Genomic DNA, 144,179 nt, shown 5'->3' on the forward strand with positions numbered 1-144,179 from the left:
GAGGACAGGTGGGCTGAAGGAGTAATATGGGCTGGAAGGGCTTTTGGATTAGCATCACCATGATAGCTGTGAGCTGCTTCATTAAAATTTCCTAGGGATGGGCTCAGGGCCTTGGGGATATTTTCAATTCCTGTTATCCTGGACTCCCTTCTCAATGTGGTGTTCATTCTTGATTTTACTGGCTATTATACCAAATTTGCCTAACTACACTAACTACCTATCTATAAATCTGGCTTCAATACCAAGGATATGGCTAAGTAGTACAGTATCTCTGAGTTCACCTAACTTTAACAAAATAATAATAATGAACAAATTAAAAATAAAAAAATCTCAAAATGAAAATTAGCTAGCTCAAAAGAAAATTAGGTACCTCAAACTGACAGTTCTTCTCCTGCAGGAAAATGGACCTTGGAGATTTGATTTTGATAATTATTCCAGCTGTCAATCTCCAGCATCTGGTAAGACACTGGGATGAAGGAACACACCTGCTACATAGTATTTTATGCAGATTCTGAGAATTCCCTTTGAGTATAAGGAAGGCAGCAAAGAGTCTCTGCCACTGACATGTTCCCCATCTGGTTGGAGGAGTTAAGCCTGCAGACTCCAGAGACTTCCCAGAGTCCCAATCTGCTAGGTCCTGTTTTCAACACAGCCAGTCTTGTGGTTCCAATAGTCTTTCTCCACCAGCCTCCCTTGCTAGGCCAATTCACACTCACCATTTCCTGGTTCTCAGAAGTAGGGCTACTTGGGATTCTCAGTTTCTGCAAAGCAGAACAACATGTGACTCTGAAGAGTGAGACTACAGATGGCAATAATGGAGGACTCAGGAGATAAGAAGTGAAAAGCCCATCCTTCCTGATGACACACAATCGGAAAATTCCCACAAAATGCTCTTGATTGGAAAAGGCTTCAGATTATGAACATTAAATCTGAGAGAAGTGAACAATTTTTTGAGTGACAGGGAATATTATCCAATCTAGGCATGAATAAAGGCTAGAATCTCAGGTCTTTGAGTGCTGTTTTTTTTTTTCAATCTGAGAAATGTACCCCAGAGTCTCAGGCTGCTGTGATTTTAAGGCAAGGTTGTTTCCCATAAGTGGGAACTAACCCAACCAACAGAACATTTTCATTTAAACTTACATATAAAGTAATTTGAGTTTATGGGTTATATATGCTTGCATATTATTCAGGATTTAATATAAAATAATGACAATAATTATCAAATTTTATATATTTATTTTTTGATCTCTGTTCTTTTTAGGTGACAGGTTGAACTTTGAACTGAGAAGAAAACCCCTAAAGAAAAAGTGCCCAATAAAAACAACACAAAAGTGGTTGGGATTGTGGCTGAGCAGCAGAGTGCTCACCTCCCATGTGCAAGATCCTGGGTTTGATCCTCAGTACTACATAAAAATAGATAAGTGAAATAAAGGTATTGTGTCCAGCTACAGCTAAAAAGAACATAAAAAACATAAGGTAAAAGTGAAAAAACAGCCTCTACCTCAGAGCAAAGACTGTCCAAAGAAGGGGGCATGACTCTTATCCTTGGAAAGACACACCCTAGCACTCCTAGGCTCATACTCACCCTGCTGAGTTGTTTATCTACAAATAACAGGAGAGATCTGCTGTGCCTGGTGTCCCTGACTCAGTCAGGCTAGGTGGGGATCCATAGCAACCCCCTAGCATCAACCAATCAGCATGAGACAGGAAAAATTCCTGGGATTCCAAATGATACTTCCAGTAGTAGTTTATGGTGGTTGATAACATTTTGGGAAACCATATAGTGCAGAATATACTCCCCTCATGGCCAAAGCCAATCTGTTCAAATGAATCCCCATCTTGTACTAACCAATCATCCTTACCCAACTTGTTCCCACCAGTGAATGTGCTAATCATGTTTTAGAGTTGTTTATGATTTTCCCAAGGTATGTGATGATTTGCTAAAAGATGCTATAATGTATGTGGGGTACCTGCCTTCCCCAAAGAGTTATAAAACTGATGAAAACTCTGGGCTCAGGTCCTCTAAGCCGCCAGTTGCTGTGTGTGTGGAGGACTGACCTAGCTTGCAATAAAAACCTTTTTGGTTCTAACATTGATCTTGGTCTCTGGTGGTCTTTTGGGGGTCCTGCATTTGAGCATAACAATCTCTCCTGAAACCCATGGGAAAAGAATTCAGCACTCCAGTTCTCTAGGACTGTAGGTTTATAGCACAAAACGTTACAAAAGGGGGGTGACTTGAGAACTTACACGAACAACAGGATTTACACAAGCATAATACAAAGACATGTAGTAGGTTAATGGTCAAAATGGTTTAGCACTTAGGGAGCAAATTTAGATCACAACATCAGAATGTATGATGCACCACTAAAGTTTCAAAGTGAGTTGTTATTTGGTCAGGGAAAGCCAGAATTTATGAGTCATCACTAAAGTTTCAGGGAGCGTTGTTATCTCATCAGGGAAAACCAGACATGGGTGAGTTCAAGGCACTGGTAGGGATTTCAAGCAAGTTTACAAATCACAGTAATTTATAATGAAGCAGAAATCAACTTTTCATGCCTTTATGATGAGATGGCTCCAAATCCTAAAAGGAAATTAGGCTGGATTTTTTACTTGCTATGGCCATAGCTCTTAAAATATGTGTTGCATACTTTAACAAGTATGATAATTAAATTGTTAATATTAATTACTACTAATTTTTTAAAAGACTGAATAAAATAGGAAATTAGATATTTGTTATTAAATGCATAAAAATTTTGATTAATATATTGATAATTTAAACATGAAAAATTTTGACAATGATAAAAAGACATTTAATATAAGGGATTCAATATTATAAGTCCTTCATGTTCAGTGTGTCAGTCCTTCAATAATTTTTTTTATATTTTTAGGTCACTTGAATTACACTTCTGCAAATGTTTTTTAGGTATATAAATTTAAGATTTTGTATTTTGTAAAGTAGAAAAGTGGCAGATTTGAGCTCCTGTCAGGATTTTAAAACTTATAAGTCATGTAGGGCATCTTAGCACTTTTTTTTTCATATTTGCACACAGTCCAATTCTAGAGAAGAATGAGTTGGAGACATAGTCTACTCTTCTGAGCAAAATAGAAATTGCCTTAGAATATTTCTAAAGCTTTTAACTTTTCTAACATTTCAGAATTTTTGGTGATTTAAAAAATATTTATTTTAAGAAATGAATTGTTTGAAATTAATTATTTATCATTCTTGCATTATTTTTTCACTTTCATTGATTTTTTTAGAAGAACTAACAGAACAGAATTCCAAAAGTTTTTCATGTAAATTTAAAAGTATGTTTCTAATAATCAAGATAGAAAGCAAAAGCAAAACATTATCTAGTTTGGTGGTTCTGCCTCAAAATAGATAGTTACTTATTTATTTCTGCTATTATTCACTAGGTTCCTAAGTTTGCAGAAATCACCAACCAACACAGAGAAAAGTCTTTTTAGTTTGTTTCTCACAACCAATTCAAGCTAAAATATATTAGTATCACAGTAGTTTCATACCAAAATGTGTTTCTAAATAATAAAAATATGTATACATAAACATATAAATATAAAATAAAATATAATATTAGATAGATTTTTTTCCTAGATAATCATTTTCTACATATTTCCCTTTAGACACAGTTCTGGGAACAAAGTGTCACAAATAAGACATAAATCCTACATTGCTACACAGAGTAATTAAAGCACATACTAAGAACTTGGTATAAAACATGCCATAGAGACATAAATAACTAGAGAACATTTTAGATAATTATACCTAAGTGCTAAGCAGCAAATTCATAGTCTTTAAGTATAGGAAGAGACAAGTTATCATAGCAAATTTTATAACTCAGTTGCTGCTAATATAGATAAAGATATTTATTAAGAGATGGTTTTATGCAGATTTTTGGTTTAAAAAGGGAAAGATCAGATAATGTAGGTGATTTAAACATGAGCAATAATATTTTTCTGCATTCAGTACCTTTTTTGAAGATATATGAATTATAATTAAATCCAACCAGTAAAATGCAGAAATAGTGTAAAGATTATTCACTAGGAGTAAAATTACTTAAAAAGAGAACCAAAACTTCCATTCCTGTCCAAATGTTTATTCCTGACAAAAAGACTGCTTTTTTGAACCATTTTGTAGATAAGATTTTTTGTAATAAATATTTTGGTGATGTTTTTACATATCATTTAATATATTTATGCTTCACATTTTCTCTTTTGTCCAATTTTACTATCTATATACTGAAAGAAAGAATTTCTAAATCCTAAACTCCCTTGATATTTGAGATATCTTTTAATTTTTAAGCTTATATCATTTCTATGATGAATACTGTGCTTTCAGTAAAAGAATGACTATTTGTATGCACCTGGCTCATTTACAGGAGTTTTGTTGTGTTCTTTGGTTTCATTTACAGTGAAGTTTAAAAAAAAGGTTAATGTTAAACCAAAACACAAAGAAAAGACCACCAACTCAAATTTTAAATCAAATTAAATCAAGATTGTATTGTGTGCTCAAAAGCTGACCAGGACTGTCTCTTACAATATTCTATGCTAGAGATCATCCCCATGATCTTCAGAAAAAGTTTTTACAGCACAAAAAGTTACAAAGGAGGTGGGTATCTAAGGTACGTACAGGTAGCAAGATTTTGACAATCATAGTACAAAAGCAAATAGCAGGTTAAGGATCTATATGGCTAACATTTCAAGGTAGAAAATAAATTCAGCTCTAGACATTAGAATTTATGAGCTGCCACTGAGATTTAGAGAGAATTGTTATTTGGTCAGTGGGAGCCAGAATTTATAAGGCACCAGTAAGGTTTTAGAGAGGTTTGTTATCTGGTAAGGGATAGCCAGGTGAATTCAAAACACAGGTAGAAATTGTGAGCAAGTTTAAAACGTCAAAATATTGTCAGGCCAAAGAGAAATTTTAGTTTTCTTGCACAAAACAGAAATAAACTTTTTACCTCTAAAAGCTCTATGAGAAGATTTTATGTTTTTTTTTAATTTTCTCCTATCTAATGGCTTCTGGCATTCCTTGGTTTGTAACCATACATGCTTCTCTTCTGTTTTTATGGGGCTTCCAAAACAAAAAATATAGATAAGCCCTGCTGCGCCCCCTTCCCTGACTCAGGCAATGGCAAGGCCCTACTGAGGTAGATGGCGCAAGGCATCCATCCTCTGGAGGAGCGCAGCATGTTTTCTGGGAATGGGCTGATTTGTTTTTGTATTCCTTTAATAAGTATAGTTGCAACTTCTCATATGACCATTAAGTATGAAGGAAAAAACATCACTTTCCCAATTAATGCAACTACTTCTAAAGAATGGATCTGTTTGCTCTAAATACAATGATTCAGCTGTGGAGTGTAAATTGTTAATGTCTAATAGAAACTCCCTGTAGTTCTGTCAAGGAAGTTTTTGAGAAATTAAATTAAAATCTAGAGAAGAAAAATTAATGTTAAGAAGACAGATTAGTGCTTAGTATTGGGCAACTTGTTCTTGTTCCTGTGCACAATGGTTTGTGTTCTTACTCTTGTTTGATTAAAATTAATAACAAGTCAACCACTTGCCGTAACCATGGCACTGGTTCCAGTCAGTAAGTCAAGAAAGAATAGTCAAGGTATAGGCCAATATTTTGGGACATTTCTAATTATTATTAAAAGTTAATGAAGCAGAAACAGCTCAAAACAAAACTCGAGCTGAAAGTACAAATGCTTGCTTATGCATAAGCCAAGATACATTCTTCTATTCTAATTGTAGCTACGTAATATTTTGTTTTTTTTTTGAATGATGATTCCTTTTTTGTAACCAGAAAGTACTGTGAGCCTGCCAAAATGAAAAGTATATATGATCAACTTCACAAGTAAAGATTGCGATCAACACCTTCACTTAGGTGTCTGTGTTGTTTCTCCACCCCCCCTTTTGCCGACTCCTCACCATTTGTTCTTCTCCTCAGACTCCCTGTTGAAGCTGGTCTCCGACATCTGGTGCCCCCCAAACAGGGACAATCAGTAATTCATAAGTCTGATGCATTCATTTCATTGAGAAGTTTTCAGGTGAGGATAAGATTCTTACCTAGGGTACTGCAGACCCCTTAGCGAGGTGCTAAGTAAGAGAAGGGTAAGTAATCAGAGAATTTATTTTGAGAAGTCATGGGCCATAAAGAGTTTAAAGAAAGAGGACTCTTTATTGATATAGCTAAGCATATACTCCAAAAACGGGGCATTTCAGTTTCTTCTAAGCAGTTAAGACATTTTTTTCATTTTATTAAAGAATGCTCTCCTTGGTTCCCTGAGGAAGGAACCTTAAATTTAGAAACATGGAAAAAACTAGGTAAAGAGATGAAGGTTTATTATGATCATCATGGGCCAGAAAAGATTCCTGTTGATGCTTTTGCAATATGGAATGTTTTTTAAAGATGCTTTGGATCCGACCCATGAGGCAGTTTGTTTGGCTCGTCAAGTGACTGAGTCTGAACAAACCCCCTTAATTGGGGCTGCTACTACATCTAGATTTCATAAAACTACATCCCCTCAACAGTCTCAATCTGATGATGGACAAGGGGATAAAGAGGAGGACGAACAACTTTCTCCTCAAGATCAGGAGGACTTAGAGGAGGCTACAGCTCCATATCATATCTCTGATTGGCCACCCAATTTGTTAGTTTCTGTGTCTCCAGAGCCTCTTTAGTGCTTTAAATAAAACTATGGAAACTATGGAAGGCTTACAACTGAGTCTTTCATCTCCTACTGCTATACCTAAAGATCATAACATAGTGGTGATAGACTTATAAGATTGCTTCTTTACAGTTCCTTTATCCAAACAGGATTGTAAAGGTTTTGCTTTTAGTCTGCCTTCCCCAAATTTACAAAGACCTTATCAAAGATTTCAATGGAAAATTTTGCCTCAGGGAATGAAAAATAGCCCCACATTACGTCAAAAATTTGTTGATGCAGCCTTACTCTCCACAAGAAATAAGTTTCTATCTGGATATATAATTCATTATATGGATGGTATTTTATTAGCTCATGCTGATTATTTGATACTGCAACAAATACTTAATTTTATGATTACAAGTTTACAAGACTGGGGATTAAAAATTACTCCTGATAAAATTCAAACTCAGGCTCCTTTTTCTTACCTAGGAAGATTAATTAATTCCAACAATATAACTTCTCAAAAAAATACAGATTAGGGTTGATTCTTTACGTACTTTAAATGATTTTCAAAAACTTCTTGGGGATATTAATTGGATTAGGCCTTACTTAAAATTAACCACTGCTGACCTTAAACCTTTATTTGAAATTTTACAGGGAGATTCAAATCCAAATTCACCTAGAAAATTATCTCCTGAGGGAAAGAATGCTTTATTTAAGGTGGAGAAGGCTATTTCAGATCTTTATTTACAACAAATAGACTATAATAAGCCCTGGATGTTAATAATCTTACAGACTTCACACACTCCTACTGGATGTCTATGGCAGGATGATCCTTTAGAATGGATTCATTTGCCTTCTACTCCAAAAAAATTAATATTTCGTATCCCACCCAGGTGTCATCATTAATTTGTAAAGGTAGACTTCGAAGTAGAGAGCTCTTTGGACAAGATCCATCCTCCATTATTATTCCATATAAAAAGGAACAATTATATTTCTTATTAAATATTAATGATGAAAGGCCTATAGTATTACAGGGATTCTATGGAGAAATATTGTTTCCCATTTGCCTAACCACTCATTACTACATTTTATGACTAAGGTAAATACTATTTTGCCTAAAAACTTTTATCATCTGCCCCTTGATCAGGCTTCTCTAATTTTTACAGATGGGTCCTCTAATGGAATAGCTGTTACTGTTATAGATGACCAAGAGCCAATAGTCCAACAAACAACTGAAACCTCTGCTCAAAGGATGAAATTAATTGCTATTATAATACTTTTGAAAAGGTTACACAGCCTTTTAATCTTTTTTTTAGAGAGAGTGTGAGAGAGGAGAGAGGAGAGAGAGAGAGAGAGAGAGAGAGAGAGAGAGAGAGAGAGAGAGAGAATTTTTAATATACATTTTTTTAGTTCTTGGCGGACACAACATCTTTGTTGGTATGTGGTGCTGAGGATCAAACCCTGGCCACACGCATGCCAGGCGAGCACTCTACCGCTTGAGCCACATCCCCAGCCCCCCCTTTTAATCTTTATCCTTATTACCAATATATGGTTAATCTCTTTCCAGCCATAGAAACATCTTCTTTGTCCTTTCATTCATCAATTGTTAATAAATTACAAAAGTTACAAAAATTAATATTACAGAGATCTTATAAATTTTTTATTGAACATATTAGAGGACATTCTAACTTACCTGGACCTTTAGTGACAGGAAATGCTAAAGCTGATTTATTAACTAGGACTTTTTATAACGTTATTGAACAAGCTACTAAAGATCATCTATTACATCATCAAAATTCTGCTGCTCTTAGAGCACAGTTTCATTTAATAAAGGTAGGGATGTGGCTCAGTGATAGAGTGCCCCTGACTTCAATCCCTGGTCTCCCACCCCCCCAAAAATGGGGCTGAGTAAATAGCTCAGCTTGTAGAGTGCTTGCCTTCTAAGCATGAGGCCATGGGGTCAATCCCCAGTACAGAGAGAGAGAGAGAGAGAGAGGGAGAGAGATTGAAATTGCATGTAATTTAAATTCAAGTTAGTCCCACTTTTATTTTTTCCTGCCACACCAGAAGAAAAGAGTTTCCTGAAATGTTTGGAATGTTTCTGTGAGTTATTTATTTATTTATTTTTATTTACTTATTTTTATGTGGTGCTGAGATCGAACCCAGGACCTTGCACATGCTAGGTGGGTACTTTATCATTGAGCCACAACCCCAGATTGTCTGACCATAAATAAATAAACAAACAAACAAATTAATAAATACATAAACCCTCAATTGATGACCCATTACAGTTTTTAAAAATCCTTAATTGGGACACATAAACCTCATTTAGGAGAGATTCATTCTTTTTAATGCCACCTAATTTTATTCTGCTTTCTTCTCATGAGAAAATCTTAGAATGATAAATTAAAACCTTTTAAAAATGCTCTCCAGTTCTTGAAGAAAAACATTATAAATGATGCATACCTTTGAAATAAAACATGGGAAAATAATGATCAATAATGCTGAAAGTGGAGTTTTGAGATGAACCAAAATTTCTCAGTTTGCCAATTGAATCTGGGTGCTTGTCTCATAAATTTTGAACATAAAAAATCTATTTAAGCAAGAAGAAATAGAACATCCACCATGTGGTATGAGGAAAGATACCAGAAAAAAAAAAACAACTCATATCTGTGTACCATCGTAGAAGTTTACAGATAGTTTTGGGCAGAACATGGAGCATAACGCATTTAGAATAGGCTTTGGAAAAGGCATCCTGACTACCATCTGGGTTCACTTTCATTCTTTCTGTGAACCATCCTTTTTTCTTCAAATTCAATCAGGAATATCCCCTAGGACAAAGGACTTTGTTGAAGGTTTCAACGCCTTTTACATTTGAAATACCCCTTAATGGTGCTCATTAACATCTTTCAGTTAGCCACCAGGTGTGTTTGAGTGAGGCCCATTATCCACATTACATGGTCATTATACTATCTATTCTATTTTATACTTATTCCCTGTGAAAAGAGAACCCTCGATTTGCATATGTGGACAGAGAGCTAGAAAACTAGGGGTTTATTCTGAGATCTATGGAGAGCTAAACTGAAGTTCTGGATTTCAGATTTTTGTTTTGGATTTGAGATACTGCTTTTGCTACATTTAAAAATCTCAGGACTCATGAAGAGAATGAGTTAAAAGCCAGCATCATCAAATTTGTGAGGCCCTACGAAATTCAAAGGGACCCTGTCTCTAAATAAAAATATTAAAAAAGGGGTGGGAATGTGAATCAGTGGATGAACACCTCTGGGTTGAATTTCTGGTACCAAAAAAAAAAAAAAAACCAAAAACACACACACACACACAAATAATAAGAAGAAATAAATAAACAAACAAACAAACCCTCATGAGTAAGAAGCCCTAAAATTAACAGCTTCTCTCATGCATGAATACAATAAATGGATTTGGAGTTCTCTCTTGATAATTATCTCAGTCTTCACCATGCAATCTGGAGACATGCTGGACTCATGGCACATGAAATCCCAAAAAGGGCTTTAGAAAGAAGCTGAAAACACCATACAATTATGGAACAAAAGGCCCAGGTTTTCAACTGCTGATCTCAGCCTCACTAGACTAGTCAGAGGGAGGTGAAGGCTAAGCTACCACAGAGAGACCCTCTTGCCACAGACTCTGGAGAGAACCAGGAGGAGTCCCTAGCCATGACTGCCAGTTTCCACCATTGCCACTCCTGTCAGCTTTAAGCCACCTTCCTAAACAGTCTCAATATAACAAGGCACACTTACCATTTCCTGGCTCTCAAGGTTCTTAGCGTTCTCCCTGTGGTTTGTTTTCAGATTCTGCACAGCACAGACACCTGGGCTCCGGATCCAGAACAGAAGCCTACAAAAAGATTGAAAAAATGGCGGGTTCCAGACACCAAGGGAACAGAAGATTGTGGAAGTCCTCCCCCTCATCACTGGCTGCCTGAGGATTGGACAGTTCTCAACTAAGTGTCTGATTGGTCAAGGCTTCAGGCACTGCCTCCAACCTGAGCCAAGTGGGCACAGAATCAAAGTCTAAATGACAGGCTGCTCCATTGTCATTGTTATCTGACTACAGATCAGGGCTGAGAATATAGCTTAGTCAGTAGAGTGCTTGTTTTGCTGATATAAGGCCATGGATTTAATCCCCTGCACTACCCGCACACACTCCCCCCACCAAAAAAAAAAGATTAAGTAAAGGACTTTGGGGACTAGGGTTATGGATCAGTGGTAGAGAACTTTCCTAGTATGCATGAGGTACTGGGTTGAACAGGAAGCACCGCATTAAAAAGCCACCCAAGAGGGGGATATGGCTCAAGCAGTAGCACACTCGCTGGCATGTGGGCGGCCCAGGTTCGATCCTCAGCACCACATACAAACAAAGAAGTTGTGTCCGCCATAAACTAAAAATAAATATTAAAAAAAAGCCAACGAACAAACTACTAATGATACTGTGTCCATCTACAACAAAAAGTATTCAAGAAAAAAAAAGACTGTATTGGACTTGTACACCCTCACTGCAGAACTCATACACACTTTTTATAAATAATATATACATATATGTCTTCAGACAATGTATAAATTTCTCCTGGGATGTCTTTTCAAGTAACTTATATTACAGGTATGCTTCACAACCTGAAATCCTCTTCACTTCACTTCTTCTTCTTCTTCTTCTTCTTCTTCTTCTTCTTCTTCTTATTATTATTATTATTATTATTATTATTAGCCTGTTAATTGCATTAAATGCCTCTGTATGGGGTTCTTTTAAGGCAAAGTTTTCTTCCAATAATAGGACCTAGCCCAGAGAGAAATGTATTGACACTTATAACTGTTTAAAAAGTTAAAGCAATTTGTGAATAAATATGTATATATTTTTTATGAAAATGATATCACAATTACTTTAATATATATTTTTTAAAATTTTTCTATTCTTTGTCTCATAAAACAACAGTTTGAACTTTAAGCTCTTTAGCAATGTTCTTATATCCCTTCCCCCAAAAAAATGACTCACAAATATAATTCAAATTATTGAGACTCATAAATTTTTGATCTTTTATTTTAACTAGTGAAGTCTAAAGATTTTCTTTTTATTTTCACCTTTAAATGAAGCACACTTTTATAGCTTTCTTGTTGTTTAATTGACCTTTAATATTATGCAATTTTTACCCCCATTCTGATCACTTTGGACTATTGATATTTTCATGGAGGGGATCTCAAAGTGGTCATGCACAAGGTAGGAAATGGATATAGTATGATAAGATTGGTGATTGCTGAGTATGTAGATTTTGCTATACAAAATAAGTATTGGTGGATGATATGGGGGTAGGGAAAAAAGAGCAATGAAAAAAAGAAGAAAAACTTGAACAGTAGAGGGGTTCACATGCCACAAGTCTACAATGATAGCGTGAATATAGAGGGTAGTGTTCTTGGAAGCAGCAATACAATTTGAGGGAAAGAAAAAGGTAATTTTTTGCACAGTTCCCAAGTGAGAGAGACAGGTGAATGGGTTCTGTGTTCAACTCTTCCCACCTAGGAGTGGAATTTATAGTTCATAGGGTATGTCTAAGTAAGTAGCAAAACATCATTTCTATGTACCTTTACACTTTTTCATGGCTACAAGCTGACTTTGACAATTCCAGTCACATTACATCTTTGCACTTATTAGCTATTAATTAATTAATTCATTCATTACATTATTTATTTGTTTTTTATTAATTCACCTTTTCTTTAGTTGTCATTGTTTTTACATTACTGGTGATGTAAAAAGCTAAAATCTAAAAGCTGTGTCAAAACTCCTCTTTTTTTCTTATATACACTTTAATAAAGGATTTCTCTCTCACTTTTATATTTTGGAGAGTAGACTAACTTCCCAAGCAGTAGTTAATAACCTAGATGAGTTTTCCAACTAGCTTACTATTATTTTTAAATTATTTACATCCTTGACACTAACAGTGTCACTGATTACTTTTTTAAACTTTTGCAAGATATCTCCCTCTCTCTCTCTCTCTCTCTCTCTCTCTCTCTCTCTCTCATATGACAAATTGAAATCAGATATGCTTTTTTACTAAGAAACACTCTCAGCCTTTAATAAAATATTCTACAAAGAAAAAGGGTTTCGCTGATTTTCTTAGAGCCTCACTAAGTTCCTGAGGCTGGCTGACTTTAATCTAATGTTATAGAAATATGCATTATATATATATATATATAATGCATATTTCTCATATATATATATATATATATATATATATATATATATATATGAGAGAGAGAAAGAGAAAGAGAGAGAGAGGGAGAGGGTAGTGTTCATTTGACTCTTTCTCTTTGGGACTGTGCCACAGTTACCTTCTTTTTTCACTTCTACCTTATTTCTGCCTCCAAAGAAGATACCCTTTTCCCTCATACTATCATTGATCCACCATTAGACTTTTTAAATATGAACTCTTGAGCTGGTCATTCATTCCCTCTTTTCTTCACAGCACTTTTTTCTCTACCTGTACCTATTCCACCATTACTTATTCATGAATACTCACTACTACATACTCAGTATCCACCAATGTCACATCCTGATCCATCCCTGTTCTGCTTTTTCCATGGATCATTTTGAGATCCCCTCCACACAGATTTCAATAGTTCAGAGGAAGGTCAGGTAATGGTGTTATATATGAAGGTTTTTAAATGTCATTTACATAACAATAAGCCTATTAAAATTGGGATGTATTTTGTCTTAGGTTAAAAAAGAAAATTTACAGATTGCACTGTTATACTCAATTGTTTAAAATTTATTAATCTCAATAATTTGGAAGAAGTAATTATATAAAAAGGAGAATAAAGAAAAGAACATAATACATAAAATTGACAATTGATGGAGTAGAAATTGCTGTTATTTCATCATGAAAACTGTATATGTATATGAAATACTCCTCACCAAGCAGCTTAGACCTGTAGAAATTATTGTATGTGTGTACAATGACAGTGTACAAGTATGTGATAGCATAAGACTAGAGCTATACTTCTCAATACAGTAGAAATCTGTGGCCTAGGAGGAAAGACGAGGTGATTCAGAAAAATAAAAATAATAAAGTTTGAGAAAAAAATGGTTTCTGGAGCCCAGAAAGATTTTTGGTTTAATTAGAGTACAAAATACCACATAAGTATTATACTGAAGTTACATCTGTTAAATACATTACATGTATAATGGATTTCAAGGAAAATATGTGGAACTTATCACAAACTAAATCAAAATTTACAAAAGCACATAAAATAGCATGTGTGTAAATAAAACTAATCATTATAAAGACAACTATTTTAACTCAATTTAATATATAATATTTTCCTATCAAAATTTTAGCATGTTTTTCTTTGAATACAAGAAAAAAGCTGGACCTGTTGGTGCACAATTGTAATCCCAGTACCTTGAGAGGTGTATTGTGAGCTCAAAGCCAGCATCAGCAAAAGTGAGGCCCTAAGTAACTCAGTGAGATACCGTGTCTAAATGTCATACAAAATATGTTTGGGGATGTGGCTGAATTTTCCTGAGTTTAATTCCAAGTACCAAATAAAAGAAAAAAAAAAGAAAGGACCAAAAAACTTATCTTAGAAATAAAATATATGTAAAATACCCCAAAACTTTAATAAAAAAAACAAATAATATAGTTATTGTTATGAGACACATTTAATGTATATTATAAAACTATATTGTAATAATACAGACAAATATATTATAATATAAATCAAATCTGAAATTATATGTAGATCAATAGTATTGTTAAGAGCAATAGAAAGGCATATGTAAAACCGACCATATGAAAAATAACATTAGAAGTGAATGAATGAATCTATCCAACCTAAAGTTAGAATTGGGACATAGAGGCAAAGTTCACTGTTAGAGTGTGTGTGCAGAATGTACAAAATAGTCAGTTCCAAACTTAGAAACACTATAAAAAGCAAATATTAAGAGGGAATAATGTTGAAAATAAAGCAGAATATTAAATGAGACACTCTCCCTCCATCTATAGATAAATTTAAGGAAAAAACTACTGTATCTCTGGCAAAATCATGAATGAGTAGAGAGATTTAGATACACTGGATATTACTCCAGTCTTAAGAAATGTACCATATTTGGGACAAAATTCCCAATTACCATCATCACCTCTAGTGAACAGAAATGTGAGAGAGGGGTTGAGGATGTAGCTCAGTTTTTAGAGTGCTTTTCTTGTATGCACAAGGTCCTGGGTTCAATCTCTAGCACCACAAAAAAAAATTTTAAAAAAAGAAAATATGAAAGAAATGATACAAAAAATGGTGATATCTGAAAGCCATAAAATTTTTTACAAGTGCTTCATCAGATGTGACCAAGACACAAAAATACCCAAATATCAAAGCTGTCAATTTATCTCAAAAAAATCTGCCAGCATATTTTCCCAATTGCTGTTGCTGACAGATGAATTTCACTCTAGCTTTTATTATAGGAGAAATAGGGAGGAATCCAGTAAACTACTCTTAGCTTGAGAGAGATTTTAGCGTTCCTGAATCCTGCCCCAACCCTGATACACTAGTAATAAGGTCAGAAGTACCAATTCCTCTTAGAAAAATTTTTTGGTTTTTTTTGTGGGTGTGTGAATGTGTGTATTGAATGTTTCACATTTAACATATTTTGTTTATGTTACTATGTCCCTGATACATTAGTAATAATGCCAGAACTACCAATTGCTCCTAGAAAGATTTTTGTGTGTGTGTGTGTGGATGTGTGTGTCGATGCGTGTACTGAATATCTCAACTTTAACATATTTTATTTACTTTACTATGTCCTGAAGTTTCAAACTCTAGAACAAAAGGTGATTGAGTTTATGTCAATCTCTGTAGATTTTAAACAAATGAATTTACATTCTTTTCCCAGCATTTTTATGAACTATGATACAAAACAGTTGTTCAGAAAGGAGCTTAAAAAACAATGATCCCTGGGCTGGGGATGTGGCTTAAGCAGTAGCGTGCTCGCCTGGCAGGCGTGCGGCCAGGGTTCGATCCTCAGCACCACATACAAACAACAATGTTGTGTCCACCGAGAAATGGAAAATAAATATTAAAAAATTCTCTCTCTCTCTCTCTCTCTCTCTCTCTCTCTCTCTTTCTCTCTCTCTCTCTTTCTTAAAAAAAAAAAATGATCCCTGTTTATTCCAACAAATCTGTACAGAATAGTCCTACATTGGCTACTCCATATAAACTTTCCTCAGGGATAAAATGCATAAGTCAAAGAGATTTTCTGTAGCCTGGGCAGTGTTGTTGAAAAGGTCATTATAATAATCTAAAAGAGCTAGGTGTGGTGGCCAATATACTAGAGGCTGGAGAGGCAAGTCAGGAGGATTGTGATTTGAAAGACAGCCTTAACAACATAGAAAGGCTATAAGCAACTTATTGAGAGATTAGTGATATATCACCTGTCTCAAAAAAAAAAGGACTGGAGACATAACTCAGTGGTAAGCATCCATGGAGTTCAATTCGTAGCACCAAACCACACCAAACTAAACAAATATCTGAAAGATAGTAGGGACTTCAGAGTATAGGTGTATATGCATAGATAAAAATTTTGGTTACAATATAAAGTTAATATAGATACTTTTGAAAAAAATTTTATGGTTCTTTTTTTTAAAGAGAAAGCAAGAGAGAGGGGTGGAGAGAGAGAGAGAGAGAGAGAGAGAGAGAGAGAGAATTTTAATATTTATTTATTCATTTTAGTTTTTGGCAGACACAACATCTTTATTTGTACATGGTGCTGAGGATAAAACCCAGTGCCACACAAATACCAGGCACACTACCACTTGAGCCACATTCCCAGCCCCTATCATGGTTCTTAAGAGCTCAAAATAAAAATGCCATATAATCCACTAATAATAATTTTTTGAAGCAGGGTATCATTGTGAATGTCTGTACTCTCAGTGGCTTGGGAGGATGAAACAGGAGGAACTTAAAAACAGCCTCAAAAACTTGGCAATGGCTTAAATGACTCAATGATATCCTGTCTTATTAAAAATAGGGATGTAACACGGTGGTAAAGTTCCTAAATAAGTACAAATAAATAACAATAACAATTCTTGGTTTAAAAAATGCCCTATAACCCAGTAATTATAATTCTGGATAAATATCTAAAGAAATTGGAAAACTTTTGTTAAAGATATTACTTCACTTCCATTTTTGTTGTAGGTTTATTCACAGTATCTAATAAAAGGAATCAAATGAAGTGCCTTTTAGATGCAAGGTATTGATGAAAAGGTTTCTTCCAGCTGCAGATAATCCATCTGCTTGCCTTAAAGGCTGCATACTTATAATTCAAACTGCTCCCTAAAAGGCAAGACTCAGATATGGATTCTTCTGAGTACTCCAAGAAATTTTGGTACCTCTGGACAAATTCTGTAAGACTTTTTCAAAACTAAGGAATAGGTAAATTTTGGAGTTTGAAATGTGGACAACATACAGTAAATTCCTCAAGGGGGAATCTCAATTCAGACACTGTGATAAGGTGTCTGGTCTGGGGAAGAAAGAGGAAGTAAAATCAGAGTTTGAGATAAAACTAGACTTTACTTCAGTGATTTATAGGTTATTGATTTAATCTAAACAAATATTGGAAAAGGGTTAAAGCTACTAATTAAAATTTATGTAAAACAGGTATTTAAAAAGTACCAGGAAAGAGCTGAAGGTGTGGCTCAGTTGTACAGTGTTTGCCTAGCATATATGAGGCAATGAGCTTAATTCTCAGTGCCCCATGTAAATAAATTAAATATAAATAAATATTTTAAAAAATACCAGGTAAGGATTTAAGGTCGTTGCTCAGTAGTAGAATTCTTGGCTAGTATGCATGAGGCAGTCTGTTTGATACTGGACCCACATTAATAACAACAACAACAATAATAATAATAATAATAATAAAGATATTTTGTTCATCCACAACTAAGAAAAAATATTTTAAAAAAGTACAACAGTGCTATGGCCTGTAACCTTCTAATTATCTGTGTTCTAATTAAGCCCTTGCAATTGAACTTTCTTGTTATTTAAATTAAAGTCCAGTTCCACATTTATTTCCTGCCACACCAGGACAAAACAGTTTGCTTGAGTATTAGGAATGCTTCTAAATGTCACTTTAATAAAGTTGTTTTACATATTTAAAAACTCAGTTAAAAGCAAACTTGGTGGCAGAGGCCATAACCCCTGTGGCACAGAAGAATTATACATGGGTATCATGAGTTCAAAGCTACCATCCGAAAAAGCAAGGCACTAAGCAACTAAGTGAGACCCTCTCTCTAAATAAATACAAAAAAGGACTGGGGATGTATCTCAGTGCCCCTGAGTTAAATACCTGGTACAAAAAAAGACGAAAAAAGAAAAAATTCAATTGGGGACAAATATATTAAAGAAACAAACAAACAAACAAAAAAACCACCTAAATTTTGGACAAATTAACTACACTATAGGCTGGGGATGTGGCTCAAGCGGTAGCGTGCTTTCCTGGCATGCGTGCTGCCCGGGTTCGATCCTCAGCACCACATACAAACAAAGATGTTGTGTCTGTCGAGAACTGAAAAATAAATATTAAAAAAAAAACTACACTATTGTGAGGATGGCTTTAGGCCTTGCCTAAAAAAACTCCATACTAAAAACTTCAGTTTGAAGCATTCAGCCTCACCAGGCATGCCTAAAGAAGCCCTGCAGTATTGCCCTCAGACATAAACAAATCACTTCCCCTCACCTTGATAAACAGAGTGAGGCCTCTGGCAGGTTGTCCTCACCTAATAAGAGGAAAGGGTGAGAAGACCAAGGTGCAGACCACCAGACCAGATGTTTCTGGCCCTAGAGTAAATGATGTCATCGAAAAATCTGGTGGTAACTAACAAGGATTGAAAAAAGGGTAAAAAAGCTGCAAAATTCAGTATAAATAGTAGAGCAAATGAACAGATGTTCAGCCAGCTCAATAAAAAATGCACTTGAGCTGGGGAGGCTGATGAGGACTTGGAATGACATCTCATCACTTCTCATCATTTGTATTATCCTCACCACTCTTAAACTCTACAGCCACAACTTTGTGAGAGGGGGAAAGGTAAAAGATTATGTGATGTTCTTCTCATGTGATGAAAACTTAATTTCAGTGGGGAGAAACCCAATGGGGAAAATAAAACCAAGAGGCAAGATCTCCCACACACCCAAAATATATACTTTCATGACTAAAAATTTTATCAAAATGACTTTAAAATGTCATTTAACTTTTGTGCTCTCTGGTCTTATGAGAAAGAAAATTTTATTTTAAACTTCTAAGCAATGTCCTAAGGCATTAATATTTTCCCAGAGGGAAAAACAATATAATGTATTAGTATAATTTAAAAATTTCTAGTATTCATAATAAAAATTAAGAAGGACAGCTTAAATCAATTTAATAACTTAAACTACTATATCTAAAATATTATTATTTTTGAAAATATAAACTGACAAATAAATAAATGTATTTTTCAAGCTTCATTCTAAAATTCACTCTTGACCTCTCAGGGATATCTATGTTCACCACAGCTACATTCCATGTTTGAGATCTATAAATTCCCTGACCTCAGCAAGATAAAAAAAAATGGACAACTCAGTTCTGTGTCATAGGTTATGGAATAAACATACCAAACAACATTCTCTCAGGGCCAAAGAACAGGAGAGACTCTGAACTTTGAGAGATAAGCCATCTACAACTCAGAAGTGTACAAAAGTGGAAACTGTTTCTCACAGGATTCTGGGCACAGATCCATTTTCATTTTAGATATCATACCTTAACCAAAAGAGATTGGTATCACTGGAGAGAAGATTCTAGGTCATCAGATCATCAGTAACCCAGTAACTAGAGTCTAAACATTTTTAAAAAATTATTTTGCAGTTTTGTCTTTAGCCTAATGCAGGGTTGTGATTTCATTTTTCTTCTTTAGTATGGGCTACTCTGAGAATATCATCAAACATCAAAGGCATAGAAGTCTACACATATTTCCATATAATTCAATAAAGCCTGTCAAGAGATTAAAGTTCAAATTTAAGTTAATAAAAATTTAACCAGTACCTATAAGGCACAATATATTTTTCACATAACTTCTGTTCCACATGTGATTGAATCCTGGTATTCAGCCCATGTTTAGTGAATTAGATATCTATCACTGAATAAGAAGAAACCATACAAAATTATTGTCTCAAGTGTGGGCTTATCATCAATTAAGCCTGGTTTCATATGGGATCTATTTACTGCATTAGGTGATAGTTGGTAAGGTTACTAAACTTCAGAGGGAGATATGGTTGCCAAAAAAGCACCCTCTTTCTCAGTATCAAATAAATTAACATAGGCTCATTCTCATGGAGGTGACAGTGTTATGAAAGTAAAAACAAAGTATTCAAAGTGTTTCCTTACTAATACACTTTCATAGTCACAGATTTACATAAGTCACTCATAAAAAAATAACAGCTTAGATCTAAAATTTGGGAAATATACTCTGCACTTTGGCTACAAGAAGAGTAAAAACACATTGTCAATTTTATGTGTACAGATAGGGCTAAAGAATTGTTCATATGTTGACACTCGGTATCATTCTGCTTTTTGTAATGGATGAGGTTTACATAGCTGTTCAGTGTGAAAGAATATTTGAAAGGTCTCCTGAATATTAAGCAACTTTACTGGAATTCAGGATCAATTCTCTGTGACCCCAAAGCCACAACTCACATCCTCTAGACTACATGAATTATAAATCTTTCATTATTGTTTTAGAAGTTAGATAGTGGCACAAAAAAGCAGAATTTTTTTTGTACCAAGGACTGGACTCAGAACACTTTATCACAAATCACCTCTCCAGCCCACTTGTTTTTAAAGACAAGCCAAGTTCTCACTAAGATGCTTAAGGCCCCACTGAGTTGCTGAGTCTAGCCTTGAACTTAAAATCCTTCTTCTCATCCTCTTTAGTCACTGAAATTATAGACATGCATTACAATATTGTCTCTTGTTTCCTGGTTTATGAATAGGCAAAATTGAAATGATAAGCAGAGAAGCAGCTGTTAAAATCACCCCTTTATTGATTGTGGCTTCATTCCTAAGGTTTAAATATTGAAACCCATATTTGAATGTATACTGAAGGTAACATTATCTATTATAGTCAACAGTCTGTTGATCTCCATTTTATCCAGACAATTTTTAACTGCTTAAACTTTGATTTAATTTGAAAATGTTACCCAATATGTTTGAACTTCTGGTTTTTCTTCTGGTATTATTAGAATACTAGGTTCAAACCATAAAGTCTATGGAAAATTATGGTGTGGTTATAGCTAAAGAGAAGACTATATGATAAATAAAATTTTAAACTCACGAGGATGATTTATTTTTTTATTTTTATGTAACCTTGGTGAATAAGATACAGAGTACACAACCAAACCTTAAATCTTACAAAGCAGGCTCTAACTCTAGTTAATAAAGAAAAATATCAAATACAAAAAGTTGTGTTGCAAAATCACATAGCAGTTGGTTTGTTATCAGCAGCACAGGAATGGGTTTCTGCCATATGATAATATCAATATGACTTCAATACATATGATATCTTTAGATGCAGTCACACAGCAGTTGACCAATGATAAGTTGTAAGAATGATGAGCTTGTTTAGATACCATCTGGAGATGGCTTTTAGTGATCCTAGACAGAGGGATTGTGTTCTAGTCATATCACAATACAGCATATTTTTTGAGGCCTGAGGATGCAGAGTTCTTACCTCCTTGGTGACAGTTAATTGCAGAAGACTTCAGGTGTGTAGATTTTTTGATTATGAAACCTATAAGAGTGGATCATTGGAAAGGCCAAACATGGCTATAGCTACTCTGTTGTTGATGCTTCCAAAAGGTTACTGTTATTATTATGATGATGATTATTATTAGTATTATTATCATTTATTTAAGTAATGGATACCTTGATTAAGTGTATACATTCATTGTCATAAACATTTTCTTCTGAGTATGTGTTCACTATGTAAAATATTGATCATGCACCTTTGTTTTCTGGCCTATGTATGAAAGGGCCTATGGAATGATGCAGGATTCAGAGCGCTGAATGCTCTGGGCTATTTAAGCACCTTAAGAATGGAGAGGTTAGCATTTCTCCTTACAGTAAAAGTTGTAAAATGCTCAATGCCATGAGGCATTTAAGGACAAAAAAATACCAAGTATGTTAGTACCTGACCAGGCTTCCAGAGGGCTGTATTTTTAGCAAGTAACCAAGGTCTTAAAAATCATATTCAATCTATGTACTCAAGATCAAAAACATTTATTTGTGAACATGCTCTTATCTCAGTAAAATGTTGTTGATATGCCTTCTTTGTCTGACCTGCATTAAAAAAAGTTCTATTTAATAATTTGGGGGGCTGAGGGATAGAAGCTAGAGTTTGGTTATGGGCTATTGCTGCCTTCAAAAGTAGCATGCCTACCATCCCAAAAGTTCCTCACATCTTCATTCAACTGCTTGAGCCCCAAACCTTGCTTTTTTGATATAAGCCCCTGCACAACAGCCACAGATGTGAAGTCATTTTTAATTTGAGACTATCACAAATCCTCTGCTTTATTCAAGGGGTATTGTGTTGTTTTGTAGACATACTCCCAGATAAAATTTATATAGTGGATATTCAGTATATTATTTATTTTGATTACACATATGGCCTTAATGTTATCTCACCCTCACTTTTTTAATGTAGTGTTTCATATTCTAAATTTACAAAACTTTTTTGATACAGATACAGTCCTTTTGTTGCAGTTTCCATAGCATCCTGCATTTTCATCATGACTGAAATGAAATATGCCTGTTTTCAAATTTCTCCTGATAACAAATTTAAAAAATATTGCTTGTTCTTGATTTTTCAATTCAATTTTCAGCAATTTCCCAAGTTTATTTTAATTCCTTGCTATAAGCTTTAGACATTTTTCTTAAACCTATTGTCCTCATTGAATAAAAAGTTCATCAGATGTACAAATTTTGTTTTTCTGTTTTTTATTCTTTCTTTTCTTTTTTTAAGGGGAGAGGAATGAATACTTAACCCAGGGTAATTCTACTAAACCCCTATATCATCAGGCTTTTTAAATTGTATTTTATTTTATTTTTAGTTTTCACACAAAGTCTTGCTTAGTTTCTTAGGGCCCTCTCATATTATTTAGGCTGAATTTGAAATTGTGATTCTTCTGCTTAAGTCTCCCAAATTATTAAGATTGCTGACATGAGCCACATATGTGTGTAACCCCCCTTTCCTTTTTGAATAAATGTCACTACTTAAAAATAATGATGAATCATGGCTTCTAAAGGAGGTAAGTTCTGCCTTTGTGTCAGGCATATTTGATCTTGGTATGTACTTAAAAATTGTGGGCACACAACACAGCATCTTTGTAAGATCTTGTTTCAAAATAAAGAAAAAGAAAAGAAAAAAAATTGAGAATATAGCTCAGGATTATTAATTCTCTCAGTTTAACCACCAGCACTACACTCATATAAACACACTCACACACACACACACACACACACACACACACACACACACACACACACACTGTACTTGTGGGATTTTGAAAATATTTTTTGACACTGAACAGCTGTATAAACCTCATCTATTACAAAAGGCAGAATTAGTGACTAATATCAATAGTCCTTTAGCCTTATCTGTGTACAGAAATTTGGTAATGTGATTTTACTCCTACTCTAGCCAAATGCAGAATGCATTCTACAAACTTTGGGTCAGGGCTCTTCTTTTTTATGGCTTCTATAAAGTTGTGGCTATGAAAGAGTACTAGTCAGTTATCGAGTCAGGAAATATTTTTTAATGTTTTTGCTTTTTCTTTTAGAACACTGTCTCCTCAATGAGAACAAGCTCACCTTAATTTATTAAATTCTGAGATATCATGTGAAGAAGATTCAGGGTGCTTTTTTTTGGCAGCCAGATCACCCTCTGAAGTTCAGTAATCTTAACAGCTAAACATATGCAGCAAAAATATTGCAGATGAATGCAGTTCAATACAAATGTGAACTAGAAAGTTTTAGAGTGACTTCTTATACATTTATAGACAACAATATACCCGCTGGAGGAAAAAATTATATGTGGTACCGTGAATATCTGGAAAACAGCAGATATCTTATATAAAGTAGTTTAATTTCTTTTATTTAAGTTCATATCCCCAGCCCTGATCCTTAGTCTTTTAACAATGAAAATGGACCAGCTTGCATTTTGGACTTGATTCTGGGCCCACTTGGCTTAGGTTGGAGGCAGTGCCTGAATAATTGTCCAATAGTCTCTTAGGTGCCATTCTTTTAATCATTCTGTAGGCTTTCTGTCATGGATCAGGAGCCCAAATTTCTGTGATAAGAAGAAGCTGAAAACAAATCACAGGGAGAACTCTGAAAACCCTGAAAGCAAGAAAATGATAACTGTGCCTTGTTATCTTGAGACTGGATAAGTAGGTTGTTTGAAGCTGGCAAGAGTGGCAATGGCGGAAAATGAAAATTGTGGCTAGAGACTTGTTGTGGGGGGGCAACAACTGTGATATATGCAGTACAGGAGAGAAATAAAGAATTTCTATGCACTTCTGCCCCTTTCAATGCTTTATTCATTCAATTACTCAACATAATTTCACTCTATAGTTTCTTAATCAAGAAAAAACAACAAAACAACAATTCTTAATGCTAGGTACTGCAATAAACATAATCCATTTAGAGCTAACAATTATAAATTAATTCTAAGCACTGCAAAGCACACGTGATAATGACAGGCTAATTACGGACATTCTCTCTGCATGCTAAGTTCAAAAGTCTTCAGCATTAGGCTTTATGTCCAGCATATGCACACTCACTCAGACCAGGGTGATCAGGACAAAAACCAAGGCGGAGCTTTCTTGGTGTGGATCAGATGACTGGTTGAGGAGAGGATGATAGGGAGAAGTTGCAGCTCTCACCAGGGTTCAAACAAGGGCATAGAGTTGAAGAGTGGTGAGTATTATGCAGAGGATCAGGAAATGAAGACAACTAATGGGATGTCAGGTCCTCACCAGGCTCTCCATCTCAAGTGCATCCTTGTTTTGGCTGGCTGGATCCCTGTTCATTAGCTCTATTATTTACATAAAATTTTGGGCTTTTTGACTCCCCTTGCAATCTTCTTCAGTTACCACCAGATTTCTCATTATTATTTACCCTGGGGTCAGAAACATCCTGTCTGGTGGTCTTCACCCTAATATTTTTTCCTTTCTCTCTTATCAGGCTAGGAGAGCCTGCCAGGTTTTTCATTCTATTTATCAGGTTGAGGGGAAATAACTTATTTGAGGCTATACTGGAGTGCTCTGTGGGTGTGTGCCTGATGAGACTGCAGGTTTGAAACTAGAATTTTTAAAATAGAGTTGTGTAGGCTCAGGCCTAAGACCATCTTCACAGGACTCCTCAGAGGGTCTCTGTGGCAGATTGTAAGGGTCCAGCGAAAAGTCGGAGGAAGAGACCACCAAGAGACTGACTCATGCAATTGCAGAAGTGGATTTATTGAGGATCCAATTCAGCACGCTGAGGCTCCAGGCTTACTCAAGAAGAGAGAGCAGCCCAGAGCCCTGGGGAGGGGTTGAGCAGTGCTTAAGTACACATTTTGGGGAGGGCGAAGGCTTTGCACACATCAGGACAAATCATCATGAGGTGCCGGAAAATTGAACAACAACTCTCATACATGATTAGCACATTCATTGGTGGGAACAGGTCAGGCGGGGGTGATTGGTCACTCCTAAGCAGGGTACACATTCAAACTGATTGGTTTGGGCAGGCCCTGTATGCCTACCTGACAAGCTGAACAGGTCCCTAGGCTAAATGGCCAGAAGGGCATTGTCTTAACTGCCTCAGGAATTTCAGGTTCTGGGTGTAGCAGAGGAACTTAATACCTGGTCCTTCACTTTTTAACTCAGGCCTTGCAGCTTAGAAACTTTACCCTTTCAAGATCAACCTCCATCCCCTACCCTTACTAGTCTAGTGAAGCTTAGATCAGCAGTTAAACACCTGGGCATTTTGTTCCAGAATTGTATGGTGTTTTCAGATTGTCTCTAAAGGCCTTTGTGAGCATCCATGTGCCATGAGTCCAGCATGTTCCCACATTGTGTGGTGAAGACTGGAATAATTATCTGAAGAGAACCCCAACTTCATTTGTTGTTTTCATGCACAAGAGAGATTGTACTTTTAGAGCTTGTTATGGAGTTTTTTTTGTTTGTTTGTTTGTTTTTGTGTGTTTTGTTTTCTTTTTTGTACCAGGAATTCAACCCAGTGGTGTTCAGCCACTGAATCACATCCCCAGCCCTTTTAAAATATTTTTATATGGAGACAGGGTCCCTTTGAGTTTCTTAGGGCCTCATTAAATTGCTGATGCTGGATTTTAACTCAATGCTTCTCATGACTCCTGAGCTTTTTAAATGTAGGGGAAACAGTATCACAAATTCAGAACAACAATATAAATTCCAGAACTTAAGCTTAACTCTTCCTAGGTCTGAGAATAAACCTCTAGTTTTCTAGCTCTCTGTTCACATATTCAAATCCAGGGTTCTTTTTTTCATAGGGAATTAGTATAAAATGGAAGGGATAGTAAAATTACAGTGTAATCAGGATAATGAACCTCATTCTAACACAGCTGGAGGCTAACTGGAAGATATGTTAATGAGGACCATTAAGGCCTATTTCAAATGTAAAAAAAACTTAATGCCCACTTTTGGGAATACCTTCAACAAAGTCCTTTGTCCCATGGTGAAGTTGGAAAAGATGAAAATGAACCCATATGGTAGTCAGGATGCCTTTTCTAAAACCTATTTTAAATATTTTTTTCCATGTTTGCTGAAAAACATCTGTAAAATTTTAAGATGGCACACAAAAATGAGTTTATCTGGTATCATTCCCCATCCCACATGGTGGGAGTTCTATTTCGACTTGCTTAAATAAATAGATTTTATTCTTCAAAGTTTGTGAGACAAGCACCCAGATGCAATTGGCAAAGTGAGAAATTTTGTTTCATCTCAAAACTCCACTTTCAATATTATCACTGACTATTTTCCCATATTTCATTTCATTTTTCTTCAAGAACTAGAGAGCATTTTTTAAAGATTTGAAAAAATTTACAAGTATTGTTTCAAAATGTGAACAGAAGGAGATTAACAGATAAAAAAAAAAAAGAAAAACTAAAAGGTTCTAGATTCCTGGATAGGAGTCTATATAATTAAGTAAAAAGGTTTAAGTAAATGATATAAAAAAGGTCTGTGTAAGTTTTTGAGCAAGTAATCTTAAATAAATTAAATAGCTGGTTAAACAAGTGCTGTTGTTCTAGAGAATTGTGCTATGTTATTTCTTTAAAAGCTAAACTTGGTTAATATAAGAACATCAATGTAATTAGTGCCATTTTTGTGTTCACATATTCCAGGTATACAAGTCTATAAGGTAGGAGCTTTAAAAAGAACATTATATCAAGCTGGTATACTAACAGTGTATGGTAATTTAGGCTTAAAAGAAAAACATGTTAAAAATATATTTATATCATTTGTGTTCTATAACTGTACTTATTATCAATAAGTTATGTAAAGTTCCATGTTACTTTTCACACTGAGATACAATTTAGATGTACTTTTAAGTTAATGAGAGCCTAATCTATGTAAAGGTTTTATTGCAAAACACAAAAGTACTTTGCTACTTCTCTACAAAAAGTCAAAAGCTTTCAGCTTTTCTTTAATTCATGTTTTAGATGTGATGTTATGTTGTGTTAGCTATTATTCATGTAAATTCGAACAACAATTTATGTAAACTTTGTAAAATGATGTCTAAAAAGCAAAGATCAGCTTCAAAATTTAAGACTTATAATGAACCCCGCCTTACTTGAGATAAGGCTCTATGTGCTCTATGTCCCATCTCATGTGAAAGTGACTATGAAAGAAGTAGGCCAGATTTCAGTGCATTTAAAGTTGTGTCCAAAAGTTGGTTTTTGTCACGATTGCCAGGACCTCAAACAGGGAATTATAATGTATAACTCTGCCAGAATTCAAGGTAGCTATTACATAAACTAAATATGTTTTTATCCTAATTAGTTTTGTTTTGTAGTTTGCTTTTAGATGGTCTAAAGATTGCCTGTTAATGTTTTAAAGAGGTACTAACAACCTGGGTTAACTTAAGACAAGAAGTTATCACCTACAGGATAGAGAGATAGACATTAAAGCCCAGTGCTCTTAATATAAGGCTGTCGACTTATTTGCTGATGTTTAAGATTAAGTTTTAAAATTAAAAATTTGGCTCTTGCCCTCTGAGTCAGTCTGAATCAGGGATAGGGGACTTCTCCAAAGGGTTTTGCAACTCTAGGCCACATAACCTCCTGATCAGGGAGATTAATGAGACCAGGGGAGGACAGAAAGCCAATCAGTGCATTTGCTGTGAAGAGGAGGGTCATCAGATAAGGGAGACATCCCTGATGCTTCCGAAGGAAGCCATGTGGTCAAGCAAGGCCTGGACCCATCCTAGCGCAGATGGCACTAGCAGAACTGAGAAGCTGCTGTGAAGTTCCCGAGGACTCCCAGGAGACTCAGCTGACTGTTATAGAAATAGAAGTCAGTTTGACTTGCTTCATCTTAAACACTTAGCAAAGACAGTCAAAACCAAAGCACAGTGGTTCCTGGACATCTTAAATAATTATAATAGTTAAATGTAACCTCCAACCATAAGTAGACTGGAGGCTACAAAAGAGATTCTTAGACAGAAATGCCTGATAACTGTCAAAGGGACTGCTAGAGTAGTTTTAGTCTAAGGCCTTTATTTCTAACCAACGCAGGTAGGCTTAATGTTTGCTAGTATGGTTATCCAGCCTTAAGTAACAGAATTAGATTTCTCTATTAGACACAGGTCATACTAGTAAAAAGATTTTGCAAGATCAGATGATATTAAATTATTAAACTATATCTTAAGGGAAAGATAACTGTAACCCTAAAAGTTAAATGTTGTGTTTACATCCCTGACATTTCTGGCAATGTGACAAATATCCTTAAAGATTTACATGCTCAGATAAAAGTCATGTCCTCAGCAACTTTATCATGGAAACAATATCTTAGCTTCTGGTTCTTGGTACTTCCTGGTGGAAAACATTGTTAGTCTTTGTCTTTGCCATCATACTCATTGGCATATTCCTGTGCTATGACATTTATTACTGCATCAATATGGTTCTAGTACTAATAAATTCTTGTTTCTCTTATAGACCACCCATCACTCAAATGGCCCTCCAGCCTATCATGGACCACTCGATAGACCCGATTTTTAAAAGGGGGGACTCCAAACTGCTTGCCCCAACATCGCCCCTTTTGTCAGCCTGAAGAAGTCAGAAAGATCTTCGCCAACTTTCCTTACAGCAGTAAGGAGTTCCCAAATTAGAGGGGGGAATGAAGCCAGATTTAAAGTTAGGCAGTCAGTGTAGTTAGGTAAATCGGGTCTAATACCGAGTGAAATCTAAAATGGAGGCCAGGCTGGAAATGACTCAGGAAAAACACAGGACAATGGATATAAGATTCTATCCATGATCAAGAAAAAGGGGGGAATGAAAGACCCCAGCCCAACAACGTCAGGTCTAGTTGCAAAACCACCGAGGCATGTCACAAACCTATGCAGGCACCAGAGGTGTTTTTCAGATAATCAGTTAGGTGTAAACCAGGTCCCAAGGCATGCCTGAATAAGCAGGAACAAGAGGACCAGAGTGCAAACATGTAGCTTTTATGTGGTTTTTCCAGTAACATAAAGTGAAAAACAACTTTGCCCTTTAGGTAGCCTATATGCTGTGTTTAAAATTAACTAATAAGAAACCTATTGCTTACCGTGCACAAAAACTGCCCCTTTACCCTATAAATATCTCTGTATCCCCAAGCCCGGTGTGCCAGTTCACCAAAGCTCCGGCTGAGGTTCTGCTGGGCACCCGCAGGTGCCTGTGTCTCAATAAACTCCTCTTGCTTTTGCAGCCAGTGTTTCATGTGATTCTCCTTGGACAGAGAAACGGGGGTCTTTCAAAGTCATGGACGCTCTACCACTGAGCCACATCCCTACCCTTATTTTTTTATTTTTACTTAGAGAAAGGTTTTCACTGAGTTGCTTAGCTTCTCGTCATTGCTGAGACTGACTTCAAATTCAGGATCCTCCTATCTCAGCCTCTGAAGCAGCTGAGATTATAGGCATGCACCACCATGCATGGCCAACTTCCATCTCAAAAACTAAAGTACACAGCAAATTAGGTCACAGGATGTCAACAAATAGTTACACTATGAAAAAAACTATTTTTTAGTTGTTGATGGACCTTTATTTTATTTACTTATATGTAGTGCTGAGAATTAAGCCAAGTGCCAGACAAGTTAGCTACTGTTAGACCAGGATGCAAGAAAAGACCACCGACTCCAATTAAAATCAAATTAAAGTAAGCTTATTATTTCAACCATCTGGGCTGCCTTTCCCTTCCAAAATGGCGGGAACAAGACAGCACCCCAGCTTTCCTGAAGCCCAGCTTTATAGCCCAGAAAGTTACACAAAGTGGGATTACAGATAAAAGAACTCTGACAAGCATCACACTAATGGTAGTTTACATTTGTTTGCTGGCCCCAACATCAGAATTTATGAGGACCATTAGAGCCTCAGAGAGGGTCGTTGTCTGGCCAGAGAAGGCCAATATTTATGAGATGTCACTAAGTTTCAGAGAGGGCTGCTATCTGGTCAGAGAGCCAGGCATGGGTGAGTTTGAGGCACGGGCAGGCATTTCAAGCAGGTTCAGAATTTGCAGTAATTTATAGTAAAGCCGAAATTAACTTTTCATGGTTTTGTGGCGAGATGCCAAATTTTAAGAAAAGATCAATTTGGGCCTCTCACTACCACTGAGCTCCAGTCCCAGCCCTCTGGTACATATTTTTTTTAATGGTGGATACTAGAGATTGAATTTAGGAACACTGGACTACTGAGACTCAGTCTCAGGGTTATTTTTTACTTCATTTAGAGATGAGGTTTCACTGAGTCATTTAGCACCTCACTTTTGCTAAGGCTATTTTGAAATTTGTTCCTTTTGCCTCAGCCTCTCCAGCAACTGGGATTACAGGCCTGCACCAACACACCCAGCCTTTGGTATATTTTCAATACCTATTATAAATAGATTTTAACCTGTAGCCTTAAGTCTTTTCTAATATATGTTTGGATTGAATCCATAACCCAGAAATCAGTGAAACAGAAAATCTAGTTTTATCTCCAAAACTGTTTCATCTATTAGAGTGTCTGAGTTAAGATTAACCATTGAAGAATTTACTGTATATTGTGGTTTTATCATGACCTCCCATATGTACCTCGTTCTGAATTTTAGAACAGTCTGAAAAAAAGGTGCCCACAGATACCAAATAACTTGGAGTACTTAAAAACACCAGTATCTGAGTGTTGCCTTCTAGGGACCAGTTTTAATTTTAAGTGTGTAGTTTCTAAAGGCATTAGTTGAATAATCTGTAGAAGGAAGGCATATTGTGATAATACCTTTTATCCAAAAGGCACTTAATTTGTTTCCTTTTATTAGATACTGTGAATGAAGATACAATAAAAATAGAAGTGCAGCAATATCTTCAGCAAAAAGATTTCAATTGCTTTATATATATATATATATATATACCCATATTTTTTAATTTATTTTGAATTTAAATTACATGCAAATTCAATCTATCTCTTTCTCACTTTTATTTTATTTATTTACTTCTTTGTGGTACTGAGGATTGAACCCAGGGATTAACCCATGGACATTTAACCAATGTGTTACATACCCAGTCTCCACCACTTTTGTTTATTTATTTATTATTGAGACAGGGTTTACTGATATGCTTAGGACCTTGCCAAGTTTTTGAGTCTGGTCTCTAACTTGAGATCCTCCTGTCTCATTTTTCTAAGCTACAGAGAGTACAGGCATGTACAACTTTGTGGTAGTACCCCAAATTATTACTAGTGGATTATGTAGCATTTTTATTTTGGGCTTTTAAAGAACCTGAACACTTTTATCAAAAATATATTTATTAAATTTATGCTGTTGCCAACATTTTTTACATGTTTTTGTACCCTGAATCCTTATGTTTATTTTTTTTTTAATTTTGGTTTGGTGCTGAGAATTGAACTCAGGGCTGCTTCCCACTGAGCCACATCTACTGTCCTTTTTATGTAATATTTTGAGACAGGCTCTCACTAAGTTTCTTGGAGCCTTGTTAAGTGAATGAGGCTGTCTTCAAACTACCAATTCCCCTGCCTCATTTTCCTGAACTTCTAGGATTTCAGGCATGTGTCACCACACATGACAATTTTAGATTATTATAATAGCCATTCCAACAGCACTGTACAGGCTGCAGGAAATTCATTGATTTATGAATTAAATCCCTGAGGCAATTTTCTGTGAAGTAGCCAGTGTAAGAGTGTTGTCAAAAAATTCCTTGGGAATAAGCACAGATTTTTTTTTCTAACTTCTTTTGAAAATGACTGTAGGAAACCATAGTCATAAAAGTCCTAGAAAAAAGAATGCAAATTTATTTGTTTGCAGTTTACAGATATTTGCACATGCCCAGTTGCCTTTGCATCTAAAACTTTAAACTTCAGAACATAATAACTCAAACAAAATTTGTTAAAGTTGAAACAGTGCACAAACAAATTTCTTTTAGGAGCAATTGGTAGTTGTGGAGTTATTACTGTGGTCATCAGAGTTGGGCCAGGGCTCTGGAAGGTCTAAAATCTCACTCAGGGTATTGATGATTTACTTTATTCTACACTATTACACCCACAATACAATACTGCTAGCAATAGTAGTTGAGAAAATATGCTGATAATGTCTTGAACTAAACTGGCACCTTTGATATTTGCTTACTTCTCTGCACTGATCCCAGTGTAATTAACATAGAACCAGAATGTGAATAGGATATTTTCTGGGCTTATTGTTTTGGGGTCAGCTGCTCCATTAGGGTGGGGGGGTCTGAAATCAGGCTGGTGCAAGTATTTTTGTATATGTTCATTTGCTCTGGCTGAGGTCTATCATTTTAAATTACAAAAGATTTAGAGTAATTTGCTTGGACTTATTTTTCATACACTTCACAGTTTACATCAAGAATAAATGCTGCAGTCTGGATGGGCACAAATAACCGAGCCACCACAAAGCTTTGTAAGTTCAAACAGCAACTACTTTATTTCAACTTTCACCGGCACTGCACACACACTTTTTCACCAGTGCCACCCAGGCGGCCCTTCCAGCAACCTGCCACACCAGAAATCCCTCCTCTGGCACTTCCCCAACCAATGGAAACTTTCTGGGAAGCCCCACAAGAACTCCAAAGTAGCGGGTGCCCGAGGCAGCAAGAGCCACCCCATTGCCCGACAGTAAAGTCAAATATACAATACAATCAATCCAGCATCACAGCAATTATATATAGCTTAACTCAAATCATCATCTCAATGGTTCAGTGGCATCACATTTCAAACGTTCTCTCTTGCAAATGCCAGGTGTGTTCTGACTGGCTGTGGCTCTCAACAAAGAAACAACAGCTAGAATTTATCTCAACATCCCTTTACATACAAAATATAGGTTGACATTGAATATGTTGGAAGTTTAATAAAGGTTTATTAATTAGAGAACAGGCTGATCTGGAGAGAATGTGAAGTACCAGCAAGTCCTATGTTTTCAAAACAAAAAGAAAGGTGAGCTGTATAGGCATGCAGAAGAATTTTTTCTTTTTTCTTTGTTTATTTTATTTCATTTTTTAAATAGAAAGCAAATAGAAGAAAAAGAAAACCAAGGTTGGAAATATAATTACTGACAGGACTATGAAACATCAAAAAATAGAATCTAGATTTCAGAAAAGAAAGATTTGACATATTGTATTTGGAGATGTGGATGGCATGAGTGTCCATAATAAGAACATTGTAAACATCTGAAAGAAAATTGATATGGTGAAAGAAGCTTATGTAACCCAGATCCTTACTTAAGCCATTTTCTGCCCCCCAAATAAGCCATGCTAGGTAAACCACTGCTTGACTCTACTGCTGAATACTGAATAAAGAAAAGATTGCCAATGAGAGGTTTTCTTCATACCTTCCACCTTTGTCATGTTTGTGTCATTTATGCTATTGTTAATCAATCCAAAATTATACAAACAGTAATGACAATTCAGCCCCTTTGAAATTTGTCAAAGAATTCCTGACATTTTGATGGAGGCTCACAGCAGGACTAGCAGGTGCCCTGGAGAAGACTTGGACCTGGGTGGCAGCATTAGAACCTTATTTTCCTCCTTTTGAAATTAATCAATATTTTGAGATGACTTTCTGGCTAGAGGCAGAAAACAGCAAGCATTTCAGAAGAGTTGAGTCACCTCAGAAATGTGTAAAACCCAGCTGGGCACTCGGGCTCAGTAGTTGACTGGTCAGAAATATTTGCAGTAGCCTCATGATGGCAGCCTTTCACAAATAAAGATCAACCTTGGTGCTTGCCCGGTTTCCAGGTAAGTCACATGGATCCCAGGCCTTCCTAAAAAACCTGCAAAGCCACTACCCAGGTGTTCATTCTTAATAGTTGCTGAACACTCTGTGCTTTTCAAGGCGAATAAATAAATAAACAACAGCATTATTACTGCTCACCCCAGCCTGCTTGTTTTTATGAAAATAGAGTTGATCTTTTTAAAATAGAGATAAGTGGGGCTGAGATCCTAGCTCAGTGGTAGAGCACTTACCTAGCATGTGTGAGGTCCTGGTTTCGATCCTCAGCATCACATTAGATAAATAAGTAAATGTATTGTGTCCATCCACAACTAAAAATTATTTTTAAAAAAGAGGCTCAGTGTTCTGTTTTGCTCCCCAAGTGGTGCAAAAAGTCACATAATAATTAAGAGAGACTCAAGAAAGGTGTGGGCAGGGGGCACCGGCAGGAAGAAGTCCACAGCTGAGGAGGGTCCTACTCCTGGCGCTCAGGACTTTCTAGAGGGAAGAAAAGGAACCCAGTGCCTCCCTGGGAACCGCGCCCCAGCGGCGGTGTCTGGGTTCCCTGTCAGCCAAACTGAACAGGTTTCCAGAGGGTTTCTCGAGGCCCTCAATCCTGGAAAGGCAGTGTCCCTCTCTCGGTCTTTCTTCTTCTTTTAGTTCGCTCGGGTCTAGGTTGGGCACCAGGTGAACAAGTTGCCTCAGGAGTTGGAGTTCGCCCACACCGGGGCTGGAGGACAGGCCCGAGGGCAGCAGAGCCCGGCAGCAGGGGAGGCTGGAGCTCCCAGTTCCCTCTGTGGAGATGGCAGGAGGCCTGTATTGACTGTGGGCTGTGCTCTGGGCTCCATGCACCGGGCCTCGTCCCCAGATTGGGGGCTCCACATGTTCCAGGGCTTGATGGTGTCTCTGGCACTCTGTTCTAGGGCTCTTACTTGTCGCTCTCCATCACTGTGAAGGGACCAGCGTTGGAGCCCGCTTTCCTGAGGCTGTGGGTGCTGCCTGCTGTGTGCCCTGGAGGCCAGGCTGCCTGACTTCTGGAAAGGACCAAAGAGCAGCGTCTGCTCCAAGACCCTGAAAGTGCCTCATTGGGGAAACCGACTACAGTATGGAGCTCCTGGTCTTGAAGGGATCTCAGGGGACATGTGAGTTGGGGCGTGGCCTGCAGAATGTGGATCTTTTTTTTTTTTTTTTTTTTTTAATTTTTTTTTATTGGTTGTTCACAACATTACAAAGCTCTTGACATATCATATTTCATACATTAGATTGAAGTGGGTTATGAACTCCCAATTTTACCCCAAATGCAGATTGCAGAATCACATCGGTTATACATCCACAGTTTTACATAATGCCCAATTAGTAATTGTTGTATTTTGCTACCTTTCCTATCCCATACTATCCCCCCTCCCCTCCCCTCCCTTCTTCTCTCTCTACCCCATCTACTGTAATTCATTACTCTCCTTGTTTATTTTCCCATTCCCCTCACAACCTCTTATATGTAATTTTGTATAGCAATGAGGGTCTCCCTTCATTTCCATGCAATTTCCCTTTTCTCTCCCTTTCCCTCCCATCTCATGACTCTGTTAAATGTTAGTCTTTTCTTCCTGCTCTTCCTCCTTGCTCTGTTCATGGTTGCTCTCATTATATCAAAGAAGACATTTGGTATTTGTTTTTTAGGGATTGACTAGCTTCACTAAGCATAATCTGCTCTAGTGCCATCCATTTCCCTGCAAATTCTATGATTTTGTCATTTTTTATTGCTGCATAGTACTCCATTGTGTAAAGATGCCACATTTTTTTTATCCATTCATCTATTGAAGGGCATCTGGGTTGGTTCCACAGTCTAGCTATTGTGAATTGTGCTGCTATGAACATCGATGTGGCAGTATCCCTGTAGTATGCTCTTTTAAGGTCTTCAGGGAATAGTCCGAGAAGGGCAATAGCAGGGTCAAATGGTGGTTCCATTCCCAGCTTTCCCAGGAATCTCCAAACTGCTTTCCAAATTGGCCGCACCAATTTGCAGTCCCACCAGCAATGTACAAGAGTACCCTTTTCTCCACATCCTCGCCAGCATTTGTTGTTGTTTGACTTCATAGTGGCTGCCAGTCTTACTGGAGTGAGATGGTATCTTAGGGTGGTTTTGATTTGCATTTCTCTGACTGCTAGAGATGGTGAGCATTTTTTCATGTACTTGTTGATTGATTGTATGTCCTCCTCTGAGAAGTGTCTGTTCAGATCCTTGGCCCATTTGTTGATTGGGTTATTTGTTATCTTATTGTCTAATTTTTTGAGTTCTTTGTATACTCTGGATATTAGGGCTCCAGAATGTGGATCTTGAGAGGAGTTGGCAGATCTTAGGTCAGGTGACAGCGAAGAAGCCCCACAGTTTACTCTCTGGGCTGGCTGGCCAGGCACTGCCAGGAAGGGACATCTGGGGCCACCCGGGGGAGATCAAAAGGATGAAAACAACACCTCTATTCCCGGGATGGCAGAACCTAAATGAGGGGCATTTTCTAAAAGATGAAGAGATGGAAAATTGTCAAAACTAGTATATTTAAAAGTTGAAATGAAAGCTTGCATAATTTGGGGAACGTACACTTGTGTACCTTGTGCCTAAAGAAATATTAGGTCATTGACTCCCTTCTGCTTTTTTAGTTTCTGTTTTTCTTTTATTTTAGCAAAGAATCGGTTTTGCCAGCGTTTTCCTCAGGAGCTGAGCATTACTCACAGCAGGGAAGACAAACTTACAATTCTCAGGTTGATTTTGACTTCAAGTCTGGGCTCTAGCACTTCTAAATGTAGAGGAAAATCATTTCTTGCTGTATTTTCTATGTGTGATTCCTTCTCTTATCCTCAAGGACGTGGTGCTATTTGTTTATTGGTTTCATAAGCATCTATTTAAATGTAGTTTTTGTATGAAATACTTCTAGTTGCCACAGGATGTAGTTTGTCAGAGAAAGCTGCTAATGGCTTCATTTTCTAAGAATGTAAGTCATTTCCTTTCTTTGATTCCAGGGAGTTGATATAACATAGCATCTGAACTTTGTGAGGACAGTTTTCCACAGTAGGTCATTAAAAAGGCTTTTGGGTTTCCTTCCTAAGAGCAGTGCATAAATTTAAGCCAAGCAATGTTAAAGGATAAGAAGTTTTTCAGCATCTAGAGCATTATAAGACTACTGTAGAAATAAATTTTAACAACCAAGACCTACAAATGGTCTGCAGGATGTAGAGTGCAGGGGGAGAGAAGACCAGAACAAAGCAGGAAAACAGATACTTTTACTCTTGTCCTTTGTACTATAAAACTTGTAGCACTTGTCATTTTCTTTGGGTTTAGTTTTGGGAAATAAAAGGTTTATGTTTAAAAGAGTATACTTCACAATATGAGACAATTGACATTTGAATGCCTTTTGAGTATGTTTGTAAACATATTGGATTCATATTACACGTTAAAATGGACTTTTGATAGGAGTATTAGATGTAAAGGGTCTCTGAGGGGATATCTCATATCAGGTTATCTGCAGGATATCTACTTCAGAAAGTAGACTGGCTATAATATGAACTAACCCACCCGGCCATATCCCCCTTTTACTTCTTTGTAAGAATCCCTGAGATTTGACATTGATAGGACACAGTAAGCAGCAGTTCTTACAGTGCTCAAAACATTTTAGGGGACAGGAAATCTTTCTCTATATCCAGTCCCTCCTTTTGGTAGGTATCAGGGATAAATACATAATTTGAACTTGCAAATTTAAGATGTCACTGGTTCTACAGGAAAATGCCTGAAAACAACATGGGCTATGATACAGACACTGCTTTTGAAAACAAATTCCAGTGTGAAAGGTAACAGTTTTTAGCTACAAGTTTCTTAAAAACTATCATTAGACTGGGCTAGCTTAATTAGAGGTGAATTAGAGCTTTTTCTACATTCTGGATCCTGATTCCACTTTTAACTATGTTTATAAAGCTTTTGGGTTTCAGAACTTATGACATAATAGACTGTGTATGCTTTTGTAGTAGATACTTTGAATGAGAGTTTCAAACAGAATTGTTTTTGACTGAGCTGTCAGTTTTAAATTTTAATGCAAATAAATCCTTTCTCACAACTAACTTTTTTGATAAAGGAATTCTTTTTGTGGTTTTCAACTGGAATATTGCACATTTTAATTTCTAAAGTTTTTTTTAATAAAACCTACAAACAATTATTTATTACATGGGAACCAGTACCAAGAAAAGATTAATTCAATCCATATGTAAAAATATATGTGAATTTTAAATTTGTATAATCTCAACAATTTTTGTTTTTGTTAATGAGGCTGCCTGGATCCCAGATGACACTCACAAATTATCACTTAGGTTGTATTCTGAATTGATAACCAAATTTATGGGCATTCTCTAAAATCATTTTACCATGATTTTAAGTATTTAAAATGTAGAAAGTGGAGATGTTTTTTTCTAATATTTATTAATACATACTTTATATTGCTCTAGTTTGGTACATGAAGCCTGTTTCTCAAGTGGAAAAATGAGTTATTTAACATTTTGTATCCTTATGGCCAAGGTATAGAGACTTTCTTTTTTATTCATGCAATTTTAACTTTTTTCTTTTATAGGAAAAAAGAAATTTTAGTCTTCAAAGGAATTGTGCTGCAATACAGTTTGTAGTTTCAGGTGAAACAATTAGTTCTTGTATGAAGGCCCTCAATCCTCTATGGCCTTCTTACCCCTAAAAACAAACAACAAACATAACTTAGAAGAAAACTTCACTGTATTTTTTAATATGTGTCCCTAACATTGGAATTCCAAATGGTATTTGTGGCATACTTACAGTTATATATTTTTAGTAAGTCTTTGTATGAAAAAAAAGAAATATATATATATACATATATATATATATATATACACACACAAATACACACAAATACACACCACACACACACACACACACACATTTTTAGAGTTTGCTACATTGTGATTGTGTGTAAAACAGAAGGAGGAATAGGATAAATATAGGGAAGAAATTTATGATAATGAAATTTTAGTTAAAATATATCCTTCCTAAACTAAGCAAGGAAAATGGTATTGTGGGCGTCTGTGGTTAAACTTCAATGTAGGGGGTAGTCTCTTTAAATTATACCTTATCCTGGGGTAGAGACTTGGGAGGGGGCTATAATAATAAGTAAAAACTATTTAAAGAGATAATTTGAGATGAAGCAGGAAGTAGAATACTGGGCATTGGGTTGCAAAAAAAATTTAAACTTAGAAGGATAAGTATTTAAAACAAGGCTGACGTAGGGAGAACTTTTAATTTAGATGTGGGAATTAAAGATTGAGATCTACTTTAGTTGAGGAAAAAAGGACTAAATGATTGGAATTGAGCTGCCTGTAAGCATGGAATATGTGTTCCGGTTGATAATTGCCTTGGAAACATTTTCTGCCTCAGTGTTGTGTTGAATCACTACTTTGATGTTATATAAGGTACAGAGACTGGGTGTTTATTTCTGTCCCCTACCTCTACCAAAAGTCAGTTTATGTTTAAAAGATTGGGAACATATTTTGTCTAAGAGCTAATGAGGAAATAAATACAAATATTTTATTAGTCCCCCAGCATTCGGGGAAGCTGCCAATGCCTCCCTCCTAGGCTGTGAGACCAAAAGGACTCTACAGCAGTAACAGATTAAGTTATTATAAAGTTTTGAGTAAAAATGAGCAATCTGTATTTTTCATTATCTTATGTAATTTAGGGTATATTTATTTCTGATGAAAGTTTGTATACTATCAATTTTTATATGAATCATATTGAGCAATCATGCAGTACACCATATGAAAAACTGCCATATTGTTTTCCATAGTAGTTATACCATTTTTTCTTCCCACAAACAAACAGTGGATCAGGGTCTCCAATTTCTATGCTCTTTATCTGCAGTTGTATTGTTCTGGTCCTTTGGCATTTGGATAGTAGCCACCCTAATGAGACTGAGGTGTTATCTTCCCATGCATTTGATTTGGCTTCCTCAATGATTCATGATGTTGAACAACTTTTCACATGCTTAATGACATTTTGTTTTTATTGTTTGAATAAACGTATATTAAAATCCTTTGCCCATTTTAATTTAGAGTTGTATGTGAGTTGTGTTTCTTTATGTCTTGATATCAACCCATTTACAGATATGATTTTTCAAAGAGGATCTCCTATTCTACAGATTTCTTTTCATTTTCTTTATATTGACCTTTGATGCCCAATTTTTTATTTGGGTGTTATCTAATTCTTATTGTTGTTGTTTTTGCTTTTTGTGACTTATCTAAGAAATCATTGCCAAATTCAATATCATAAAATTGTCCCCTTAAGTTTTCTTGCAGTAGGTTTTATACATTTTTTTAACTTTTATTTTTCTATTGTGAGTTTATTTTTGCCTATGGGGTAAAGCATCCAACCCTTTACTTGATTTTTTCTGATTCTTTGCTGTGGATATCCAGTTTTCCAAGCATTATTTGTAAATGTTTCATATTTTGTTTTCTGTGGGGGATTTGATGACTTACAAGTGGGTTAGATCCCCATAGAGAGAAGGAGAAAAAAGAAAGAGGGCAGGAATATCAAACATATTTTTATGCATGTATGAGCTTGTCACCCAGAATCCCATTATTTCATAGAATTAATAATGCACAAGTAGTAGGCAACTTGAGTGCTTCCCTGTGATTTCAGTGCCTCCTTTAGCCTGAGAGAGGAAGACCTTAAATTTGAGGCCAGTTTATAGGATCTTGTCTCAAAATGAAAAATAAAAAACAGCTGGGATAAAGCTCTGTGGTAAAGCCAATGGGACAGCAGCTAGTTTTATTCCCTGCTCTTCTAAAAAGAACCAAAAAACCAAGCCACTGGAGGAAGAGAGAAGAGTGACAGGGAGAGAGAAGAGTGACAAGGAGAGAAGAGTGCTACTATGTCCATTTTTTTTTTTTTTGGTTTGGTTTGTCTTACTCCTGTGTGTGTTTCTTCTTTCTTTGTTCTTATTGCTTTGATTTGTTTTTTCTTTTTTTCTTTCTTTCTTTCTTCCTTCCTTCCTTCCTTCCTTCCTTCCTTCCTTCCTTCCTTCCTTCCTTCCTTTCTTTCTTTCTTTCTTTCTTTCTTTAATTCTTTGTTTCATTTTTGGCAGTGGCATGTTTTGACTTTCTTTTAATTTTCTTTTGTATTTTTCTGTAGCTATTCTCCTTTCAGGAAAAACAAACTAATGTTACAACATTTTATTTTAATGTTAATACTCTCTTAATTTCAAACTCATAAAATATCTATTACTGTATATTCTACCCCCACTTTATGTTTTTTATTTGTTTTTGTTGTTGTTGTTATGCTGGGGATTGAAGCCAGAGGTGCTCTACCACTAAGCTACATAAACAGCCTTTGTGCTTTTTCTAATCTGAGTGTGACCCAGTGGTAGAGGGTTTGCCTAGCATGCCTGAGGCCCTGATCAATCATCACTACCATGTAACACAACCTTGACACTCTATGTTCCGTGTTTCAAGACTGCCATTACATTGGACAGGTATTAGGAAAGGATCATGTAAACATGCTCTAGAAACTTCAAGTTTTTTTTTATTTGGATGCTGTGTTGAATGATGAGTTCACTTTGAACTTCATAGTATAGATCAAAATACAAAGTGGTCATAATAATCAATACTTGTCCCATCCCAAGGCTTCCTCCCTCTTTTATTTAATCTTATTCCTACCCTACTGTTCCACCAACCATTTAAAGTGTTGGTTATCAGATAGATGTGAGCTGGTTTATTTGAACTGCCTCAATTAGTACCTTGGCTAGCATTTTTTGGGGGTCTCTTTTTATATATTTTAAATTTCTGTTAGACTAAAATCCGTTCCTACTTTCCAGATCATAATCTCCCATTTTCCTCATATTTTTAAGGATCAACCATTAATCCATTGTTGGTTTTATTATTATGAATAAGTTGTGAGGCACATCTCCACGTTGTAAAAATCTTGGTGAACAAATAATATTTTCTTCTCTGGATGCTACTGGCAACCCTCAATCTTTTTCTTTCTGTTTCTGTACTTTAATCATGATCAGTTGAAGGTAGTCCTAAGGAAGTAGGAGAAACAAAACAGGAAAGAGAAAAAGGAAAACCACAGCACAAATTTACAAAACATTATTTGGAGATTCTTAATCTGTCATTTGAGCAGAATTCATACCCAGAATTTTGGGTCCAGAAGGAGCTGGTCGAGCAAATAAAATGCTAAATATCTGAAATCAATGTAAATGAAAAGTACAAAAATTGCATGAACATATCTTTTTGTAGATGATACAGATAACACGAACAATTTTTTTGAAACCATTTTATGTCATTTCTTCACACTGAAATTAATATGTAACAAGGACATTGTGGATCCTTTTTACATATTCATTTCAGTGTGGCTATGAATGTATCATTTTGGATTTATGAAAAATATCAACTATTATGAGGAAGGATTATTTTGAGGAGTAGGCATCAATTATGTTGCTCTGTAATTATCCAGAATAGGAACCCTGCTGGATTGTGATCATGGTGCTGGCTATGGAATTATACAGAACTAGGAAGATTGGATATTTTAAAGGTAGAACTGATAGTTTGCAGAAATGTTGGGTATTCCATGAGAGGAGCTAGGGATGGCTCTACAATTTGTCCTGATCACTTTTTTGGCAGAGACATTAGGTGTTTTTACTTGAGATCTGTTAAGTTAGGTGTGCCAATCAAACTGCCAAGAGGTGATTGCCTAAGGTGCAGGAGAAAGGACTTGGTTCAATTATGTCCCACATGTGGCCCCTCACAGCATGAGTAGGTACTTTGTAGCCATTTGTTATATGAGCCAATATGATGATTTTTATGAATTATTTTTAAAGCTGCACATAGTTTTGCTATATTAGGATGGCCCTGATATACACTGAAGAAGTTTTCCATATATGGATTCTGTCATTATCTATGTAACAATGAAAATATTGGTTGTTTGAGACTAGGAGGACATTTTCTTAGAGAAAATAGGAAAGGGGATATAAGAAAAGTGTTGCGAAATAAAAGAACAGCAAATTCTCTGTAAGCTATGAAGTTATTGTATTATACAAATTCCACGAACTGGAAACATTTCACAGGTTTTGCAAATCAATGATTTTATACAAATAAGTAGAAAATATGAAGAAGAAAATGACTGGGGGGGAAATTTATTTGAAAAGCAGTTCAACTGTTTAGAATAAGCCCATGTGATCTAGAAGCAAGCCTGGTCAGGGAGAGGATCCTAGGAGGTGTGGATATGAGAAAGGGAGCATCTGACTTTTGGTCTCATCTTTTTGTAACCGACCTGCTAAGTGCTATGTATCAGTTGGCAAATTAAAGACACTCACACTTTATTTCTTTGTGTCTAATTACATTGTAAGTGAAAATGAGAGCATGTGTTTAGAGGTACCAGTTTTTTATGTATAGTTACAATTTTAACCATCCTAAGTGTGGATCAAATATTCTTCTAGATATTCACCTGAATCCATTTTTAAATTGGAGATGGGTTCCAGCAGTGATCAAATATCAAAAGGTTTCCTCATATTCTTGCCTAGGCCCCTCTCCACCCCTAAATAATTGAGTTGCATTGTTTGTAAAGAATTTTGTTATTTGTAAACACCCACCTCAAAGTTTGGGGGACTATGCCTGGCATTGCAATTTTCCTGAATTGGTGCAGGAGAAAAAGACATAACTAGAGGTCCATGCAATTATTAAGATCACATGTAAAATGCACTGTGCAGTTTTCAGAGACTTTTTTTGTCCTGTTAGTGGCTTTTCAGTAAAGAAATTTAAGAATGATCTTCGAGTACATTGAGTCATATAAATGTGTGTTGATGGGTCAGCTTGAATGAAATCAAGAAGCTGTGGGAATGTGCCTAGGGTAGCTGGGGGTTTGCTCAGTCTAATTGAAGAGGTTGCAGAGAGTTTGCTAGGAGACTTTCAAAAGCCTGGGTTCAAATGCAGTTGTTTCTGAGATCAGTTGGGAGTTTGGAATTGTGCACCATTCATAACCTGTACATAACGTCCATGGTTCAGCCCAGGATGGATTGCCTTTTTAGTGTCTACTTCAGATCAAGATGCAAGTCAGTGATAATGCTGAAACGAAGCTTACCTATAAAATATATGATTGAATATGATTTCTTTCTTTTTAGATTTGGTTTCAAAATAAAAGATCCAGACTGTGATGCACAAAGAAACAAAGAATGTTTGTCACCAGGAGACATGAGTTCCTTGTCCAAGATCATCATCGTGTTTTAGGTCACCAGGATGCCCAGATGCAGTGTGACAACAGTACCACTACACAGTGCTCTTCCCCACAGCAGGCTGCACTGGAAGAAACTGGTTACTTTCCTATGAAGACATGTGGACTTCTCAGTGAAAAGGATGCTCATGTGTCTCAGTGTTCCCAGGCATGAGAAAGGAACCAAGTTGTGCTTTGGTGGGTCAAGGGGCCAGAGGAAGTGAACGTTTCCCAGCTCTGCTCCAGCCACCTATAGTCATTCTGCTTCATCTTTGAAGAATTTGGGGATGGCCATGTTCATGGCATAGGAAAGCCAACAGAGAAGGCCCTTGCCCTTATTCAATGTTGACAGTGTGCAGAGAAAGATGCAGCAGCAGGACCAGGAGCTGTTTGGTCTGTTTGAAGGACAGCAGCAGAGTGACTGGGGATATTATAATCCACAGCTGCAACAGCTCCAGAGTTATGAAGAGAACCTGCCAGTTCAGGATCCACTTCTAATGTCTCAGAAGTATGAGGATTTAGGGCAGCAGCTGCCCTAACATCTACAAGAGCAGGATGCAGGTTGTCAAAAGAATGAAGAAGAGTCAAGTTCTCAGATTCAGCGCACAATCTCCTCTACAATTAGAGGTGAGTTTTCTTCCAGAGTCTTTTGTTTTAGATGAACAGCAAGTTGCTGGAGAGCAGCCCAGGTCAAACCCAGCATGTTTGGGATGAGGAGCATGAGAAGTTTGATGACTTGACTTTGCCCTATATTGATAGTGTGCAGCAAAGGTGCAAGGGACATAGGGAAGCAGGTGCCTTTTCTTCTAGGAGAGCAGGACACAGATTGTCAAAGCAGTAAAGAGGCCCTGAGCTTGGAATTACATTTTACATCTCCACAAATGGAAGTCAATTCTCTGCTGCTGCCTTTTGTGTTAGATGGACAGCAAGTTGCTACAGAGTAGCCAAGGACCCCAAGCAGGAATGAGGGGCAAGAAGATGTTGATGACTGGGACAAAATTATAAGTGAAGTACTTGGCATTCTGTTGTAGAGAGTTATAGTCAGAAGTCATTCTATAATCATCCACTTAGTGTCAGGGTTAAGTCTCTGTCAAATCTGCATATAATGATGCTCAGTTCAATAAGGTTTTATGACCAAAATTTTTTTAAAAAAAGATTAAAAAAAACAATTTTAAATACCCACCAATCCTTCATAGAGCCCTCTTCACCACAGCTAATGCAGAGAAAAAGAGAGAGAGAGAGAGAGAGAGAGAGAGAGAGAGAGAGAGAGAGAGATATTTCTGAAATATCAGTGTCTTCTGGTGGGTTAACAGTACCCAACAGTGGTAGATCCCTAACTATGCATCCTCCAGTGCTATGGGACAAGTTTAACTTATTCACACACTACCACAGCAGCAGGCACAAAGACAGCATTGCCAAATTTAAACCAATGTCTGCTTTAGGTAGACACTTCTTGCCCAGCCCTGTCTAAAAAATATCTCCCCCTTGGATATAAGATCCTCTAAGGTGCCTTTCTACGGCTGTGTCTTTAGGTTGCTACTCTCCTTTCTGGACCAGGACAGCATCTTCAGGACATCATAGCCTGCCACGACAGCCTGCACCCTCTGAAATTGGAAAGTATCATTGGTATCACAATGGATTTTCATATATGTCAACCCTCACAAAGAAACAAAAACCAAGCTAGGACATTTTGAAGGAAGCCAACTCAGCCAAGATTGTTTGACAAGAATTTACAAGATTCTGCTGGAATTCAGCCATTCAGAAGGGATTTCTGCAAGGATGTCTGCTCAGCAACTGTCTGTTTAACTTTGGACTCACATCTCTCTTGTTTTTTATCACAGTTTTCATGACTTATTGTTTGGAAATATGTGTTGTATTTCTTTTTACTTTTGCCTTTAAAAATCTTCCCCAGCCCTCAACTCTCTCACTGTGCTCACAGTGAATGTGCCTGAAATGTACTGTGGCAGGCATGAGCCTGTTGCTGTGTCATTCCATTTCCAATTCACATTCTTGGCAGAATCTTTCTCTGACCATAATTTAGATCAACACCTCCATCCACCTAAAATGGCCTACCTGAGTTTGCCATTGAAAACAGAACTTTCACTCAGGCCACATCTTCAGCTACTGCAATCCTAAGGACCCCTGAAGGCTCTTTCACTTAGGTGAGAGCCCCTGTTTGAGAATCAATAGTGTTCTGACAGTCACCTTGGCATGAAGGTCAATGATATCTGAGGGTGGCCAGGGGAGCCTTTGGATATTGTTGATCTGAGGCTTGGAGACAAAACTTCAAAGATGGCGCTATCACAGAACCTCCCACTTTGTAAACATTTTCACAATTTTGGGCTTTAGGATATAAAACATCTTGAAGACTTCCAGGGTTTCTTGTCTCCCACACGTCCTGCCAACACCCGCTCTACAGGCTACATCCCTCAGACCACTAGGGGGCACTATTCATGCAGTGTCAGTGGAGGAGTGGAGGTGCTCTTACTGAATTCCCAGTTGACTTCTGGAATGTTTTCTGCAAAAGCAGGCCAAGGTGAGAGAACTCTTTGTCAGCTCTTACATTTTGCTGTCATAGTATTAATCATAAAAGAGTGTGTATGGGTTACAGTCATTTAAGCAATACCAGGAATAGTGAAGAAATCTTGCACTTATGGTTATTGCACTTTGGCCACCCTCTTGGAACCCTTGTGGTGAGTTCACATGCTATGTTTGTCATGTGTCTCCTATTATTTAAGTGTAAAATTATGAAATAATATTATTTATTGCACAATAAAGCATGGTTTATATGAATTTCTAAGGCATGTAACATGCAAATATTCATTGTGGAAATATCTTCCCTCCCAAATAAGACAGAGAACCTGTGGGGATATAGCAACGCTTCCACAGGGGAAAGGTGGTATTTGCACAATTACTTTGGACAGTCACTTCAAGTTGCAGATGCCTAGCAATTCTGCTACTAGATGTTTCAAAAAGAAAATGCTATGCTTTCTTACAGAACACTGAATCTCCAGACAAGAAGGCTCAGCTGTGCTAGTCAGTTTTCCACCACTACACCTAATACATGTGATAAGGGTCATTTTGATTTTTATTTTTTGGAGGTGTAAGAAGTCTGCTCAACTGAGCTACTTTACCAATCGTCTTTATTTTTGGAGATATGGTCTAACTAAGTTGCTCAAGTAGCTTTGAACTTGGTACCCTCCTGCCTAAGCTTCCTGAGTTGCTGGGATTATAGGTGTCATCCACCATGCTACGCTTGGTTTATGGTTTTCTAGGTTTCAGTCCTTGATCAGCTGTTCCTGTTGATTTATGCCTGTGGGGAGATAGCACATCATGGTAGAGTAAACCTGACAATTACATGACCAGGAAGTCAGAGAGAGAAAAAGAGGAGTGGCCAGGGCCCCACAATCCCCTTAAAAGCCTGCCTCCAATGACTTAAAGGTCCTCCACTAGGCTCCAGCTCTTAAATGACCCACCATGTCCCAGTGTGTCACCACATTGTGAACTAAACCTCTAGCACATGTAGCTTTAAGGGAAGTTTAATATATAAGCTATTACCATAGCACAGCTGAAAACAAGAGAATAGTCATGTTATTTTGAGAGTATTGGAAGGTACACTGTCCATTGAAGTATCAAGTTTCTAAACTAGTTTTATAGTGCGATAATCATGAAGATGAAATAAGCAGTAAAATGGTAAAGGTCTTAGATTTACATATGTGTATTCTCCCAGTACAATCACAAAAAACATGGTCTAGATTTTTATAGAGTCAATTAGAGACAGTTGCATTTGGACATAAAGGACAGGATTTATTTTTCTCCAATATTATGAGAAATTATTAAGCAAGTTCTTTTTTCTTTTAATTTTTTTTTCTGTGATGCTGAGGATCGAACCTAGTGCCATGCAGGTGCTAGGTCAGCACTCTCCCATTGAGCCAGAACCCAGCTCTTAACTGAGTTTCTTCATTTCTTAACTCTGTAGATTTTAACTTTTAAAACATAGGTTTTATTGATTGCAAGAATATAATCTAGTCTTATAGATTTTTTCTTATGACATGGTGTTCTTTGAGAAACCAAAGTAGGGCAGGACACATATATCCTATTTATGTGATGCTAGTTTTAGGTCCCTAATATTTCAATAAAATTATTTGAATCTATTTTCAGGAGTTACCTCATTCTCAGGTTTTTGCCTTCACTATCTTCAAGAGTTTGGTTCAGAGTAATTTAGCCAAAGTATGAATCAGATATGTAACCTCTCTTACTATTCTCTAAAATCTTGTGCAAATTTACATGTATACCTTTATGAAATGTTTATATTTTCCAATGACTGTTGAGTCTGCCCTTTCCTTTATAGGAATATTTTTACTACTGATTCTATATTTTTCAATGATTCTAACTGGTTCTCCTAGAGTTAGTTTTGGAAGTTAGTTCTTTCCTAGAATATATTTGTGAAAGATGACAAGTTTACTGACATAAAGTTGTTGCAAATATCCTGGTAATTTTCATACCTAGAGCATAAGTGTAGTGGTCTGCTATTTTCATGTTATATGTTTGTAACATTTATGTTCTATTGTACAGGTTGTTTTTGCAGGCCAGCATCTGTGACAGGCTCTGGGGTTTGCAAGGTTGGGTTCTCTGGGTGGGAGTGGTGCTAAATCTTAGGGCTTCTTTCAATCAGGAGCTATCTCTGGGTCCAGGGGGGTTTTGTCAAAAGGCATCTGTGAGCTCCTAGGATACAGCTCTTGTCTCAGCCTTAGTTTCCCAAGGTCAAAGAGGTTGGTGGCCAGAGCATAGCCTGGGTTGGTGTCCAGGAGTTATTCCTCCTCTCCAAAGTCATCAGCACTCAATGAGGTTTATCTCAGTGACTCCTTAAGAACTTCCCTTCCAACTATTGACCCTGAGAACTGAGGCACTGGAGTGCCTGGGAACAAGTCATAGTTCTTGCCTGTCAAGTTTCATCCTGGTCCCTTCAGATGGGAAACATTGTCCAGTGACCTTCTACTAATGCAGGATGAAAGCTTAGGAGAAATAAGCTCACACCTTGTGGTTTCTGGAGACCAAATCAGGCTTTAGCAGAGCAAGGCAAAATCTGGCTTTACTTGCCAACTCTCAGGTGGGATTTTCTGCACTGCAGAGAAAGGTCAGAGTGCAGTTCCTTACAGGAGTGAGAAATTGAATCCCAGCAGGGCAGCTGGAACTTCTCACAGGCCCGGAGTCAGGAGTTTGTGTCTTGTTGCAAAGAAATTATGATTACCTTGCCAGGTGTATCTGAAGGGATCCCTCCAGCTCCAGCAGTGAACCAATGTCCAAAGGAACAGGGAAGCAGTAGGAGCTGGCACATGTTATCACATGGGGATCCTGACATGGAACTCAGCTATTAATGATCACAGAACAATGTCTCTTTAAAGGTCTCTGTGTGCTCCAGGGGGGCAGGAATCATTCTGAAACCTTTCATGTCCATTAGAACCTACAAGGGTGCAGAAGTTTCAGGTGAATAAAGGGTTTGGTCTGTTGAAAATGGTGTCATCATTTGGCTCAGATAGGATGTGTTTCAAACAAATTTCTATATGACATTTCACAGGTATTCCCATCAATTTAGAGTTGACCCAAGTATATTTTGCTTCATTTTATTTATGTATTTGTGATAAATGGAGTTCTTAATCACTGAGCGATATCTCTAGCAAATTGTTTTTACTGTTTTTGTTTTTGTTGTTGTTTGTTTGTCTTGTTTTTCCTAGACAGGGTCTTGCTAATTTGCTGAGACCCTTGCTGAGTTACTGAAGCAGGCTTTGTACTTGGCAATTCTGCCACATCTTTCAGAGATGCTGGAATTACATTCATGCAACACTGTTCCCAGCTTTATATACGTTTTTGATCTTAATTCACTTCATGGTTGGTTGAGGTCCCCAAGAAGACAACATAAGACCTTCTGCAGTATTAGAACATGATACACCTTCTATGAACTTAACTGCAAATCAATCTGTTCTGTTGAGCCACACACAAAGAAAAGACCACCAACTCCAAATTTAAATCAAATTAAAGCAAGCTGATATTGTTTACACAAAGAAAGCTGGCCAGCAGCTGTCTCTCCCTAAGCTGGGCTAGAGATCAGCACCCCAGCTTTCTAGGAAAAAGGTGTTATAGCACAAAAAGTTGCAAAAAAATGTGACTTGAGGACTTACCCCTAGCAAAATTTTGACAAGCATAATACAAAGGCAGATAGTAGGTTAATTATCTACATGGCTTAATATTTCAAGGTAAGAAATAAATTGAGATCCCAACATCAGAATTTATGAGGCACTGCTTAGGTTTCAGAGAGGGATGTTATCTGCTCAGGGGGAGCCAGTATTTATAAAGCACCACTAAGGTTTCAGAGAGGGTTGTTTTTATCTGTTCATGGAAAGCAAGGCATGGGTGAGTTCAAGGAATCAGCAGGAATTCCAAACAAGTTTAGAAATCTCAGTAATTTATACTAAAATAGAAAATAAATTTTCCTGACTTTATGATGAGTTGGCTCCCAATCTTAAAATGGAATTAGGCTGGGTTTAACAGTTCCTTGTGCATTTTGTGCATTTTTTTGTTACGGGGACACCATCTATCCACAAATCAAGTTAGAAAACTGGATTCCTTTTTCTGTTTTTTTTTTCTTTTTAAAATTTTAATTTTTTTTTTCTTTTTAAACTTGACCAGTTGAGGACTCTTTGTATTCTTTTGTACTGGGGATTGAACCTAGGAGCACTCAACTGCTGAGCTACATCCCCAACCCCTTTTTAATATTTTATTTAAAGACAGGGTCTCCTTGAGTTTCTTAGGGACTTACTGAGTTACTGAGGTTGGCTTTGAATTGGGATCCTCTGTCAAAGTCTCCTGAGCCTCTGGATGACAAGTATGGGGTACCATTCATGCCTAGCAAACCATAATTTCATCTGCTGTATATTTTTATAAGCAGTATCCTCAGTATTTGACTTCTGGTAAATTAGTTAACCTCTCTGAACTTAAGAATTTATCTGTAAAATTATCTATATCCCCATAGGGCTGCTAGGAGATAATGAAGGAAAAATCTGTTTCAGCTTCAGAGTTAGCCTCCATACATTCAATATTTATATTGCATCTACATTTTTACATTTGTAGTTTCAATCCCAGTACCAAAAAAATCCATTGTTTCATTAGAAAGAGGGAAGTGGGGATTCTCTGATTTAGAGGAATAGGAATAAGAAGCAATGGCTGTGATTCTGTGATGGAGAGGAGCAAGGTTCACCAAGGACCGAGGTCAGGGGCTCATGATAGCCTAAACATCTCTGTTTCCAGTTCCCTCAAGTCCTAATGGGGATAAATAGTACTGACATTCGATAGGTGTTGTAGAGATTAAATACGTTTAGTTTCAGCGGGTGCTCAATGAAGGGAAGCTAGGATTGGAAGAGGTTGTTTAGGTGAAATGTCATCAAGGGTGTCTATGATGGGGTATGGGCTACCACTGAACTGTGTCTGCTGCCCCAGGGCCCCTATTCCAGGTGGGGCTGGGGACCTACTGAGTGTTGTTGCATCCCTCAGGGGTGGAGCCATCTAAGGGCGTGTCTAGGGTAGACTACATTAATGGATGCTGTTCCAGAGTTAGGCACCTTACCACTGAGAACACCTGAGAAATAGAAGTTCAACATGACTTCCAAAGCTGAGGTTCTTTGGTGCAGGAGTGAGATGTGTTTTTCTTGTGGCAGCCTATGGACTGTGTGAACTAGTGCAAAGAGTCAGGGTGTTTGAGTTTTCATCTTTTAAAGTGCAGGCTTAGAGGCCAGAACTCTCTATGGTTACTGCACAGTGCACATGGGGAGAAGGGCTTTTCCAAAGGCTCTTAGATTTAAAAGTAAGCCGTGGTAACATTAAAAAATATTCCTTATATTTTAGAGATTATATGGGAGTATTTCAGGCCAAACCACATGTCTGGGACTCTTATTTAAAAAAAAAGAAAGAAAGAAAAGAAACAGCATGTGAAGAACATTAGCAGAATGGTTGGGTGCATCTAATAAAACTGGCCAGGCGCACTGCTCTATGTTGAGGTCGAGGAAAAAGTTCTTTATGTTTTTGTACTGTTTCTCCACTCCTGTGAAATAGTTAGCCATGCATGGTGGTGTGGGCTATTAATCCCAGCTATTTTAGAAGCTGAGGTAGGAGGCTTCTGACTACTTGGCCAGTCTAGTCATTTTAAATATTAATGGGGTCAGAGGTGGCAAAGGGCCAGGAAAAATAAATAAATAAATAAAAATCAACAGTTTTATGAGCTTGGGTGTGGCTCAGTAGTAGAGTGCTTGCCTAGCAGGCAGGAAACCTCTAAGAGTGAGACTCACATGAATGAGGCCCTGGGTTCCTTGTGGATAACTCTGGCACACACACACACAAGAAAAATAACAAAAAGCAAACAAAGTCATGGATATAACTTAATGGTAGGGTACTTGCCTAATATGTCTTAGGTCCTGGGGTTAGATCTCCAGAACCTGGGGTGGAGGAGGGGTGAGAAAGTATACTGAACCAATTTAATGAGTGGACCTGTTTGGGGTTTTATATATGTATAAAATTGCAATATATATATATATATATATATATATATATATATATATATATATTGCAATTCAGAAATAAATAGGAACTTTTCAAATAGAAGATAGTGGAAGAGAGATTCCCACACCTGTTTTGTGAGGAGGTGAACATTCAAAAGTCTTTGTTCTGGCTCTGATTTCTTTTTCTAGATGAGTCCTATCTCAGAGGAGATTATTGTGGGGTCAGCTCTAGCTGTTTTGCAATTTATACCCAACCCTTCTCCCCAACTGTACATAGTGGAACTAACAGTCCACGGGGTACAGGGTCTCAGAGGCAAAATTTGCATGAAAGCCCCCGGCCCCCAACAGTGATGAATTACCTGCAGTCCCTTTGGGATGTGAAGTTCTCCACAAAGCTGCCATGGATCTCCAGTAAGCCGGCACCAGGCCTTGCTTCCAACCATGGGGCTAGAGCAATCCATAGGACAACCTCTTTGTTGCTGTTTTTACTACTGAACTTTCATTTTAAAAAGTTCATGTCTTTCCAACATTTGAAGCATGCACACTTCATTTTCAGAAAACCTGGGCCTCTTTATTGGAGTTATGAGGTGGAGAATGGGATGAATCAGACCAAAAGCTTCCCTGGAATCTTAGCTGTACTTATCTGGACTCCATTAACATGATTTTGCTATGAATAGAGTGCCTTTTTTTAAAAAAAAAAAATTAAATCCTATTTTAGGTGTTGTTTTCAAACATTGAGGAAATGTACAGTCTCCTGGCTAGTACCTCATGCTGCACATCTTTGATGGTTTTCCAGGAAAAAAGTCCGAAAATTGTTTTTGCATATAAAATGTTGAGAAAAATTTCTGTCCCCTTGGTACTATTATTAAAAGAATTGATTTTTTTTTTTTACTTTTCTCAACAGCCCCTTCTATACAGGGTAAACTTCAAATGTACTCTCCAGAGCTCACTGTCATGACTAAATACTATGTTCATTTTTTTTTCATAAAGAAAATTGTACTTTGCTTCATGAGACAGAATTCACAATGCCTGTATGTTAGGGAGAACTGTATTCTCATATTCTCAAGATTCTGCCAGAAATCAGCCTTCTAAGAACAGACTTCTGCAAGGTTGCCTGTCCTTCTACTGTGAGATTAATTTTGGACTCAAATCACTCTTCTTATGAACCATTGTGGCCAAGACTTATTACTTGAAAATATCTGTTTTACTGCTTTTTTTTAACTTTTGCTTTTAAAAATCTCCCCCAGCCCTAAACTCTCCCACTGTGCTCACAGTGAATGTGCCTGGGTGTACTGTGGCAGGAATATGCCTATTGCAGGGTTATTCCATTTCCAATTTCTATTCTTGGCAGAATCTTTCTCTGACTGTTGTTTAGATGGACACTTCCATTTACCTAAAAAGCACAATGCCACCTAGTTTTCCACACTGAAGGCAGGGCTTCCACTGAAACCAAAGCTCCAGCTACTGCAACCACAAGAACCCCTGAGGCACTCACTCTGGTCTGAGAGCCCCTCTTTGGGAATCCAGAGTGTTCTGACACTCATCTGGGCATGCAGGTTAAAAATATCTGAAGGGTGCCCAGTATTTGGATACTGTTGATCTGAGTTTTTGATACAGGACTTCAAAGTGGGAGGTATCTGGAAAACTCCCACTTTAAAAACATTTGTATAAGTTGGGGCGTTAGGACTTAGAATACTTTAAAGTATTCCAGAAAGTTTCCTGAGTTTCCCACAGCTCCTGCCAACACAGCCCTGCAGGATACATCTCTCAGGCCACTGGGGGCACCATTCACACAGTGCCAGTGGTAGAGAGAAGCAACTCCTCCTGAATTCCCAGATGGCTGCTGGGGTGTTTGTGTACAAGCAGGCCAAGGCTAGAGCTCTCTTTGGTAGCTCTTTCCATTTTGCTCTGACAATATTTAATTTCAAAACAGTGTATACTGGTTATGATCATTTAACCAACACCTGGAGTAGTGAAGAAAGCTTGCACTTGTGGATCTTGCACTTTGCCCACCCTGTTGAAACCATTGTGAAAAGTCTCATATGCTATGTTTGTCATGTGTCTCCTATTTTTCTGATTTTGAAATTATGAAATACTAATTATATTGCACAGTAAGGCATGTTTTTCATGAATTTCCAAGGTGTGTAACATACAAATCTTAATTTTGTAAATATCTTTCTTCCTATAATGAGACTGAGAGAAGGTGGGGAAATATCAACTCTCTAACATGAAAAATGTGTTATTTGCACAATCACTTTGGACAGTCTGTTGCAATGTTTATTGAACTTTAAGATGCCTAGCGATTCTACTACTAGATGTTTCCAAGAAACCTTTTTATCTCTTCTTGCAGAACACTGAATCCCCAGATAAGAAGGCACATGAAGTAATCAAGCTCTCTGTTTCTGTCAGCTGTCCAGCACTATAATTAATACCTGAGAGAAGGCTTATTTTTCGTTATTTTATTTATTTATTTTTTGTGGTCTAGGGGTTGAATCCAGGAATACTCTCCACTGAGCTACTTTACCAGTCCTTTTTATTTTCTGAGACATATTTTCACTAAGTTGCTCAGGTAGGCATTGAATTTGTGACCCTCCTGCCTCAGCCTCCTGAGTTGCTGGGATTATAGGTGTTGTCCACCACTACAGGCTTTGTATGAGTTTTGGAGGGTTTCAGTTCCTAGTTAGTTGTTCCTGTTGCTTTGGGTCCAAGGGGAGACAGCACATGAAGGTAGATTAAAACTGTCAACCACATGACCAGGAAGTCGGGGGAAGAAAGAAGGAGAGGCCAGGGCCCCACAATTCCCTTGAGAACCTGTCTGCAATGACCTAAAGATCTCCCACTAGGCCCAACCTTTTAAATATCCCACCATGTCCAAGTGTCACCACAGTAGGGACTAAACCTTTGTCCCATGTAGCTTTAAGGGACATTTGTGATCTAAGCTAAAAGGAGAGCACAGTTAAAAATAATATACAAGTACTACATTATTATGAGGACGTTCTATGGGACATTGTGTGGTGATATATGATGTTTACAAACCAGTTTTACAATATGATGACTGTAAAAATGAAACAGGGGTTGAAATGTTAATGATTACACTGGATTCACACATATGCATTCACCCAGTAAAAATACAAAAACATGGACTGGATTTATATACACTAAATTAGAGTAAGTTACATTTGGACATGGAGGAAAGGATTTTTTCTCTAATATTATGAGAAATTCTTAACTGAATTTCTTTATACCTTCCCTCGCTATAGATTTTAATTTTTAAAACACAGTTTTCATTGATTGCAAGAATGTAACCTAGTCACACTGATTCGCATAGATTTTTCTTAAAGACCATAGTGTTCTTGGAGAAACCCAGGTAGGATACATGATACATCTATCCTATTTATGTGTTTCTATGTTAAGGTACTTAATATTTCTATTAAAATTTTTGCACCTATTTCAGGAATTACCTCAAACTCAGGTTTTTGCTGGCACTATATTCAGGGATTTGGGTCATGCTAACTTGCCTTAGTATGAATCAGGCATGTTGCCTTTCTTAGTATTTTCTAAAATCTTGTGCAAAATTATATGTACACCAGTATTAATTTTTTGAATTTTCCAGAGACTGAGTCTGACCTTTTCAGGAAGAGTTTTACTACTTATTTCAAAATTTTCAGTGATTACACCTGGTTCTCCTTGAGCCATTTTTGGGAAGTTGAATTTTTTCAAGATTATACTTGTGAAAAATGTCAAATCTACTGTCATGTAGTTCTTCCAAATATCCTGGTAATTTTCCTACCTAGAACATGTGTAGTGGTGTGTTATTTCCATGTTTGATGTTTGTAACATGCATGTTCTTTTGCACAGGTTGGTTTCTCAGGCCAGCATCTGTGACAGGTTCTGGGATTCTGCTGGGAAGGGGTTCCTGAGGCAGGGGCGGTGCTAAGGCTCAGGGCTGGTTTCCATCAGGGGATCTCTGTGTGTCACGGTGGGGTTTTGTCAAAAGTATCTTGAAGTAGAGGGAGGCAGCTCTGGGCTTGGCCTTAGATGTCCTAGCTGGAAGAGATTAGTGGCCAGCATGGCCCACATTGGAGACCAGGATTTTTAGGGTCTCCACAAAGTCATCCGCCCACCATAGGTGTTACTTAAGTGACCCCATGATGTGTTCCCTGCTACTACTTCTGACTAAGAACTGAGGAGATAATATAGGAAAACTCAGAAATCTGTTTGTTGGCCTAGTTCTGCCTTGTGGAGATGAGCCTCTGGTGTTTGATTGACACTTCTGTAAATAAAGAAGAGCTTGCTGATCCCAGGTGGGCTTCCTGCTTCCATTCTTTGTGCTTACATTTTTTGCTTCCCTAATGGGAACTCACTTGAATCCCCTTTGTGCTTACAAAATTTACTTTCCATGGTAGAGATTCACAAATTGCTATAACTTATTGAATCACAAAATGTTAAAGGACATAATTAAACCTCTAATTAATTTGTTATTTTTATATAAGTTTGTAAGAAAGCACTGTTATAGAAAACTTTAGATTGGAGACAGCAGCTTAGAAGAAAGTTCTTATAAATCTTATGTCTTAAAGTCATATACTTGGGAAATAAAAACTTATCTAGAAAATGTAGAAGTCAATCAAAGCATCACAAATGCACATATGTTTTTATATTAACTAAGTTTAGCTTTTAAAGAAAAAATTTGTGTAAGCACAAAGAGTCTTTTGGTGGATTCCCAGTAAGGGAACCAAAAACTTTAAGGACAAAAAATGGTGGCAGGAAGCCAACCTGGGATTAGAAAGCTCTTTTTTCAGCAAGGAGTCAATCAAGCACCCAAAGCTCATCTTCTGGGAAGAAAAAAACAAAACAAAACAAAACAAAACAAACTGAGACAAGACAAGGGTCTTAATTTTACAGGCCTCACTTATGGTGGGCAGAAAGGTAATTCCTGGGGTTTATGAGGATCAACTTAACCATTAGGGTGGGGAAAAATCAGGTAGGGAAGTTCCTATGGTTTACTAAGCTTTAGGATGAGCAGATCTATTAGGGTAGGGAGTTAAGGGCCAGTCAGGTGCAAGTCCTTTTGTGTTTTCTCATTTTTTTTTTCTCCCTTCCCTCAGGCTTAACAAAAGCTCCAATTACCATAAAAAAGGCCAGTGGGAAAAGAGCTATAGATAAGGGGAATGTCCTGAGGCCTATTTTCCATATCCTTCAATTTGAAATCTGGAAGGTAATGAGATACTTTAAAATAACATTTACTGTTTAACCAAGATTTTACAAACCTTAATTTTTTGAAGACTGGTATTTTTTCTGTGATATTAATGAGAGTTAATAGACACTAAAAACTATTTTATTAGAATGTGAGTATATTATTGTTTTAGCATTTCTCTCTTCTCTCATTTTTAAAAGCCCCAATTAACAGGGGTCTGAGAAAAGAGCTTATCTATACATGTAAAAAAGCCTCAGCACAAAGCCAAACTTGTCATTTTAAAAGAGGTAAAAGGTTTAAACAACTTTAGCCCTTTGTGCTAATTATATTATCAGCAATAAAATTACATGCAAACTGTTTGAAACTTGTTTTGTCCTAATTTTGTTTTAATTTACACAGATATTCACAGCCTTTTACTTTACCAGTAGAAAAATTTCTTAGACCCTTGTTCATAATTTACACCTGAGAGAAGCTGAACTCCCAGGAAGTCCTTTATCAGTGAAACCCTAAGGAACAGAGGGATTTTAGAACATTTTATATTTACAAAATTATAAACATTGTAACATTTAAATATCTTTTAGTTAAAATTGCTTGATGTTTCTATATTTAATAGAAGATATTTAGCACTTTAACTTTGTAAATTAATAAGTATCTTCTTTAAAAAAGACATGTAAAATTAATCCCATTTATCTTAAAATGATCTTATTCTTAAAAAGTAAAAGCCAAGACATCAAACAAAGGTAGATAATAATATTAAACATCTGTTTTCTGTTGAAAAAATTGTTAGATGAAAGGTATAGTATAATTTTACATATTTCATATTAATCAGTACTTTATTAATTATCTGACTACTTGGAAAAACTTGTGAGTCATTAATGTTAAAGCATCTTTACATTTATCTGGTTAAATGGAAATTGTAAGTTACTTGAATTAATTAAAATATATTTGGATACAGTTTAATTTTAATTTTAAATTATGAGAACTCATTTATCTATATGCAATTTTTAATCTCACATACATACAAATATAGCACAAGTACAAGATAGTGTGTTTGTGCATACACAAAATAGACAAATAAACAAAATAATTATTACTTTTTTAGGTATAGCTCCATAAGTTGGAAGTAATGGTATAGATTTTTTTCAAGGTTTTTCTTTTATTTAGAAATTAAAATAAAGCCAATCAGACTTTTACATTGTGACTTTAAAAATAGAATAAAATTGTACATATGCAAATGTCAGGTTTGAAATCTCTTGTGAAGGTAAAATTTCTAAGCTGATTCTAAGCTGCAAAAGTCTGAGTTAAAGTGTAAGAGACCAGGCATTGTAAAGTTTCTGAATGGCAAGGCGTGGGCTAAAAAGTAAAGACTAGGTATGGTTAAAATTCCTCTGCCACCCCCAGAACCTGTAATCCCTGTAGCTATTAGGACAATACCTGAACTGCCCAGTAAATATTTCTCCTGGTTCCCTGGTTGTTTAATAGCTAAGGGCTCCAAGTAGCTCAGCACGTAAGCATCCAGGCCCCAAAACCAATCAGTTTAAATGTGTACCCTGCTTAGGAGTGACCAATCACCCCTGCCCAGACTGTTCCTGGCAATGAATGGACTAATCATGTCTCAGAGTTGTTGTTCAATTTTCCCTCGCCTCATGATGATTTGTTCTGATGTATGCAAAGCCCCCCACCTTCTCCAAAAAGTGTACTTAAGCTCTGCTTGACCTCTGCTCTGGGCTCTGGGCTGCTCTCCCTTCCCGAGTGAGCCTTGAGCCCCAGCATGCTGGTTCAATAAAATTCCCCCCTGCTTGTTGCATGAAGCCAGTCTCTTGTGTGGTCTCTTTCTCCAACCCTCCTCTGGACCCTTATACTCTCAATCATGGGAACACTGAAATAAAAGTTTTCAGGTTTGCCAGCTTTGTCCCCATGACTACCAGATACACTCCCAGCATCACCCTCTCTTTAAATTGGTCTTTAAACAAAGATAGGGCAAAGTCCCTCCATAGTTAGATAAAATAAAACTGATTAGAAAAATACAATAATTTAAAAATACCAGACATCCAAAGAATGCAAAAGGCTGTAAAAATTTTTGTTTAAAATAATAAAAAATAAAGAAAACTTGTGCATTTAGAATCTTTCCTTCTCTTCTGAAGCTGCAGAATTAGGGAAGGCTTATTAACAAACCAGCATGGTTGTCAATTCTTCAGCATTAAGGCAGAAGTTCTGGTTCCTTTTTGTTTTTGTTATTGATGATGATGATGATGATGATGATGATGATGGACCTTTATTTTATTTATTTTTATGTGGTGCTGAGGATCAAACCCAGGGCCTCACATAACAGGCAATCTCTCTACCACTGAGGTACAACCCCAGCCCTTTGGATTGTTTTTACAACGAGGCAGCAGCGAGCAGTTTCTGGCCAAATCACAATTAAAATATTTCCTTCTGGAGTTTTGTCTCCAGAAAGGTTGAAAAGTTCTTCTCTGAAAAAACATTGCCAGAATTTTAGCTTTTTCCTTCTCTTTCTCCTGTCCACTCTCAGAAGACAAAGACTGTTGCTGAGAAGGAGAGTGGCTAGAGAAAATACAAGAGGCTGAAGAGCCTTAGCTAACATTTTGTAGCCTTTAAAATCAGAAACTGAGTTAGAAACCAAACATTGTATGCTATTACAAGGTGAGTGAAGACAGTTTCTATACTACAAGATAAATGACCAAAGATAAACTCTCCCATGTGGATTTTGTTCAGTCACTTGGCCAGTGGTACCAAATGCCTCCCAAGAACCTGTATCTAATGCTCTTTTCTTAAAGAAAAAAAGACAGGTTTGAAAAGCAAATTCTAAAAGATTCTACAACTGTGCCTTCCTTGTCCTAAGCATAAAAGAGCTTTCTTTTCTTAGTTATAGTTTCAGAAAGTACTGCATGTTTTACACCAGGATGAGTAAACAATTTTCTTCACCCCTATCTATATTTCAAAAATGATGTGGCATCCCTCTTATGAGGAGTGACCAAGCTCACCTGAAATTTCTCATTCCAAATGCCTCAAGGACAGATCCCTGTTCAGGCACCAAATTGTCACTGTGTCTTGAAAAATGAGAGATCACATAACCACATGGAGATGTGAGCTGACTGGGAAATTAAAAGTCTGAAATAATATTTAGAAATAAGGACAAAATACAAGGGAACCAGTTTCACAGTGGGTGCCTTGTGAGTGAATCAGATATTATGAGTTCAATCTCTAAGAAAGAGTAGGGCTCTGTGTGGCTTATTTAAGGAGAAGCACATCAGAGGGATATATTGTCAGGAAAGTTTCTTCAAGGTAAACAAAGTGGGTAGCAACAGGCGAATTGGGACTTACATATCTATGTGATATATTCTTCTTTCTCTGGATAGCTGGCACCTCAAGGCAATTGAGCTGTGCCAATATTTATTTCACTGCAGGGCAGCAGGCATCTGAATACAAGATAATCAAACCCATAAATCCCATGCCATGCATGGAATCTGCACCTTTAACAGTGGGCACCTGCAACTGGTCATGTCTTTCAGCACCATTGTACTGAGAGAAACCCAAAAGGGCTATGGAGTTTAAAACAATGACTCATTGGTAGCTCCCAAAAACCCTAAGAATCAGAAGAGGTGCTGTAAACTCTGGCCAGCAACAAAATTAGGTAGTTTGTGTAGATAATAGAATTGAGGTATAGTGACAATATAATCGGTTACAGCTTAAGTGGTTCAAAACTGTCCCACATGAACTGAAACCTAGTGTTAGCTTCCCATTGTTGTAACAAAATACCTGAGTTAAGCAACATCAAAGGAGTTTCAGGGGTTTCAGCCCATGATCTCTCGGCCTCATCACTTTGGGATGGTGTTAAGGCTGAACATCATGGTGGGGAGCACATGGTTGAACAAAACTTCTCACATCATGGTGGCCAGGAAGCAAAAGAGACCAGAGAAGAAAGGTCAGGATCCCAAAATCCCCTTCAAGGACATGTACACAAGGACCTAACATGCTCCAATGCAATTATGCCTCATAAAATTTCTATCACCTCCCAGTAGTACCAGAGGCTAGCAATAGGCCTGAAGCACATGGCCTTTAGGGCCATATGAGATCCATAGCTCTCAGCTACTGTGATGGAACTCCATGGTGATTTGGTCTATTGAATTTATGCAGTTGTCTAGGCCAAAATTAATAGCTTCCCAAACATTTTATCTCAAAATCCCTAAGTCAGGTTCTCTACATCATGTAGCCTTTAAAATGAGCAGGGCCTTCCCATGATCCTGGATGTGGTGTAGATCTTGGGTCTGACATCTTTATTTTTGAGCCTGAAAGGAGGACAAGCCTCTTGGAACATTTCAATTAGGAAATGTTTTTTTCTCCCAGGTTTCACAGAAAGCTTACTTCAGTTGAAAACAGGTTATAAGTTTCAATTATAATAAATTTATTTCTGGAAATTTGAGAAATAATTTCAAAGACTCAATTGTATATAGAATTTTAAAATATAACAGCAATTTGTAGATCTATCATTTTTTGTCTAAATACTACCATGGGAATAAATGAACTCCAGACATTACATTTCAGTTCACAAACAAATGCAATTTTTATTTGTGAATAAAAAAAGAAAAAAGTCTCGAATAAATGGTAAATTTTTCCATTTTTATACATAATGTTATCTTCTGATATTTCACTGGCTGATTAAAATCACAGAAAAAAAGCTTAAATTCAAAGCTATAAAGTCTAAAATTCTTGAAAAACATAGCCTGACCAGGCTGGTCCTATGAAGATAGGCAAGAAACATTTTGTCTTCATCAAAATAATCATGGTCCATCTATTCATTCAGGATTATTAATTTTCATCAATGTTCTGTCAGCTTCCTGTCACTATAACAGATACCTGAGATAATCAAATTATAAAGAGAAAGGGCTTTTTTGACTCACAGTTCTGGAGATTTCACTCCATGATCATGTGGCCCCATTGCTTTTGGGCCTATAGAGGGGCAGCACTTCATGGTGAGACCATGTGTTGAACAAAATTATTCACCTTTGAGAGTACACCCCCAATGACCCAAAGACTCTTCCCTAGGCCCCACCTCTGAAAGTTTTATCTCTCCCCAAAAGCACCACACTGGGGACCAAGCCTTGAACAACTGGGCCTTTGGGGAACTCTCACAATCCAAACTGTGGCAGTCACTTAAGTACAAAACATATCTTCTGCATCTTTGTCTTTAAGAGTATGAAAGTCTGTCCAAAATATTTTGGGCTCAAATTTCTATAACACATTCAGTCTTCTTGCAAATTCACACAAACCTCTTGTTATACTAGATATCAAAGAACAAAATTATAAATAAAACACTCTAGCATTATATAGTAGGAATAGAAACTGGGCCAAAAAAATAGAAATAATTTATTATGGGACAAAAGAAAAGGGTAGGATAGAGCACTAATATAATACCAGCATATTGGGGAGATATTTTCAGCATCCTTTACCTTCAGATGTAGTTTCCTCTTATCTGGCTAATTTCTGCTCCATGAGTGAGGCACCCAATCTAGATTCTTGGTTTTCCCTTACCCTTCATAGTCTCATTTGTAGGAGCACTAGAGGCCATGCATGTTTTGGCATTTTGTCATCTGGATAGGATTCTGTGGGTCCAGGGACTATTATTTCTTTATCCAAAAATATGTTCTTTTAGGTCAATCCTGTTTTGTTTGGTTTGCTTTTTTTATTTCTGGTACTACCACATGGACCATACACAGGTAATGTAACATACTCAACAAGAGCTAATTAATGTAGCTTATTGTGTTTAGCTATAGATGACATTAGTCAATCCCCAATATTTTGTCTTATTTTTTCGGTCATCTTAAATATCTCAAACGTATTAGTTCTACCAAAAGCACACACTGTTTTCTTTCTAGCAGTATAGACAAGTGAAATTATTTCCTGGTGGAAGTTTTAATCCAAAAATTGCTTTAAAACAATGCTATTTGTGCTTGCTTCAGCAGCATATCTACTAAAACAAAGGTGTGACTGCCATGTCAACTTGGCACCCAAATATATCTTCGGAAGCCATTCTTCAAAAAAGTGCAAGTTCTTCAAATAAATACAATAGCAAAGTCATATTTTGACATAAATTTTTATAACCATCCTGTGTCAAACCCAAAAGCTTCTGCCCAGAAGAGACAGCAAAATATGTATAAGTAATGGTACAACCAGAGAAATAGAATGAGTGGTGTGCATGTGTGTGTGTGTGTGTGTGTGTGTGTGTGTGTTTGTTTGTGTATTTACCAGGGCTTGAACCCATGCTTTTATACATGCTATGCTGATACTTCCCAATGGGCAAAATCCCTAGCCCTACATTTTCATGTGTGATGTAGTCATATTTGTCTTGTCTTTCTTTCATTGCCTTGCTTTGAGTGTCAATCTTAGAGACGATGACCAGAGAATGAAGCTATCATTTCTTATAGGATTTTTATAGCTTCAGGCCTTAGTTTATGTTTATTCTCTACTTCAAGTAAAGTTTTACATATGGTGTGAGATAAGGATCTAACTTCATTGTTTCAATGTAAACAATAAGGTTTCCTATACTGTATGCTGAAGATTCTGTTCTTTCCCAGTTGTAAACTTTGACACCATTGTTGAAGACAATTTCCCCATAAAAAAATGGGTTTATTTCTTTCTGACTGTTCTGTTTCATTGGTTTGTGTGTTGGTATTCATGTAGAATTGTAAGTGTTGAGTTAGAATTTGTGATATTTCAACATTGTTTTGGCAATTTATAATATTTTGAAATTCCATATAATTTTTTCCTCTTTATATAAAAGTGAAACCAAGATTTTGATATGGATTGCACTGACTCTGTAGAGCACTGTGAGTTATATGGAAATATTATCAATATAAAGTCTTTCAGTCTTTGAACACAAGATACCTTATACTCATTTGTGTCTCATTTAATTGCTTTCAAAAATGTTCTGAAATGTTGAATATTTGAATCTTTTTGTCTTCTTAAACATTTGTATTTTTTTAATTTTTTGATGCTTTTGTAATGAAATTTATCTATTTATTTCTCTTTTTTTACTGTTTATTGGTAATATGTAAAATAATTATTTATTTTTATCCTATAATTCTGATGAATTTTCAAATTATTTCTGATAGTTTTATGTGGAATGTTTGTTTGTTTGTTTGTTTTAGCCTGCACAATCATATCATCATCATGAACATAGAACATAGAACTACTTCTATTCCAATTTGGATGTCTGTTATTTCTTTCTCTTGCCTACTTGCTCACAGAACTTCTAGTACACATTGAATGGAAAGGGAAACACTGGGCAACTTTGCTTCCTTTGTCATCTGAGAGAAGAGGCCTCCAGTGTTTCACTGTTGAGTTTGGCATCAGCTGTAGCCTTTTCTTATATGGTCTTCATTATGCTGAGACGGTTTCCTTCTACTACTTGTCTGTTAATTGTTTTTATCATGAATTAGTGTTGAATTTTCTCAAGTGCTTTTCCCTCTGGCATAGCTGAAAGAATATTGTGGTTTCTGTTGTGCCTCCCATGAATGTAGTACATTGAATTGATTTTTCACATGTTGAACCATCTGTTTATTTCAAGAGTAAGTTCTACTTGAACATGGTATAGAATTGTTTTCTTTTCTTTTCTTTTTGTGTTTGTGTGTGTGTGTGTGTTTGTGTGTGTGTGTGTGTGTGTGTGTGTGTGTGTGTGTGTGTGTGGTGTTGAGGATCCAACCCAGCACCTCATGCAAGTTAGGTGAATACCCTTTTACTGTGTTATATCCCCAGACCTATAATTTTAATAATATGTTGTTGAGTTCAGTTTCTTATAATTTTGGTGATGATATTCTCACCAGATTTTTCAAAATTTCTTGGTCTATACTTTTCTTGTAGTGTCTTTGTCTGGCTCTGAAATCTGGGTAATTGTGACCTTGTAGAGTGAATTTGGAAGTATTCCTTCCTGTTATATATTTTTTAAGAGATTGAGAAGGACATATGGCATTAAAAATGTGTAATAGAATGGTCCAGTGAAACACTTGGACCCAGAGATTTTCTTTCTTTGGTGGTTATTGACCATTGATAAAAGTCTCTTTAAAATTTAAGAGCCTGTGCAGATTTTTTATTTCTTCACATGTTTAATCTTTGCATGCTATGTTTCTTAGGATATATTGACTTCTGTGGTATCCATTTTTTTGACATATCATTGCTCATAGTAATTTCTTTAATGTTTCTCATTTCTGTGGCATAAGTTCTAACTTATCCTCCTTCATTTATGACTTTAATTATTTGAGCATTCTTCTTTTTCTTAATTAATGTAGCTAAGGGATTTTCAATATTTTAATCTCTTAAAAAATCCAGGTCTTTTTTATTGTTGTTTTTTTGGTATTCTACTCCAAATTATGACTTTATTTCTGCTCTATGTTATTTTCTTCCATTTGCTAATTTATGTTTAGGTGATTCATCATTTTCTAGTGCCTTAAAGTACAAAATTGCATTGCTATGTTGCTCATTTGAGTCCTTATTCTCTCTAAATAACAGTGTCTGCAAAAGTTTCCTCATTTGTCCTGCTTTTTTCCACGTTTTTTTATTAATTTTTTATCTCCTTGATGGTGTCTTTTTTTTAGTAATTCTGAGGATCAAACCCAAGAGCATTATGCTTGTAAGGAAAGCTTCTAACCACTAATCTAGACTTCTACCTGGGCCATTTAATCTTAAGACATGGTGTCACTGTGTTGCCGTGAGTGGCCTTGAACTTGTAATATTTTGCCTCTGCTTCTTAAGGAAATGAGATTATAATCATGTGCTGCCACACCTGGTTTATAGCACACATTGAGGGATTATCATATCATTCTCAAGTAGAAGAGCACCATGATATTTCATTACATTTTAGAAGGTCAGTTCTGGAACATGGGCTGTGAATATCTTATCTAAGTAGTAAGGTTACTGAGTTTCTATCCTGTGAATCCAAGAAAATGTGATTGTTCAGAAGTTTGCCATTTGAGGGTCTGTGCATGGTTTCCACCATGGCCAGTCTCTGCTTTAAACTTTTATAACTGCCTAATAATTGAGACCTTTCCCATAGCCTGGAAGTGGTGGGTATATAAGGAAAAGGTTAATGCTTTCATCTAACATTATAGTGAGCTGTTAATATATGGAACAAGGTGTGGGAAAATCTAATTTTTGCCTGCAATTTTTAAGAAGGGGAGAAAAAAAAGAGAGTTTGAACTCAGGGTGTGAATCTTTTTTGACTGGCTTTAATATTGTTGGCTTTGCATTTACATGGAGTGTAGAAAGGAGCTCCTCAGCCAGTCTCTGAGTATCTCCCAAAAGGAATCTGTCCAGGTTTGGGGGAATTGTTGTGTCCAGGGTGGGAAACAGGGTCCAAGGATTCATATTCACTTTCTTGCTGACATTTCTTCCTATTATTCACTAAGTGAGGCAGGCATCTGTAGGGACAAATTTTTATCCTTAGGATGAAGAAAGCTCCTGCACTTTTCAAGGACTATGAGTCTACTTTTTACTTTCTGTTTATTTCAGCCAAAACTCTTTGGAGAAACTTATGAGTAACACATGAGAATAAAAATTCTCTCATAAAACTGAACTCAGCATGCCCTTCAGAAGTGTTTTGTGTCCATTGTTTTTCCTTATGGAACCTATTATCTGTGACCCTTAACTGAACATGCTCACAAATGTGTTCTCCCTTGTTAGAGTTTGGATCTGGAATGTCCCCTAGTGTCTCAAGGGTTGAAGGTTTTCTCCTCTAACTGGTGGCACTATTGGAAGGTGTTGGAAACTTTGGGAGCTGGGTCCTCATTGGAGGAAGTTTGTTGGTAGAGGCCTGTCCTCACAGGGTATATCTTGCCCCTGGACCCTTCTGTCTCTCACTGCTTTCCAGGTGTCATGAGCTGAGCAGCTTTTCTCCACCATCACCCTATTACAATGGGAGACCCATAGTTATGTGAAAGCTGATGGAAAGCTGACTAGCAGAGATAGCCACACAATGATCCATATGCATCTGTGTAGGCTGTACAAATAAAATCCCACCCTTTTTTGTTTGGAGAGAGCATTATATTGCAAATAACCTGAGTGCTCTCCTTACCTGTTGAACATAGTAAATCTTTCTCCATACTTTTTTCTCCTGATATGGCCTTTTGGTTTTGCATGCACAAAGATGTGGACCCATTTTGTTTGGTTATAAAATTGGTAACTGAAAAAGGACAATTTCCTCAGAGACTCTCAGGATTTTGCTGCTGGACTCACAAGGAGTGATGCAGAGAACAATGGCAATTTCTTAGGATGCCAGGCCCTCAGATGATGAGGGAAAGTGCCATTTCAGAGCCTGATTCAGTGGCCTTGTACCACTTTCATTTTGGGAAAACTTAGTGGCCACTTGGAGCCTGTTGCTTGGAATTATCCACAGATCAGTGAGTAGTGCTGGGCCCATGAGTGTGAAAGAGTGACTGCTTCACCCTTTCACAGAATTTTCCCCTTCCTTAAATTTTTAACATTGTTGAGTCCATGATTACATTTTACGGCTTTTTAAAAATATTCACTTTTAGGAGGCCATCCTCCAAGATGGCAAAGCAGAGGAAGGAGGAGCTTCCCTTGTGCTCTGCTGCTTGGAATTTGAATGACATAAATAAGGCTTCATAATAAGGTGAGTGTATGAAGAAAACCATTATCAATCATTATTTGTATGTTCAAGATTTGGAGAATCCCAAAGATTCTAATGCAGTGAACAAAAGATATAAGAAACTCCACTAAGACCATGCAGAAACACTGGTGCTATGTCACTACAAAGGAAGGAGAAACAAAATGGGAAAGAGAAACACAATGGAAAAATTCACACACAAAAAGTGCTCTGTGTTTCTCACTTTGTAGGTAAGAAGGAGACCCAGCTTTAGGGGATTATACTGAGTTTTGCTTCTATGGGAACCTGAGAGTCCTTAACAAATGTTTTCATCTGTCTCAGCCAGTGTTTACTGTATGACCTAAAGCACAGCTCTCAAATCACAGTCCCAAAGCATTCCCAGAGAATAGTGGATCCGAGGGAATTTGGGACAGAGATATAGAAGAAAATACATCCTGTTTACTCTTTAAGGTCAGTGACACAAGAATGACCAGCAGAAAAGGGTGAGGGAAATTGTGCAGGCAGGAGTACATAAGGTAAAATAAGTGTGATTATAATAGGGACAGAAGAATGCAGTCCAATTTCCTTTAGAGCTCTGTGGCACCAATGATCAACTGCAAAGGGTAAGGGGAGATTGATCAGGTGGGCAGAATTACATTGGGGATGAAGACTTGGAAACCAAATTTGGGTGGTAGATGGGCTACAGGAACCCTGCCTTGAACCATCCACCCAGAGGTCTGTCAATCCACCCTGAGGAGAACTCTGAAGGCAATAGAGTCCTAGATGCCCAGGTGAGCTTAACTTCTACTCTATCCAAGGGGTGCAAGGATTTAATCTCTCCAGAGTACTTACCCGTAACAAAGATCCAAAGGCATGAAGAGTTTTGGTCACAAACCCAGTAAAAGGTCTTTCAGTTCCAATCCCTCTGTACTGACTGGTGAGTAAGCAGAGAAGCTGAGAGCAGGTTCAATGGGCTAAAGTTCAAATTTACTCCAGCAGATGGAGTGGAAAAAAATCACAAAAGAACATTCGGCTGAACCTTACCTAGTTCAGACTCCTTCTAAGAGGCACAGTAAGGGACAGAAAGATAGTTTGGTATAGAAAGTAAATACAGAATTTCAGGTACCTCAGTTGGAAATTTTCAATATTTTTAAGAAAGAACTTTTTAAAAAGCAAAAGAAGCTACTTTCACATCTGGCAGAATAGGTTTTAAGCCAAAATTTTTCAGAAAAGACATAGAAGGTCACTTCATTCTATTTAAGGGAATCATTCAACAAAGAGATGTAATTGTTTAAATATGTATGCCCCAAACATTTGTGCACATATATACATCAAACAAGACCTACTCAATATAAAGAATAAAATAGACTTTTGTACAGTAATAAGGGGTGACTTCAACACATCTCTTACACAGATAGGTAATCCAGACACAAAACAAGTAAAGACTTTTCAGAACTTAAAAAATTCACATTAATCTTATGGATATAAGAGATATTTATAAAATATCCCATACATTAATATCTAAATTTATTTTCTTCTCAGCTGCATATGTAAACTCAAAAATAGACCATATTTTATGAAACCAAATAAATCTTACCAATTATAAAAATACAGAGGTAATTTGTTGAATCCTATCAGTTCATAATGAAAAAGATAGAAATTAGTAATAAAATAAAAAAATCATTTTAATATCTGGAGATTAAATTATAAGCTTTTGAATGATAAATGGAATCATAGAAGAAACCTGGGAAAAACAAATTCTTAGAGGGAAATGAAAACAGAGGTACAACTTATAAAAATGTCTGAGACATTATGATGCCCTTTCTAACAGGCTATTTTATGAAATGAAGTGCCTATATTTAAAAAAAAGAAGGATTGTAAATAAATAATATAATGTTACACCTCAAAGTCCCAGAAAAGGAAAAGCAAACTCATTCCAAAATCAGTGGAAGACAGAAAATTGTTAAGATCAAAGCCAAAATTAATGAAATTGAGAATAAAAAAGATACCAAAGTTTAATGAAGTGCAGAGTTGTTTTTTTGAAAAGATAAATAAGATTGAGTATCCCTAACCAAAAGAGAGAGAAGACTCAAATCAACAAACTTAAAAATGAAGAAGATTCACCACAAACACTGCGGAAATCCAGAGCATCATTAGAAATTAGTTTGAAATTATATACTTTAATAAACAGGAAAACCTAGAAGATACAGACAAATTTCTACACACATATGATCTGTTCAAGTTGAACCATGAAGATGTAGAAAGCCTAAATCTACCGATATCAAGCAGTGAGACAGAAGCAGAAGGAATACATAGAACAGGAGGTCACCATATTTGCTTCCTCTGATTCTTTGGCATGAGTTTTGTGAAGGAGGGAGGAAAAAAAGAAAAGAACAGTTCCATTTCCTGTTACACAAAGTTTCTATCTCAGGTAGATTTACGAGCAGGAGTTAAGTTGTACAATTTGATAGGTAGCAAATCAACCTTTCCTTTACCCACAAAGCACAAAGTCGGCTTCCCCAAGTCTGAATACATTAGCTCTTTGACCTAGCCAATCTATGTTGTTTTTTGGCTGAGATTGGCCAAAGGTGCTAATTAATATTAGTCTTTATATATGTACAGGAGGAACCAAAGTGAACCTGCTATCTAGAGGGCTACCCTCAAGCTACCAAATAACTTTTGAGACACTGCTATCATAGGAGATATTAATATTATTACAATCTTTACATCTATGAATTCAAGCCAGTGATTCTGAAATGAAAGATTGTTTATTTTATGAAGCAAGCAGGGACATCTCTTCCTACTTTATTAATTTAATGTTCTGAAGTCAAAAGAGGGTATATTATTTGCTTTGAAACTCAATAACATGTTCATGCCTGATCTGCAGCATTTCATATTTACAGCCCATCTTTCAGTGGGTGGACTTCCTTTTTCTCACAGATTTCCTTGCCATTTTATAACCAGCTCACTGAACCATGGAATCAAGACCCCTAGATTTACATTGTGTCCCATTACTCTATGACTTGTGGAGTGCCTGTATCTCTGTTGGACACCAAGAAATAATGATGGCTGGAACCAGATGCTGGCAGACAAAGAATTCTGAATATCTTGGAGGTCAAGTTATCTACAAACACAAACTGTATGTGTAATTAAATTATGCATATCTTTGGTTACAATATGTATAAATCAAACAAAGAAATTGAAAGGCAAATCTTGCCGCCCTCAAAACTGAATCGTAACACACTAACACTCAGATGTACAAATATTTGGATTGCCAGAATTTTTATTTTGTTGCTACACATCTCTGTGCTACTTCAAAACATGTTTAGCCACTCCTTAGACATTTCAACTTTAATAATTTGGGATGTGCATGTACTATAAACATTGTGTTCGATAAAGCATAAAAGCAAAATTCATGTCATCTCACACAAAGACTTTTACACTTCTAGCAGTTGACCTTACTGCCAATGTTTCTGATACATCATTCAATCTAATTTTCCAATCCACTGAAAACATTCTCCAGTTGCTGAGTGACTTCATAAATTGTATTTATGACCCTGGTCTTAAGTTTCTTCAAATGATGTGGCTTTGATGAGTAAACTGCAAATTTTCTGCAAAGTCTCATAAAAAATAAAAAGTAGTCAAACGAGGACAGGTCAACCAAATGAGTTCCTGAGGGATTTTCAGTATCCTGTTCTCTATCAGATAAGACTAGGGTGCACAGCTTTCTCAAGCATGGACTTTGATAAAAATCTGGAAATGGGGTAACTCTGACTTTTTTTTATTATTAAACTGAAGAAGGAGCAAGATACCAAATTAGAGACCAAATGTTATAAAAGAGTAGCACATTTTGCAAAACACATCTGTGCTTCCACAGAAAACATGTTTCTAGTTGGCTCAGCAGAACTACCTGAGACACAAGACGAACCTAAAATTTTCTGAGTTATGGCATGCCCTGCTGGGGGGCAGGGGGAATGATATACTCCATTAATAACAATCGTGGCAGAAGTCTTGTTTTCAAATGATGCAAACTTCTCCTTGCTGGCTCCTTGGGTAAGGACATTTCCTAAGCTCTGTCACCAAGGAAAAGGGCAAGCAGTGCAGACAGGGCATGAGGATCACACCTAATTTCCCTTTTCTGGCATTCTAATGCTCCCATTCACACGTGGCAGCACATCCGTTCCACTGGATTTAGCCTAGTTTGGATCAAAGCTTCCTCTACTTAATTTAACAGATTTGTTCAGGTGGAAGGTCTCAGAGGAAAAACAATGTTAGTAAGTGGGGATTTCTGAACATATGAATATGTAGGTCATTGGATTTTTAAATAAATTAGAGAATAGTTTATCTATTAAGGAAGATTCACTGTACATATTTTATGAAACTTGCTCATTATAGGTCAGTGGACATCAGTAATATTAAGTCTTTTAAAAGATCATCAAAAGATTTTTCATACTTGCATAATCCTACAATTGATTTTTAAGTCCATATTGTAACAAGGCAAAATAATGCCTAAGATTAGGATTCATAACTGTCAAAATGCAAAGACAGAAACACAAATAAGAAACTTATTTCATGTCCATAGACCTATTAAGTGAAAGTATGTCAACACTAAGACAAATTCAGGATATAGACAAAAAAGAAAGAGTATGGGAAAAATTAAACCTGACAGAGCAGGTTTAATTTTCTGAAATTATTACTTCAGAGACACCATCTACACCTCTACATCCCTGACAAAGCACTGAAGATTAAGTAGGGCCAAGGAGCAAAACTATTCTGAAACTCACATGATAACATCAGTCACCTTTCAAACTAAGTAAGGATGGTTTTCATTCAAGTCTACTTTGATAGAACTTTTAAGGCCTCATACCTCATATCTGTTTCTTCCCAATCTCATTCATATTCAATTCTCTCTCTCTCCCTCTCTCTCTCTCTCTCTCCCTCCCTCCCTCCCTCCCTCCCTCCCTCTCTCCCTCTCTCCCTCTCTCTCTCAATATCCCTAAGTCAGTAGTCATCTGGATAATATCAATAGCAATCCAATGACTTGTAGAGTTACAGGTTTAATATAATAGTAGTGATAATAGTTTCAAAGTGAAACTCTTCCTACTAGTCCCATAATAGTATATGGCTTTTGTTTTGTGAAAATAATGAGCATAAAACTGACAAAACTGAAGTTTTAGGGGTTTTTGTTTGTTTGTTTGTTTGTTTGTTTCTGCTGGGGATTGAACTCAGGGGCACTCATTCTATTACTGAGCTACATCCCCAGTCCTTTAGTCCTTGATTATTTTGAGACGGAGCTTGCTAAATTGAGTCTGACCTTAAACTTGCAATTCTCCTCTCCTGTATTGCCGAAATAACAGGTGTGTGCCAATGCACCCAATTTAATGAAGATATACTTTATTCAAACTACTACTGGCATGATATGACCAAATGTCAAGTAGGCTATCAATGACATGGACCTATAATCTGGAATTTTTTTAAAAAATCCTGAGATTAAATACTCCCATGCAAGTGATTTGTTAAGTCAGGGCTTCACAGGAAACTGGTGAGATATAAGGAGGGGAAGAAATGCAAGCAAAGTCCCAGGCATGGCCTGATTTTGCAGAAAGTTCTGGAGAGGAAGAGCAGTCCTTACCACAGTAGACAAGGGAGCTGGGCTGTCATCTTCCTGTACCATCAGACCATTGTCTAACTAAGCATTTCCAGCTCTCTGCCAGTGTGAGCAAAGCAAAATCCAAGGAGAGCCCTTAAATGAAATGCCCAACAACAGATAGAAGCTTTTAGAAATGAAAGCCTGGGGTGGGGCATCAAAAACAGAGCAGGGATATTGTGCACCTCAACTTCCTCTGATGTACTGACCATAGCATCTTGCTTAGTGACTACAGTGAAAGTGCTTAGAAATGAATCATAGGATTGCCTGAATACTAAGGACCAGGTCAGAAAATACCTTATCACTTTCACCTTACTGTTCTCCTGGAATCCCATTTGCCATGACATGAAAAGCCAGTCTAACCATTTCTTTTAAAAGACTGGTAAAGACATGGTGCTTGGTAGCATTCTGCACCAGAAATCAGAACTGTTAGTCTCATGGTCCCACTAGAGCCCACAATGGAATTTCATGACTTCAAATAAAGTCATGAAGCTGTATCTCTTGCTCAGAACAAGTGACACAATTTTTATGTTCTTAGAAGAGACAGTAAATGTTTTTGTTAACACACAGAGAAAAGTAAGAAAAAGAACCCACAATAATAAAAGAATCAGGTTGTCTCTCTCTGACTCCAGCAATGGCCATGACCTTGTCATGAAGCACGGGTGGGGCACCATTTCATCAAACAAATTCACTTTATGCTTCTTAAAGGCATATTTATTAAAATAAAAATGCATTAAAAACAAGCTTTTGGAAATATAGTCCTTAGTGTTATTTAACTTCATCAAATGGTACTATGGCAATGATTCTGCCATACATAGCAACTAGTTTCTCTGTAAAGAGCTTGGCATTTTCAAATGCTATTTATTATGAATTTTAATTTTTCATCAAGTAGTCTTAAGCATGAGAAATGAAGCAGATAAGGTATTTTATTTCCAATTCTAGCTGTATTTTAAATATTTATATATGATTTCAGTTTATATACACATACACAAGCTAGATTTCTTCTTGGTAAAATCACCAAGTACATATTCAGGAATACTAATTGTAGGGTGATAAAAATATATTTATTTGCTTTCTTATTGAATTTGATAATAAATGAGTACTAAAGATCATGAAAATATTTTCTTTCTATAAAATATTCAAGCATATGAGGATATCTACATATTAGTAATTAAGTTTGATATCAGCTTTAGGTGCCCATCAAATGAATAATCTGAATGTGTTGCTCTGAGTAAAAAAAAAAAAAAAAAGTTACAATTCTTTTCTATCCAAAGACTAACAATTCATTTATATTATCTGCAACATTAGTTTTTTATTATAGCTGAGAAATTATTATGTCACTCATAAATGTCTGAGTCCATTCAAAACCGCCCATCCATTTGGAAAATCCATGGTGGGTTTCGTGGGAGCGTAGTAGACCATATTTTCCATTTAACAATGCTGCTGGTAAAACCAGCTGCCCAGTCTTGCTGTTAGTGACTACAGTACACATAGCAAAAACAATCTGCCTGCTGACCTCCTGCTCAAGTTCAAACTATGTTTCTGTCAATACCATCTACCTTGATTAGGTTGGGCTTTATACACAACAGGTTATGATCCCAGAGGGATGAAAAGCTTTCCCAAATTAAAAGCAGAATTTTAAAAGGAAATACTCATACATTCCTATGCAGTTTCCATTTGATATCCTCAAGGCTGGCCCAGGAACTCAAGCTCATGTTGATTGAAAGTGAATGTTTCTTTCTGGGTGTAGCCATCTTGCAAATTTAATGGAAGGAGGAAAATAAAAAAATGTGTTCCATGCTTCAATTAGACATTTTATAACTTGGCACTTCAAAGATGGCAATGCCAAAAAAAAATCATTAATCCATAAAAAGAGACAAAATGGACTGTGCAGAAGACAGACCTGTAGGAGTCCAGTGCTTTGGCCAAGCACACCCTCTCACCAAGACTGTCTATCTTTGCTCTTGCCTCTCATACTTCATGCTATTTGGATAAAAATATATACTGTATTTGCTTCTAAAATCTAAAGTAATACAACTATGCTTTCAATTTTATCTTTAGCCAGAGGAGCTGTATACACAACCAGGCAATAAAATGTTGGCTAGGCATGAAATGCCTATTCATGCACATGGATGATAGATGAAAGAAAACACACAGACAGAACCGCAAAAACAGTCAAAAGATGCATCCTTCCAATTTGCATTTTGCAGTAGTTTGCAAAAGATTTGCTCAAAAGGACCACAGCTTTTCATAAACCCAGTCCAGAGATAACTGTAGACACACAAATGCTATAGCCTAAGCACTTCAACTCACAAGAGTAAAGTGATAGAGCAATGTTTGGAGCATTCATGGCTCTCCCAAACCTCTGAACTCATTTTCAAGTGATGTGAACAGATAGTTCACTGACAATGACATAAATTAGCTAAGAGTCAAAGAAGCAAGAGATTTTACCACTCTTTGTCCCCCCTCATACCTAATATGTCAGTATCAAACCTCAAACTAGCCCACTCTGTTTTCTTCCCTGTTGCCAGTTCAGCAGTTCCATCATTGCTGAAACTTATTACCTATAATTACATTTTGGGGTCCATCACTAGTTTGTGCTAACTTCAGCAAGGACCCAAACTACCTCACAAATACTTTAATCTCAAATTGACTGCTTTTAAGTTGACCACCTGCTTTTAGTCTTCTTTGCAACCCAAAATTTTATTTATTTATTTATTTATTTATTTTTAATTAGTTGCTCAAGCAACACCAAATTTTAGAAAATGTGGTTTGCTTCTGTATCCTCAACAAGTGGTTATTCCTTGACTCCTAAGGCCTGAGCGGCTCCTCCCTCTACTACTGAAATGAAACTATACTGTAAAATTTGCCAAAGACTTCTCCCAACCAATCATCAAATCTTATGGAGCAGTTTCAAGCTTCTCCTTTATGGACTTTACACACATGAAGAGTCCTTCTGGAAACTACTTATGTGTTCTCTACTCTCACCACTATTCCTCCACTCCATCTCCACCTGCCCCAGCTCTTCTGACATTTCTTCTGTCTCTCTTCTTGGTGTGGTTGGTTGGTGATAGTTCTCCCCCTTCCATTTCCTAATTTTTTAAATTCTGGGCTCTGTGAAAATTCTTCTAATTTCTTTCTCTACCCCTGACAACTCTGCTCAGTACTAAACTCCTATTTTCAAGGACTGTTGTAAATCTTCAGAAGAAGTCTGCTAACATTTTAAAGTCAAAATAAATCATTCCAAAACAATCACTGTAACCTTATTCCAACCAATCTTTCAATGTCCTTCTTAATTCTTTTAATACTACACCCTTTTTCTCAGTCACAAACCTTGGCATTATCTCGATTTCCCTCTTTACCCACTCATATACTTTCTGTGAATTTTATTCCCACAATATTTATTGACTCACAACTCTACTCCATTGCCACCAACCTAGTTTAAAACTTCCCCACTTTTCAGCTGGATACTTATGGCAGCCTTTGAAATGATCTTCTCTTACTCTCATAAGAAAAGGGGGAAAATCCTTCCCAAGATCTAATTTTGGTTATTGGATCACAGAATATTCCTACATAAGACCTTCAAGAGTCTCAAGTACCTAAAGATCAAAGTTCTTAGCATGACCCTGTTCCCATCACCATCTTTAAGTTTTATGATCTATCTTTATTATAAACTACCAACTATTCCCACATATTTGATGCAACATTTTCTTGTGAATCTCCTTAGCTAAAATGCTCTTCTTCTCCATCTTTGCCTATTGAATTTCATTTAATTTTCAAGATCTAACACCCCAACCTAATACTCTAGTTAGTTGTTTACATGTGTTCAGCCATGATCTTTTTCATCTTTTCATCTGCACAGAGAGAAGCTTGCTGCCTCACATTTAGTAGGGTGGCTAACTCCAGCCTACTGTGTTCTTGAAGACTTATCACATTCATTCTGGAATCCTGGAAGTATTCCCCAACCCAAACTCACCATAAACCCCCATTGTGGTATTTGCTTACACTATCCTGTGTTGTTTAACATACATTATATTTTATATAACTATTTGGTTATATTTTGTCATATTAAATCAGATTAGATCTCTGAGGCTAAGCACCTTTACTTTTTCATTACTCATACACAGAGGTTTGATTAATAGTTTTCAAAGTGAGGCTCCCAAGCCAGTAGCATCAGTATCACCTTGAACCTTATTGGAAATAAAATTTGGGATGGTGGGGGGTCCTAACTCAGAACTAACTGAATCAGAAACTCTGGGGTAGGCCTGTAAATCTGTGTTTAAAACAGCCCTCCAGGTAATTTTAAAGTATAGAACAACTGTGATAGTATTTCATGACCAAAGGATAATTTATCTAATTTATGTGTTCTGAAATGCATACAAGTTTTGAAGAGGTAAAGAATAATTAAGAACCACAGATGGCAAAGAACCTTTCAAATAAACATATGAGTAAACTGTTTACCTTTTATCATTTAATGTTATATTGTCATATATTCTTCTAAAATATTAAAAATACGAGCAAATGATCTGTTATCAATATCTCAAATCTAACTTGCACATTTTGAAGGGATTAGAGAAATTGTGACATAATATAAAAGTTCAAAACAAGATAAACAATAGATTAGGCATGCATAAATAGTTTTACAAATTATCTAACAACAAAAAACAAGGGAATAATAATCACAGAATTTGGGGCTAGGGATGTGGCTCAAGCGGTAGCGTGCTCGCCTGGCATGCGTGCGGCCCAGGTTCGATCCTCAGCACCACATACAAACAAAGATGTTGTGTCTGCCAAAAACTAAAAACTAAATATTAAAATTCTCTCTCTCTCTCTCTCTCTCTCTCTCTCTCTCTCTCTCTCTCTCTCTCTCTCTCTTTAAAAAAAATAATAATCACAGAATTCAAGATAAGGTTAAGTCCAGGGACAAGTATATGAAGAGGTAAGGAGGAAAATAAACACAGACCCAAGCTATAAGTACTATTCTGGGTCCTTAACTAGGTAGTAGATTCATAGTAGGTTCACAAATGGTCATTACATTACTAAAATTAATTAGTTTATTAATTAATTCAGGTCATGCATTGATCAAATGGTGAAATATTTCAAGATCAAAGAAATATTAACATAATTATATGCACTCTGATATGCCCTAAAAATTTTAAAGAGATAAATAAGAATTAAGACATGTCACAATTGTATCCCTTTCTTAACCACTGATTATGATGAATGTTAACTGTACCTGTGTACGGTTGAATGCCACTCTTGCAAAGACAGCTTGGGATACACTGGCCCTCTTCAGCTCATCTCTGACTTGCTGGTAGATATCTGGAGAGACTTCCACAGAAGAGTTGGTTGGCTCTGGCTTAACTGCTATAGGAATTGGTGGATGGTTCAGGAACTGCTGGTTGATGGCTTGTGGATGCTGGTGAGCCAAGAGCCGACTAACGGCAATCTGTTGGTTTATCAGATGGGCCATTGCAATTTGTTGCCTGACAAGTTGTGGACTGAGCTGTGGGGAAAGAAGACCAGGGCTCATGATGGGCTGTAACGCGGGCACTTGATTTCGGATTGGAGTACTGTGGTGGATTTGGCTATGAGGAGACTGTTCGTTGGTTTTCCCCAGGGATGCCAGCTGGTTCATATTTGGTAAATGCATTGGACGCTGGCCCAGAACACAATAGTCTGAAAGGTTTTCTCGTTCCACTCTTTCCACTGTTAAGAGATAAAAGTGATAATTCGTATTACTTTCATTGTTAAATTTATTGTTAATATAAAGAGTTCTGAACTATCACATTTTTGGTAAATTCATGATACAAACTTTTTTCAAACAAAGCTGGAAGCCCCAGAATAAAAAAGTGTTATTTTTTTCTGGGAAAATGTTACAATAGCTGATTTTTTTTTTCATAGAAGATATGAAAGTAAAAACTTTCAACTTTCTTGAAGCTTTAAAAGTAAGCATTTCATTGAGTATCCAAGACAGAAACCACACCATTTCAAATTCTAAATTCGCTCATATTCCCACGCTCTATTATCTCCCCTCATTCACAATCCTGAGAAACATAAAAGAACTAGTTATTCTTATCTTTTGTAATTCATCATCAGTGTAATTCATGTATAGCACATGGTCTCCAGAAAATGACCAGAACAATAACTCCTTCTCAATTATCTGCTACCTTGTAATAAAAATCTCATATAAATACTATTATATCACTATGGATATTTTCATAGAAAATGTTTACTGTATAATATACCCATTTACCTCATTTGCTATTGCTTTTATAGGAATGTTTAAGAAATGAATTTTTCAGTGATTGTGATATGCATTGAGATAAAAAAGAAATTTCATAAAATTCATAATAGCACCTTGAATTGTCATTGATTAAGATTAACCCAATACCATGCCAAGAGAAATAAGCCAAATTCAAAAATTCAAGGGTTGAATGTTTTCTCTCATATGCAGAAGCTAAAGTAAAATAACAAAAAGGGAGAGGGAAGCTAGGATAACATAAAGAACCAATCAAATATAAATTAATAGACAAGGAAAAGGAAATCCAGTAGGGTAGAGGAAGAAGATTGGGAGAGGGGAAGGAGGATGGGAGGATAAACAGGGAAGGAAAATGGGGGAGTCATGAACTGAAATCAATTTCCATGATTATATGAGTTTGTAAGAATGAACCCAACTATCATGTATAACTATAAAGCTCTAACAAAAATAAATAAATAAAGGGCCTTACAGTAAAAAATAAATAAATAAGTTTCTCCTCATTTTCTTGGTTATCTATTAAATGTTATCATACTTTAGTAAAGATTTAAAGATTAATCTTGAAAGAGAGAAGAAAAATTATGTATCATAGATGTACAAATATAAGGCAATTTTACTTATTCCCTCAAGTTTAGGAAAACAGGGGTCACCTCCTAGTCAAATCCTTATCTAAGCACTATATTACTATTTTATTATCTAATATAAAGTTTTGTTTGGAGAAAATATGTTGAGTTATAACAACTCCATTATCATTGGTTTTGAGAGCTTATAGGTATAATTTATCCATATCTGTGTTTGAGAGCAAATTTCAATAGTAATTATTTCTTACAATTCCAAATGTTCGATATGATTATATAAAAGTCTATTAAAGATAACATTAAGAGGCAATGTTTGGGGTGATTACATGCTAGGGATCAAAAGGATTCACCTGCAGGAAATGCTTTTTAAAAAGTTTATATACCATCTGATTCAAATGTATGATATGTCAAGATCATTGTACTGTCATGTGTAACTAATTAAAACAAATTTTTAAAAGTAAAAAAACAATAATAACTGTCTCTCTATTACACAAATGACATTTGTAGTTTGTCACAGATTTTCTAGTGAATGAATAGTAGTATTTTTACCAAAAAAAAAAAAAAATATATATATATATATACTGAGGTTCAAAAAATTAGGGTAGAAATTATGTGCACTGCAAAAATGGATGAGATGGCTCAAAACAGGAGATTTAGTAATGACAAATCACTGTTGCCAAATCACAAGTGAAGAATTTGAATAAAATCAATCAGTCAATAAAATCAATAAATGGAAAAAAATAGTATTTTTAAATTAGTATCTTATATAACATGATTTTAAAATATGTATAGGTAAGTAAATTAATATGTTAAAAATTTAGGTAGAAAAAGCTTATATATTTAAAATTTCTCATTGAAGAAAGAGGTAAATTCCCATATCTTGGAATTATAATATGTTATATTTATACATATTTTTTACTTCTTTAAAAAAATGATTTGGGGGGGTAACTTTTCAATGAACTCCCAAATAAGTCAAAAGTTTACCTCACATTCCTTTAAGGGTTCAATTTCTAACTTAATCTTTTCAATGTAATTCATTTAGTTTACATATCACATTTCCTTCATAAAGTTCAAGGTAAACAAATTGTTTTAATCTTCTCCTCCAAAAGCATACATTTCCCAATCATTGTATTAATTAAACTTTAAAGTACATAGTCTTATAACCAAACCCAGCAAATGGTTAGGAGCCTTCAGATAAGGTAATCTAATACAGTCTCATTGAAAGGAATTACTATTATAATTTCTTTATTGAAAGAAGATGTAAAGAAACCATGAACTACTTCCAGAGTAAAGTCATATTTTATAGACAGAAACACCTGGCTTCAGGTAAACACTTGATTCATTTGTGTTTGTTTGCTTGTTTTTTAATTCAAAGTAAAGATAAATTTAATATTAAATTGTTATGTCTTCATAACATAGTTTAATAGCTACTTAAAAAGCATAAACTTCCCTCTCTTATAGAATGCATTATTTTCAAAAATTTGATTACATTTGAGGGAGTTTAGTTTTTTGAGATATATCTAAAATAACATCACAACAAAAACCTCCATTCATACATCTAGTCATAATTGTGCAAGCAATTAAATGTATATGTTAAGAGTTCCATAAAACCTATATGAATGGGTGCAGTAAGATTCATAATAATAATGTATTAAGCTTATGAGTAAGAATTACTCCTATCCTTATAAGTTCCTGGATTCTTTTAACTTAATATAGTTAAGAACTGTGAATGTGGAAGTACCCTTAGAGACAGGTAGTAACACCATTAAGTACTAACTACTTCATAAATCTAAACGAAGAAGTATGCATGCAGGTGCTACCCACTACCCATCCAAGTAGGTTACAGCCAGAGAACTGCCTACAGAGGAACTGGGAGAGTGTAAGAAAACCTGACCAGTGCAAGGCACCAACTGCTTCCTTAAGCTTGGCCAGCTGGCTTTTCTTGTACAGTCATTACTTCCAAATTTTTATAAAAATTCTGAATTTAAACATGATCTCTCCTAATTTTTATGTTTTGGCAACTAAGTTCACTTTCAAAATACAGCCCAAACCAAACATTTCTGATTGTTAAATCCAGTTCAAGAGCTATCAGTTTTTAAACTTCCACCTAACAGACTAACAACACACCTTATGATTTTTAGTCCCTGACAATTCTACCAATCAAAGTCAGGTCTTTTTGCTTCTAAAATATATAGGAGGAAGAAAAAAAAAAAACCATCATCCAGACGTTAAGAATGCCTAAGGATCAAATGCTCATCAACAGGCTGCACTGCACCCCCGCTGACCAAGGGAGCATATGATTTAAGTAATGGGTTGCACAGATTTTGCCTAATCTGAGAAACCTTCTCATTTACTTCTAGCTGGCACTCTTTTTTTTTTTTTTTTTTTTTTTTTTTAAAGAGAGAGTGAGAGAGAGGGACAGAGAGAGAGAGAGAGAATTTTAACATTTATTTATTTTTTCTTAGTTCTCGGCGGACACAACATCTTTGTTGGTATATGGTGCTGCTGAGGATCGAACCCGGGCCGCACGCATGCTAGGCGAGCGCGCTACCGCTTGAGCCACCTCCCCAGCCCCTAGCTGGCACTCTTATAAAAATAACATCAGAACAATATTTTTAGCCTCTTAAGTTACAGCAGGTGAAATACAAGTGCTCTTAAAAAATAAAAAGGAAGAAAGAAAGCATCAGAATGTGCCAGATTCCCCATCCCCCACTGAAAATAAAGTGAGAACATCACTACTTCTTTTCCCCTTTTCTTTCCTCCCTGCCTCCATTCCTGCTTTACTTTCTTTTTCCTCTCTTTCCCCACTCTCTTTTTCTGTCTCCTTTCTGCTTTCCCTTCCTTCTCTCTAAATAATTAGAAAGTCATCACCAGGGCTGGAGCACAGAACCGACTGCAGCACCTGGTTTTCTTTCTCCTTTTTCACTGTCATGGAAAACCCCATGTTAAGTCTGTCTGAAACCAAACCAAGAGCAACGTGGCTCTGAGGCTCACTGAGTCTCTGCAATGTTCAGCCATAGATCAGAAGTGGTAAAAAACAGTGAAGGATAAAAAGTTCTGTTCTCTTTCACAAGGGGAAGCACCGCAAATAAAGTCAACAGACTGAAAGAAACGTGAAAAACACAACCGCTTCCAGGGCTTTTAAATTCGAGCTGCGTTTTCATTCACAGTGAGCTTGATTCAGCTGTGGCCAACTCCTGCAGGAGACTGTTGGAGCACAAAGTGCTGGAAAGTCCCCAGACAGGACACAGCTTGGGGAACTGTCCAGGAAAGGGGGCCCCCCAAATGCTTCTAGGCCTAGTAGCTGCAAGGCTTTTTGTAGTGACTTCCAGCCTCTGAGAAAGGCTCCCAGCCCAGCAGCCTTGTAGGCAAATGGTTAGATCTGGAGACTGTTCAGCCTTCTGCAAAACTCAAGAGTTCCAAAAGGCACTTCCAGATTGCTTTAAGCTGTCTGTGACTTCGTGAAAACTAAAGAGAATGGGCCACCATTCTCTAAACACCACCTCCCCCCACCACACACCAAGGACTGTGCCATTTAACTTCAAAGGCCTTTGTAGCTGGTTATTAGATTGAGGGGTAGGGGGGCTCCTAAACCCCCACCTAGTTCTAAGTTAGAACTTGATGTTCTAACCAAGAGTACCCAAGCACCATTGGCTATTCATGATATCGCGTGATTCATGGCCATTCACAGAAAGTTACACACCTCCTCAGGGATTTATCTGCATTACAATTAAAAAAGACATTTGATCCAAAAATCTCTTTTTAAAAAAAAAAATTTCAAGCAATGTTACTATCCAGGAAATCAAACCAACTATTTATTTTAAATATCGCAAATCCCAATACATAGTTACATATTTTAAGTTATTGCAAAAACATTTTCAACACACACACACACACACACACACAGTATTATATGCCAATGTTCTAAATATTCTGGCACTTAACTCATTTTATTGCAAATTCTTTATTGCAGTTCTGGGTAAATATCTTTTCAGCTGTCAGGAAAGATGTATGGCTACAAACAGAGACTTCATGGCTAAACTGCCAGGGTTCGAATCCCACCACTGTAATTTGGGAGATGTGAAGTAGCCTTGGCAGGTTACTTAACTTCCCTGTGCCTTAGTCTCTTCATATACAAAGTGTGGGTCAATAAGTGTTACACCATAAAGGAAAGTTACATAGATTAAATGAGTTAATGTATGTCAATACTTAGAACACACAACATACACAGTTCAGGTCTTTGCATCCCAGAGGCTCAAAGTGTGATCCTTCAGTATGAGTAACATCTGGAAGGCAAGTAGAAATACTAATTCATGGGGTACAAATCCAAATCTCTTAGGGTTCTTATGTGTGCTAAGTTATTGGTAGGTACACTAGAGTTTGAGAATCAATGAGGTATATTGCCTTTGCTTTTATATTGTCCTTTCAGATTATTCCAGATGCTTTTAACTGTCAAATGACTTTTATGTGTGCTAAAGTTTGAGACTCATTACACTGTATTATCTTTGCTTTAATGTTGCTGTCTTTTGAGATTATATCAGACACAATTGACGTATTCCATTTTTCTCTCATCCCTAAATATACTAAAGATTTAATCTTACTGAATTTTAACTATGTTAAAAATGTAGCTAAGCATATTTTAAAATTTCTCTATAACTTCAGAAGAAGTACTGATTTCGACCTGGTGTTAAACGGCTATTCAAGACCAAATCCTACTTTCAAAGGTGCGGGATCTGAGTCAGTATGAGCTTCCCTGGGCACTAAACCTTCCTAAGGCAGGTTTCCTACCAAGAGTGGCAAATGAAAACCTGATGTCTTTCTTACCTCAGTACCTAATACACCTCTTTCAAACTGCACTCTTGGTAGGAAACATGCCTTTCAAACTCCTTGCCTTAGGAAAAATCTTAACTCAGAATTCTAAGGGAAAAGTTTAGATGATCAGTAGCATTTTGCTAAAAATCTTTGTTAAAATGATATTATAAATTTCATAAATATTTGTGTAATTATGATTAACAGATAAAGCATCACACTCCAAAAATTTTTATTAGGATATTCTGATCAATGTCTACTTTCTTCCAAAATATCATCTAAAGAACTGCAAACTTTTCTTTTGGTTCAAGTAACTAGGACATGTCATATCACTTTTGAAAATAAATCCCTATAATTTCTCTCATTATCAAAATGGAATCCTAGGCCCCATGATATATGCAAGAATAAGTTGCTATTCATTTTCTCCAAATAAAGCTTAGAAGTTTGTATTCGGACCTTTGAAATAGGAGATAGAATAGATGAGAGGTGAAATGACATATCTCACAACTTTTTTGAAATTAATTTTATAGAAATACATAGTTTTCAGTTTCAAAACTTAATATGAATTAAAAATTGAAAAAATGAGGATGTTTTAAATGTATGTATACTACATTTATATCAATCCAAATAGAGACAGAAAGCATTTGTTGTACTTGTAAAGGCAAATGTGTAATGGCTTGCTTTTGATTTTCCAGAGAATGTGGAGGCATTAAAAATGTCCTAACTGTATATGTACACACAGACACACATTTTTTCCTCTTCAATTTAGTGCTTCCCTCACCTAAATTTCATTATTTTTATAACATCTATTTACTATCAACGCTATGCAAAGTAGACATAATAAAATTTCAATGTTCGAAATATACTCCAGTGACTTAAGTGCCTCAAAGTATGGTTTCTGAGGAGAATTTATGAGCAAAAGGAACAGAATCTAATTGGCACAAATGCATGTCAATCGCAGCAAGACAGCACAGGATAGGTGGAAAGAAGAGCAAACAGAGCTTTCTGCCATCTGGATTCTAATTGGGTGATTCTGGGGATTACCTGTAAATTGGTTTTATAGTCACCTTCTAGGTTACTTATCTAATATCATATTAAAGAGCATTACTGCTAGTGTTTTCAAAACAATTCTTCCTCAGAATATATGCTTCTTGATTCTTAAGCAAGAGTTTAAGACTTTTCCTAAGACATCTCTCTGAGAAACTCCCCATTACAACAAATACAACACTAGCTAGTGTGCTGGTAATAAAAGTAGTAGCTGTAGTAGTGTTAATGGTCTTGCAAGTTTATCAAATAATGCTAAAAAGATAGCTAATGTTGTATTCTGCTACCTTTCCTATCCCCTGAATACAACAATTACTAATTGGGCATTATGTAAAATTGTGGATGTATAACCGACGTGATTCTGCAATCTGCATTTGGGGTAAAATTGGGAGTTCATAACCCACTTCAATCTAATGTATGAAATATGATATGTCAAGAGCTTTGTAATGTTGTGAACAACCAATAAAAAAAAATAAAAAATTAAAAAAAAAAGATAGCTAATGTTTCCAAAACTATGATCCTAGTGTTTTGATGCAAACCTTAACACAGTTGCTTTTGTGAAATAGCCCCTGGAATTTGTCCATAGTTATACTGTGTGGAAAGTAATGAATTGGGTAAAAGGCATGAGAAATTTACAGAATCTCTGGCCTATGGATTTTTCTTTAAGCCATTAAGACGCTTATGCAAATGTAAACGGATTAGCATGAATGAGTGCTAATGGATTCCTTAATAAGATAACACTCTAGTATTCCCCAGAACCTCTCTTAGAAACCCTGGCTAAAAGAATATAGCCAACACCCCCCCCCAAAAAAAAACACCCAAAAACAAAAACAGCAGAAGTTCTCTGTAACTACTTCAACCTCAGAAAGTCATCTGCAAGTGGTTACTGAGGTAAGACAGACAACAGGCTTGCATGTGGCACTCTTGGTAGGAAACCTGCCAATCAAATCAGTAATTTTGAATTGGTATCCAAACCTTTGAGCATAAAAATCAGACAATCTTGAGCATATGATTGCCTGTATTTCCAAATCTTTACCCCTTGTTCCCTGCTCTTCTCCTCCAAGCCCCAACACCTTGGAGACCAATTTTAAAGAAAATTATACTGTCCAATATCAGAGAAGTTAAAAAAAATCTGTCAAATGTAGATAAATATTTATGGGTATTTAAAATGAATAGGGCTGCCAGCTATAGCCTTATAAATAGAATAAACAAATCACATGGCCAGTGAACTAGTTTGGGGGGATTGTTTGTTTATTTGTTTGTTTTGTCTTTTTCTACATAATTCAAAGTCAAGTTCTCAGGGACTGAATGTTTTCACAAGTATTTATTAATGGATCTCCTTTAGGAAAAAAAAAAGGCTTTCTTTAAATGCAGGAATTTTCATATCTATAAACCTAATACACCTCTTTCAAGCTGCACTGGCATTTTGGGTATCATCAAGTCCTACCATTTACATAATAGCTGAGGCAGGGAACTTAAACTTTCTATATATTGTTGTTATTTAATTCCTTCAACAACTATATAACCCAGCTATTAACATTCCCACATAATTGAAGAAGTAGAAATTCAGAAAAACTGGTGTCAAAAACCTTAAAGGTAAAGACAGAATTAAAAGAAAAAATTCAAACTTGTGTCTTTAAGGCACTAAAGCCTGTCTCCTACTGCTTAAGCTAAGCTTACCAAGTTGGGGCACAAGACCATTAATAGTTTTAGGGTTTGAGTCAGGACCAAATGACTTCCTTTCAGACCAATTCTGCTTTCTGTTCGTATGTGTGCACGCACACAAGTATGTGATATGTACATGCATGTGTGACATGATAAATGGATGAATTATCTGAATGGTAAGAGCTCAAACTGAGATACACACACACATACACACACACACACACACACAAAATTTAAGTTATTTATCTAAGTAACCCACTTGTGAATCATTCTGATGTGACATAGAGTGAGAAGGCTGGTCAATCCTAAAACATGGTGAAACCACTGTTTTCTCAATAATTCAATCATCTAATCACAAATAAGATTATTCACATTTTTGTTTAATTCATGTGAAAAATATTTATTAATCAATTACTATATTCCAAGAGTGATGGCAGCCCCAAAAGATACAGTACTGGATAATATCAGCTTTTTAAAAAACCCTCCATCTATATTTTTGTTTCAGATAAGTTAACTATTTGGAACATGTTTCTGAGCCTATACTATCTGCCTATGATTTAAAGTAAATTTCTACTTGATAATAAAATACCTATCTTGTCAGTTTACTAGCAATCCATTCTACTTATCTACAACACAAATATACACTAATTGTTTTTATTTTTACATATTCCCCACACACACATTTTTTTCCATAAGTCAGGAAAGCTTTGTCCCACAATGAGTGTCAGAGCACAAAATCCCAACCAACTGATAAAATACACAAATCACACAACCAAGAGCTTTGGCAAGTGCTTTACAAAGTAAAGAGTGTTTCTATAAGTAAAGAGTGTTTCTTTGAAACAAGTAGCCAACAATAAATAAACTATGGTAAACACACTCATAGAACATGGCCATAGCTTGAGAATCTCAGGCAATCCCAACAAACTCACATATGATTGAACTATATTAAAGTGACAATCTACAAGTTTGACCCATAAAAATGGCACTTCTGTACGATTCAACCTGGTGTTTATTTTGACTCCTATCTCTGAGCTGGGCTACCTATTAACACTAAACAAACTTATTGTTCCACCCTCCAAAGTCTTTCAAATTATTCTTCTTATTAATTTTTTTAAATGTAAATATAATACTAATTTCCCTGGTAAAATATAACAATATATCATCTTTGTATATTAAGTATACCCAGTTGCAATAAATACTTGTGATTTATTCTCTTCTAGTCAATAACTGTTAGGTAAGAAATCAATTAATCATATGAAAACCATTTTCTGTTAATACAAATATGGACAGACATGATTGCAGAAGCCAGATCTAACATGCTGTATCTTTCAAATATAAATCTACACCATTAAAACAAATGACTGAAAAATCCTATTACCAGAAGAGTTCACTAAATATAATTAAAGAAAATATTTAGGAGTCTAAAAGAGCTGAAGGATAAAAGGCGTAAGGGACACTAAGTCTCTCAGGACTACCAAATCTAAACATCTTTTTTTCTCTAAATTTGTTAAAGAGAATCTGTCTCTGGGTTGAGAACTTGCCTGCAAAGTCTCTGCCTAGAGCGAGATATTCAGAGCCAACTTGTTAACTCCTAATAAAACAGCCGTAAGTGAGGTATATTAGCCAGCATTGTGACATACCATATGACTGGTTTTCTTAGGTGTATTTTCCTCTTATTATCAACTTCCTTTTTCCATCATATTAAACTCTACACAAACATATATAGCCACTGTAAAGCAACTGGAACCGGGACACCTCTGTTTCTTTGGCAATGAAAACTCATAGGGTCCATTATGTTCCATGGAAAAAGTGAGCATTGTTCACCTTTATCCTGCTGCAATCTCCACCTTCTGCATGCAACAGTATTGTCCCTTCTGGTTGCAAATAATATTTGATCACAGTCTGATAGCCTTGATCATTTCAAGTATTCCTTTAACTGTATAGGTGAAAGCTACTTACATCTAATGAAATCTTTATTTTTTTCTCTTCATTTTAATCTAAAGCTATAATTCCTAAGGTGCATTTAGTACATGATGTTGCAGAAACTTAACATTATCGTTAAAAAGTATTCTGCCATTACTACTCAGCACTCTATGCATATTAATTCTTTAATTCAACCTATTGAGCAAAATTAATCAGGACAATCCACCTATGATTCATTCTTTTCCATAGATCAATCTCTCTAATATTATAGGACTTAAAGATTTTAGGTCATTATTTTTAGAAAAAAAAACCAGTATATTAGCTGGAAAAAAAACTCAAAGAGATGTACCTAATTTGTACTTAATAAGGCATTACTGTCCCTTTAGATGGAATTGACTAATATTAAATCTTAGCCCAATAACTAATTAATAGAAAAGGAAAAATGATTCTGATTTACAATTTGCTAAGGACAGCTGCCAAAATTAAACAAGCAAAGATTTACTTTTTCTTTTTTCTGTCAATTGAGAAATCAGATAACAAATAAGATTAAATACAATATAAGGTATACAAAAACACACTCAAATAATTCCATCTACTTAAATTCCATTCTATTCATATTTAATAAATACCTACAATATTCAAGGTCCCAGGTTCACAAGGAACTTGGAGGGCATAAAATGAATGCACCCTCAATCCCATGTTCTTTCAAGGAGCTTCTGGCCCAGAAGGAGGATAAGCCAAGAATAAAAATTACTACAGTAAATGGAGCTTAGAAAGGTTACAGCTTGAGAGGCCCAATTAGAACTTAGTCTGATTTTGTTCTACAAATGATTCAAGAGTCAAGGCCATTTTCCTGGGAGTTTAAGACTCCAAGGTCAGATAAATTCTTGCAAAGGGCAAAATGAAGGCCTGTATCAGTTGGGGAAATAGCTAAACAACTGTCTCCATGAGGCAATGTGATCTCAGTGCTTGCATATGAGAACCCTTTGGGTAAGAGCTTCAAGTACCTTAAGGAGCTTACACCACCTCCCAGCTTTTAACTTTGCAAATCAACTGAAGAATAAAAGACAACAATTTTTATGCAATAGATCAAGAAACCAAGAGATGTCTCTGATTTATCTTCTTGGTTCTCCCCCAAAAGAGGATATCTCTATAACCATGCCAGATTTTAAATTAAATTAGGCATTTTCTGTTCTATGTACAAAACCTCTCATTCCACATCTTTGTTGATTCTTGGTCAGGCAACACCATATCTTTGTTTTTGAGTTTCTGGTTTTGTTTCTGAATAGGACAAATGGAAACATAAAAGTAGGAGAAATCCAATGAATACTACAAGAGAGAAATTGAATTAAAGAGACCTGGCCCACTATAAATCCTTACCCAGGTCCCCTGAGTTCACCTCTCTGGTGCTTCCCCATTGCTTCCCACACAGGCTCTGTCCAGTGTCTATTTCAGATGTCTCACCAAGCCCCAACCCAACTACCTCTCCTTCACTGCAAAATCATCATGACCCTCCCAACCCCCAAAGCAAAGTACATCTGTGCCTCTGATCCCAGATCCCACGTACTCTTGCCTCCTCTTCAAAAGGAGAGGATTGACTCCAACCCTTTTTGCTAAGAATCAGCTACACCTAACCTTTAGATTCCTCCCTTGCTGAGTCAGCATCTAGTGACTTCACTTTCTTCCACTTCTGCCCTTTTTTGAAGCACCACTTCCCTATTCTCAGCAGGGAAGCAGCTTCCCCCAAGGCCATTCCCACCAGCATGCCCACATCTTCTCTCCAGCTCCCTCCTGTTGGCAGGTTCACCAACACTTTCTCACTGGTGAACCATGGACCCTTGGCTTCCACAGCATCTCACTCTCTCTTGACTCAGTTCATGGGCTTTTTCATCTCATAGCCGTCACCACCCCCACACCCAGCTATGCTCTACTGTTGATTTTTACCAACTGCTGTAGTTTGGATATAAATGTCTCCCAAAGGCCCATGTGTTGGAGGCTTGGGTTCTCCGGAGTACTGCTACTGAAAAGTGGTGGAGCTTTTAAGAAGTGGAAGGTCTTCAGGTGTGTGGGTGGGGTGGGGAGTGCCCTTGAAAGGGATAATGGAACCCCAGAACTTTCCTCTTTCTCTTTCTTTTGGTCGCTGGCCATAAGGTGAGCAGTTTTGCTTCACCAGTACTTCTGCCATAATGGGCTTTCTCATCACAGGCACAAAAGCTACATGGCCAACTAACCATAGATTGAAACATCCAAAGCTGTGAGCTAAAATAAACATTTTCTCTTTTAAGTTGATTATCTCAGGCATTTGTTACAGTGATGGAAAAGATTACAGAATCATGATAAATGAGCAACCTCTAAACATGCTGTGCTCTTTTTCCTCCCTGTAAAACTCTACTACTCATTCTTCAGGTATAACTCATGTGCTACCTCGCCCCAACTATCTGGGCCCCCTGCAAACCTAACACCCAACTTCCACTGCACTAGTTTATACCACTGCTATATATTTATGGGGCTGCTTTTCTGGCTAGAATAAGCAACACAGTTAGAAGGAGGAACCATGTCTTACATGTTTCTGGCTGTCTCTCACTGCTTTTAGGTTGCCTGCAGAAGAACTCGCTGAAGGTCTGTTTAATTAAAGTTGTTTATCATGACTATAATTTTTTTAAGGAAGTCCTAAGTAATGTTCCCTACTATAATCCCACCCTTAGAATCCTGCCAGGCATATAAAAGAATGCCCAAACTTACTTTTAAATGATAAAAATGTGTGTCGTATGATAAATGATTTCATAGAGGATATAGGCTTTTAGAAACCAAGAACTTCTACTTCTTTCAAATAATAAGTATGTGTAATGGATGGATGGGAGGTAGAAAAAAGGGATGAAAACAGATAATTTTCCCATTCTATTTCAACATGCATTTAAAATGGTAATATAAAGATATTATATATATAAAATGTTTGTCTCTTTTAATCAACCAACACATCATTAACAAACTCATACTTCTTTGAACATTTATAAATAAATACATTAAGGCCGAAGAAGCAGCTACCGAGCTAAAAGGAACTTTTTAAGATCCAAGCCAGGAAGGGGTCCATGTGTGAACTGAATGTGCAAGGCATTCCTTGCACACCATTTTCCTACTTGCTGACACCACCGATAAGCTTCTCACTGGAGGGCCACACAGTTTACGTGGATAATGAATATATACCAGGGATTGTCACAGGGCAAATGAACAAGGCTCTTCTAAATGGTGGAAAGCCAGCAAGATGGAAAATGGCTGGTTGTGGAAGTAATGTTTCTATTGTTGTAAATCCAATATTTATACAAAACTCAAAGAACTGGATATTGGTATTAGTCTCTGCAAGGAACAATACAGGCCGAGAGCAGACAAAGTTCCTAGCAGGATACCTTCATTTAGATCTGAAGGTGAAAGCAAATTTCTTTCATGACTCAAGAATTAGGTAGACAAAAGTAAGTTACTTTTACCTCATCAGAGCTAAACAACAGCAGAGGCAGAAGTACCGAGAGCTGATTAAAGGCATTGTCCTGACCGCCCATCCCACCGTGGCTAAGCAAGGGCTGCCTTATGGAACCAGGTCAGGGGACATTGATTTCTCTATTCAACTCTGAGGCACCACTTTGTAAATGACACAATCATTTTTGGGGACAAGAGGTGCTTTAAATGTGGTAACATTATATCATTTCAGCTATAATGATCATAATTACTTATTTCTTTTAATCACAACCCACTTAACCACTTTAGTACAGAAGACTAGTTCAAGGAGTTTAATTTTCATTCAACATCTAATCTTTGTGTTTACTGAAACCCTTCATGGGCTTTGTTTACCGTCTGCTTGCTGGCCTGGATGTTTGATCTTGCAAGACTAGATCAGACAGGGTCAGATAAAATACTGATTACTAGAATAAACCAGGCTCAGGAAAGTAACACTGGCTTTTAAAACTCGCTTTTGTCCTGTATTTTTAATTTTTTTTTTTTTTGCGAAAAATAAGCTCAAATAAACAAATAAGATTTTAAGAAAACACAATCAAGGGTTCTTGAGAAATGACAGAGAAAAAACGTGATGGGAATAATTTTTCACCTTGGACAAAATACAGGATTTGGTTAGGTCTATTCATTCTGATGATATTATTTTATGACACAAATAATTTTATGATAGCCACCAGTATTTATGTGAACTTTGAGTGACCCTTTAATTCTTGATACATATTAAATACTTCAGGTTGACCCCACCACACCAAAGACGATAATTCATTTTGCTTTCAGAAATAAAACATTTTTGATGAAAAATATTTTAAATATAAAATTATTTCTTTTAACTTATTATTAGGCTACATTTAAAACATATATCATCATTGTTAAAATACTTTTCTTATTTCCCCTGCAAAAGTAGATTGCCATAAGAGTATGATTTTGGTGGTATGGCATATATAAATACCTCTTAGTTTCATAAAAATGATGGGACAAATTCACATCTAGAGCTCATACAAAAGAACAGTGGGTAAAAATCAATGGGGTAAATCCCTCACAATACCAAGACCTCAAAATAATTTTGTAATACCATGAATGTTTCTAGACGTCTAGGATTATCTGTGTGTCCAACACTAAATCTCCTCAATATTAAGCAACTTTTGTTTTTTGCTTCTAGACAAAATATATTTTCCCTTATACTTGGGAGTTTATAAATTCTACATGATAAAATCTAGACCAGAAGCAATGCTAGGATAAGATGAGTGGCAAATTTAGTTAGTTAGTTAGTTAGTTAGGTACTGGAGACTGAACCCTAGGGCACTTTACCACTGAACTAAATCTCCAATCCTTTTATTTTTTATTTTGGGACCTGTCTAAGTTGCTTAGGGAATTGCTGAATTGATAAGGCTGGCCTCAAACTTGCTATCCTCCAGTGTCAGCCTCTGGAGTTGCTGGGATTTCAGGGGTATGATACCACACCCAATGATGGGTAGTAATTTTTAGAAAATGTTATCTATACCAGCCAATCATTCCATTCATCCCTCCATTTCCTTCAACATGGAAAACTACCGGAAAGCAGGTTCATGGTCTCAGATCCTGAACTCAGAGTATACAAATTCTGTCTCCCCATCTTTCCTAAAGTATCATTAATGTTAACTCAAATGTCTGTGTCAACTTTGATTGTCTTTGAAATTAAAGAAAAAGGGTAAACAGAATGTGCTTTTCTGTGATCACTGGGGAAAATAAAGTTAACATTCTAAGCCAAACCAATTTAGGACTTTTTAAAGAATAAGTGTAAATAGTTTAGCTGTAATAACAACAAATTCAAAAAATGCACATTAAAATGTTTACTTCAAAATTTAGACAATTCCATTTGTATATAGTTTTTACATCTGTTTTTAATGATATCAAATTATTGATTGTTCATTTTTCTCATATTTATTTAAGCATTAACTATAGAATTTGCAATCTGATCTTTTTTTTAATCCTTCCAGTAGACTTTTATTTTTGCCAGGTTTTAGTCATATTTACTTTGATCTTTCAGAGTATATAATTATTTTACTGTTTATTTATTTCTATGAAAAAAGAAAAAAAATTGACCTAGGAGATCTATATGTGGCAATTTGTAACAGAATCACATAGCTTATGTTTAGGAAGTCATGGTTTTGATTAAGAAGCAAACCATTTAGTTCCCACTGTTTTATTAAAACAGACATTAGCAGATAATAGGAAACATATTTAACAATGTAGTCTGCATTTACTTTGGGACATCAGTAAGCTGGCTTGAGGTTTTCTCCTACACTGAATATCAGGCATGGTAGATGCAAGCGGATAACTCTGGGGTAGAAAAGTAAAGGGGGAGCCAAGGAGGTACTTGGAACTCTGACTTCTGGGTTCTAAGGAGGAGCCCCAAAGTAGAATTCTAGTTTTCTCACTACTCATTTTCAGACTTGGAATTCATTACTTCTTTTATTTCAAAAATGGATGGGAGCAAACGAGCTGTTCAAACCAAACCATTACTTCCCCATGAGAAATGGGTCCCACGAGGTAGGAACTCCCACTGTGACATCTATTCCCTGCAAGAAGCATCTAGCAAATGAAACATTCCCATCTTGGTCCAATACTTCCTTTTTTCTGAGGGTCGAAAGTTAATAAAACACACTTCTATGGGTGTTTATTCTCTGTACACCATTATACCTGTCATGAATTCTTTGTTTTTCCTCCCACTCCCTTGGTTGATGAATCAACACCACTTGAACTGTTTTATGGCAGCTTGTGTTTACTTCACACATACCTTAACCTTCCCTTTTCTCCTCCTACTGACACACACACAGACACACACACTTCTCAACAGTAATGACTAGCTCCATCTCTTTGAATAGCATGTGTACACAGTGTCTGACAGCCTCTTCAGGCATGGATCCTTGACCTACTGAATGAAATCAAGGTCTCAGTCTGCTTTTATGGCACTTAAAGATTTAACTGTGCATTTACTATCTTAAAAAAATATAAAGCTTGAAGAATTCAATCTCTAAAAAAGAAGAGACATGAGTGTTAATGTACACACACACACACACACACACACACACACACACACACACACACACACACCGTGGTGGTAATTCTGAAAACAGTGAAGAGTTTTCAGTCTTTCTGAATATGGAATTATACTCTAGCATATTAAAAGAGGACTCTTCTTTTTGCTTATCACAAAAGTTAATGGGATCTAACAAATGACCTTGAAGCTGTGTGATTCTTTTGAGTTTTAGTCAAAGAGGATATGTTCAAGCACTTTAACAATCCAATTTTAAAAGAAAAATTGGGAGGCAACACTTTACAGAAAAAGAAACCCTTCTGAACCACTCAATTATGTCTAATAACGAGGAGTTATTCATCTTCTCCTACACAAGGGTCAAGTATTAATATTCTAAAGCATGTTCCCAAACCAGACTCTAAAGGGCTTTAAGAATTTTAGAATACCCTGAAAAGGAATGGATCTTAATTCAATTTTCAGGGCACTTAATTTCTCCTGGGTAGCTCAACATTTTGACTTTTCTTTTAAATTATATATTTAGCATAAAATGCTTTCCTTTATCATCAGCAATATGCCAATGTATATGAAGCTCAGTTCCTCAAAAGATAACTGTGTGAACAAGCTTCCAAACACTCAATAGCCAACAGCATTACTTTAGTAGGCTGACCCCTCTGAGGATGCCTGCAGGTGGTCAAACAAATAAATTCATCATTTACTTTTACCTGCTCACCACAAATTGTCCTGTGGCACTTAGATGGGGCAGTGAGCTCTCAATCAGCTATGAATACCAACAATACAACATGATAGACACAGTCACTGTCATGCAAACTATGGATTGGATGGACCCTCAAACATAAATGCTACAAAAATACCCCCAATTCCCTCAGAAACTGGTCACACTCATCTTAAGTGGAATGAGAGTAATAGAATCTTTCTAACATTAATATATTTGCAAAGGTAAAATATCCCTGATACGTTTAAAGAACAATGGGTGATACAAATAGCATGCTATTGCTGCATTTTTCAGGACCAAACATAATTCCATATACAATACATTATTTCTTGTCCTACTACTAGTACTATTAATTATTATTATAGTATTATAGCTACTAATTATTAAGTGATTGTGCCAATATTATCTTATTTTGTCCTCACAACTACCAGTAACTTGAAAATTTTCATTATTTTGAATTTGAAGATGAAGAGAGTCTTGATGAAGTTAAATAATTTGCTCAAGTTCAGATGGCTGTTAAGTGTAAGAGATCTGAACACAAATCTGTTAAAGTATATAGCCCTTGTTTTAGTCACTGCTCAGAATGGTCTCTGAAAGAACACATTGTCAAAATTACATTTCTGACCAAAGATCTCCTGATGCTGTGACAGTTGTTCCAGTTTGATAATCAATAATCAAACCATAAGTGCTGATTTAACCTAAAATAACTGCTTTTATATTTCCATTCTAAGGGATTTTGGCCTTTGCAATTTTCACTGATAAAAGCTACCAACTTAGTACATTATGCTAAGAATTTTATTTTTAGTTTTAATACCATCTTAGTTTTCAGAGAGCCAATATAGATCTCATGACAGAAATATTAGGAATCTTGCCTTTTTAAAAACTATATAGTATGTGTGTGTGTACATGTACACAAAATCTGAAATTAGCATATATTCCAACAACAACTCATTGACCTAAGAATCTAAAAATAGGCTTTAAAAACAAAAATTTCAGCTTACCTTTAATCTTCTTATATTTTTTATACCATCTCCCAAACTCCTGGCACTTGGTTGCTGACACATTGGCATAATATGTGCTATTTACAATGGATGAAATCATACTCTGAAAAGAAGGAAAATAATAGTAATTTTTTTCAAATATACAAATACTCCTTTTTAAGAACCAGAGATTGGAGCCCACACGGATCTTCTTTGTCTTTTTACCTTGAAGCATTTATTCTGAAAACTAAACCATTTAACCGCAAATATGATGACCTGGATTTACTATTCCTTAAGCTTATATTTATATAATGACAATGCTTTTTCCAAAAGCCAACCCTGGGCCAGTATCAAAAGATGAAGAGGGCAGGACACGCAGATTAAATGCAAAGGGGAAGAACAGTTGTGATTGAGGAATCAGAGCAAAAGGTGAGATCATATGCTCCTGCATCCGTAATCCAAATAATGCCTTTCAGATGTTTCTGTTCCGCTTCCAACTGCAACAAGCTTACACAGCCAAGAATCTGAGAACATCCGTGCTACACACTGCAGAACAACATTTAGGAAAATAAGTTAAATTAATATAATTTATAGAAACGTGTGATTAGCACTCGTGTGAAAAGTCACCAAATGAAAAAATTAACAGTCCTATTTTAGAGCAGGAGAAACTAAACCTAACCCTTGTTCTGTGTTTCAACCAAAAAGGAATCAAAGCTAAACTTACTGAGTTGCTTACGTATATGATTCCTCCTTGCTCTTCATCCTTGTCTCCCTCCTCAGATCAACTCCTCAGTTGATGTGTGTTTAACTGGAGTTAGAAGGAAAGCAAATGAGAGAATAACCTGATTTAGCATAGAAAAACTAATATTATAATTGTATACCTTGAACTCAATGTCCTACAGAGACATACTTGCCAACAATATGGCACGTCTGGGCCAACATTGGTGGTGGGTGTCAACTTATACCTGAACCAACTGTGATATCATATGTGTATGCTTTAGATATAGATTTTATTTTTGTAAATTTTCGTCTGAAAACAAGAGTGTGAACAACTCAAGAGACCCAGATGACCTGCATGAGATTTAATATTTTGCCTTGAAATCTCATCTGTCTCGAAAATGTTATCCCCAGACATGCAGCAGTTCAGAGGAATCTTAGAACTTCTAATGACATTTCTACAAAGTAGTAGAGATAAAAATGATAACAATAAATCAAGTCCATGGCAAGTTATTTACCAGGAGGTTCAAACAACAGACCGACATAGACTCCCATTTAAAACATCAGACTTACTTTCTTTCAAAATCACTATGCAGCACCAGTAGAGGTGGGGGCTCCTAATTCATTTCACAGAAACCTCTTTGGCCCTTTCTACATAGCAGATGGCTGGCCTCCCCCAGTTGCTGATCTCTAAATGACAACTCTTTTCTCTAAAGGGAGACAGTGAGAAGGACTCTTTTAATCCCAGGGTCTAAACACAGCACTGAGAACTCGAAGAGCCAACATCACCTGAGTTTCTCATAAAACTTACAGAGCACTGCCTACTCTCTGAGGAAATCAGATCCTCATCAACCTGAGACAGGGTTCTACTTTGTGTGTTATTAGCAGAGTAAAGCTGTTTCCTGATTGCCTCAGTTAGCTCCCTGTCTGGACTGGGATTTTCTCTCTGTCCCTAGACTGTGGGACCCTTGAGGACAGTAGCTGTGTCTGTTTCACTTTTTTTCTCCCTCGTGTCTCACATAGTTCTGATGTGGGATATCTGAGTCACTGAAATTTAACACATGAAAAGGGACAGAGATGAAATTTTAAAATACCAAAGTGAAATGTCATAATAATAAAAATTTTAGCATGAGAGCACCCTAATAATAGATGCACCAGCCACACTAGTGTATGGGAATAGTTGTGAATGTGCTTGTCATCTCTCTGTCCTGTTTCTATGAATGTTATCCTTGGGAAAGATTGTATATATAGCATGGCAGGAGTCGGGGCTAAAGTTTCTATTGTAATGTAGTCTGGAAAACAGACTAAAATGAAAGTGTTTAACTACTACCTGGAGCTATTCCTCAACTCTTCCTGGCCTATAAGGTAAAGCTGCAGGCTCACATCATTCTGGCCTCTGATAATTCATATTCGCCTCACTCTCTGACTTCCTTATGTTGCCCTTGCTCCAGGGGCATCTTCACTGACATTTCACAAGGCCATTGTTAATCTATGTGGCAAAGAAATGAAAATCTGGGCTCTACTGTCTCTGTCCATCTGGGCCTATATTTCACAAAACTCATTTAAAAAGGAGGCGTTGGTGAACAACCACACAGCTGGGCTTTTAGGGTCCCTACATATTTTTGATAAATGAACAAAAACTGCAACTAATTTTTTGATCAAGAATGCAATGAAATCTATATCCACGTCATAGAAAGCATTATTGATACAAATAATCCAGAAGATAGGTGTATCACTATTTTTAACTATTAAATAAGGAACTATTTTATTGACTTAAACTAAAATCAAAATAACTTTGCATAAACTAAACAAACATCACTTTGTTTGGCAAGGACTATGACAAAGAAAGGATGAAGGAGGACTTATAATGGACAATCAAAGGAGCCCCCATTCAGGCCTAGATACAGCCATAAATTCTGCATAAATAGTCACTGGAGACAAGGATATTTTGTGAATAACATGAATAAAAATAAATTTTTAAAAAGGCTTAAGGTATTTTTCCAACTACAGAAACTTTTGGAAATTTTCAGATGTCTTTGTAACTGACTTTAAAATTTTAAATATAAAGATTTTAGATGGGAGCCAGTTGTTTAGGCCATACCTACAATACCAGCTACTCAGGAGGCTGAGGCAGAAGTACCACAAATTCGAGGACAGACTGGGAAACTTAGCAAGAAACTGTCTCAAACATTAAAAGAGGGCTGGGGATATAGCTCAATGGTAGAGTGCCCCTGGTTTTAATCTCCAGTAAAACACACACACCACACACACACACACACACACACACACACACACACACGGACTTGGGATGGGGAACAAAATCTAAGTGTCCTTATTTATAGTCAATCTGACACATAGTTCAATTACTCCAAGGTAACCAGCTGATTTGACTTTTCTTTAAGCTAAACTGTAAGAGAATATTATAATAGTTATTAATACAGTCACATGCTGCATTAATGATGCTTTGATCAACAATGAACTGCATACACAACAATAAGATAATAAAGAAGCTGGAAAATTTCTATTTACATGCCTAGTGATATGGCAATGTAACACACAACACATTTCTGGTGTGTTTGAGATAATGCTGGTATACACAAACCTACTGCTCTGTCAGTCATATAAAAGTATAGCTTGTACAATAATGTATAGTACCTAGCATTTGATAACAAATGATTATTATTGGTTTATGTACTTACTATACTGCATTTCTTATCCTTATTTTAGAGTGTACTCCTCTCACTTAAAAAGAAAAAAAAAGTTTCTGTGAAACAGTACGCCACTTTACAATGACAGCAGGCTCCTACATCTCAAGTTGGAACTGAATCTCTTGAGTGCACCAAGAGGTCAGACTAAACGATTGACCTAAGCCAGTAAGGTCTGTGCGAGAACACTCTATGATGTTCACACGATGAGGAAATCATGTAAGAACACATTTCTCAGAATGAATCTCTGTTGTTAAGTGTCACACGACTATACTTATTTTAGCTCGATTGCCTTATCTAAAAATAAATTTTCTTTTAGGTTGCTGAGATAAAATTTTAAACTCACTTGTTTTTTAACTATCCCAGAGAATAGATACCTCATGTGATTGTAAGTATGGTTCTATTTTCAAACTGAGGGCTCAGAAGCTCAGAATGAATTTTTTTTTTTTTTTTTTGTCCAAAGTCAAACAGCAAATGGGAAGCAACACAAAGAGGCCCCACTACTGGACTGCAGCATTTCATGGTCTCTTAAGAAGAGAAACAAATTAATGGGAGGAAGGAAATAGTCACCACCACATCTATCAGCTGGCACAAGCTCATGCTGCAACCACTTCGTCAGACCAAACAAGAAATAAGGTGACAAATAAATAAGTAAAACCAAAGCGATGACTTCAGGTCCATTCTATGTGTTAATTAACAAGTTTAGAACCAGAAAACACTAAGGAACCTAAAGGCAATTTAGAACTTATTAGGAAAAAGCACAACTTTGTTAAACACAGGTTAAGATGATTTGCACAATACACTTGGAAAGACAGAGATCTGAGCATCCCCTTTTCCTGCAAAAAGAAACATACAAAAATGAAAAAACTGCATAATTATTCAATTAACTGAATCACTGGATATAAGAAATAATTGAATAACCTTCACCACATTCCTATTGGTGAGCTGAGATTCATTTGTTTGAATAGCAATGTGACACTAAGAGTAGCTAAACTGCAGATACATAATACATCTGCTGTGAAAGAGAACATTTCAAAACCAGAGTGAATGATTACAGGTTCTGTGAGTGAGAACGCCCCGGGGTGGGGGACATCTCCTGCCTCCTTTTGCATGAGACAGGCAATGAGTAATATGTGCATCCTTTGCTCATTTTCAAGCTGCTTTGTGATATGCTCAACAACGTATTAAACATGAGATTATAATCTACCCTTCAATTTAGTAAAGGGGTAAAATAAGAAATGAAAACTTTTGCCATTCTAATCGAAAGACACACTACCTCCAGACTTTGGAGCATGAAAAGACTACTCCTGAGAGCTGGTGGCCCTTCATTTCTTATGGCCACTGCAATGTCTCAGCTAGAGATATGACTGTCAAGCTGTCATCTGTGAATCTCCTTCAACATGAGTATGTGAGATTGGGCCACAAACTAAAACAACCTCTCTTGAAAATAACTGAAAGGGACAGTTGGCAACTGCTTAACACAAAATAGGATACATCCCTATGTACGTGCACTTAAGACTAAATGAAACGGAAAGTTGGCAATTGGTTAACACATGACTGGTCCACACAGTCCATGGCCACTTGTCTACAGGCGAACACATGCTCAATTTGTTTTTTTCTAATAACCCAACTGGCTGCTTGATTTCACTGCCCAGTTATTTTGGCATATTTTACACATAAGTTAGGTGCTTTAATGATCCCCAATTGGACAAGGCTTGCTGAGGATGTCAGAAATAATTCCCCCCACAGTCTATTTGTATAGGCAGACTGTATAAATGCTGTAGCACCGTCACACTGGAAATCCAGTAACATCTTCACAGTTCAATAACTTTAGTCAGTCCTTTCTTTCCTCAAATATTTGACAACAAAACCTCAGCTGAAGGCACAGGACAGAGCTGTTTCAAAGACCTATGGATATGCTAAGGGAAATAAGCCTGCATGAATGGACAAATATCTTATGATCCCAATTAAGTGAGGTATCTAAAGTAAGCAAATTCATAGAACTGAAAGTAGAAACTACCAGAGGCTAGAGGGACAGGAGAATGGGACATCACTGCTTAGAGGTTACAGACCTGTTTGAGGTGATAAAATTTTTGGAAAGAGGGATGACAGTTGCACGACACTATAAAGGTAATTAATGCTACTCACAGACTTAAAAATGGTTAAATCATAAACTTCATGTTATGTATGGTTAACCACAAAAATAAATTATCTAAAATCAGAGATAATGTGTGGTATAGGAGCATATTGCAAGGGGCGTGCATTTGCAAATTATTTGTTCTTCATTGCGATTTTTCAGTTACAAGACTGTCTTCTCTGTAGTCATGCCATTTGGCATCTGGAGAACCTCCAAGGTGGACAAGGTAGGTACTGGTAGCTCTGCTTATTTAAATGGATCAAAATCCTGAGGACCTGAGGTTTCACAGTCAAAAACAGTCCTCAGTTTTTAATTCTTCCTCATGTAAGAATAAATAAGCCACAGGAAACAGTGTTCATGATGCTTTCAAACTGCAACAGAGAGAAGACCACCTAATAAGGGGTGTAAGGTGTGGTAAATAAGGCTGCTTGGAACAGCCTATAAGGTTGAAAAAGGCACTGGAAGTGATGACTCAGAGACATCAGGGGACATGGAAGAGGCTGTCACCACTTAAACACATTTTGAAAGGTGAAATAAAAAATAAATACACAGAGACACAAGACAACCTATACTTTCCAGCATCTGGCCAGACAGAATGGCTAAATCATGACTTCCCCCCTTTAAATATACATGCTTCAGACTACAATTGCTGCCCTTTTAAGGGCTTCTCCACTCTTTTATTCTGCCTTCAAGGCTGCTCTTTTGAATTATAGACCACTGGGATGTTCAAGAAAATATGTACTATCCACTCAATTGTTCCTTTATGGAACTGCCAAGATGAATGAGGAAATACCTAATATGAGTTGGCTTTGGTTCATTCCTTTGATCCTTTCAATCTTTTATTTTCATGGTTTTAGCTTATTTAGCTGGTTCCCTAAAAATGGACTATTACTTTTTCTCATGGTGCAGTTTTACATGTTGAACTTGCTCAAAAACCTCTACAAGTGTAATGGATGTAAAGATCATCTCTCTCCACCAAAAGGAAAGAGGCTTTATTTGTCTTGCAGAGATGGGTTAAGGAATGACTGATTCATTCCATTGACCAAGCAAAGCAATGTTCTGGAGCACAGGCTTTGGAAGGGAAAGTCTGGAGCCAGATTTCAAGTGGCCACTTAACCAGCTTGAGTACTTTAGGCAGGATTTCTTTTTTCCATATTGGGCACTGAACACAGGGACACTTTACAACTGCCTTACTTCCCCAGCCCTTTTTATTTTTTATTTTGAGACAGGTTCTCAATAATTTGTTTAGGGCCTTGCTAAGTTGCTGAGGCTGGCCTCAAGCTTGCTATCCTCCTGCCTCAGCCTCCTACAGTCAAGTACCACAGTGCCTGGCCCTTAAGTGGGCATTTAAGTTTTAATCCAAGCCCCAGTTTCCTGATCTGTAAAACAGAGACATTGAACCCTACTTCCAATAATCCCTACTTCATCACCCCCAACAGGTCTGTAACTCCTAAGCAGCAATGCCCCATTCTAACTTAAGACTGACACTAAATATACATGAAAAGCTGATGGTTATGTAGGTAAGAATGTTTTCACATGTTCCTACTGCATCAAAGTTCTCAGTAAGTGATAACTTCTACTCTATAACCAAAAGCACCATAATCTCTGTTTTTTCCACCACAAATGCAGTTCGACTGCATAAATAAAGGACAGAGACGACAGCTGCCTAAGCAGAAGTAGCCTCCTGCTAGACAGTCCACCAAGGGCTTTCCATTTCCCAGACCCCCCTGCAGATACTGACCTGGGAGAGAGGGCATTCTTTGGCTAATGTGCTCTGATTCATCTCTTTGAGCAGTTCCTTTAAGGCATTGCGGACTGTGGCATGGTTCCACTGCTCTGCAGGCAAGTCTTCCAGCTTCGAACAACTGCAAAACAGAGGGACAATGAACAACCCAAGAACCTCAAGGGAGGGCTGTGACAGCAGAAGACAGGAGTGCAGTGGTGGCTCCACCACCTTGTACCAGCACTAGGAGAGCTGCCGAGCAATGGTGTCTAAGCTGGGCCCGAAGGGAGGGAAAGGAAGCAAAACTGCCTCTCCAGGAACTTGAACCTCAATAGACTGTGAAAGGGTCTCTAAGTTAGTGATCCCACTTCCTAATAAAAGCAGTCACTTTGAATATGAAAGAAACACCTATTTTTTAAAAATAGCAATTTTTTTCCCCAAAGTGCTAATGAAAATGGCAAGGCAGTGTGACGATAAACTTTCCCAACACATATTCAACTACTAGGCATTCCTAAGGTCAAATGTTGGCAAATGTTACAGCAGATTTGAAGTCTGAAGGCCCAGCCTCCACTCTCACAGAAACAGAGATGTTACTCTTCTGTCAAAAGATAACTTCTAAGATAAGACACTCAAGCATTCCCAGATAAGGAGAGGGATGTTGGGTCCCTATTAAAGAATAAATTCTCCAAAAGGAGAAAACTGAAACACAGCATTCCTGAAGTCACAACTACCAGGCACTTTACAACTAAAACTGCAAAGAACCTTTAGAGGCATACCTTGCTTTGGATAGCCTATCTGGAAGAAGGAAGGGAGGGAGAAATTGAGGGAACATTCCAAGTGTCTCTGACGGCCACAGAGTGCATTTTATTGGGGTGGTCATCAGAAGGAGAGAAAAAAAGACTTCCAGAGCCAGTGCACGCTTGGTAAACCCGCCACAGGACCCAAACTCACCCTTCATAACACAAAAAGACAGCAGAGGGGTTTATTCTTCAAATGCCACATGCTAAGCTTTGAACCATGCCTAGAGGACCCACTGAATGAGGGGCTGTGGAAAGTTCCCTGGCGGGTTCCCTGCAGCTTTGTAATGATTTATCAAGCTGCCCCTGGGTTACCACTTCACTGCTTCTGAAAACAAAACATAAAACAGTTGGAATGTGGACTATAAAGATGCCTGGTACAGAACCCCCTCCTTCCCTCCTCTTTCTCTCTCTCTCCTCCTTTTCATTTCATCCAATGTCTAGATATTAATGAAGACAGGACATGCTGCTCTCTGCAGTACATCTATGATCGACAGACCAACTCCAAAAGGAAGGAAAGGCAGATGTTCAGAAACACCCACCTTTGTAATTGGATTTTCAGAGTCACAACATAATAGACATCTTGCAGCATGTCGGCCACCGTCGCGTCGGGTGCATCTGTCACATAACTGAGGGGGAGAGGGTTCCACCTCCCCAGCTTGATTATTCCTGCACAGGGAAGAAAAACATAATAAACACATATCTGCTATTTATTAAACCTTCCCATTGTTTGCTCAATGTTAAGAAGGTCATTCAACAGTCAACACTCAAGGCCCACTCAGATATTTTACAACCCAGTGCAATAAGCTATTTCTTTCTGGCTGACAATTGAGTTAGTTAACTATACAGGAAGATGGGAATGAAAAGGATGAGATTTAATCATGGACAATCAGTTCTTTTATGTTTTCCTGATTCTTAAATTACTTAGAAAACCATACGGATACTTCCTTCCCCCAAAGTCTTGATTCACAGTCTAACTTAAGACTGATGCTAAATATACAGGACTGCTGATTTCATAGACAAAAAAAAAGCAAGCTTTAAGTAAATACAAGATTCAGTTTTGAATTGAACAAGAAAATTCCTGTGTGTGGGCTCAGCACGCAGTCACATTCTGACTGTGGTGTTATTCCCAAAGCGAATGTGCAATAGATGAAGCAGAGTGATCCTCCAGGTCCACAACCCACATTCCACCAGAGAGAGGGGCTGCCTTCCTGCGCCAAATGCAATGGCACACACATTGACCCCAGATCAGAAATAGCAGAGATGCCTTCAGCTCCTTTGCTTTTTTTTAATACCTTGGCTCTTTTTAGAATGACAATAGTACCCTTTCCCTGTGGGTTTCCTGCTGCACAAGGCAAACACACCACAGAAGGAGAAAAGAGTAAGAATCCTGGTCACCCTTGGTCTACAGCAAGCAGCAATTTTAGGAACACCCTTGTTCCAGGCAGATTCATGGGATGGCTTCAGCAACATATGGTGAAAATGCTAACTTATTCATCAGATGGGCCCAGCTTATCTGGTGCGTAGGGCACACAGAACACTGATGAAGAAAAATAGAGAAACTCATTTCACAAATGGCAGAGGGTAACAAAAAGTTTATTTCTAGACTATGGAAAAAAGTAATCTGATGGTCCCCAGGATGTCAAAAATCGTCACACATAAAAAAGTTATGTTTAAGAAATAAAAGAAAAACTGCATTTTTTATTGTTTTTGAAAATATAGGTGAGTCTAACTACATGGTTCTTTTAAATATATATAATCACCAAAGAAAGAGAGAGAACACCTGTATATCCAAGTGTATTTTTAAAAGATTCACAAAATGATGCTTTATAGGTATGGGGCAAAATCCCCACAATCGGAAATGAACTTTCTGGTCAGGGCACGTCCTGTCCAAGATGAAATAATGCTTGAAAACAGGGAATAAACAGAACAAAAATATTAAAATGATGCACTGTTTCAGTATTAAGATTTTAACAATCTGGTGCTGAATATGCTGCAGTATAAATAGTGCCTGGACTCAGATCCAATAAAGTAACACAGCTCTCATTCATAGTACCGTATGTCTCCAGTTCTGGCTCCTGAAGTCATATTTCACTTGCCAAGAAAAGCTGTTTTCTTGTGGGGATAGTTTTCCTAACATTCTCCCTCATGACAATGAGAAGTGCACAGCACACAGTGTGTGGTTGCCATGAAATGAACAGCCAGGGCCTGCCGGACACCACCCACCAGGGCTGGTGTGCTTCCTGGATTCTCCTTCTGGCATTTGCAAATACTAAAAAGATAGTGGGTAACGTATCTGACAAACTTCTGTTTTCAAAAGATCCTTCCACAATGTTAACTTCCTTTCCAGAACCATGATTGTGATCACCCCCTGAGAGGAATCTAAACTGACTGTGTTCTAAAGGTCGGATATTTTTTTTTAATCATAAAAGAATAGAGAGGGAAAATGAAGTCAGAAATCATACACTATGATAGGCATGGAGAAAAAGCAGACTCTGTGGGTCATTTTGATTACTAAGAATATGGAAGTAATATGAAGAAAATGAACCTTGCAAACTTCCATGCACAACTCTACAGAACATTCGTCCCTGATGCGTGTGTCAGTCTTCGCCTCTTTATTTATGGAGGACATTCCACAATGCAGCCACACACAAGAGAATATATCTGTATGATTTTATTTATATCAAATCCAACAACAGGCAAAACTAATCTATGGGGACAGAAGTCAGAGAAACAGGAGAGGGAATTTACTAGAAAGGGACATACAGGGATTTTCTTGTTTGGGCTGGTGGTTGCATGGGTATAAAAATTGTCAAAATTCATCAAACCAAGCACTTAATATGTGCACATTTATTGTATGTAAATTATACCACAATTTTTTTTTCAAATGGAGGGGGAGAAATCTGTATAGGAAATAACAGACAAATTGGTCTACTGGAGATAGTTATCTCCATTTAGGTAAATTCTCTCTCCACCTTGATGAGCCAGAAGGAGACTTGTTTGGGCTGGAATTAGCCACACACAGGTGTTTTCACAACACTTAATACCTCCACATAGAGCAGCTGCTCCAGGTTGGTTTCTACATCTTGGAAAAGAGCTGTTGATGCATGCTATTTTCTCAGGCAAGGGAGGTAGTATGTGCTTTTTCTTCATTGCATTACTGTGATTAATTAACCTGCACAGTCCTAGAAGTCATGTTCTATGCTTGACTATCTACCAGGGTCTGCAGGTGTACAGTTTCCTATAGGAGGGCTCTGCTCAGGAGTCTGCTCTCCTTTAGCCAGGCAGGGGGCTGCAGGAGCTCTTGTCAATAAGACTTTTCTACAAGCAGGGTCTCTAATATATTCATCCTCTTTAAAATACATTCCTTAGAACAGTGCTACTTCCCTGATAAAAAATAGACAAAAATATTACTTAGAATAGTAGTCAAATGTTAACTAAGGAAATCAAACTGGGAAGCAGTATGCCACAAGTGACTATGAATAAGAATGCAGGTTTCCAAATCAAATTGTCTCTGATCACATCCTGGCTCCCCATCTCCTAATTACATGACTCAAGAAAGCTACTTATATTTCTCCCTACCTCAATCCTCTCAGCTGTAAAATGGAATGATAAACATAGTGATCTTATAGGAATATTGTGCATATTAAACATAAAGCCCTTAGTGCAGAACCTGGATATAATATACCCTCAACAATTGTTTAGTTATTATTCAGAACTTTTCAATGCCTTTTTAAAGGCAGATACAGCTAATTCATTTCAAAAAATAATAATTGATTCAGAGTTTTTTATGAGAATCTACTACCTGAGTGGCTAGACTGTGTGTATGTCGTGTGTGTGTGTGTGTGTGTGTGAGAAATACTACCTAATTTAATCTTTAGATTTTTCTTATTTTTTTTAATTTTGTAACCCTCATATTAGGGTTACAAAAATTACAGGGTGAAAGCACTGAAAATAAATCTGTATACTCATTGTCACTCTGCTATCTGAGATTTCTCTAATGCTGTGAGTTAGACATTATCCCCAATGGGCATATAACAATTCTTTCTTTTTTGTCCTCCTTCACTACACTGTAGATTTGGTGAGATTTGCATTCCACCTTAAAGTCCTATTGGGGTTGTATGTAGATACAACCACCTGCATTGCTTCAGTTCTTTTTTCCTGCCCTCAGAAAGCTTCCCTCTTTTCACTGGCTGCGTTCCAGTACAATTTAATCTCCTAAATATCAGCTTTGATGGTGTTATGTTCACACTGGGTTCTGCTTCCCCTTGATTTTTACCAAGCACTTATATGGGGCAATCCTGTCCTAAACTCTTAATTTCACTTAAAGCCTTATGTTAGCCCTAAAGGGTAGGTATTATTATGGGGATAACACTGCCGATATGAGAACTGACACATAATTAACTTGCCCCAAATCTCACAGCTGATATGCAGAGGAGACTAAACACAAACTCACCTCTGACTTGCTCCTCATCCCTAACTCATACAGAATGCTCCAGAGCCAGGCATTCAAGGTCTTCCAAAACTATGTATAAGCTTTCCAGAAGTGAATATTGGGGGTCAGTACTCAGATCAGTACTCTGTATCAGAAATTTTATACATTCTTCAAATTCTGCCCTGGGAATAATTCCAATTCTGATCAACCCACCTGAAGCTGAACCATAAATTTTCTTATTTGGTTTATGTATCTTATAAGGAACTTACTTTGCCACAAGGTCCCTTTATGTTACTTTACAGTTTACCAAGTGCTTTCTAGGACCATAAGTTCATCCCATGCAGATCACAGGGAGTCAACATTCTGCTTGCAAGTAATCTAAAGCTCCAAGAAGAATAGCTTTTTAAGAGCATCAGTGGGTGACAGCCAGACGAGGACCTGAGCTTCATTCTGCAAGTTTTGGGCCTGCTAGACCAAGATCCTTTCTTCTCATTTGCCACTGCTGCCTTCCAGTGTACCTGTGTGCACAGGATGAGACCCTGGAGAGCAAGACCACAACTCATCTACAGTCACACATCAGGCAGGGTCTTGGCATTCAGCATTAAACCAAGGAACAAATGAGACCAATGAGCCAACAGGTGATAAGCCCAAAAGACTGAACAACCAGCTATGCTTGGGACTTCTTGAGAAAAATAGTCCCCCACAGAGTGCCATTTCAGACATAAACATTGTTTCCCAAATCATCTTTATTATTTCTGAGGAATTTATCATCTGCAAACATTTAGAAAATGCCTGGTGTTGAAGACTATTACAGATGTAGTTTCAAGGTCTTTGAGTCACAAATTATGGGCCTTTATTTTGCAGTTGAAATTCATACAAATGTTAACATGATTGAATTGAGCACAATATAAATAAAACTGTTTATATCCAGACAAATCTGTTCATTCTAAAACACAGAGTGCCAATCCACTCTTTGTGTAATGTATTCAGACCAAATAACAAAATGAAATTGTAGGTAAATTTCCCATTAGTGACATAAAATTAAGTTGGGAATGGAAGCAATTTTTGTCCAGAATTAAAAAGATACAATAATGGAAACCAGTTTTTTTTTACCCTCTCAGTGCAGTATTCTGCAAGAGTCAAGGGTTGACATTTTTCAAAAATAGAAATATCAATAATTGCTTGCATTCATGTGTTTGGGATATTTTTTTATCAGTTTTAATCTTCCTCAAAGAAACCAAAGACACTTCTAAGTAAATGTAGAATGCATATCTTCATTATTATTTTCTTCTTAAATGTAAAAACACAAGGGCTATGATACTACATAGTATAAATGATTGATATTTGAAGGATTTAGAAAGTCAATCACTTGTGAAAATAAAATAAATTGTGATAATACAGTATAATCAATGGAATGTGAGACGGGTTTGTATTAAATAGTAGTTACTGATTCATTTGAGAAATTTTTTCTGTCTCTAGCATGAATCAGTAATATGCAAAGATAACCCAATGTACATTGTCCTTCTAATTATGGAGGTCACCGTTGAACAGAGAGGTTTACTACTGCTAAACACATAGCCAGTTGAAACTACTCCTAAAATAAAGCAAGACAATAGCTTTTACCCTGTACAAATGTCAGAAATATTGACTACATGAAGGCCAGCAACAGATCACCTGTAAAGTACATGAGAACAATTCTTAGATTTTTCAGTGGCATGGAGACAGACACTGATAAAACAGACATATAGTCAGAATATTGCAGATTAAAGCCCACAAATCCATCTGTAAGACAGATACATGCAACCACACAAGATATTAGCAGTATCCTTATAATGCAGCTGGCTGGATAATTTTCTTTTATTCCAGGTGCATTTTGACATTAATTTTAAAAGCAAAGTGAAAACCCAGCCTGGGAAAAATGAGACATTAGCTTTAATATCCAAAGGCTGGGGTTTATATATCTCATAACTCCCTGGAAAAGATCTCAGCAAAAGCGTCAATAAAAACCCCAGTCTCAGAATAACTAAGCCTTGGGGCTTTTGGTTCTCTGTATTATTTCCACAATGCTCCAACTGCTGATGAGGGCCCTTGTAAAAACAGGAGAACTCATGACATTGATTGCATCTGTTTATCCTCCTCAGAGTGGCTGTGTCCCTATTCTATAGCATATAATTTTCTGTTGTTAGGCCATGCTTTGTTAAAGAAATTAAAAACTGTCTGTCCTATATAATAAGAACATAGAATTATTTATCCATAAATCAGTTCACAGGAAATCACTACCCAGCAGTATATAATAACTCAGCCTGTGTTTCTAACCTGTGGCCTGACTGTGGTATATCATCAAACTGTAGAAGCGAAATGGCATAAATTGTAGTTATTATTGCTAAACCTGTGGTGGGAATGATTTTTCAATGAGGAGAGAGAAAAAAAGGCAAAGTAAAAATGATTTTTGAAGTACACATATTTTCTTCTATAATGCACAGATTAGCAATACCCCAATACAACTTATTGGAATAAACCAAACTCCTCGATACCATCCATCTTGATTTTAAAGACTCCCCCTACTCTCTATATATACACTCTCTCTACACACACACACACACACACACACACACACACACACACACACACACACACACACCTGCATTGGAGTAAAGTAAATGGAAAATGAAATAGTATTCTTTGGGCATTTACATTATTCAAGTGCTTTTATAATTTACACAAATTAATGAAACCTCACAAAACACTTGTCTGGGAGCCTACAGTGCATTTAATCCTGTATTTACAATAACACAAAAGAAAACACCAGACAAGGATAAATAATTCAACAATTCAGAATAAATGTTGAGGCTATAGTGTTAGATAAATTTATCTAAAAATCAACACATACACATGCACATACACTGAACACAGTTATTTCCAACTCTGCAGATACCTGCTCTACTTCAAAAATTCAGGTATTATTGACAAACACAATAGAATTTTTAACTAAGAACTCTGCCTTTTATTTTTAAATCATATCTGCATTTTTTAGGGGAAATAATCATCAGGATGGATGTTAATATTTAAAAACTAAAATCAACTTTAGAGTCATCTCTGAATAAACTATAATGATATACAGCAATCTGTCAACTTTTTTTGAGCTGACCACCCCCTTACACTACAGAAACATTCTACTTAAAAAATATATACAGTACCATTTGGTGCCTTGTAATTGTATACATGGCTTTTACATTTTGCAGCATGAAGATTTTGTCTCATGTAATAGATGCTGCTTCACATTTGGGAAACGTTATGTTAGAACTCTGACTTTTATTAGATTATTTAATATAAGCACTAAGTAACTAGACTAAATTAATAAAGACCCTATTGCAAAAAAGAGAGAGAGCAAGAGAGAAAAAGAGAGAAAGAGAGGGAGAGAGAACAAAATTATTGCACAAATTAAATAAAACTTTCTGAAGTTGGTATTTTAGAAACCTTTATTTAATTTTCAAAATTCCAATTCTTCTGAAAAGCAGCCAAAATATTGGTCAGGATATGAAAAAAATATGGCTGGTATTTAGCTATTTATTTCATAAGAGTGCCATTTAGAACTATTACATGGAGGAATAGGACAAATGAGAAAGAAAAGTGTTGCGAGAAATTAATCTTGAGATCAGTCTGAAAATTCTGCCACTGGTTAAAAACTATTTCATCTGGTATGCATTTTCTTATTATTGCTCCAAGTTTAATCATTATCTAAAGAGGTTCAAATTAAAGGACTAATTTTGTCAGGTAACACAAACAAGCTTCAAGCTTCTCTCTCTCTCTCTCTCTCTCTCTCTCTCTCTCTCTCTCTCTCTCTCTCTCTCCCTCCCTCCCTCCCTCCCTCCCTCCCTCCCTTCCTCTCCCCCTACCCCTACCCCTACCCCCTCCCTGCCTCCTTTCTATTCAGAGATATATTTGTATAAAGAGATTTCCCTCCAGCATTTGTAACCCTACAGTATCTTCAATAATCAAAGAAAAAGTACAGGTTCAAACTTTCTTCTCTGTGTTCTAGCAGAAGCTGTTCATGCTCCATTGCTGTATGCTCTGGAGTAGGAAGTCTCCACCAAAGAACTAAAACACAGTTAACTCACACACTTCACTCCTAATTAATTACATGTATTTTTTCAATGGGAGCTAAAATGGTATTCCAGGTGCTCCATCACTGGGCTTAATACTCGGAAACTCTATGAATTGCCTATTCCCAATTATATATTCCAGAATCATCCTTCAGGCATGTTCTGTTTCCTATAATTTAGGGCTATATAATACCTGATCTCAAGGGCAATATCATGATGGCTTGTAGATTATCAAAGAAAATGTTGCCATATAATATGAAGGCAAAGAAGTATACTCATTTATGATGTACATTTTTACTCATGTACCAACTAACCTGATTTTACAGTAATTTGTTAAGAAACTACAAGGCATACAAGCAAATATGGATGTAATCTTTACAAGTGGCAACTGTTTTTGATTTAGAGATTTGCTTTTGTTTTTGTTCCTTTAGAATATATTTTTAAAATTTTATTGTCAATGTTCATATACATATAAAGCAGGCACATTTTCACATATACTGAACTATTAAACCTAATAATGCACATAATTTATATATTTTATATATTTTACAATTCTGACAGTTTTTTGAATTGCATTTCTGGAAATATCATATTTAAAGGTTGCAAACCAAACTCTGAAATATGCCACTATTATAATAATTATGAAAGAAGTCAAGGGCCCAATACATAAGAGGTGCTCTCTCAGTATAAACCACCAGAAAGCAGCACTCATTTTAATTGAACTCATTTTAACAATCCTATTTATAGATAAGCCCCATAAGCATGAGGATGCCTAAAATTCACTGGGTCACATAACAAGAAAACCATTTTGTTTGACAAAGAGTAGGTGGAAAATCAGAGATCCAGGTTTTGATACTGTCTACAGCTCTGTTGGGTAGGCTACTCAACCTTTCTGGGATCTGATTTTGTCTTCTATAAAATGAGACTCTGAAAGCAAAAATGAAATAAAACAAACAAATACCTGCCCAACTCAAAAGACAGTAATTACAATAAAATAAAACAAGTTAAAGTGCACTGAAAATAATGAAGTTCTGTATAAATATGTAAATTTTAAATTAACATGAAAATGAGGTAAGCATTGCATTTTTTGAAATGTTTTTAAGGGAAAGTTGCCTTTACTTAAGCAAAAACTTGAATCTCCTAAAATGTCACTGACTATCACAACAAGTCATCTGATGTAGTACAAAGACCCTGAGCGTGGAAATGTGTCATATCTGAGTAACAATGGCTTTTCCTTTATCATCTCTGAGCTTCATTCAGTCATCTTTAGGAGTGGCCACAAGTCTGAGAGGAGGCATCAGGAAATGAATTTCATGCCCAGCTCTCTGCTACAATGATCCCAGGGAGCTTCTGCACCCAAAACACTTGGTGTGCATATGACTTAATGGATTCTAGGTTCCACACATAGAACAATATCTGCAGATAGCAGAGGCTCAGAAAGAAGAAAAGGAGGGAAGGAAGGAAGAAAGGAGAACTCCCTGCCATGCAGATTTACCTTGAGCTCCCTACCCAGACTCTACCCCAGCCAACCCCAACAAGAAGAAAATTGAGCTCCCACATTTTTTAGGTCCCCTGGACATCCAGGAAGTTCAGCACAAGAAATGTTCCACAGGTGAGGAAGGCGTGGGGATAGGCCTTGGAGCATGAAGCCTTCAAACCAGATCTTCTTATGAAATCTACTCAATTCCCAAAGACTTATCAAGGATCTATCTCCAGGGCCTCTTGCAGCCCTGACATCCTAGATCAAAATGTGGTCCAATAATGGCAACTTCAGTCACTGTCATCTAAAACGACATATTAAGCCTTCAAAACTGTTTTAAATGAACTCAACATTAAAGTGGTGGATTGATTTAATTTTTCTTTCATTAAAATTCCACTTTTCTAAAAAAAACAAAACAAAACAAAATGGCAAACACCCAGCTTTTTGTTTCTCGGGGAGGGCTTTTTTTTTTTCTTTTCTTTTTTAACTATGAAAGTATAGTAAACAACTTCTAAATTCAGGATAACTGAAGGTCTGCCAGTTGGTGAGCAAAACAATGGCTTTCATATCAACCAAAAAAGGGAACGTGGCTCAATCAGGGTTTTTTGTTTTTTTAACTACATATCATTCTACCAACTGTACTTCTTACTAAAATAACAAAAGTTGCTGCCTACAGACTGCTAATGGACTAGTACCTAAATAAATATGATTGTGTGCACTGGATCTTTAGCTTAAAATTATTAGCCCAGAGTGACTTTCCCAGGGGATCCATTATGCTGTGCCAATAACACAACTGTTAGGACAAGTAAGATATTCTCAGATTATTTTGTATTTGCATAGCACTAAATGGAATAAATTGTGTATAGGCCTCCTCACATAAGTAATTTGCTCTCCTTAGAGAAGTTGGTATGTAGACAAAGCCCCCCACATAACCCACATACATAAATAAATCTCATTCATTCTGGGAGCAGTGTGATGCCGAAAATTAGGAACAAAGAACCAAAATCTGAATATTATCTAATTATAAATATTAATAAATTCCCCAGAAACCATTGATACACAAAAGCTCTCAAAACGTAGTTAGTCAAGACTTACCTTTTGTTTTCTGAGTTTTTCTCAGATACTCAGATGCTTGGTACTGCCCTGTACCCAGAGTATTCCCAGAGTAGGGCCCACTGTGCCCACCCCAGGGTGGCCAGAAGCTCACCAAGTATTGCTGAAGGTGCTGACCACAGGGATCTCCCCCTCTCCACCACTGAGGGGGACATGGCATATTTTCCTCAGTTTCAGGTCCCTTCCCCCAAAAAAATCTCACTTTTATTCAGACTTTAAAAAATAAAAATTGGCAAGGAAAATGAGAAGGAATTAGATGAGACCTGATGCTGTGGATTTCTACTCTGTTCTATATGGGAAAAGGTCTGCAAAGAGGACTAAGAACTAATGTGTCACGTGGAGTCATATTTTTAAAATTCAACCATCCTCAAAATAACTTGCATGGTGTTTCACATTGATTTTAACAGCAAACCACCACTGACATCCTACCACTAAAAGAAACGAAAGTCACAAATCCCAAAAATGTATTTAGTCATGCAGATCCCTAAGTCCAAAAAGAAAAATAAAAGGATCCATGTAATATCACTTTGTGCAACTGTTTTATATATGTGATATATATATATGTATATATATGTGTGTGTGTGTGTGTGTTACATATATATATATACACTATATATAAAATATATATATATATATTTTTTGCTTTTGCTCCTGTTTTAACATATACTTCTCTAATTCATGGAAAGGAAAAAGAATCCTGAATTTTTTTCACATCTAACCTTTTGTATGATGATGAAACTTCAGTGGGCCCAAGGCAGCCTCCACTCATTTCTAGTTGTTCAAAAGTATTTTATCATAATCACTTCATAATGATACACCAAGAAATGGGGCATTTATTTTAAGCTCATCATGGCACTGCTATGTTGCTACACAAGAGGAAAGTAGTTAGCCAACTTATCCACTATCACAATTTTTTAAATAATTGGCACCAGAAACAAAAAGCCAGTCATTTGTTTTTAAGTTCTGATATAACACTTTTCACTAAGACTCAAAGTAAGCTAAACTTATGTAAGTTAAATTGCCTATGGAAGTTTATCAATTTGTGGTTCTTAAACTCTTGGATACATCTCAAAACTGGTCAAAATCAACCAGACTACTTCGTTCATCTGAAAGCCCTAGCCTTGTGCCTGACACACAGTGGAGGCTCAAAAGAAAAAAAAATGCTTGTATAATAATATTGAAACATAAATATGTTCTAGGAACCATATGAGTTCAAAAATGATTGCAGAATTCCTTCCCAATCTCATCTATGTGACATATAATTTTAGCATTTAATTTGTAGTTTGCCAAATAAAATAAAGAAATAGAAAAAGCTTTGCAATTTTTGCCCCTGCTACCAAATTACTGGATGACACAAAATGTTGGATTAGGACGGTTTGTGTGATAATGTTTTTAACAAAAAGAATGAGGCCCTCAGAAAAACAGAATTTTTTGTTACTTATTCACTTATTTTTTGGTAACAGAGATTGAACGCAAGGGCACTTAACCACTGAGTCACATCCTCAGCCCCCCGGCCCACTTTTTTATATTCAGACACAGGGTCTCACTAGGTTGTTCAGAGCCTTGTTAAGTTGCTGAGGTTGGCCTGGAGCCTGCAATCCTCCTGCCTCAGCCTCCCCCACCCCACCCCCCAATAAACAGATCTTGTATCCATCCATAAACCATTCCATGTAAAGCAAAACTATGTGAAGGATTTTATACTGGATTTGGGGCACAGCTACTTCTGTCTCTGACAATCTATGATGATGTAAAATGTCAACTGTTTAAATGCTTCTTGTTCATCTCTGGACAAAAGTAATCTGGGGCACAATTTCACAGGAGATACAACTCATGTTAAATATCTAACAATTTTCAACATGGGGTGGATTTCAACAACTGACAAAGAACTACTTTATTTAACTCTTTATGCACCCAAATCTAGAGATAGGGCGCTAATTTTATCTGTTTGAATTTCCAATCCAGGCTTCATTCATAAAAGCCTTTCACTCTTTTCCCACAAAGTGCCATCATTAGTATCAACATATTTCCATAATTCCTACTCTAATAGAGTCATAAAAAATGCTTGTGATTTCCATATTTGCTGTCTCTATTATCTTTCTGGAAGATAATTAATGTTTCACTCAAGGGTATTTAAAATGGCTGCTACCATAATCCAAAAATTCAACTGTTCAGAATGAGTATACTTCTACAAACATTAATTCTGGATTATTTAAGATATTTGCTCTTGCAAACATAAGGCCTACAGATGTGTTTTACAAAATTGACATTTTCATTTGAAATGTAGTGCAAATGACTTCTCAAAGTAGCCACAGCACAAAGTGGGGGGTCACCGTCCCATTGATCTCTGGAAACCCCAATGTCCTTGGGAGAAGTCACATAAGACTGGAGGAAATCGTAAGTGCTGAGGCTAATGTGACTGATCCACACACGGAGAGACTGCTTTACAGTGACCTGACCATAGTCTTCAGTAAAAATATCACCTCTGTTGCTAATGTATCACCAGCAAATACATTTTTGTTTTAAAGAAAAAAGATTTGGGTTCCCACTAATCAGGCCCAACTGAAGGCCATATTAGCAATTTGGCAGGTGCCTGAGGGCCATACCTAATCTGCATAAATGGAGCAGATTGCTACCGCCCTCATCTTTTTTATTTTTAAACTGGTTTTTGAAGCAGAGCATACATAAAATCTCAGAGGAAGAGACAGGAGACGGTAGTGCATATATTTTCCTTCATGCCTTTATTTTCATTCTCTTTGCACAAACCATTTTCCTGAATGGCTATTTACCAAAACAAAGATAACAAAATAAAAGGTGCTAGAAAAAAGAGTAGGAAGTGATCACCAATGTTTTTTTTTAAAAAACTAAAATTAGGGGTACAGTAAGGAGAGGCCTTGAAATGAGTGGCATTGCAAGTACTATTAGAAGAAGGAGGCATTGGGATTAATACCTCGGAGATAATAGCTAAAGTAGTTATGTTTAAAACAGAGCTAGTTGCGGGGGTCCCTGAGCCTGATTGCTTCCCTGAAACTATTTGGCTCAATACAGCACTGAGAATGCTCCCTGAGACTCGACTGGACCACAATGGGTCCTCCCAGTTAGTCAAATTTTTGGTCTTAAGGCTAATACAATTAGTGTTCCCAAGGCTGAAACAAAAAGCTCCTGTGAGATTAACTTGAGACTGATTAAAAATATTTTCCATGTCCCCTCTAAGAGAGGTACAAGGAGCAGACATCTCACATGAGGTAGAAAAAAGAGTGGGGAGGACACTAGAATTACTATGAACTGGCATTGGCATTGGCCATGCCCGTGTCACTGCCCACCACTGCATTGGTGTCATCTGTACCGTTGGCACCAGCATCAGAGCCAGAGCACTCATCAGAATGAAGCTCCTCATCATGGGACTGTTGTGGCACCTCCTGCTGCTGGTTAGTAGATCTCGAGACTCTTCTTGTCAGGCGTTCAGGGATCCACAGTGGCTCCGTGCGATCCTGGGGGAAAAAACATACAGATCCTCGTGCCCATGTCAGCACGGGGTCAGGGCCGTTCCATTGGCCTGTAAGAACATCCTTCCACTTAACATAGCCAGTCACAGAGGGCTGAGGGGACACATGTCTATCAGCCGCAGAGCGGCCATGAATATCCAAATTCAAAAAATTAATGGTAAAAAGAGCTAAGGACAGGCGCTCTTTAGGAGTGTGGTCAACTCCTATTCCCCCTTTTTGTTTTTCTAAGGTTTCTTTTAAGGTGCGGTGGGCACGTTCAACAATGCCTTGCCCTTGAGGATTGTAAGGCAACCCATGAGCAAGGTGTACTCCCATAGTAGAACAAAAGGATGTAAACTGTCTGCCAGTATAAGCAGGTCCATTATCAGTCTTAAGGGATGCAGGTGCACCCCATGCTGCCCATGCCTCTAAGCAATGAGTAATGACATTACGTGCCTTTTCTCCCGATAAAGCAGAAGCATGAATAATTCCAGAGTATGTGTCAATAGAAACATGTACATATTTGAGGTTACCAAAGTCAGGCACGTGAGTTATGTCCATTTGCCAGACAACCAATGGCTTCAATCCTCGTGGGTTTACACCATAAGTAGGAGGATGAAGAAATGTGACACAATGGGGACATTGTAACACTATCTGATGAGCATCCGCTCTTGAGATGGAAAAACGTCTGTGCAGTGTCATATCATTGACATGAAAGTTGTGATGAAACAATTTAGCTTTTTTTAAGGAGGAGGCCAAGCATACCAACTGGCTTCTAGTTGCCGAGTCAGCACAGGCATTACCCTGTGATAATGGGCCAGGAAGAGAGGTGTGAGCCCGAATGTGCATTGGATAGAAAGGGGCAGTACGGCTACAGATAAGCTGTTGAAGCTGATTAAAGTAAGCAGACACATTATGGGTGTCACTAATAGCTTCTACAGCCTCCAGAATTTTGAGCGCCTGCACCACATAGATGGAGTCCGAAATGAGATTGAAAGGAAAAGAACACTGTTTAAAAACTTCAATGACAATTTGTAGTTCTACCCATTGTGGATTTCCAGGAGCAAATTGATGCTGGACACAGGGAGAGTCATTAATCACATAAGCTTCCATTCCAGACTTGGAGCCATCAGTAAAAATGTTAACAGCCCCCGGAATTGGAGTGGGTGAAGTTACTCTAGGGAAAATGATAGGATGTTCTTTAACAAAATGGAGTAATGGATGAGAAGGGTAATGATTATCAATATCCCCTTGAAACGAGCAACATAGAATAGCCCAGTTGTCTAGAGTAGCACACAAAACATTAATTTGAACTTTAGAATAGGGTATGATAAGAGAAGAAGGTGCTTGTCCGAAAAATTGAATGCTCTGTTGAATCCCTCTAAGTGCTAACGCTGCAACAGCATCAGGATAGTATTCTAAAGATTTTCCTGGGGATACATGTGGGTGGATCCATAGTAAAGGCCCATCTTGCCACAGTACTCCAGTAGGCTGCCGCATAGTGGCAAGCACACATAACTGGAAAGGTTTATCACTCTGGAGCCTGCATAGAGTAGCATGTTGTATAGATTCTTCTACTTTTATAAGGGCCGCTCTGGCCTCTTTAGTGAGGGTACGAGGGGAAGTAAGATCTGGATCACCCTTAAGAATAGCATACAAAGACTGGAGCACGATATTAGGAATATGTAAATAACCTCTTATCCAATTAATATCTCCCAACAGTTTTTGAAAATCATTTAGAGTTTGGAGATCTTGAGTTCTTATAGTAACTTTTTGTGGTTTTAACATGTCATATCCAATCGTCGCTCCCAAATACTGAATAGAATCCCCTGTTTGAACCTTTTCAGGTGCAATATGTAATCCATATTGAGCTAACAACTTCACCAGGTCTTTATAGGCCTCATTAACTGACTGTTGTAATTTGGCTGCCAATAATACATCATCCATATAATGAATAATCTTGATGGAAGGATATTTTTGTCTGAGAGGTGCGAGTGCCTTCCCTACATACATCTGACAAATCGTGGGACTGTTAGACATTCCCTGTGGTAAAACAACCCACTCAAACCTTTGATCTGGTTCCTCGTGATTACACGAGGGAAGGGTGAAGGCAAAACGCTGTGAGTCTTTAGGATGCAAAGGAATAGAAAAGAAACAGTCTTTAATGTCAATAGCAATGATATGCCAGCCCTGAGGAACAGAGGAAAGCAGCGGCAGCCCTCTTTGAATGGGCCCCTTAAGTTGCATTTGAGCATTAACTGCTCGTAAATCATGCAGTAGGCGCCACTTCCCTGATTTTTTCTTAATGACAAATATGGGAGTATTCCATGGAGAAGTAGAATGTTGAATGTGGCCCAAGTCAAGTTGTTCTTTAACTAGGTCATGGGCTGCTGCCAATTTAGCCGAGGGAAGGGGCCACTGAGGCACCCAAACAGGCTCCTCGGTGAGCCAAGTTATGGGTATGATTTTGGGCGGCCTGCTCTGTTGCGCCCTCTAGCACAAATGCTCTCCAGTCCAAATATTTGCCTGGGGAGACGCAAGCCCGAACGAGGCTAGCCCAATCAGAGGAAGTCATGCAGTATCTGGACAGATTCTCTACCTGAGTTAGTGTAAAAGCGGCATCAACCCCATAAGTGCGCACAGACTCCACCAGGGTCTTTACAATTTTGAAATCCAAAAGCTCATGAAATCTTCCCCTATTATCATCCTGAAAAACTGGATAAGCAAGACCCATCTCAGCGTTAACAGCCCTCCATGTTTGGGCGTGGAAACTTCGTCCCGAAACACCCCCGCCATACGGAGGCGGATCGGGAGGCCGCCCGTTTTTGAGCCCTTGCTTATCTCTGTTCCCTGTACCTAAACTCCCTAGCTGCCGGGACAGCGTTCTTAACTCCTCCTCCTCAGCATCTTCTGCCTCTGACCCACTTTCGCATGGGGGCGTGTGCAGCACACTGAGATCTGGATACAGTCTCCTCCCGTTCTCCACGCCCCGCACACTCCCCTCTTCCTGAGACACTTCGCTCTCTGTTGTTTCTGATTTTTCTTCATGCAATTGTTCTAAAACCTCCTGCCCTTTAACAATCGCTTCTTGGCATCTGCCATCTGTAAGGCAACTACAAACCATCTTCCAGAGGGGTATCACCCCGCCCTCTAACATGCCCTGCTCACGAGCAAAATCAAGGTCTTTGCCGAATTTATCCCAGCTGGGTGTAGTGAGGCTGCCTGAAAATGCAAACCACGGTGCAGCTGTATCTACCCTCTGCAAAAATCTCTCTAAGGTACTGCGTTTCACCTCCAGTCCCTTGGAACGTAAAAGGCCATCTAGGGCCAGAAGAAGTGGACTTGAAGTCACGGCACCCATGACGCAACACAAGAAAACACAGAAATCGAAAGTGAAAGTACACAAAAACAAAACGAAAATACACAGAAAACAAAACGAAAATACAGAGTGCAATTGCTATGAGATGTAACGCCCTCTCTTTATTTACAGAGGAGCAGGTACCTTTTAACACTCCCTCTTTATGTATAGAGGAGCCTCCGCTTTTTAACAGCGGGTCCCACCTTACCTGGGACTTACCGGCGCACCTCCCTGACTGCTGAAAGTTCTGGTTCCTGGTGTTTTCTTTTTTCTTCTTTTCTCCCGGGTCTCGGCACCACTTGTCACGACCCCCTTGCCCGCAAGGAAGACGCGACTCAGGAATCTTCTTTCAGCAGTTTATTCAGGCCCTTGACATTCTTCTAATAATTCTTCTAATCCCCGGAATAATAATTGGATACCCCTCCCAGCCTTAATAAAGCACCGCGAACCCCAATGCGAAGCTGCCACGTGGACCCTTCTCACAGGGTGCTAGAGAACGACACGCCAACTTTCTCTGATAAGGAGTTGACAATACGCCAACTCTCTCTGATATGGAGTTGTCCTTCACAGACCACAGCGGAGCCAGCGCCATCATGTAATGGCGACCCCAGTCCGCAGGAACGGCTCACCACAGGAAGTGATCACCAATGTTTTTTTTTTTTTTTTTAAAAAAGCCTTGTATCTTGTAACAGATCTTCACAATCCTCTGTCGTATATTTTAATTTTAATTTAGTGTTTTCATATTTTGTGAAGACATGCTAAATGGAAATATACACTAAATTTGGGAAACAGCTGCATCTACCAGAGATTCCAAGATTAGTAATTAATTGTAAATCTATGATCTAACAGAGAAAAACAGTAAGTGTCACCATTATCATCTCAACTCTGGCTTTTGTTGCTCATAGAACAATTTAAAGTGGCAGTTCTCTTTATATCCTAGGAATTTATCATCAAAATCATTCAGTTCAAGCATGGGTGAATCTGGAAAACAGCTCGACAAAAACAAACATGACTACTACAAGCCATGCAAGATCTGGAAAAGAATCAACATGTGAAGGTAAGTGTATCAGATAGATTTTTTAAATGGCATTCCCATAGACATGAAGTCCCCAGATAGTACCATCATGGAAGGATTTTGGTTCTGTTGCTTTAGAAAGAGAGTGCTCAGCACTGTGCTACAGAGCACAAGGATGTCATAAGTAAAATGGTGAGAAGCTGCACAGTACTTTCCCTACCTGGACAGGATGGTGAAATGAAACAGAATGCCTGGTGGCTTTGAAGAGCACAAAAGGATCTTGATGTGGCTGCAGAGGGCAATGAGAATCCAGAATAGAGTACTGAGAAGTGACTGAGAAACACCAATTTAGAGATACCAACAAAAGGATAGGTTTCTAGAGCTTTGGACCTTGGGCCATAGGACACTGCTATACAGCCTAAGCCTGGGAACAAGCTTGTAGTAGTAGAGATTAAATGGTGAGAGAGAGGCGGGGGAGGGAGAGAGTAATAATACGAAAACCAGGAACCTTGGTTAGAAACAAAGGAATCTGAAGACAGTCAAAACAAAACAAGGCAGAAAAATATGTTAACCCAAAGCCTGCCACTTTGCTATTATTTAGGGCTAAAGGCAACAGACAAGAGGCAGATACAGATGCACTGCTTGTTTTTTCTTGTTAATCCATCTTTCATTAGTCTACCTGGCAAGGGCCCAGCCTGCCTGGGAACATGGGAGTGCAGAGCAATCAGTTAAGTTTCTCCTTCCCACAATATAATGAGAGACTAGTTGGCTGAGATCAGAAGACCTACTCACCCAACTCACAGGTGCTCAGTCGCCTCATCCATAAGCACCACCCCATGGGCCCATCCCTAAGGGTTGCTGAAGGCCTCAACTGAGATCACATGAATTCTTTGTCAATTCTGAGCAGCTAGCCAAACGTGAGCTTCTATGACTGTGGACATTACGATGAGGAAGCACAATAATAAAGAGTTAAAATGATGAAATTCCTGGGGAGAATCCTACAGGAAGGAGCACATTATTTTATCTGACAAAGAGTAAGAAGAATTCTTAAAGAACCAAGTAAAAAAATCCCATTAAACTGAATTGAGGTGGTGATGAATTGCCCACCTCTGAACTTTTAAGAGAGGGGTGTAGGAGTGGGAAGGAAGGTGGAATGAGTCGGACATTATTACCCTATGTACATGCATGATTACATGACTGGTGTGATTCTGCATCATATATAGCCAAAGGAATGAGAAATTATGTTTCATTTGTGTTCAATATGTCAAAATGCATTCTGCTGGCATGTATAACTAATTAGAACAAATAAAAATTTGTAATAAAAAAAGATTTAAGAAAGTAAAATACATTTTAAAAAAATTCATATGTGACCAGGAAAAGACACAAACATTTGGGTTCTTGTGAGTGGAGCTCATTTTATAATTTCCTGGTATATAGAAAAGGACAAAATTCCAAATGGTTACGAAAGCCCTGCATTCATATGTTCTTGTTATGTGCCACTTTCTCATTGTATTAATGTTCACAAAAATCCTATGACTTAGATATGAGTAACAGCATTTTAGGTTAGGATACATATCTTGCCTTAGTTTATGAAGTTATTAAAGGGAAGACCGTGAAACCCAGGTTTGCCTTACTCCAGAACCCTATGCCTTCCCCAACAAGGCACCTTACAGGACATACATACATGCCCAGATTTTAAAAGCCAACTTTCACAATGCCTGCCTAGGGAATAGCACTTTCTCTATTGCCCCCAGGAGGGTTAATCTCACCACACTTTAGATTTATTCATGAGGCAAATTACTATACAATTCATGTGAAATCTTCTTATCCCACTAAACAGTCTGTCTTGTAGTTTCATAATGAGCTAAACACTTCCGTAAAACAGACATCCAATAAATAGCCAGTGAATGAATAAATGTAACTCAAAGACTTGAAACTACCCCCAAGTAATTGGGTCCCAATTCTTTCAAGCTATTGTTTTTAGACCACTTTCATTCACTTATTAAGGGTCAACTATGAGGCAGGTATAGTTGCTCTGAGTGCTGGGCATTGATACACTTTCATAATATGCCATTTAATCCTCAAATTATTCCTGTAAAGAGCAAGCTATCTTCATAGTACAAAGGAAGAAACAGGAGAAAAAGGTGGAGCAAATTTCTATAGGAATGTAGCTCGTAGTAAGAATAATAATACGAAAGTGATTATTTGTGGCAAGTACCCTGCTAGAATTTGGCATATACTTTCTTCCTTAACCTTTACAACGAGTCAATGAGGTAGGTTTTATCATATTTTGCAGATGAGAACTTCAGGGGACAAAAAACATAAAGCAATTTCTCAAGATCACACAGCTAACAAGCACCACAACTACTATTTAAATTCAGGTTTTTATGACTCTAAGCCCACATTCTTTCCACTACATCAAGATCCCTTTCACTATATTATTTTGCCTAATTCTTTCTACCGTAAATATCTGAGAAAAGCACCTGGGATGAAGATAAGTCTCTAAATGAGTATTTTAACCAAATCAGTTAGATTTAATAAATGGGTCAGTAAGAGTTAAAAGCTATATGTAATGGGAGGCAAAAGGAGGTCCAGGGATATAGTCCTGATTCACTGTATGTTGTTGGACCAAAATACAAAATATTCTCTTGAACGTAAAAATCTGATCAATATTAGTAAATATTTTCTTCCAAATGCACCACTAAACTTTCTATTCAGGTATTTTAACATTTATAAAGTGTTTACTCAGGTACTAGAAGGACAGGATGGTGAATGAGATAGACAAGGTATCTACACTTGTAAAACTCAGAGTCTACTAGGGCTAACTAACAAGCAAATACATAATTAAAAATTTAGCAAGTGCCAAGAACAAAAATAATAGGATGCTATGAGAAAGAATAATCAGGTAATCAGGGAAAATAGCCCAAGGGATAAAAAGGAGCCTGCCTTGCAAAGAGTGGTGAAAAGAGGATGCTGAGCAAGGTACAGAAAAGAATCTCTGGTGGGAAGGCTGAGAGACAGGTCAAGCCTGGGAGGAGAGCAGCCAGAGGCTGGGAGCAGGAATGGGGGGGGAAGTGGTGAGACAGAGACCAGAACAGAGCAGAAAGAGCTTTGCAGGTCAGGGCAAGTATGTGGATTTTACTCTGAATTAAACAGAACACCAGAAGAGGGTTTCAGGCGGCTCAAACGGCATTATTCAGACTCTGTGCTCAAGCCATGGCTCAGGCTGCTGGTGGAGTCAGGACTGAAGTGGATGGGCCTGAAGACAGAGATGCCAGTTAGGAGGCCACTGCAGTAGGGTGAGAAGGGACTGGAGACTGGATCAGGAAGATGCAGTGGAGATAGAAAAAAATCAGACACATTCAAATCTGACCCCTGATCACTGACTCTTTGGCTTAGAAAATTAATTATATCAATAAAAATCAATTACATCAATTAACATGAAGGAGTTTCAAAGGAACTGGCAATGTCCATTTCCTAAGCAGAATAGTATGTATGAGAATGCTTGTTTTATTATCTGTTCTGTAATATTAAACGTATGTATTACTTACATTCTTTTGCAAGCATGACAAACTCTAGAATATTTAAGGACATCAATTAATAGTATGAATTTTAAATGACAATTATATCTCAGATATAACAGTCTTGGGATTTCAAGGATACTTTATAGATTCCTTAGTTTGACCTTTCAACCAGGACAATAAAGGTCTTCACCAGCTCAAATTCTAATTAAACAGGTATTTTCTAACTCTGGGTTAACTGTAATTACAAGAAAACTATAAATTATACTTAAAATCTGAAACTTGACAATGTGACATCCCTTAAATGTCAATGAAAATCAATCATGAGTGTCAGCTTGGAAAAGAATCCAGACATTTTAAATTGTTGTCCATTACCTAGTTAATTAATCAAAAACAGAATGGCACCCAAATATAAAAAAAATGTTTATTAAAGACTTATTGGTAAAAATTAAAAAGTCTAAATAATCTAAATGTCTAAAACAAATGTGATAGTTAAGTCAATCATGGCAGACTCACACCATCAACCATTAAGAAGTTATTAAAAATGTCATGCACAGTGGCACACACCTGTAACACCAGTGGCTCAGGAAGCTGAGGCAGGAGGAGTCCAAAGCCAGCCTTGGTAAAAGTGAGGCGCTAAGGAATTCAGTGAGACTCTGTCTCTAAATAAAGTACAAAATAGGGCTGAGGATATGGCTCAGTGGTCAAAGGCCCCTGGGTTCAATTCCTGGTAACCCCTCCAAAAATAAATATATGCTGTGAAAATTGCTTATCATATTAAGTGAAAAAATGAGATATACCGATAGTCTATTCCCTATGAAGAGGGAAGGAAAAAGAGACTGAGCATTACAGAGAAGATTTTAATTTTATCAAAAATTTTAAGATGAAAAATTTCTTGGACCAAGGGGAAACTTTATGCTATCCTTCACACCGTTTTGCAGTGTAGAAATTTTTTACAATGGGTGCATGTGTATTACTGTCAAACTGTTATACTTCCCTTGCAAATAAAGCAAAGCAACCTACACACAAAAAGAAAACTCTTTACATTCAGAAATCTCAGTTCTTTTATAAATTCTCGACTATTTTCAGATGAGAACCCCTCCAGTTTAGAAACCTTTAACTAGAAATATGAATAGTTATAATGCTGCCTAACAGGATAACAAGAAAGATTTGATATTCAAAGTGACTGAATAGGAATACCGACAAATTAAATTAACTGGATCTCACGTTAGCAGAAATTAAGTCTTCTTATTAATCACCATGTATTCAGCAAACATCTATCTACATGGTGGCTCCTGTGCTCAGGGCAGGATCCCAAATGTCAGAGGGACACAGAATCAGAAGATACTCTGTCAACAAGGGGCTTATTACCACACAGCTGGACAAAAAGCAGGAAAGGCAAAGGCAGGAGGAACAAAAGAACAAGAAAAGGTCCAAGGACCCTCCAGGATGTGGAGGAAGGTATGGGAATGAGATGCCTCTGAACACTGCACACTCAAGCTGTGCCAGGGGAGGAAGGCATTGCCGGCCCAAGCACACGAGATGACTGCAAAGGGGAAGGCAGCCAGGGACCCAGGTGAAAGAACCAGGGCAAAACGAAGGCAAAGGAGGAAATAAGAAAGGACCACCTTGCACGCAGGCTTGCACCCCTGGCTCCTGACACAGACCTGGTGTCCTTGGTGTGGCCCAATCAGGTTCCCTTGGTAGACTACCCAAGAAACAATTATTATGTTAACAGTGAGAAGACAAAATGTAAGTGGCACCTCGAATTGACAGAACCAATAACTCTCAGTTAATGGTTACTTACCTTAATTAAAATAATATACATTATTTAGAAAAAAGTTTTAAAATACCACAGGGAAGAGAGCAATACAAGATATAAAACGACACAGTATAATTTAGGGTGCAACCACTAAAGGAAAATATATCATTTAAATCAGAGATTATTCATTTACAATATATACTTAGCATAAAGAAAGTATATTCATTTTAAAAGTATGAGCACTGTGCATACTGCTTTAATGCTATGTGTCTTTTTAACCACCCAAAATAACATTTATAAAAACATCACTTTAACTGCTGTTTTAAATAAAATCACACAAATCCCCAAACAAGTAATAATTTTTTAAACTAATTTGGCATTCTTTATTTTCCCTTTAAAATATGATATCACATCGATTACATTATTGAACTACCCTTTTTTCCCCTCTCTCCTTTCTGGTTATGCCCTTTAAAAAACTGTGATGTTCCCACAGCGGAGAGCTCTAAACTTGTAAATAACCCCTCCCAGAAGCCCAAATCTCCATATCTTAATATCATGAAAGCTGGAACTGTAAAATAAAATCTGTTAGCAGCTGAAATCTTAATGAGGTTCTACAAAGAAGAGGCTTTTCTGCCATGACTCAATGCATGGAAACAGTTGAGTAATTACAAATGCATGGGCTGAATGTGAGTTGGCAAATATAATACCACAGAATGTACCCAGAACTAGGGTTGTCCCAGTTCAAATGAGACTATATTCCTTTACCAATGCAGGCAAACAACTAACCTGAAATGTCTTTGGCTGAGAGATAGGTGTAAGCCCGTAAAATTATGTCCCTTGACTCCGCATTTACATGGTGACAATCTGTTCTGGCCCACCAGCAGGCAGGCAGCCGGTTCTTCAACAACAAAACACTTCAGCAGGAGGACTGCATAATATCAGTTTTATCAGACATAACAGAAGCCAAGGGCAGTGGACTGCAGCAGGGTTCTCAACCTTGGGGAGGTGACCTCCTTCCCCTCATACAAGAAACCTGTGAAAGTGGAGACTGCAGGGTCTGCATGTAACACCCAATTCACCAAATCCCTGTGGATCAGGAATAGACTTAAAGAAGCACCCTACAGCCTAGGTGGTGACCTAGGAAAATAGAATAATAGGCAGTGGCCCCCTGAGGGAAGTGCAGAAAGGCCTGAAGGAAAACGCAGATGACTGGTGTGTTGAAGGGAGCCATGTATTGGGGGGATGGGGAAAGTACTCCACACTATTACGTTTTTTCTTCGTGTTTCAAGAAAAAGGAAAACAGTTTCCTCAAAAGTGTTCTCTGAACCTTCACACATGTAACTGCAAATTTAGAACATGTCCTAGAAATATTTTAGTACAATTATTCATGGTAAAGAAATCAAACTCCACATGCTTATTTCTGGATATATATTCTTAAAAAGGAAAAGGGAAGAAAGAAAAAAAAAGCTCTCAGGGCCAAATTCTCTCACATCTATTCTTATTTAGAAATTCCAAAAATTTAGGAATGCCTAATTTTATGAATATGGTGTGGTCCAAAGTAAGTACTATTATTATTTTCTGCACACTGCAGATTAAAAAAAAAAAAAAAAAAAAAACACGAGTCTTTACAATTAACCACACCTAACAAGGTAGAAAGTTAAAATGTAAACACAATGAAATTCTACGGTCTCATGATTATGTTCCCACAATTCTCATTTAATTTTTCCTACATCCATTAAATTCCAAGCCCTATATATAAAGAAGAAGAAGAAGAAGTAGCCCTATATGTGGGAAATGTACAGTCCTTTGTGAGAAAACCCAGGGAAACAAGCAAAATCTTCGGCTGAGAATCTACCTCCTGGAGAGAGTGAGCAGAGGTTTCTAGAGCATTCCAGCAGTTTAGTACCCCGGGAGCTGAAGCTGCCCCACACTGTTTTCTGGCTTACAGTATCATTGTGGAAGGCATGATGAATAACTTCATTTAGGTGAACTATGTTGGGCTTAAGTCAGAAGAATAGACTTGAGAGATATGAAACCATGGGTCATAGAAGTACAAAAAGCCAACTTTTCCTGGTTATGACAGTGATATTCTTAGAGGAGAGACATATCCTATAGTCTAGGAAAACTGACATCAAAAAGCTGAAAGAGGCCAGGTGTGATTCCTCAGATGGACTTCTTTCAGGGAAGATGGTTTTAAAAATTCATGAGGCTGGGAGAATAACTGTAAGATCACAATTATGTGAATGAAGCTGAGTGGACATGGTAGGGTTACACTTACTGAACACAATGTCACTTACTGTCACTAAAACAAAGGTAATCCTTACATAGCCCTAAAATAGGCGTGGTTCTCACCCCATTTCACATAAGTACAGAAAAGGAAGGCAACCTCCCTAAGATCAGGTGCCCACCTAGCAGGCAGTGAGGCCAGCATTTGAACACTGCACTTAACAGCCTTCTGTGGCTGCTTATGAAGCTTTTCAATCTTACCAAAGAGCTCACGGGCCAGGAAGGCCTGAGACACATGAAACTAGCTAACCAAGTTCTCAAGTGAAGTCAGGGGTTAATGATGCTCTAGAAAAAGGCAGGACGACTGCTTGTGGGAGATGAGGTCATGATAGAAAAGATGAAGAAACTGGAGGCAAACCCAATTGCCTACCTAAAAGGAAAAGAAGGTTCAAATTGGAAATACTAGAACAATGGCTAAGGAAGCCCTGAAAGCTAGTTCAAGAAGAAGAAATATATAAGCAAGTATAAGCCTCCCTGCCCACCAATCCACATCTCAGGGTACTGAACAATTTATAGAAGTGATGGCTGATGGAAATTCTTTTAAAAAATAATAATAAGAAGAAACGGAAAAATCTCCAAGCAGGTCAAATTTTAATTGAAAGTTCAGAATTTAAAAAAAAAAAAGTTCAGTCTACAAGTCTAAGGCCAAACCACAATCATGTCATATTACGAGGCTTACAGGAAAGACAGAAATATTTGAGAGCGCCTTTCATGAAAACTTAGTGGTCTCGACAGTGTAGTTAGGTACTTTGTGACTCACTGAAATCCTATCATCAAACTTCGCTGTCAGTTTGAAGGGTGGTCATCAGGGTATGACCCAGCATTTTTGTCCCCAGGCTTGCCTTCAATGTTTTGCAAACAATTCCAACAAAGATGTTTATAAAATTTGTAGTTTTCACAGAGCCAGCATAGTTGATAACATAATTTAGATTTAAAATTATCTCATTGGACTAAAACATTTGATGCAGGCATACATCTATCTATATGCATATGTGAATTTTTTTTTTTAGGAAGTGAAACTGACCAAAATATATTATTGCACTGGGTGAATATACAAGAACATAACATCTCACTATTAGGTATAATTAAAATGCAACAATAAAAATATATAACTGTTTTAAAAACCTCCATCATAAACAAAATCAAGAGTTAGAAAAAATAAAGAGCATTGGGATGAAATTTCCAAAACTTCTGTATCTAATAGATTAGATGACAATGACCTAAGTGTCTAGGAAATCATTAAGATCACAAAAAGCTGTCACATACCTATAACATCCTAGTTAGGGTTATGGCAGCAAAAGTGGATCTGCTTAGGTCCTGCTCAGAATTAACGTAGACCTAAGGGAATTGATATGTATGGGAAAGAAACAAAGTATTCTGTCTGGGAGCAATATCTACAGTGAGAAAGACAAGTTTACACCCCTACTTCACTGCTTACTGCTTGTGTAAACTGGCAACTGTGCTCTCGGCCTCGGTTTCTGTATTGACAAAATGGGTTTTAAAATACCTGACTTAAAGTTATTTTTTAGTTTTATTTTTTTGTTTATTTCAGTTACCAATGAAAAGATACTTAAATTATAAAGTATAAGAGAGAGAACTGTCTATATTAAATTCTCAGTAGAGATGGCACAATGTAATGTTACAATATCCCTAATATCTTAAGTCGATGAGGTAGATGCATAAGCAAATAACCGGGATACTATCATGTAAATGAAATACAAAAGAATGACCAAACACTCAGAGTACTGGACACAGAAAGATAAGCATTGTTTTTTGCTTGTTTGTTTTGTTTTGTTTTTCTGTTAGAGAGATCAAGAAAACCAAAAATAAAGTGACAATTAAGGTATCCCTGGAAGAATGAATCTGATTTGTTCAGTGGAGAAAGTAAAAGACCATTCCAGTGAGTATAAGCAAAGTTAAGGAGATGAGAGAGTTTAAGATGTTTGGAATGTTGTAACATTGCATATGTAATTTTTGACTTTGAATAAATTCATGCAAAAAAAAAGCAAATAAACAAAAATAAATGAAAGTTGACTCATTTCAGGTGACTTCATGTGAGCTGCTATTGTGAACATGTGCTAAAAAATGAATCAGTGCATTTTTGGAAGCACAGATCACACCTAATGTAATAAAGGGACCACCCACAGACAAACGGGTAGCAAACAATACAAGGGTGATACAGAGCATGAAAGGGCAGAAACGAGAATACATGTATGTGGAGAACCCTGAAGCTGTTCAGCGTACAGAAGGGAGGATGTGATCTGACTTTCCAAATATCTAAGTTGAAGAAAATGAATCAGTAATAATAGCTTTCAATGACCATTCCTTTTACCATCCCCAGAAATGGTAAAACTAGAGCAAATGATGACAACTTCAGAAAGGAAGTGAGCCCCTCATCCCTGAATGTAGCCAAATCTAAGGCTGGATTCAGCTCCACCAGGAAAGTTAAGGAGGAGATTCCTGAATGAAGGAGGTCCCTGAATATGACAGGGGAAAGAAGATGATCTTTAATTGTGTTTTATGATTCAGCCATAATCCCAATAGCCCATTCCGTTTTTTTTTCACAGCCAGTTTTATATACTCCCAGCTATGTTATTTTAATGGTGAACCATATTTCACTGGAGGGAAGGGCATTTGTAGTCCATTAATTTGTATAAAACAGGAATTTTTTTAAAAAAAATAGTTAGGAAGCTGAATTTAGATCATGTGTAAACTTCCAACATTTTCCAGAGCAATATCTGGCTATAAGACGTTGCATAGTGAATACCATGTCCCTGAGGAACAGCTTTTTTCCACGGACAAAGTGGTGAATTAACACATTTATCATGGCTAAATTAATCTGTGCTCTAAACTTTGCCTGCTTTATATTTTCAATCGAGACAAGATTTTTCTATACCACGGTGTCACAACACCACCTGCAATGAACGTCAAGTTTTTCTGAAGGAGGAATCTTTGCTGGAAATGTGCACACACTGCTTAGCCTTGTTCTGTTTTTTAAAGATTGGTCACCGTGCGAATGTCCTTTCTACGGCAGGGGGTAATGTTAAGAAATGTAGCTTCAAAAGAGTTTCTAGCTCATCTTCACAATGTAATGATACTGCTGCTAAGTCTGGGTTTAATTATAAGTCTGTAGGAATGAGGGAGGGTGGAGGTTTGTCGACATGGGTCCCCTCTCTCTCTACCCTGCCTCCACTTTTACTGGCTGTTTTTTCCTTTGGGTTTGCACACACTCTATAGGCCAGAGGCATTAATAACTGGTGCAAACAGACTATTACATAGATTACAAACCGCCTTTCTCTATGTGTGTTAGCTCAGCAGTTAAGGCTATTTGAAGGATTTAAAAGGCACTTTAGAATGAAAGCTTTGTTTAAAAAAGTATCATGATCAGTTGTCCTGCTGGCCCCCATGCCCAGAAAGTTAACCAGGACTCCCTGAACTCTGGCCTGAAAAGATATTTGGTCAGACAAATCTAATCCCAGGCTCAGAGATTACTTTAATGATACTTGAGGCAGCAGCGAGGATCCACTGCGCTGAAATGTGTGACCACATTGTGAAACAAATCATGGTTCCTGGGGTGGAGTCTTTTTGTGGTCTTTGAGTTCAACCAACAGATATTCCTGACTACCTATCCCTCAGTGCAGGTAACGTCACACAATTAGAACAGGACTGTATTAATGACTCATTTATCAGGACTTGGTATTTTTCAGTATCAGCTGTCAGCTCCGCTTCTTCCCAAAAAACTGGACCAAGAATGCTGGAAATTATCATCTTTACCAATCTCCAATCCCCAGGTGAGATTATAACCCTGAAAAATTGCCTGCCCAGAGCATGTTACTGTAACTTTAACTATGGGATATTTTAGGCTGCAGTTCAAGAAGAATGAATGCTCCATTATTTTAACCATCTGCTCAGGGTGGCCACTATTTTTTAATGCAATGTACTACACAGGAATGACATCATAAGGCCATCATAAAATAAAGTGTTAAAACCTATGATGAATTTTCCTACTATAACTATGCAGTTAATAAGTGCAAAAGCAGATCAAAACATACACTTATGGTCTGGTAAAACATTTACATTCACTTTTGTAAATACAAAAATAAAGAGGTTTTCTAAAGCCATAAAAGTCCTTTTTGCCTCTTACTTCTAAAGCTCCATTAGTGATCTTAGATGCCTGGAGACTAGTTTTTTTTTTTTCTAATTAAATCAGCCCAAATAGTAATTGCTAATAAATGACATATATTAATCCTGAGTAGTTTCTTTCTTCTTGTGATAAAGATCTCATTTGGGCAATATTACCATGTACTAAATTCAAATCATATTGAATCATCTCTCTGCTGCTACATGCATGGCTTTTTGATTCTCTAAGAAGGTGTCCTTGGTCACCCTGACAAGATTTCTTTCCATGCTATTCTTTATATCTAAAAAAAATAATTTTTTAAAAAATTTTCACTTGCCTCACTCAAAACTTAACCTTGCTGAGGAGAGTGCAGTGTGTCACCCAGAAGCTCATGTGACAATTCCCCTTAAGTTTCTTTGCTTACATTTACACTAAACAAGAGGAAAAAGGGGGAGGTATATTTCAACAAATGAGTACTGTTGTGCTTATTAATATATTTTTCAACAAATAGTTTTTTAATATGAATATCTGCCAGGTGTAAGGCACGATCTAAAAACACTCCTGGGATGGCACCGTACCCCCACAATGTTATAAAGGTTGATACTATTTTTATTTACAGATAAGATGAAGTTCACAGAGGTTAACCAACTTATCCAGTGTCACCTGACAAGCTAGTGGTGGGTCCGTATAGAAGTCCTGCAGTGTGACCCCAAACCAGAACTGTGCAGTGGTTATAGGGTCATACAGACTGCACAGCAAGCTGTAGGGTGGACAGGACACTGTCCCTAGACTATAGTCTTCACAGTAAAGAGATAACTGAACAGTTTCACTATAAGCCACTGTGTGACCTACTAGTACAGAAATGAAGGCTGCAGGAGAAAGCAACCAAAACTATTTGGAGAACGGACAGCGGGACCTCTACATTGGTAAATAGAAAAGCACTGTTGACCTGGGAGTGAGGAAGTTACTTGAGATGAATGAGACAGATGGACAGAGTGATGCGCACTTTGAAAATGTCAACAAGAAGATAGAAAATGTAGTGGTGACCTGAGTCAGGAAATAAACACTGAGAATTTCTATTTTGGTTTGGAGCAGCCTTGAGTGTGCATTTCTGCCGTGCAAACAAAAAGAGTCAGCGGAGAAAGAGAAATAAAAGACAAGATAACTCTAGCAATGAAGCAAGATCTCTAAGAGTGAGAGAGTCGGTCCCTGAATGAACAAGGGGAGAGGACACCTGGGCAGGGAAGGAGCCCCTCACATGGCGGTACACCCACTAGGCACACAAAGCAGCTGCTTTAACAGGGCACCCTTGAGTCTTCCGTGCTGTTCTCTGTTCCTTGTCTCTGTCATTGCTCCTCCAAAGGTGGAAGCCAAATTTTTACATTTCTTTGTGTCTCCCTTCATATTAACCCAGCATGGACACATGTGAGCTAGTCCCTTGCCTCAGTGGATTGAGGAGGAATCAGGGAGAAGGAGAAAGAAACACCTTCCCAGTCCAGTTGGGGGCACATCACAGATGAGAAACAGAATTCAAGTGTCTTCACCTCTTATGGGAGAAGCTGCCCCCGATGCAACTGAAAAATACACGAAGAATGCATGAAGCCATCTACCAGGCCAAGTCTGTGGGGTAGACTGCCACATTATAAAGAATCCTATGAAAAGAGGCTCAAGAAGGAATCTGCAGTGCTGGGGCTGGGGCTCAGTGGTAAAGCGTTTGCCTAGCACACATGAGGCCCTGCGTTCGATCCCCAGCACCATGTCATAAATAAAAATAAAGTTATTAGGTCCATCTACAACTAAAAATATTTTTTTTAAAAAAAAAAAAGATTATCTCCTTCTGCCCTCACAGTAAATAAATGCAAGTAAGGTTGATACAACGCCGGTACCAAGGAATATTAGAGGGTCGTTTAAATAACACATTTTAAATTAATCCATGAAATATTTTTAGAAGTTCTTTGGTTCTTCAAATTAGAAGAAAACATTTTTAAAAAATTGATATATTTTCATAACCTGCATGCTTATTTTTATAATTGACTCAGTATCTAATCTGAAAATAGTATTCAGAAGCACATGCACATTCAGGTTTTTCTAGAATTATGGATTTTGGCTTATAGGCTTCGAAGCGTTCAACTTTACAGATAAGAAAACTGAGATTCAGAGAAGTGGTTTCTCTCAACACATGCATGTTTACTAATGATGGCAGATGTAAAACCCAGTTTTCCTACCTCGCTGTCTAATATTCTTTCATGAAACAAACCTAAAATTGAAACTGTCTGAATATAATCAGGACTCTCTGCTGACACTCTTCAGCTTTCTGCACCTCTGTTGTCTGCCCTGATTTCCTGATAGATTCACCCCCCCCCAAAAAACCTGTGGTCAACACTGCTACTTACCAACCAATATCCACTTTCCCTTCCTTTCTACTAGAGCATCTCTGTTTGTTTGTTTTTATGAGAAGCATTATGTCAAATGGAAAACTTGATTTCCCAAGGCTCCAGAGGCCTGACAGTAAGATAAATGACAGAGTCCTAGAGAAGGATACCCCCTCCAGAATCATAAAGGCAGAGTCTTCTGAGGAGAGTATTTGGCCTTTTGTCCCTCTTTCCCCAGTTTCTTTCTGCTTGGAATCTGAACTAGATGTCTGGAGATACAGCAGCCGTTTTGCAACCATAAGAAGAGAATCGAGGAAGAAAGCAGGGTGGAGGGTGGGGGTGTGGTCCCTGGTGGTACTGTGGAGATACTATTAGTCTGGACACCTGCCTGAGATAAATAAAATTACTATTTGGTTATGCCATGGTTGTGGTTTCTGCTACTTAAAACCTTAGCTAAATGCCCAAGCTAATATCTTAATAAGGACTGACATATTCCTAACATGTCAATTCACTGACTCAAAACTTTTCAGTAGTGGTCTCAAGCAGGAGAGCACTAAAAAAAACATGAACTCTTCAGCTTGGCACCCAATATTCTTTACAATGGATTCTTGAGTCGCATACCTCCCAAACACTCTGCACAGCAGCAAAACAGAACCCCCTGCCGACTGGCTCACCTCAAAACCCTGCAGTCTTGTCAAGGCCCACTCACACATCACCTCCCTCCCCGGTGGTCTTAAGGGATCCCTCCCCCGACCAGATCTCGCCCTCTCTCCAACTCCCAAAGCACTTCTGCGGTCGGTCCTCTTCTATGCCCCTTCATGACAGGCACTGTACTTGCTCTCCTGGACCAGAGGCACGGTGAGGTCAGGGACCTTGTCATACTGCATGGGAACCCTCCCCCAACTCCAATTAATCACAGATGATTAATAATCACTTCTTAAACTGAATTACTAGACACATCCCCCTCCCAATGCATCTCTGACTGATCCAGAAAGCGTCCACGCCAGCGCTCTAATGACTTAGGAGGAGCATGTGTGGCAGCAGAGCCACTTCAGCCTGCCGTATTGTTTTGACACCAACACAAGTGATAATGGGCTGTGACTCGGTGTGTCAAAGCGCTCACTCAAGACTCCGCGCCAGCCTCTGCTGCTTGTCACAAGCCCCAGTCTGCGAAATACTTTCCTCTTGAAACACCATGTGTCTTCTGCCTAAGAAAGCCCTGTAGCTGGTCCTTCCTCTCCCTGGATCACAAACAAAGCCACATGGCTGCAGCAGGAGCAGTTCTGGCTACAGAGACCCCCAGCATGGGCATGCTCGCTGTCCCTGCAGGATCAACCCTGGCATGTGTACAGAGACAGGGGCCTGGAGAAGCAGCACTGCCTTCCGATCAAGTAAAGGCAGGCTCACCAGCCATGCTCAGGAAGCCGAGGGTTCAGATCTCCAAAAGTGGGTATGGCAAAAGGGGGACAGATTTACAAAGGAGAGCAACAGTGATGAGGGATTTAAACAACATAGAAAAAAAAATCACTCAGAAAGAAAGCCGGAGACGCACACATATCAAAAAGAAGCTGAAGCAAGAAACACAGGGGACAACGCATGCCTCCTATATATGACTGTGAGCCCCGCAGGAAAGCATTCTCTTCAGTAAGAGAATGGTTCTGAGTCTGCCATTTGCCCAGCAGCCATGGTCTCAAATAACTGTTTCAAATAACTGAAACATAGGGGCTGGGGTGCAGGTCAGTGGTAGAGCACATGAGCATTAGCATGTACAGGCAGGGTTCAACCCATGGGACCAGAGGGGGGAAGAAAAGTAAATGAAACAAAGTGAAGATATATATACAATCAATTAAAATACTAAGTCATATATATTACTATAAATCTCTCAGAAAAGTTGCAGTCATTAGCCATAGAAATAATTTAAAGTACTATACATAATTGTTTCAATTCACTAGCTACCAGGTATGATATGATCTAAAACAGTATGGCTGCAACAGGCATCTAATATCAATACTTTATGCTGGTTAAAAATAACTGAGCACACATGAAAATAACATGTATGGACATCTAAACTGCGTTGGAATGCCGTAGGTGAATGATTTAACTTGATGGGAAGGTGAACGCCGCACTCATCAGAAGTTTGATCACTCTCCCAGCGAGAAGGTGCTCGATGGGTGATCCACAGCCCATCACCTGTCTAGCACCCCACGCAGGTCCTCTGTGGTCAGCCAACCTTCAGGATTAGAAGCTGGACCTGGGGCACCTGCACTGTGTCCTTCCCCTCCTGGCCTGAAGCTGGTTCTGCTTCCCAAGCCCTCTGAGGGCAGCCTCCAGGCCCAGCAAGCTGTCCTCCTCTGCAGGTCTTCCCCTGCCCCACACCCCCTACCGACCTGCAGCATCAACAGCCCTCACTGCAAAAGGCCCCAGGGCAGAGAGGAGGCTGTCGAATGCACAGGCCTGGGCAGGAGCAAGCACTCAGGAGAGTAAAAATAGACCTACCGGACCCAGGAGGGGGTGTGTACCACAACTTGGCAGAAGTCACATTATAATATTTGGCAGAAGGAACATTATATTCTATTTTAGTGTGTTTTAGTTATTTATATATAGGTGTGCCTCTATTATACCAAAGTGGGTTATTTTGTCTAAGATCTAGTGGATTAAACTTCATGGGAAACTGAATGCATTTTAAAAATACACAATTCTAAAAACACTGCTTTATGTACAATTCTATGAATGGATAATTATCAAATAGAAGACTATCCACTAATAATTATATTTGACTTTGAGGTACACCATGCAATTTTTGATACAGATTTACCTTCATAATTATACTTTTTCTTAGAGTATTATTAGCTTTCAGTTGGTAATTCTAATATTAAAATAAACACACAGCAAAACACAGTGGGACCACACATCTACTAGTTGGCAGGAGAGAGTTCTTCAAATGCTGTTTTCTCCCAAAGGTAAATTATGTTTAATTTTTTATTTAGAATAGAATATTACTCAAAAATAGAAGGAAATAGAGTTTAAATACTAAGGGAGGGACGGGAAATAATGATAATAGAAGACTGGAGAGATGAGGGAAGTTAGTTAATAAATCATAATTAAATTAAAACTGTTACTTTGGAGTTCATTGTCACTTAATTTCTTATAGTTCTGCTTACAAGCTAATTGCTTATGTAATAATGTTACTGCATATAGTCTAACATGGCCTACAGTCATCTTTATTTAGTTGGGTTCTTTAGTCCAAAAATATCAACTTTTTTTTTTTTTTAAATTTAAGCCATGATCATTTAATTCTGGAAAAAGTGCCCCCCAACAACAAGATTTACCACGAAACTAGCACCTATAAAATCCTCCAGGAGAAAGAATGAAAAGGAGGAGCCAGGACTCAAAGGTGACAAGTTCAGTTCTCATTACATTCAAATTTTCCAGGATGCAAATACCTACGACACCAAGTCCCCAGAGGAACTCATTTACATGGCTCTTTTTCAGGGCATGCCTTCTGCTCCACACAGCCCCGGATTTGTTCGAGGCGGTCCCACCAGTGGAACTGCTTGAGAAGAAGCAATATGAGCAAGCATTGCAGGTGGCTCTGCTCTGGTCAGCTTCCAGATGATTTGGGGAGGAAGCTTCATTGCACTGTCATCCCATATAAAATACATCAAGCAGAGAGAAGAGAAAATGTAGTATATAGAACACTCGATCCACAAAAAGAAAACACATCTCTCCGAAGTTGATACAGAGCCATGGAATAGGATACTGTCAAACTGAAAGACATAAGAGGGTCTATGCTTCCTATCCCTTCAGGAAACCAAAAAGATGAAGAAAATAATACTGAAAGTTCATGCTCCATATCTCAGAATGAGGAGCCACATGAACGGAAGCTACTAAAAACAAAAGAAATTAGCAGATGACATCTGCCCTCTGCACTGTAAAGTAGTAATGATAAGAGTAACCCACAGCGGCTGACATCATCCAGTCCTTCCCTGAGTCCAGGGTGATGTACAGCACTTCACATGGACCTCTGCATTTACCCTCTTTGACCACTCTATGAGGAGGGAACTACCATCCCTA

The 144,179-nt window shown here is 37.3% G+C and overlaps 1 protein-coding gene across 1 annotated transcript; it reads right to left on the bottom strand.

Annotated features, from left to right (window-relative positions):
- Positions 1 to 10,447: 10,447 nt before the first annotated feature.
- On the bottom strand, positions 10,448 to 107,219 carry LOC144373351 (DNA-binding protein SATB2-like). Its single transcript, XM_078036456.1, has 6 exons — positions 107,213 to 107,219; positions 107,038 to 107,056; positions 106,280 to 106,403; positions 99,001 to 99,103; positions 79,705 to 80,177; positions 10,448 to 10,544 (listed from the first exon to the last, which is right to left on the bottom strand). Exons 1-6 carry the CDS (start codon positions 107,217 to 107,219, stop codon positions 10,470 to 10,472), a joined length of 801 nt encoding a protein of 266 aa, XP_077892582.1. The 3' UTR covers positions 10,448 to 10,469.
- Positions 107,220 to 144,179: the final 36,960 nt, after the last annotated feature.

Source organism: Ictidomys tridecemlineatus, unplaced genomic scaffold (genome assembly GCF_052094955.1).
Source record: "Ictidomys tridecemlineatus isolate mIctTri1 unplaced genomic scaffold, mIctTri1.hap1 Scaffold_36, whole genome shotgun sequence".
In the NCBI taxonomy this organism is placed as follows: Eukaryota; Metazoa; Chordata; class Mammalia; order Rodentia; family Sciuridae; genus Ictidomys; species Ictidomys tridecemlineatus.

What these genes read in the sequence shown, in the direction of transcription:
- LOC144373351 (XM_078036456.1), bottom strand. An exon ending in AAGAATGCCCTCTCTCCCAG is followed by an intron (nt 99,104 to 106,279) that starts GTCAGTATCTGC and finishes CCTTCTTTTCAG; the next exon opens with AGTATGATTTCATCCATTGT. An exon ending in TGGCATTCAACCGTACACAG is followed by an intron (nt 10,545 to 79,704) that starts GTACAGTTAACA and finishes ATCTTTTTGTAG; the next exon opens with GCTTCTGTTCTGGATCCGGA.